Raw genomic sequence first — 120,558 nt, forward strand, 5'->3', positions numbered from 1 at the left:
TTGTGCATAAAGTGGCTAAGCCTTGTTTCAGTGTCGGAGGTATGGCCGCAAGTCTTCCATTAAGGCCACTTCCTACGAAACCTTTCCAGACAGTAGATGGGTATACAAGGGTCCTTTTGCGAAGGGAAGTGAGCATGATGTATGTTTTATCTGCTGCAGTAAGTTTCTTTGGCCAATCGCTGCGTCTATTTAATAATGCCCGTTTCTTTGTGCTTCTTCAAAAGAGCTTGGGCTGAACATTTGGAAACTCCTTGAAATGTCTGCCTAGAGACCTTGCTGATTCAGTGTAACTGTCTTGTTTCTATGGTATATGACTTTTGACAGCAAACTGTCTTCTGCAACCTCACCTTGTTTGCTGAGTTTGGCTGTTCCACACCCAGTTGTATTCCTCCTACACAACTGTTTCTGTTTCACTTAATCATTGTGTTATAACCTAAACGTAGAATTGGTGATGAACAGCACCTGTTTGGTATAATTGTTTAATCATACACCTGATGAAATGCCTCCCAAATACCTGACTTTGTGCAAGTGTAATTAGAAGAATTGATAAGGTGGTCACACCAAGTATTCACTCACTTTGCATTTTCTTAATTTAAATATAATCTATTAACATGTCTATTTTTAAAATCATTCTTTACAGCCTTTTTTTCACACCAGCCTAAAACACTTGTGTGAATTACAACTAACAGATATGCAATACAAATGCCAGAAAAGACTAGGAGAGAAGGTAACAATATACATAATTCAGGTAGTTTGGCTCATTAAATAAGCCTTGACGGCACTTATTTCAAAAACAAGATCTGATACAGAAAAGGCAAGAGTGTTCAATTCTTGGAAGATGCAAATGATTTTCACGTCTGGTGTTGTGTGTGGACTAGTGAATGTGTCTAGAAAAATGATCTAGACATGTCTGGTACCAGACAGATAAAAATATATCGTATAATATATATTTTATCAGCATAATTGTTGTTGCATCAATTCAGCAAATCAATCCGTGAATAAAAATAAGTGCCCTTTAAAACATGATTTAAAAGGATCAAATCTAGATTTTGTTTTCAAATGTTGCTTAATTTTTCCAGATAATTTTCTCTATATGCTGGATGGTTGGTGGCTCCCACAAATACAACAATGCACAAACCTCATTAAATTGTGCCCTCAAGTGTGGCCTACATGAGCTAATAAAATATCTGGGAAAAAAAGAAAAGAAATGGAGAGCTTGACGTTACAGCAGACACCACTGGAGGATCAAGATCTCAATTAACAAGTTTCTCCTCCCGGTAGGTTTCCTGCTGAACATTCATAGCTATGATTAAGAGGAACTCCACCCACACAGGCTTGTCTTTATGCACAGCTTGTTAAACCGCGGCTCGGAGGAACACACATGGAAATGACTGGACTTATTTCCCCGTTGGCCTTGTTTATTCTCTGCCCTCTCTTTCTCTTTATCTGTTCATCTCTATCCGTCCTCTCACTCCCCTGCTTCTTCTCTAATGACACAGATGTTGATATTTATCAACTGCGCTGTTGTGGTGAACATTGAGAACAGCAAATAAATTGGAATGATTTCTGCTGAGAGCAGCCAGTGTCACTAAATAGTAAAAATAAGATGGGATGCAGTATGCCAGAATGTTTTCCTTCAATTACAACTGTAGAAATTGTAATACAGTAATTAGGCTCAAATATGACATGATAATTATGTTTAGTAAGATCAGGTAGAGAGGTACTAAACATTTGCACAATCTAAATTTGTGTCAGAAAATAAAGTACGTGTATGTGCTATTCTCTGGTAACAGCACGAACAGGCCAGAGGGTGTCCCTGTCTCCCCAGTAATTTCACAGTGAAATCAAATAGCTTTAACTAGTATCAAGATGAGCTCCTTGAGTTTATTGGATATGGCTACACATGTAAATATTGGGGGAAATACGTCATGTTGTTGTTTTTGTCATGGCTCCTGAAGAAGAGTTATGAATGAAATGAAGAGGAAATAACTGAAATATGCAGAGGAATTAATTGGAGGATGCTTCATAAAGAAAGTTAAGTCATACTTAACTTAGAGCTCATGATTTAGACGTTAGGTTCAAAGTGTGAAATGCCTTGAGCAAATCAAATCCCCCTCTAATTTCTCAATAAAGCACAATCCTGTAGTCCGAGCAGATTATGCTGGTAGCCGGTGTCTTGCTCAAAGACTTTGTGCACACTTCATCATTTTCTGTGCTGGTGCTACAGTGAAAAATTGTGTTTGCTCACTGTCTCTGTATGTTAGCTTAAATGTCAGGAGAGTCAACCCAGACGGTTTGAAAAATCCATAGCAGCTATAGCCATTCTTCATCACTTACAGGGGTTTCGTCTCAGCCAGCTTTTATTCATTACACGTGAGCAATCTCACCACTCTTCAAAAGCACAATGCAACATGCCACCCATCAAACGCCATTCATATTGTGGCCACTAATATTTATATTTGCAAATAAGAATACCTTGCAGACAGCATGTTGTTCATTTGCTGTCACCACAGAGGTCTAGTTTTTTTTCCCACACTTTGGCCTTTTAGTGAATTACTTTTATTTTCTGTCTTCATTGAACAGCTCACAGGACAGGCTGACAGGTAAGATGAGGAAGGAGGGAAAGATCGCACGCAACAAACACTGTCTGGTCAGACTTCAACAATGAATTTTGTGCTATATCTTGGATAGAGCTGAACTTTATCAATTAACTGATTGACAAAAATGAATAAGCCAGTCCCAAATAAGTTTAGGACTGTTAGTCAGACAAGTCAAGACATCTGATGATGTTGCTGTGAAATTTGATGATTTTTCAGTTTTTTTCAGACATTTTAAAGACAAAGCTCTTAGACTACTGGGATGCCAGGATGCCCCTGTCAACTAGCCTTGAAAACCCAACTGAATTTCTGAATGATTGAACAGGATATGAGGGTCCTTACCCTTGACAGCGGTAGTGCAAGACATTATGAGACAATGTCAAGTAAGCTGTATCATGGGGTTAGGAAGAGAAGCCTAAAAAGCACAAAGCAAGATTGAGTGCAGTAAAGAGACCGGGGGCTGTGAGAGGCATCAAATATCGCCGACCATTTAGGAAGCAGCGAAAGGGCACGCAGGTCAAACTGCCTGGTAAGTTTTATTGTGAGATTTTCAATACTAAATTGTTGAGAATGAATTACCATTCCTTCACTTCCTGTGGACAGGGATTTATGTGTGGAGGCTGAGCTCTATGCTGGGATATCTTCTGTCATTCATTTCATTACTGTCTGTCAAGTTGATCAGCCTAGACAATAAAGGCACAATTCCACTGTGGCGGCATATGAATCATCTGAATGATGAAGACACGTCTTTGTGTGGACTGATCCCTCTGTGAGCATCTGTGTGTATATATGTGTGCGTGGCAATCAGGACTTAAAAGTGCTTTGAAAACAAATTGGTGTCCCAGAGCCAACATCCAGTGATTTATTTAAAGATGTGTTTATCTTTCATTTATGAATTGCTGAATTGGAAATTAAAACTTTCACTCATGTATCATCCTGTCTTTCCGTCTAGAATGCCTAAAATATGTGGGAGTCTTAGCTTGTAAGGTTCCATCAGATATCAAATTTAATCGGTGGCCCTTAATATGCAGAGAATATTACTTCAAAAATGCATTTCCATATCCACCATGGAACAATAGAGCAAATAACTTACCATATGAAAGACAGTAGAAAGCCTCCAAATATTTCAATGAATATCATTACCAAAGCCTGAATTTATGTTGGTTACATTGCAAAGACCTTGAAGAAACTGACACATCCAAGCTGTTGGGAGACGTTTGAATTGCTCTTAAGAAGTGATGGACAACTTAAATCTTACCATTAATGATTTTACATGATTCTATATATACATTACATTTAGAACTCTTTAGAGTTTATTTTAACAATATTTACCCATGCTAGTGGCAATTTTCAGATGGCAATGTGAGTCCACCACTTAGGTCCAGACTCAGACTGCAACTATTGAAACTATGAAATTTTACACAGACATGAATGTCTGTGTAAAATTTCATAATTTGACATGATATTTGGTACATTCACATCCTGCTCAGTATAAATGATTACTTTGGTAATGCCATGACTTTTTATCTAATGCCGTCATCTGGGAAACATCTTAATTTGTGCAATACCTGCCATACTTTATGTTTAGTGCTAATTAATAAATGTCAGAATGCTAAAATGCTAAACTAAGATGTGGGCAACAGCAAACATTATACCTGCTAAAACTCAGCATGCTGACGTTAGCATGTAGCTCAAACTATCTTTGTGGACAGCCTCGCAGACCTGATAGTAGACTCTCAGCCTTTGTTGCTAATAAGTTGGTAGAGTCATATTTAACTCCCCCAGTAAGGGAGTGTTATTTTTAAGCACATACCATGGGGCACAAGCCTTGGTGGTCCAGTCCCACTACATATGCTGAGCTGATGAAAACTGGGCAGCTTCAGAAGAACAATCCAAAATTGTGTGTATTGCACGTTACTCTAATAGCATTTACTTTCCCCAAGTAGAGATTTAAGCCAATGATCCTTCAGTCATATTACTGTTGCACCAACTCAGCTCTACTGTCGCCCAATTAGTTTGAATTTATGGTCCAACAACTGCAAATAACAGCACAAAAGATGGCTTCATATAGTTGTCCTTTAGGGTGACATTTTTCTGTGTTTTCTGTAATCGCACTAGTATTCATGTCCTCCCCCCTTCTTTGAAACATACACATAGCCTAATTAATGGACGAAGGGGGGAAACCAGGATGAATTATGACTTGTCTGTTTTTCATCCAATTAAATCTAACTGGTCGAGAGCAGTCCAAATTTAAGCAAAAAATAAATCAGCATCTGGATTTTGGCCAAGCAGTAAAAGGTTCATCAAATCATATCATTGAATTCATCTGTGTTCCCGAATTCCATTATAAATCCTCATTTATGTGTTTTGTAAATGCCATTATAAAACGTGACAGTGTTATGTCTGTGGGTGTTGTTCACCTTGATCTTGCTGCTGAATCTGTTCTATTAACACCCCAGTAGGTGTTGTGCTGTGTTTTCATTTCACTTTAGGTTTCAACACATCAGTCGGCACCAACTGGCAAATGTAACTTTGATGTGTGCCAGTGAGCAAATGTCATCCTGCCAATAAATTGTGTGTTGAATACTTTCAATTAGGCCACTTGACCAGCTCAGGGGAGAATACCATCATAAAGGAATGCAGAGGAATACATAATATAGCAGCAAAATTAAGTATAGCTTTATTGTAAGTGGTTTCATTGGATGGTGCTCAATGGCTGAAAACTAAAACACTTGTTTCATCTAACCACACACATGTCCTGCACTTGTGGCTGAAGAGGTTTCTGGGGATTGTGACATCTTGTACATTCAGCTTGTTTAACAAAGAAGAAGAACTTGTAATACTGACTGAACTCTTTACTCAAAAAAAGTGTGATTCAACAATTAATGGTGTGAGATAGTTGGGCATTGGCAATGAGATAACAATAGGAAATTGGATGTTAATAATATATGCGTGAAATCCTATCAAAGTAGCGGATCAACGGGGTTTCAAAGTTTTTCTCTGAAGAACAAGTATTTGTGACTAAATAAGCAAGAAAAAAACAGGGGCTTAAAGGGGCTGTATGTATTTTTTTTTAATGAAATGTATCGCCTTTTTATTGCCTATTTGTGAGCGGGTTGTAACCTTACATAAAAATTAACCATTCACCTGCTTTCTCGGTTGCTTGAAACAGCCAGTATGCTGCTTGCTATGTGAAGAAATCTGGTCAGAAGAAAACAGATTAAGGTTCATTCATTGTGGACATTTAAATTTGAAACACTTGTAAGAATAATGATGTCACCCTATCCAGTAAAATATTGTTGCATGCAATGTTTTTATATACTGAAGACTGGAACTCACTGTGTATCACTGTACTGTGTATCTCCTCGGCTGGAGATCTATTACAGGGTCATTTTTACAAATGACGAAATCCACCTGCTGCTGTAATTGTAAATGTGTAGACCTTAGCCACATCGTCTATATATTAAGAAACAATATCAGCCTGATATTATTAGGTATGCCAGGAAAACTGAACTACTTTTGAATAGCATGGACTTTCTAGGAAATACTTTTGACTGTGGAGATATAAAAATGAAAATGACCATGTCCATGCCACTATTGTGAACTATCTGGCAGGTGAAGCTATTTATAAATGTAAAAATAGTATGTAATATTAATCCTGGCTGGAATGAACAACATAAGAGACATTTATGCTGTGGGTTGAGGCTGGAAAGGTTAAGCAAAAGCTCTGTTGTGGGCTATAAAATGTGCAGGATTTAAATATGATCTCTATTTCATCGGATTTTCTTGCCAGAAAAGCATTGCAAAGTAAATCGTTTGGAAAGAGGTCATAATAATGAATAACAGTACTGATTGTGTTGATTTCACTGAGGACAGTATAGTGAGATTAATTCAGTATGTAAAGCTATAATTGTCGTGTAGCTTAAAGCTTTATATAGTTTTAAGGAATGTGGAAGTGATCACATCACATTAAACATCTAAAATATGCTTCTTTATTGACATGTTCACTGGTGTTACTGGCTTTCTAGTTCATGCTATCCCACCCGACTCTATACTTATACTCGATACTTGTCCAGGCTGTTAAATGCTTGTAAAAGTTGGGTTTTCTGTAGTCTCAAAATTAATCATTGCATATATGCCGATTTGTTTAAATGAAATATATTATATAAATGATCTGATTCTGATAGATGATGAAATATGCATTCCACGCTTGCCAATTCTTTTGATATCTCTGTCCCTCTGACCGCTCTTCTAGTGGAGTTTCAGAATTACTTAGAGAGTAGCCTAGCTGAGGGTGAGCGGGAAGGGAAATGCCGCTTACTATTTGTTGGGTTTGCTTTTGCTACTGCTAAACCCTTTAAACCCTGTGATGACTCTACAGCTCTGAAGATATTCCTGGTACTTTACAACACTCACACAATATTAACAGACTGATCTCATTTGAGGATATGGGTTAGAGCCTTTCCTGTCTACAGAGGCTCTACAAAAGGATATAAAATTACCTCCTGTGCCAGTGCCCGAGGAATGTGAGTAGACATATGAGTGGGGTAGTGGATCCATTTAGGCTAACAGGTTTCAGCTAGACTAATTAAATCAATATGATAATCTGACATTAAGTAATTTACCAGTACAGCTTTAGATGATTTAGGTTTTAATGCACGGCTCATCTTCTGTTTACTTTGGATTTAATTAATTGAAATGTTCCCCCCATGACCCTGTACACAGGATAAGCGATTGACGATGGATGGATGGATGGATCCTCATTTATCCTGTAAGTGTTAGATTTATCGTATACAATGTAACGGGGCATTATATTGCATCTCACATGTAACTGTGTTCTATTATATTATCTGTACACATGTGGTGATATAACATTTAAGCTGTACGTCATGTCACTTGATAAAAGCGTGGGATACACCTGTGTTTCCCCACTCTAAGCTCCTTCAGAAGCCTCCTCTGTCATTGCTCCTTATCTCCCCTGGGTGCATTTAAGGGACTGAAAGATCCTCCATGATGGTGGACGGGGAACAATTTCCAAGAGGAGACGGGATCATGAGTTTTAAAAAGCATTCTGGGAGATAGCCAAGTTAGCCATTTCTTCCTGTTTCTAATATTTATGCTATACCTGGCTCTTGCTTTATAGTTAAGTACAAATTTGAGAGTCGTATTGATGTTCTCATCTAATACTTAGCAATTAAGCGTATGTACCAAAATGTCAAATTATTCCTTCACTCATGTGGCCTAACATTTTAACGTCTGATTTGTTGTTTATATTGTGCTCACATGGTGGATGATAATAAATAAATGGGAGTAATTTATTGATGAAATTCAAGGGTAAAAAGTTTGTTTGAATTAATAAATTATTAACATTTGAGTTTACTTTTACATTACTGGGTCACTAGACACCATTGCTTGTAATCATATATTCAAGACACAGTTACAGTGAACACACACATCTCAGCTGTCCCTTGATGGAGTGTCTGTTGTAGTAGCTAAATCATTATTTTGAACATGTTAGAGAAATATATTAAAAGTCCCTGTCTGGGACACAAGAGAAGTTTGCACAAATCTGGTTTAGGCAAAATACAGCGATTGAAATATATACTCAAGTACTGTAATCAGGTGCAGTTCAAGGACCATGTACTCCATTTCATGCAACTTTATATGTCAACTCCATTTTTGGGTGGAACTATTATAATTGTTCTCCACATTTATCTGACAGCTATTTTGCCGATCAAGTTTTGGCATATAAAACGCACAATCTTTTTAAGAAATGTGTTCCCTTGTTGTAGATTAAACCAGCCAACAGTATATTAAGTATTTAAATGATCTCCTTCCTGACTAACTACGACATCAAAAAGCGGCTTACACATAAGGAAAAGAAATGCATTAATTATAAGCGTAAGTATTATAGTGTAGTATTATATATATGATACTCAGATAGAGTTCATTCTGTATAGAGAGTACCATCCATTTGACTTCTCATGGAGTAGTTCTTACATTATGATATTAAAGGATCTGAATCTTTTTCCCACCATTGGCTAAATGTAGCCAGTGGTTACTGCACACTAACAGCACTTCAGCAGTTGCCCTCATCTCCATTCTTCCACTACCCGAATATACTATTATGAAAGCTGAGATTGAAGCTTGAAGATGCTGTGCAAAATATTCTCTAAGTTGTGTAGTTTACTGTAAATCTGGGGACAAAAATGTGGGTATTTCAAGGTACAATTTTAATTTAATTGCTCAGTATGAAGGTAACTACGACCACATGACCCAATGATCCAAACCATCTGACAACATGATGCAGCAGATGCTGTTACATCTGTCTCACTAATCATAGTTCCACTCAGAGGTGGAGGTACGTTGTTGAAATTGGTTGGAGGCCACTTGGAGAATCTTTACTGTACAGACATGACAGGGTGATGATGTCTTATTTAGTTTTGTTTACTTTTTAAATAACTCCCTGTTACTGGAGCCTCACCCTAACAGACATGATTAACGATATTCTCAAAAATACAGCAAATTGATAGAGTAAATTGCTTTTTTATTCATCCTTTCAATCCTAGCATTTCATTTGCATTCTCAAATAGTGCTTTCACCTTGTCAAAAGACAAAAGAGTTGCACTTTTATGCATAGTGCATTATGGGATCTGCATTTGTAATATGTTCTATTAGAGAAAATTATTTGATGCATAGAAACATTTTTCACTTTAATCCTCTCTACATCTAATCCAATTTTGGGATACAGTTTGGCTGAGTCCATTAAAAAAATCCTCTCAGTCAAACAAGATGCTGTTTACTTTTAAATTAACTCTGAGCACTATCAGGTCATGCAAAAATAAATAACTGAAAGTGCCAATAAACAGACACTACTGCTCTGCCGGCATGGCTGGGTAAAATTAAGACCTACATTAAACAGAGCATCCCATCAGACTAGCGTGCATTAACATTAGAGATTGAGGAGAAATGAAAATGACAATATTTAACTTTATGGGTAGGAAGAACACATGAATAATAATGATGAATAAAAATGGGCAAATGGTCATAACTTTCACAAACTGAATTTCTGTGGAGAATCTCAGGATCAGGCAAGAGCTGGGAGTAGAACTAAAGTCAAAAAGGTTGACTGGTTGGCTGTAAATGGATGATGAAAAGGGCTAAGATGCATAAAGCAATACACAACAATAAAAATATGTTAAAAATTTCAAAATGTGTCTGGTTATCAAAGCTAAAGTCTTGTTTCCCCAATTACAATTCCTGTGAAAAACCTGCTTTAACTCATCTATATAAATGCACTGTTAATTCTTGCATGCAGATGCATATCTGTGTTGATTTCTCAGAAACTGTAACCAATAAAGAGAAAAAAGAAAGGATTAAATGTTAAAAAGACTTTTTGCTTTTATATTTGCCAGTTTTTCAATTAATTCCTGTATTTTAAAAAAATGTGTTAGCAAGTGCATCTAGTAATTGTCTATAATAGTGCCCATTTCTGTGTTCAATCAATCACACGTGACTGTGATTGAGTGAATAAAATGATGTGTTTCTCTATTTACCTTATTATTTACTATTAATTTTGTCTTTAGTACTGTATCCTTTATTGTATCATAGTTTCCTTTAGATGCTGCTCTTCAGAATGTGCCTTGTCTGAGGCAAATCACTTGTTTAATATTGCCCACAGCCATGCAGGGACTTATATTCTTGTCATGCCCCCAAGTCAGTAATTAACCTTAAACAACGCCACCTTCTCATAATGAAAAACAAGCCAATGGTTATTCACAGCTTTATCTTGCTGCAAAATCCCTCTATAATCCCCTAACATCTCCTGGCATATTGGTGGCTAGGTGGAGGTGGGCATCTTTTTAAGTGTGATAGATGGAGTTTAGTTTCAGGCTGCTGCAGCAGCTTCCTTCTCTGACCCAGCTGTCCCCAGAGAGCCTGAGATGAGCCTGAGACACAATATAGTTCTGCTGAAAAGCCTTTTGTTGTCGTTCAATCTGTATTCAGGAGAAGAGCAAACAGAGCACCTTTACTCTGTTTTTGTATTTTTTTATTTATTGACTTTGTGGACTTTATTTTGATTCAATTAATAACAAAGAAGCAGCAGAAATCCAAAATCAATGGTTTATCTCATGTAGATGCCTAAAATATATCTTTAATAATTGATCTTTTCTGTGTTGCTCTTGCACTGTAAAATTATACAAATATACTAAAGTAAAATAATCATAATCATAATAATAACCTAATTAATAATTAGGTTATTTTGCTTCTGGCTCCCAGTAACCACAATCAGATTAGACCAATAAACCTTCATAAGGCTTGTATTGTGAATCCCCTTTCAGACCAAGTGGAAAATAACATTTTATAAAAAAAATCTTTAAAAGAATTTATGATTTAAAAAAAGGAAATTAATAGTGGATCCAGACCAATAGCTGGAAACTTGAAAAGTATGTACTAGAAAATGTAATGTAATATGCAACACAAATCTGCGACATCACATAGCTTCATTTCAATTAGCGCACATCGGACTTGCCATGTAAAATAAATAGTCATGATGCAGTGGCCAGAATGTTTCGATGTGCTTTTCTGAGGATTGTGTGTCAAGAAGTGTGTGTGTTTCCACAGAAAACAATGGGTGCAGGTGTTTTTGTGGTGGGTCACACTACATGAATCTATATTGCCCTAAAGATGTAGAGAGTGTGTTCCCAAGACAAACAACAGCATCAATTGTTTCAACAAATCTCCCCAAACTACCAGTGTCTACGTGAAAGTAACAAAACCCTCTAGCGGCTGTAGGAATCATGACTGCCACAAAGTCCATAGAAGGAGGAGATCAGTGTAGATGGATGGGTCAACAAAACAGCAATATTGGTTTCTTATATGACTGTGGCTGTTATCTAGCCTCAACCAATTGGTTAATACTGTAACCATGAGAACGATTAAGTATTTTTGACACGACTATGATCCTTCCCTAAACCTAACCTAAGTTGCTTTTGCGCTGAAACCTAACCACAACTTAGCCATAGCATTTTCAGATCATAAAACATTGATTTGTAACAGTTTTGGAAGCATTATAAATAATACTATCCTGATCAGAAAACGCTTCTATGTATTGTTCTTGAGGTCATGGACAAACAATGTATTTTATTGTTTAATTTGGAAGACTTGTTGACTTTAGATCTACATTCAGTTTTGAACTTTATGTTTTTTAGGATTCTTTTGTTAGGTCTGGATCACTCTAGCATGGCTGCTGGGATGTTGGTCAGTCCAATTTGTTGGTCCACCAGTCCAACCTTGGTTCCCAGTTCAGTGTTAGCATTTTTATGCGGTCCTTTCCTAAAAGTCATAATCCCTCAAATTTATCTACACATTCCCACAATGGCGATATAGCTTCCATGCAAGCCACTGGCCAGCTTGTTGGGAGCAGTTTGGGTTCAATAACACATGTGGATAAAATCAACAGGTCTTCCAACCAAAACGAAGAAATGTTGGTACTTCTGTCACCCGACTTCCTCCTTTGCTACCTATGGCCACTAGAGGTCGCAGCCACAATAAAAGTAAATATGGGTCGAACAGGTGAGAACAGGCTGCAAAATACTGATGAATTGCTATGATATTTGGTAGAGACATTCCTGCTCCCCAGAGGATGAATCCTATTGTCTTAGTGATGCCTTAGTGCCACCAACAGTTCAGAATATTTTACTTTTCCAGCTTGTCTACCACAAAATATTTCTAATACTAATGATCCTATTCCCATGATTTGCTAAATACAGTCATACTCTCCAGAGGATGCATTATTTGAATTCTCCTCATGTACAGTCAACTTCAGGCCAAACTGTCAATATATATATAAAACATGATATTTTAGAAATAAAAGGCTGATTTTAATGGACAAACCATGTTCCCTGTAGGAACAGTAATATTGGTAGCCTTCTAAAACACATTGTGGCCAATTATCACTGATTGCTTTGCAATTGTGGAGATGATAACTGCCTCATATAATCACTTTTATTGTGATACTATGATCATTCTTGGCAACAAATCATGATACGTTACGTAACGTTACGTTACGTTACACCCACCCCTAAGATATACCAAAATATATTTTAAAAAACAAAAGTGATTTGCAAGAATAACTTTTCATTTAGAACCATCCTTGTGCCAAAAAATAAAAATAAAAAATAGAAAAAAGGATATACTGTCAGGGAAAATAATTCCTTCCCAAAGAATACGGAGTCAAATAGATGTGTTGAATCATTTCTTTATGTAACGTGGCCACGGAGAAAATGCACGGTTACTCTCCCGAAACTCAGCTTTTCCTCTCCTTAAGTACAGAACAAGTACAAAGCAAACAACAGCCAACAAATGGTAGATGAAGGAAAACAAATGGTAGAGTATTAGCATACACTCAAAAACTCTTCCTGAGCTAAGAAAGGAAGTGCAAATGTATGTGGCATCAGATGTTTCTCTGTCTCTTGATTGGTCTATGTTAAAACTCTCACCTAAAATTCAGCCCTGGCACTGTAGCCACACTAGCCCACGTTACCAGGCATCCCCACTCACAAACACACATTCACTACTTACATTTGTGTACAGATGGTGAAATAATATAAGCAATAGGCCTACAATACAAACAGATTTGTAACATTTAACGTATGTGACTTGCTTAATAGTTTTTAAAGAGCACATGTTTATAACATAGACAGTATATTACTGGACCTCCCCGCTGATTTGAATGGAGAACAGTGAAGCCAGTTTTGGACCAATGACTACTTCTTGTTGGCACCAGCGTGTACTGCGCATGATCGGGCAGCATTACCGTGGTTTAATGACGCAGAAACACGGCAGAAACACCATTTCTACCAATTCTGGTAGCTGCATAGCTACATGGATCCCTCCATGCAGGCTTAGGTTGGCTTCATTGTCCGATCTCTGGCTTACCCCCTTGGTTTATAAGAAAATTACACTGCTGTCGCGATTTCCACCCGCGATTCCGTTTCCGACACATGCGGAGGCTTGTTAATGAGGAAGCCTATCGAAACTGAAACCAAAACTGTATCGTTGACATCTGCATCGGTGTATTCACCGTTGCTTTACCTGGTCTGTGCTTGTAAAAGATCCACCGTGTCCGTGTCTGATAATGTAATAAATAGCATATTTTTCAGTGTTTCTCTGCAAAATACTTAAATGGGTCACAAAATATACTTGGGCGGCCATTAATGCATCCAAGTAAAGCCTATGTGTGGAAAAAAATGATATTATTATCAATCTGACCGGTCCAGCCCCTCTGGCATTTGCGAGAATTGCCAGATGGCCAATCCGCTCTTTTTCAGGTTTTATTCAATTCATTCCAATTCAATTTTATTTATATAGCGCCAAATCACAACAACAGTTACCTCACAGCGCTTTTCATAAAAGAGCAGGTGTAGACCATACTCTTTGATGTTATTTACAGAAGCCAAACAATCCCCACCAAGAGCAAGCACTAGGCGACAGAGGCAAGGAAAAACTTCCTTTTAAGAGGCAGAAACCTCGAGCAGAACCATGGCTCAGGGTGGGCGGCCATCTGCCTTGACCGGTTGGGGTGAAAAGAGAGAGAGAGAGAGAGAGAGAGAGGGGGAGAGAAAGAGAGAGAGGGATGGAAGGAGAGAGAGGGGAGGGAGGCAGCCTACACAATATACACACAGAGGTACAGACAGTAAAGGTGATGTTGCTGTGGACTAAATAAATAATGGTACAGATATTTAAAGTAGTGTTAATGATAATAATCGTTATGTTAATCATTATAATAACAATAATAACAATAGGACTAGTATCAATAATTGTAGCAGAGGGTGTCGAGCAGGAACACGGGGGCAGCAGGTGACCCGCAGCCACAGATCCAGACTCCACAGCTCCAGAGCCAGAAACACCTGCAGGAAGTGATAGGAGGAGACAGGAGAGAGACGAGAAAGCACAAGACTACGGGAAAGGGGAGAAGTTGAGTTAGTAACATGCATTAATGGGATGAGGTTACATAGAGAGGGAGAGAAAGTAGAGGAGAGAGGATCTCAGTGCGTCATGGGAAATCCCCTGGCAGTCTAGGCCTATAGCAGCATAACTAAGGGATGGTTCAGGACTCACCTGAGCCAGCCCTAACTATAAGCTTTATCAAAGAGGAAAGTCTTAAGCCTACTCTTAAATGTGGAGATGGTGTCTGCCTCCTCACCCAAACTGGAACCTGGTTCCACAGGAGAGGAGCTTGATAGCTGAACGCTCTGGCTCCCATTCTACTTTTGGAGACTCTAGGAACCACAAGTAACCCTGCATTCTGGGAGCGCAGTGCTCTGGTGGGATACTAAGGTACTATGAGCTCTTTAAGATAAGATGGTGCCTGACCGTTAAGAGCTTTGTAGGTAAGAAGAATGATTTTAAATTCTATTCTGGATTTTACTGGAAGCCAATGCAGAGAAGCTAAGACAGGACAAATGAGATCAGCTGAAGAGTCTTAATGGACTTTTTCGAGCAGCCTAATAATAAGGAATTGCAGAAATCCAGCCTAGAAGTAACAAATGCATGGACTAGTTTTTCTGCATAATTTTTAGACAGGACGTTCCTAATTTTCGCAATATTACATAGGTGAAAAAAGGCGGTCCTTGAAATTTGCTTAATGTGAGACTTAAACGACATGTCCTGATCAAAGATAACTCCAAGATTCCTCAGAGTGGTGCTGGAGGCCAGGGCGATGCCATCAAGGGAAACTATATCTTTAGATAATGCGTCACGGAGGTGCTAAGGTCCCAGAACAATAACTTGAGTTTAACATTAGAAAATTACAGGTCATCCAGGTTTTAACATCCTGAAGGCACATTTGAAGTTTAAACTGATTAGTTTCATCTGGCTTGATCGATAGATATAACTGAGTATCATCTGCATAACAATGAATGTTTATGGAATATTTCCTGATAATATTGCCTAAAGGAAGCATATATAAAGTGAAGAGGATTGGTCCGAGGACAGATCCTTGTGGAACTCCATGACTAACTTTGGCGTGCATGGAGGACTCATCGTTAACATGTACAAACTGAAATCGATCTGATAAATAGGACTTAAACCAGCTTAGAGCGGTTCCTTTAATGCCAATGAAATGATCCAGTCTCTGTAATAGGATCTGATGGTCAATGGTATCAAATGCAGCACTAAGATCTAATAACCAGTACAGAAACAAGTCCTTTGTCTGATGCAATTAGGAGGTCATTAGCAATTTTCACCAGCGCTGTCAGTTTGGCAACTGCTTTCTCCAGGATCTTAGAGAGAAATGGAAGGTTAGATATAGGTCTATAGTTGGCTAAAACATCTGGATCAAGTTTGGGCTTTTTCAGAAGAGGTTTAATTACAGCTACTTTAAAGTACTGTGGTACATAGCCTGTTGATAAAGATAGATTGATCATATCAAGTATAGAAGTGTTGACTAGGGCTAAAACTTCTTTAAGCAGCCTAGTCGGGGTGGTGTCTAAGAGGCAGGTTGATGGTTTAGATGAAGAAATTATTGAAGTTAGTTGGTAAAGGTTGAGGGAAGCAAAGCAGTCTAAACATTTATCTGGTTTTACAGCTGTTTCTAAGGTTCCTGAGTTTAGAGATAAGTTGGTGCCAGTTGAGGGCAGGTCTTGGTGAATTTTGTTTCTAATAGTTAGAATTTTGTCATTAAAGAAGCTCATGAAATCGTAACTACTGAGAGCTATGGGAATACTTGGCTCAATAGCTGTGACTCTCTGTCAGCCTGGCTACAGTGCTGAAAAGAAACCTGGGGTTGTTCCTATTTTCCTCTATTAATGACGAGTAGTACGCTGCCCAGGCATTACAGAGGGCCTTCCTATAAGTTTTAAGACTATCTTGCCAAATTAAACGCAAATTTTGGTGGAACGCCAATTCCTCTCAAGTTTCCGCGATATTTGCTTTAATTTGCGAGTTTCAGTATTATTCCATGGAGCTAACCGTCTTTGTTTTATTATTTTCTTTTTTAGAGGGGCTACAGAGTCGAGTGTCATTCGCAGCAAGCCTGCAGCACTATCAACAAGATGATCGATTTGGGAGGGACTGAAATTAGCATAGGAGTCCTCTGTTACTTTTTGATCTGATAATGAATTTAGATCTGATGGAATTTAATCCTTAAATTTAGCTACAGCACTATCAGACAGACATCTTGTATAAAAAATTTTGCCCAATGGCGTGTAGTTCAGCAATACAAACTCAAACGTTATCAAACAGTGGTCAGATAAAGAGGGATTCTGTGAGAACACTATTAAATGTTCAATTTCAATACCATATACCAGAACAAGGTCGAGGGTGTGGTTAAAACAGTGAGTCGGTTCATGAACACTCTGAGAGAAGCCAATGGAATCTAACAGAGAGATAAACGCAGTACTAAATCATTCTCAACGTCCACATGAATATTAAAATCCCCTACAATAATAACTTTGTCCGTTTTAAGGACTAAAGTTGACAAAAACTCTGCAAATTCAGATAAGAATTCTGAGTACGGACCAGGTGCTCGGTACACTATAACAAAAATAATTGGTTGCAGTGATTTCCAACTTGGGTGTGAAAAACTAAGAACAAGGCTTTCAAATGAGTTATAATTTAGTTTAGGTTTAGAGCTGATTAGTAGACTAGAGTCGAAGATAGCTGCAACTCCACCTCCTCGGCCTGTGCCTCGAGGAATGTGAGTATTAATATGACTGGGAGGGCTGAGGGATTCATTTAGGCTAACATTCTCCATCACCCAGCCAGGTTTCAGTAAGACAAAATAAATCAATATCATAATCTGATATTAGTTCATTTACTGGTACACCTTTAGAAGAGAGAGATCTGATGTTTAAGAGTCCACATTTAACTCTCCTATTTGTTTGCACTATTGCTCTTGTGGTTTTAATTTTTATGAGGTTTTTATGCACAGCTCCTCTTCTGTTTACCTTTGATTTAAATAACTTCAATGGTCGGGGGACAGACACCGTCACTATAGGATTTTCACTAACTCCTGAAATGGAGGAGCAGAGAAGTGTGTTAGACTGCGACTCTGCGTAGGGTTTTGGGTGGGTAACTGCTGAAATAGAAGGGCAGAGAAGTGTGTTAGACTGCGACTGCCTCCTCGTCTCAACTCTGGGTTGTCATGGATTTGGTCCACTAATAAACTTGGCCAGATTTCTAGAAATGAGAGCTGCTCCTTCCCAAGTGGGATGGATGCCGTCTCTCCGAATCAGACCAGGTCTTCCCCAGAAATTCTGCCAATGATCTACAAAGCCCACATCGTTTGCTGGACACCACCTCGACAACCAGCGGCGGAATGACAACATGCGTGTCATCACTGGTCAGATTTGGCAGGGGTCCAGAGAAGAAGAGACTATAACACAAATGTTTTGCTTCATGGATGGCTAAGAATAACAAAGATTTACTACTTGTTTATCTATCCAACTGTCTTGTATGTGTAGAGAAAGCCTCTAGGGCTGTTGTTATTACAGTTTGGTTCTAGTATAAAATCCTCAATGTGTCATTTGTATATAAAGCGTGAAACATCTGTATGCTTTAGAAGGAAGCCTGGTAATGTCCAGTACTGATCATCCTTCAGTTGTGCATTTACAACTGACCCCATCATCACTCTCCCATACAATATGTGTCTAAACAGCTTTGTTATTATTCAGCAGAATTTAAAATACTACAGGCTGCAGCATCTTAGGAGACTTTTGTGTCTGTTTTAATCCTGTTATTTTCAGTATGACAATTACCTGAGATTCTCACTTTGAGGTGAGAATCAAATTCGTCTGCTTTCAGTGGGTGAAGTGTCTTAGCAGTCACAAGGAAAGAGGCATGACTTTGGATTGTGATAAAGTGAGATTACCATAAAACAAGATTTGAAAGAAGACAGCCTTTCACTGCTCTTGGGTCTGTTTCAGACTTTCATTATGATTTCTAATCTGTCATAATCTGAAACAGTGTTACAAGATAACCTTAGCATTTTGTGCTCCCTGGATTCTCAGTACAATTACTTGCAATCTGTGATTAAAAAACAAAACACAAACTGTGAGAACTCACAAACATAAAACTTTTAAATTTCAATTCATCATCGCTGCCAGATAAAGCTGCCCTGTCTTGTAGAAATTACATTGATATACTACTAATTTGTATAGACAAATATGTTTTTTGTAAGAAAATGTGGTAGAGTTCTGCATTATGTTCCATTTGAGTGAGAAAAATACACCATTTATTTACAAAGATTTTTTAGGGAGGTGTTTGGGTGGATGGTGGGTGTACAAAGTCAAAGACTGGGGTCCGCATCCTGAGTCCTACATGTTAGTTTTAGGGAACAAAAGCACTTTGGATAAGGTTTGGGAAAGATTACTAACTAACCACTAACCTAACAAGTCCACAATCTTATGTGCTGGTCTGTGAATTTTGTTCCATTTTGCAGAGCCACACCAGCTGTAACTAGCTGCTGACTCACATAAGAATTGTTTCTGGTGCTGGTGGTGGTGGGTAGGGTTGACAGATGGTAAATTGGGCGCTTTTCACGCAGGAGACCAGCACTCGGTTCCCACGTGAAACACCACTGATTTGTTTTTTTAATAAAGTTACATAGTAGCATTAGCTTCATTAGCTCCATAGTGTTAGCGTTAGCTACGTTAGCTAGCTATCTAACTATAATAGTCTTAAAGGTGTTGACAGACCCCCGTAGCCCCTTACCCTAACCCTCACAGGGGTGTGTGCCTAAACCTGAGTCAGTGGCGACCACTGAACCCAACAGCTATGCAGATTATGGTTTAACTCCTTTCTGTTGCTGCTGTCTCCACGTATATATGTCATGTGATTTAGGTCACGTGATTTCCAATTTAGGGTTTGAAAATGCCATTTAGGGAGGCACGCCACCGGTAGGGGCACTATTGTATGATATGCTTATATGAGTCGTATTTGGAGGTTGTCGCTTAGGCTAGACGACTTGTTGAACTCTTGGTAAGAAAAATTCAAAATGTCAAACTTTTTATTTAACCAATAGCAAGTGTCTAAAAAAAGTCATAGTTTAGCAATAGCAAAGGTTTAACCATACTTTACTTGCAATGAATGGATACTTTAGAAAAAGAAAATACACTCAGTATCTACATTTTTAAAATTTTTTGTCAACATTTAGTAAGTGCTGATAGTCGAAAAGAATAGCTTTCCCTGTAGTTCAGATGGGAGATGTACCAGGGCAGCGACTTTGCTACGTTACGCAATCTCTCTTAACTTTTTTAGTCTTGTAAATAAACAAAATAAACTCACAAAATGTTAAAAACTGAAATATTCATACACATATTTTTCTTATACAACAGAAAAATACCCTTGTACACCTTATGAATTTGAGATACACTTCATTCAAACTTTACAGAAAGAAAATAAAACTCATCAAAACCATTGTAAATAGTCTGTCAACTGTTCCAACAATCACCAAGACTGGTTTTGTGGAAATAAACACTGAAATCGCTGTATTAGATGTGAAAATATTCTGGCTCTACACGTTGTGGCTGCCACTCTGATCCCTAACCTTGCTCCTCTCCTGTTTGATTCCTTTCCTGTCCCCGCCTGAACCTGCGGCATCTTGGTCCTCGGAGACAGAGTCCTGGTCGGAGCTGTAACTCACCTCGGGGCTGTATTCCCTATCGTCAAACTGGCCTCCATTAGTGATAACATTTTATTAAGGGATTATAATTAGTGATGCATTAATGTTGCATCTGGAGGGTGGGGCTATTTCTAATTACTTACTGCTGGGTAGCTGAACCTGTAATAATATATCATAATTTATTAGTTGATTTACATTCCCGACCTCCCTTTGGATCACAGAAGATATCATTCTTTTTGAAATTTGAGTAGAGACACATTCTTCTGGACAAAAGAATGGCTCTCATTTGATGGTTATATACAGTGGGAGTGGGACATAAATCGTATAAAAGTAAATGTAGTGTGTTGTCCTATTGACTCAAACAGAGATCCAAAGTGAGTCAACATCAAGATTCTTTATTGATGCAAATATTTACCTTATCAGAGTTGTGTTGCATAGTGTTTCTGTTGTGTTTCCCAAATATAAGTCCTGCGTGGAGAGACGGTGTCACTGGTGCATAAGATTGAATAAGCTTCCACTCTCATGTACTGCAAGTCCAAGTCAGTATCCATGTTTTATTTTGACAGAGGCAATTTCAGACATTACCACATCATAAATGCTGAAGCATTACCAAACATATATTCTACACAAAAGCTAATGCATTACTATAATAATGAAAGATGTCTGGAACTAAATGGAAATATCTGGGTAGTGTTTTAGCTCTGTATATGTGCATTTTTGAGGCATAGGAAAGTCACATTCAATTGAAAGTTTCTGAAGAGGCAGTGGGTTGGAAATAAAGTTGTCTGAGGTGTATTCAAATGATGGCTAGCCACTGGATATGCTGGGAAAAACTCAATAATGTAATGGTTTAATCCCTTAATGTCGGAGCTCTATGACAAGCGTACCGAACAGGCTCTTTGCCTCACAATCCTTGTGCAAGTACATGTCCATGAATAAAAATGCAATCCATTGGGCACTCATGTTCCCTTTTTGAAGTGGAGCATGTAGTTTGCCTACAGTGGTTAGTTTCCACGGCAACTTTAACCTTTATTTCTTTTTTGTTTGAAGACAATGTGCAATCAACTCTGAAGCACTTAGCTAATTTTATTAAGTGAAATTAGTTTTGCCTGTGCTAATGAAGTATTATGTACTAAAGCAATTCATACCATGACACATTCACGAGGTTCAAATATGACTTGATTAATGCACAGCTTGTGCTTTAATTTTATTTAATTAGTTTGTTTTTTAGAACTTTGTGGTAACAATTGTTCAAAGTGATCATGACGTGACAAAATGGCTTTGACATGACTGTATTACCTCAGAAGTAACTTCACTGGCTTCATCAAGTTACTTTACTGATATACCGTACATGGTTATATCTTATAGAAGCCCAGTGTTAATTGTAAATTATGTTTTGACTTGTCATTAGGCCCTGCAGTGCATATCAGGCTCTGCTATTATAACATTAAAACATGGGTGATTGCATCAATTCTAAACATTTTCAGTACTTTAGTGTAATGTTTGTGCCAATGAACAGCACTGACATATTTAGCTGGCCCATGTCACATGACTGGAAACCTATGTGACATGAGAACCAAGCGTGCAACCCTTTTTTAAATCTTTATTTCAAACTGTCAACATACATAGTATCAAAAGCAAACATCCTAATGGCATGCATTCGGATGAAGCAATGAGAAAACAAAAAAAAGCGTCAAACTGCTGTGTACAGTCGCAGAGAAAGGCAGAAAGTATGATGCATGGTGTCACTACTTTTCAAAAATACAGCAATATGCACCATTTCAAGTGTTGGGCAGTGACGCGTTACTGCATTTATGTCACTAATGAGTCCTCTGACAGGTGACCCAATTCTGTATTCAGTTACTAATCCAAGTAATGCTGCGTTACCAGAGCTCACCATCCTTGACGTCAATGCGTGACTGTGCAAAAAGCTTCCAACTTGAACAATTCTACATCTAATTTACTGAAGCATCTGCTAAAGCAGCACAGCAATTAATTAAAAAAAGTGAAGCTTATAGAAAGAAACTCCAAACTGCCAGTGATGCATGCACTCATCGAGAGAAAGTGGCAGTAAGCAACGTTTTATGTTTTGTAAAAACACTGAATGCCTACTGCTCTTATAAATATGCAGAAAAACAGTAGTTCAAAAGTCGGAACTTACTTACAATATTTTTTTATTTCAGCCAGTGACTTAACGTTATATGACATATGCTCCTTCTTCTGCTGTAATGAATATGCTATTAGTCAAACTTGCCAGGTTGTCCTTCAGTTTTTAGGATGGGGGGCGGAGGGGTTGTGAAAGTAATATAGTAACGAAACAAGAAATGTAACAAGGTACTTTTAATACGCACTAATTACTAAAGTAATATTATTACTTTTTAAAAGAGAAATTAGTAAAAAAGTAAGTTATTACAATTTCTGAGTAACTTTCCCAACACTGTTGTCACTATATATGTGACAAGAAAATGCCACATATAGGGTAAGTTGCTCTAAAACAATCATGCCACGTTTATTTATTCATATTTGTAATTTTTTTTTATTTAATTTAATCATAGTATTTCAGTGAATTACTTGACTGCTTGTATACTTATTAGCACAGACATTTTTATTTAATTGTACTCATATTTTCTTTTGTAATAAATGTGTGAAATATGTTTTGTAAAAATACCATTATTTTGAAAAATGTATTAAAATTTAAGAAATGATCAGTATTGGTATTGTTTTTTTAAATTAATCAAACAAAAAGTATGGTTATCATATTGAAACACAAAAGTTTGGTATCGCCCATCTCTACTAGTAAGTCCTTTTACAGGTGACCCAGGTTTACAGGTTTATGGTTTTGTTATCATACTGCCCACTCTATGTAGACAGAAGAAACAATATACCAAATGTGGGTCACTTGCAGGGTACAGAATTCAGAATTCACATGGTGGTTGTGAAATGGTTTGGGAAAGTTCCAGAGTTGCTTGACCTTCTAACACTCACAGATTCATGAGGCAGCGCTATTGATTTAAACAGGTGTAAAGGCCCTTTCCTGCCAAGGAAATTTAATCATGTCAGAGGGCCACTGGGTTATTGCACAAGACAGTGTCAGCAACGCCATAGGACACTTTTATGTCAGGGGGCTAGACAATATTAATTTTACTTTCACCTTATATTCTGGGGAAGAAGCGGTGTAGAGAGCAGATTCCTCAGAGAACACCACAGAAACTCAAGCACCCAAAAAGAGGTTAATATGAACATTTTATTCTTGGAAAATATCTATGAAGTGCTCGAACGGGCTCTGAATTCACATTCTGCTCAGTATTCTGACTTAATATATTCCGGATCTGTGTTCAAGCTCCTTGAGAATCCAATGATAGAGTTCTTTACTCTGTTGACTAAGCTAATTAAGTTTTTTTTTTTTAATATACTCTGCGTTTCCTAATCAAAGCATCACTGTGATTAATTTCAATTAAACTTAATGCTTGCTTCCTCAAATCACCGTCATTTTGATCTAACTGTAAAAAATTTTATATAATCAATACTTTATACAATCAGGAGCAGTTTTACTTCAAAGTCATTTAAGGTCTGCAAGTTTTTTCTGTGTGTGTGCGTGTGTGGTGTGTACTCATAGGTGAGCATGCCCAGACTAATTTCAATCCCTTTTGTGAATGGCTGATTATCACAATCTGTAGCTTAAGTTCAGGGGGAGCAGGAGTGTTAAGTCCTTCAGAGTGAGTGAAAGACGAGGGGAAAGAGTCGGCATGGCCCAGAAAAATAACTGTAAGTTGATGTTCTGATTATATTAATCTTTTATACCTTTTTCAAGTACTCGAGTTGATTACGAACAAGAGCACTAATAAGACAGCTAGGGTGTAAATGAATGGCACAACTAACATGCCTAGATGACACACAATACATTTCACCGAAGCTTAAGACCTTTTGTTTGTTGCCTCGGAAGTCTCACCTTGCTTTTATTTTCATCGTTGACTCTTTTGAGACCTAATTGTAATGGATCTCAGGATGACTATTGAAATCTTAAAGAGGAGCAATGCTAAAATCATTTTAATTGTAATTTTCACCCCAGGTTGTCATACACAAATGGCAGGTTTTACATTCATGTGAAAAAGAGTTAAATTAGAAATGAAAAGGGTGAGATTCCATAAGAGTTGTATTGATTCTTTTTTTTTTTTTGCAACATGATGTTACGTGAGCCTATTGATCCCATTGTGAAATCCAGCAGGAATTTCTTATTGCAACAACAGACAGATTAGTCTCACTGAGCTCTCATTCTCTCCCTTCCTCCCTCCCTCTTTCTTTCTCTCCCTCTTTAACATACAGTTGAGTTCTCCATCAGGGAATATAGACCCTCAGATCAACATATGGTCATGTCACTCTTTCGCGATGGGATACTTGAACATGTATACCCAGCTTTCTTTAAGGCCATGAGCCATCCAGACCATGTTGGCATTGCTCTGAGCATTTCCATGGCTGGTTATGTGCTGGGAGGCAGCTCCTACTTCCAAGCTTTACTCTTTGGGAGTGCATGGGCTGGCCTCATTTATTACTGCTGCCACGAGATCTATGAAGGCTACATGACGAGGCGTCTGAGCACAGACATGGCTGACATTCAATCCAACTACCTGGAAAACCCAGATAATGGTTTCTGGGTGGCAGAGGCAGACGTCAACAGCCAGTCCAAGGTTGTGGGGATGGTAGCAGTGACGGGGAAAAGGGGAGGGGAGGAAGGTGAGAGGTTTGATGACTGCAATGGAGGAGTGCTGGGAGAAGGCTCAGAGTTTGCCCAAGACGCTGTGGATGGGAGTTACGGCGAGATGTCCCTCATGGTTGTGGTGTTTCCATGGCGGCGCAAAAACCTGGGTTCACAGTTGACAAGGAAGGCCCTTGATTTCTGCAAACAGCAAGGCTACAGCCGCCTCGCTCTGGAAGTCAGCTCACCACAGACGGCAGCTATATCCCTGAGCCAAAAGTTTGGTTTTGTTCAAACTGCGTCCCATAGTAACACACACACTAATCGCTGGTTCTCCAAACTGGCCAGAATGAATGTGATGCGAATGGAGAAGTTAATTTAATGTAACCTGATACAACCTTAACTGTACAGCACATTAGGAATATATCATTTAATTTATGCTTCTTGTCTGATTCAATGCAAAAGTCTTTCTTGTTGATCTTTTCTTGTGTGATATTCGGTCATGGAAGAAAAATACAATAAATTTCATGTTTTTTCCACAAAGCAGCATTAATGATCTCAGTTTCCTTGTATTTCTTCTTACCTTGATGTATTATGTATACACCTGCACCCCTAACAGTCCATTGCCCATAACCAAGGAAAACAATGAGACAATTAGTCAACTGTGCTGGATAATCTAATTAATTTATACTTTGCATAAGGAATAACAAAAAATATCAGTGAGATATTTTATTCAATTAATTGTTGGACATTAAACAGAACAAACTATATTCACATTCAATTATCTATTGTTCTCCCGTCCACTAAGGAATATAAATAAATATGTGAGAAAGGAGAAATTTAGTCATTTGAAAGCAGGAGAACTTTCTTTTAAGCTTCTTTCCAGGGAGAAGTTGAATCCCTCTGCCTCAGAGGAATTAATGCTAGCTGACTTCTAAGACCTCACAACTCTTTGCTTAAAATACCAATGAAAAATGCAATAGTATCAGGACATTGGGAGGTTTAAAATTCTTTGGAGCTAAAAGAGCTCTGTGTGTGTGTGTGTGTGTGTGTGTGTGTGTGTGTGTGTGTGTGTGTGTGTGTGTGTGTGTGTGTGTGTGTGTGCGTGTGTGTGTGGCGTAAAAACAGGATAAAGAGTTCAGTATATTGCAATGCATTCAGGTCATTGTAAATACTGAGATTATGGACTCCAAACAATAGAGAAAAAGCTAAGTGTTAACATATTGGTGGTCTCATGATATGTGTGAGTAAGGACTGGACAAAGTGAAGGTGAGAGGGCCGTGGGAATATTACTCTTTTACCAACAACAACAAAAAACCTGATGGGTGGGCGCTATTTCTGAAACACTGTAAACAAGGAGCTTCCTGTCAACTAATGATGCCAACAGGATATTTTCCTAATAAACCTGTTGTCAGCCACAAGCATTGTGCAGCATCAGCTAAACAATGTAGATGTACACATTCCTTAACCTACATTACCCCAGAAATTCCCCAAAGGTGATTACAATTTCCAAAATATTATCAGCACCTCACAGTACCCGCTTATCTCAAAAGAGTGTGTGTCCACAGTAAGCCTATAAAGGAAAACGTCAAGCAATGACAGGTGTGGTCTAAATGAGTTTCAAGAGTGGAGTATTGTATGAATAAAGCATCTCAGTACTGCGACACACAAACACACACCATCGCAAGCCTTCGGGCATCAATCATTCCTGCTGAGGCTGTCAGAAAAGAATTAGGCTGGTGGCCAGCAGGCAGGTGCTGAACTAGCCGGAGGAAGATGAGCCTTAACGCTGGCCAACCTGTTGTCATCCTCTCACAATTACCGGTACAACTGGCCTCAAGGTAATGACAGCTTGATTGTAATTCCTCTCATACACATGCTCTACAGATCAGTCTGTTGCCATTTTGGGGGTATGTTAAATGAAAAAGCTTTACCCTCAAAAAAGTCAGAATTGCTGCAGTGCCTATAGCCTATACAGTGTCCCCCCCCCCCCCCCAGGTCTGATGTTTTACTGACTCACAACATTGAAAGTAGATTTAATGTGGCTTTTTTGATTCTGATCAACAGAATAAGTAAACAAGGGGATCTAAATTAATCACAAATTTAAAATACATATTTCACCTTCTCCAAGACAGTATTTAGTAGTTGCACCGTTGGTAGTAAATACAGCACATCTGGGCACTGCAATTTCCCCCCATTCTTCTCTATGAAACTGCTGCACAGGGATCATGAGTGAACACAACTCTCAATTGGATTGAGCTGTGTCTCACTCCCTCCAGAACGTAAACACATCTGTGCAGTTTTGGCTTTAAAAACTCAACTTTTCATAGACTGGTGTATTTACACTACAATTAAGTGAAACCACTCAACTACATGCAGGTGATCTCCATTTCACTAATTATGTGACTTCTAAAACCAAATGGCTTCATCGGGGATGATTCAGGTGTATTTTATATTTGCAGTGTATTTAGATCTTTTTTTCGCACACATTTAAGTCTTTTTCTGTTGATCAGTGTCAAAAAAGCCATTTTAAATCTACTTTGATTCAACGTTGTAAAACAATACAACATGAAAACCTTCAAGTGGGGTGAACTATAGTGTGAAATTTAATTTTTCATGGATGCATGCATGCTGCAGCTGAGAGATAATTGGATTTATTAGCATAATGACATACTTAATGAGTGTTAGCACTGACTTATATACTTTGTAGTCCAATTTATTTCTTTTCTTCTATTTTTTTGGGAAGGTATACCCAACAGAACTTGAAGAGACTTTTCCCTGTCTGTCATTATTGGACTAGAGGGCTTCCCAATTTGAGATAACATGAGATCGATGAAATAGGCAAGACTCTCATCAAAGGATGAGCTCAACAAATTGAATTGGAAAACATCTCTTTGTCCACTACTTTTAGGATGGGATAGTGTGTGAGGGCTTGTTTTCCTTTATTTGTGGGTCCAAAAACTGGAATTTCACTATGCTTTTGGGGACCAAAATGCCCGGCCCAACAACTTTAAAGGGCTGTTTGAGGGTCAAGACTTTAGGGTTCAAGTTTCAATTAGGTTAAGATTAGGGTAAGGGTTAAAGTTAGGCATGTAGTTGTGATCGTTTGGATAAGGGACTGGGGAATGCATTATGACAAGAACAGGTCCCCACAAAGATAGTAACACAAGGCTGTGATTGTGTTTGTATGTTAACACAAGCGTGTGGGCAGGGATTATCTTTAGCATTCCTGCGTGCATGCATTCTCACTATATGCTATTTTCTTGCGTCTCATTACTCTGACTCGGATCAAGAACTAGCTTATCATGGGAAAAGAGCTAATACATCTTGAGGCAAACTTTGATGACACCTTCAAAGTAATAACAAAGCAAGTAATCAACATTACAAACAGCACCTGTGTGTAAACAGGTCTTTCTCTTTTCTATATTAACACTCTTATTGAATTGGCCAAGATTATGGAGATTAATTGCATCAGGATACCAGTCGCCTATATGCTGTTGTCTTAGAGCCAGAGGTAGATTTGTTTGGATCATACATCATCATATGCTATTCACCACTGCCTTGCATAATCACTTTTCATCTTCTTTGTTGCACCATAGGAAATCACTTTTTGGCCGTGCCACTGAAGTTAACTGCAAAAGACAACACCTGGGCAATTATTTTAGATATTAAATCACAAGTAACGAAGGCATGTCACAACTTACACAAATAGATAGCTTATCCTGCTACATCAATTGACTGCATTTTAGAAACCTGACATTATGCAGAATCTGCACTTCCTTTTGCTGAATAATTGGTCAATTATTCGCTGCATGGTTCAAGAATGATAAATATGTTTTTCTATAAGAGCAGAGTATTAGACCACAGTGCACACACTCTGAGTCACTTACAGGTAGAGCATGAGAATCAGGAAGGGGAGATGTATTAACTGGATCCTTTAAATTATATCTTACACTGGAACATGCATGAAAGCACAATTTATTTGATTATCATTCAAGATCAAATTATCGGGGTAAATGTGAGATTAGATGTTGCTAATGAGTTGGTATTAAATATGTTTACACCACAGTGGGCCTGTACATCGTAGATAAATGTTCCAGACAATATTAGGCAGTGGCTCGTTTGCTGAGCATCAGCTCCAGTGCAAGAGGACTGTGGGGATTTGGTCAGGGAAGTAATTGGACACAACAACAACCGAAAAATTGATCACAGCTGTTGTAATTAGGAGAAATATTGGACAATCAATTTTTTTATGTTTCATGCGCGATGCTGAGTTATGGACAATAACCACATTCCAATATAAAAGATAGCAAAGTGTCATAATTATAATGCAATCTTCTTATGGTATACTCTGCTTAAAATGCATATATTTCAGGATGATGAAACAAAAGACTAAGATCTCAATCACAATAAGAGTTTTGCATATAATACAATAAGTGTTAATATTAATACACACGTTAATTATGGGCTGAGGACCAACAGCATATTGACACTTATCATACTGACATTCCAAACTGCCACTGTCAGCATGTTTAACCCATTAGTTGGCTTCACGCGATGCTGAACATGAAATATAATATGGGTTGACGTTATATGACACATTTTACACAACTGTAATTCTGGTACCTGTTATAATGCACAATAAAACAAAGATGGGGAGTGGCTAGAGTGATAAAATGAAGCAATCTGTTGTTCAACCATCAATAAAGGCCCACATTTATGACATGTTTGCTCTACTAGTTGATGATTTTGATGAGAAAATAAAGTGCAGATACAAAGACAGGATCATTTTTAAAATCTCACAGGGAAAGGCTGAAATAAAATATTAATCCCCGCCACCACCTCCACCCCTAATACCTTTCATACACTCCCTAACTAACAACATTTGACAAGCATAAGTCATGATCCAATATATTTTGGAAATCATTAATTTCTAATGATATACAGCATAATTTTATCACATCGCTGAGTTTCCAGAGCTATTGAAGGAAGTAAAAAAAAGTAATCCCCATCACAAATGGCCAGAAGAAACCATTACAATCCAGCTTTGATTGATCTCTATATTAACTAAAGACCTACTGAAGGTTTTTGATGAGGAAGTTGGAAGACAGTGCTTTATCGTGCACATTCAGTGAGTCATGGATTAAGTTGTGCTGCAACGAGGATATCTGGCACGTGTCACAGTATTGAAGTGAGGAAAGGATAATGTCTCAGTCAGGGGTGATGAGATTTGTGCTTCAAGCGAGAAAAATGGACCTGTTATGGACTTCGATTTTTCCTCGAGGACACGGCCATCTCCCAGTTATAGTAGTTGTTGCCATCTGTTATGTAACTCCATATATGCCAGCTGTCATATAAAGATAGATTATGTATTTGTTAGATTGCATTAGGCACTATAACACCAGACATCTCAGTATGACCATTCTGTGTCTTCAAGACTGCAACCAAACCTTTTGTTTTCATATTAAGGAATTTACATGTATGAACAATTCTTGCACCTGATGCATATTCCACCAAGACTATTAAAGTGTCAAATTAAAGCTATTATTGTCTGACATGTTGACATTTTGTAAAATGTGGGCTAGAAGAGGGCATGGTGGGATGTTTATAAATTTTAAAAGCTGTCTGTCGGAAAGCTTTATGTTTTCGTCAGCCGAGTGTCACTGTCTGCTCTGAGCAACAACCCAAAACACAGTGTGACTGAAGAATGTACAAGGTGAGATGTGATTGCTAAAAAGAATCAAACAGTTTAGACGTTGGGTATTGACTGCCTTTTGAAGCTTAATAGGAGATTTAATAGGCCCAGACAGAGAAACAGATTAAATCTTTCATGAGGCTATTTCTCAGAAGTATTAATGTCCGGACAAGCTGATCAACCTACATGATATTTCTAAACAATGTGTTGCGGTCACTACAATTCAAGTGTCTCTGAGGATCATTTTGGGCTGGATTCTTACTTCTGGAGCAGAGGGCTAAAATGGATTTCTCTCAAAATGAAACACAGACATACCTGCTTGGAGAAAATAGGCTCAACAGTGCATCTCTATGGATATATACCTCTTGAACAGTTTATCATAAAGAGTCCAAAAAGGCAGATTGCAGCGTCAGTATAATTCAGACAAGACACCATTAATGCACTATGCCAGAATCTATGGAGAATGGATGGTTATATACATAGTTTATTTCAGTTGCTATCCAAGCGGTCTCTCTGCATTCAGTGGATAGACTGTTCCAGGAGCTGGAGCTGTGGCAAACCTATTTACTTCTAATTTGCATCAGCAAATATGTTTTGAAAGAATAGTACTGTAGCCCTGATTAAGTTTTCTATTAGTATGACGAGTCTTTAAATATTTTCTAAGTTTCATAATGTTGATACTGAACATACCAGCAAAAATTTCACAGACAACATATTTAGTTGTTTTTTTTCCTATAGCCGCTCGGATCAACTAAAGCATGACCAAACCTTGTTATGGTTATGTATAGGCACCCATACGATTAATTATTAGAAAAGATGGAAGTGACTTGCAAGGCAAAAACACCAGAGAACCCACAGGACAAGACTGCTGTGTGCAGTCACTGGATAATGGGATAACGATAAGATAGCTGTTTATGGTCAGTTAATAACTCCTTAACTTCTTGTTACACCGTGTCTTGTTTTCTATTTATATCAATAGTGAATACAAAATATGTGACATGTGTGTGTTAGGGCTTACCCCAGATAGTTGAAGATTTGATGCTTCAATGGGCAGAGCCTGAATCGACTGTCAATCTCAAGTTTTGCAGCGAAACAACGATCACGCCATTTTGGATTATATGGGGGTGCTCAACATCTGATTTTACATAGAACTACCAGTTTTCACCCAATAAGTTAATATACAGCCTATTACAACGTTCTAACGTTTCATTCTGTAAATAAACATATAAAAAGAATCAATAAATGTTTTTAAATTGTGTGAATAAATCCAAAAGTCCAAGTCAATGGTGTAGCCTAGTGGCAGAAGAGGAACACTTGCTGAAGCGACCGAGCCCCAACTTCACTGGTGTTGTGCCGAGTTGTCCGCACCTCGCGGGAGTTTCGGATAATCTATCACCGTTGATGACCACAAAAAGAATATTTTATTGTTTTTAAATAGCCGGCTACTTTAAATAGACCCACAAGGAACCGCGACGTGCATGCAGGCGCTACCGTGTGTTGGCTGCACCTGAGATGGTTTAGGGTTGTTTGATGTGTGTGATTGATTTAGATCTGTTTTTTTTAACAATAAATTTTCTTTTTATTATGATTCAATTTTGTAAAACAACACAACATGAAAAAATAAACTAGATGGAAAGATTGCGAGAGAAAGAGCATGGTCCGAGATTTTCAAAATGATAGACAGAGATCAACCAGGCTTTTACAAGGTTGGCGTCGAGAAAATGAAATGCATCCAGCCTGCAGACATACATATCTCTGGCTGGGCTGGCAGCAGTCTCAGCCACCCGATGCACTCTCTCTGGTGGGAATGGATTTAGTTGGATTTTTAATTATCCGACTCTGATTTCTAAATTAGTTTTTTATGCCAAAACTAATAATAACAATAGACAGTGATGGATCTGGGGAGACGGGAATATGCTTATGAAGAGACAGATTGTTCTCTATCTAAACCGTCAGAGATTATCACCCCCACTTAGAGGGTTATAAGCAAATACAGTTGTAGGACAGTTAAATGACAAAGTCACACCAAGGTCTTAATCATTATTCTTGATCGCATCAGTTTAAGTGTCAAATTCATTCACATATAAATACCTTCTTTGCTCAATAGTTAAAATATTTCTGAATTTTGAAGTACTCAGCTTGATGCTTCCTGCTAAACTCTAATTTTTTAATGAAAATCAGAGAAAAACATTTTTGTAGTAACTAGGCTAGCTCTTACTTATAAGCTGACTTGATTTAACAAAATAAATATGATCATTTTTAGAAATGTAACACTGGAGTCTGCAAGTGAAGCAATCCTCGATGGTGGAGACAGTGTCTTCAAATCACAGCAATAAGTCTTCCTCTCCAACTGGGTGAAAGCCCACCCATCCGTCCACCCACACACAGCCACTACTGTCACACACACACACACACACACACACACAGACAAACCTTCATCCTTCATTTGCTGGCACCGTCTCTGTCTGTGTCCCAATGTACAGCTGAACCATCACACCAATATCGCTACATTTGACCGAGCTATACCTCAAGGCTGCCTCCACTGGTTCTTCGATGTGAAAACACATGATTATTACCCAAAGGCAACATACTGGATCACCAGCTACAGAGGAAGATAGACAGATGGATATTTACTAATTCTGTGTGCTGCACAGTGACTGAGCAGTCTGCATTGGCTCTCTTGGTGTCTACCATCTCCGGTTTTGGCAGCAGAGTCCTAGCAGAGACCCTCTGAATAAGCACATCCTCCTGCTCTCTTCTCAGGAGACTTAATTGTTGCTGGACATTGTTTGTGATTACTGCCAAGTTGCCAGAAAGTTTCCCTCTTGCAGCTTTTTATAACCCCCATACAGCAGTGTCCCTGTGCTGTTATTCTCATCCCATCATCAGATTCATAACTATGGAAAAAAGCTGATGAGACCGAAATAACCAAAATCTGAGGGGCATCATCAGTCACATTACCTCCTCAGGGTCAAACACACAATGTCCTGGCTGGGCTTACATCTTCAATTTGCTCTTATTTACTGCATTATGTTTAAAACTGTTCACACACTGGCAAAGCTTTGCTGAACTGTGTAATGAAATGTACAATATTTCATATCTTTCTGTTCTTTAGGATTTTATTGATTATTAGAAAATAATCAGTTTTTTTCTAAGATGAATAAAGTATAAAGTTTAGATCAAAATTCAAACCTATAATGATTTAGCAAGAACAACATAAAACAAATATATTTCAAGTATAGTCTCAAGAGAGAAAAGTTCAGTTGGTCACCAACGTCATTAGGATACATCGCCTGGGGACCATGAATATCTGTACAATATACAGATATTTCTCTGAATAAGTGATTTAACTTTGACCTGCTTGTAGCTCTACATGAGAAAAATTCATCATCATTATTCATCATCTGAGTATGGATATCTGTACCAAGTTTCATGGTAATCCATCTAATAGTTGAGATATTTCAGTTTGGACAAGAGCGGTGGCCCGGCTGATAGAGCCATGTTGCTAGCATGACTATTAAAATGATATCCTTTAATAGTTTGTAAACTGGCAAAACTTTGCTGGACTATGTTAGAAAATGTATTACATTTTACATGTTCCTGTTCTTCATGATTTTATTGAGGATAAGATATCATTCACAAAAATGTGGGGCAACATGAAAAGTCAGGGGATCACCAGAGTCAGTAGGGTTCATCCTCTGGGGACCATATACAACATTTCTTGGCAATCAATCTAATAATTCAGATATTTTAGTCCAGCAAGAGCGGTGGACCGACCAATAGACAGGCCAACAAAATGCAGTCATTTAATGGAGCCATGCTGCTAATGGCTTAATAGAAAAAAAACCTGTAATGATTTAGTAAGAGCAACATCATACACATATATCCAACGGTTTATCATTTCTGTGAAAAAGCCTCAAATATCCATGTTGGAGGAAGAAAAAATATAAGAGGCACACCATTACAAACTCATTCAGTGGGATAAAAGGACTGAGGCAAAGCTCCTGAATGCATTCCAGCTGTTTGAATTGATCTTGATCAGTGTTTCAGTTATGAAACGACAATGGAAATACATGAAGAATCATTGTTGCACAGAGTAAAACCGACACACACTTTTATCTAGCGTCATAAATATCTCTTTGCAGAGACACAGGGAAATGAACGTTCAACAGTACAGTAAATAACCATGTTCAATGTCATACTAGACCTGCATGCACAATGTTCTGCTCTCAACAGCAAGCCAGATCTTGAGGAGTTTCTACTGTCAGTTTCCAGCCTGTTTATATTGTTCTATTCACTATATTCTCTTACTGATATTGTTCTATTATTGTATAATATATCTCAGCAAGAACATGATTACTGAATATTAGCACTGAATATGCTGAATACAAAATAAGGTTATAGACCCACACAGGCCTAAAAGCTCATCTTGTTATCTATTCAGCACTCCTGTCATCATAGTCGTGTCGTTATAATGCAGCTCTGTCAGTGAACGCCAAGCCACTAGCCTTCACAATGAAGCAATTCAAATATTACTGACATTATGTTTTGTATTGCAGGAATCAAATCGCACTCGGATTGCCGATTATAATAATAATGATCTGACGATGTGTTATTGGTCCCAGTTGGGCGGTTCTTTTCCTGTTGGCCTACTGCATCCTACTTCCCAGTATGATGTTGCTGAAGGACACTTCAGCAGGGTGGATGATTGTTAACTATGGAACCCAGATCCTCAAGATGATGGTGCTCCCTACTAGCTAAGCTATGATGTGGTAAATAGATAGAGAATAGTGGATGCCATGTTTTGTTGCTGTTTCCCACACTGTGAGAAACAAGGTGCTGTGGCCCATTACAAATGATTTCTCGATTAAACACAGAATCTGTTTATCACACTTTACAGTTTTTCTCAGCCTAAGGAGTGTTTCACATGCTTACATTTCTAATTTTGTAATTTCTTCAGTTGTGCTCTGCAGTGCTGCAAAACAGTCCTTTCTTTTTCTTTTCTGCATCACAATGACATGGTCTGTCAACAAATTATAATACAAACAGTAAAAACATAACTGTGAATCCTGTTGCAATGTATAACTTTATACTGTTGAAATTGATATGACATATAGAAAAAGTGCAGCCATATGCATTTTCAATCATTGTCATCAAAACGTTAGCCATAGTTTAAATCAGAAAACACTTAACAGAGTACACTGTTATATTGATAACATGACTAAACATTGTGAATATCTTGTTCATAAACAATGACACAAGGACACTGACATGTTCAGTGACATAAAGATTTGCTTTCGAGACATTGACAAAGGATTTTGAGGAAGTTATGGGCTTTTGCAGGTAATCCACTGTGTTGTGCTGTTTGTTCGATATGTTTCAAGAAATGCACTTACTGTTTTGCAAATATTAGGGATGATTCGAGAAATGTACCAAATTACAAATGGATATTAGCCTCTTATAAAAGTCACTCATTCAGTGCCTTAGATGGCCATCCCAAGGGTGGTTTAGATTGAGATGCCGTCATGAATGGAGGGGTTATTCATGTGGGAAAGCCATTAGCGTGATGAATAAACCGTCCCAGTCAAGGCAATGCAAATTGTTGCGACATGCCCGCTGAACACCTCCATAAGGGTTTGCAGAAACAGCTAAGAAAAAAGCATGTTGGTCAAGATCTAAGATTTGCCCTTTTTAAAACAAGACTTTTTAAAAACGGAGTTAATTCAAACTGATGGCCACGACATAAACGTATCATTTTGTTAAATTATAGGAGACTTGTGTAAGCATTTAATCAGAATTCAAAGGTAAGCTTATTCCATGGTCACATCAGTCTTTTGGAGGTGATAATCCCACAACCCACAGAAGCTTGAGGCTTTGATGCTTTTTACACAAATACATATGTTCAAATATAGTGGGGGGAAATGCACAATATCTATTAAACGTGTATTTTAGTCTTTTCAATGTTTTTCATGCTTTTATCTTGTATTGTTTTTGTATTATTGTCTCTTGGGTATTATTGTCTTTACACTTGTTAAAGCACTTTGTAACTTGTTTTTGAAAAGTGCTCTACAAATAAACATTATTATTATTATTATTATATTATCTGCATTATCTTTATATTTCCTTACACAAAAAGAGAGAAGAATTACAATTTGAGTTCAACTTTGACATTTGTAACTAGGTAAAACTTAATGTAAAAAATGTCCAATGTGTCAGAGTTCTGAGGTCAGAAAATAGAGAGAAAATGTTGAGGCTGAAGCATCAACACAGGACTATTCAAATAAAGTATTGAGCAGAGCTGTTTTGATGGGACAGTGTCTTTCAGACTGAACATGATTCTTCTTAATGAGGCACTGCAATTGAGAGACTGACAAATAAGTAAAAATCAACATTAAAGCTGTTTACAAATACAATTCTACTCCATTCGAAGCAGATGTGAATGCACATGAAGAGTGAAATCAAAAGGTTTGACAGCAAAAGCACTGTTCTAGTGCTAAACTCAGATCAGATCAAACGACTTGAGCTCTAGAACTTCAGTTCTTTTCCGTGATTGAATTCTTCTTGAAGAAAAATGATTAATTGCTGGATTTGAGAAATGTTACAGCAGTCCACGTATGACTGCTTTTGAACTTTTTCCATTGATTTTCAGAGTGATTAAGAGGCACTTTGAGCTCTCAAACATAAGTGTGTGTAATTGCGAAGCACATGGTGATGGTTAATCTGTTATTCAGAACCAAAGAATACACTCCTTTATATTAGACCGTCTTTTGCACACTGAAGTGAAGGTTTAGTTGTACCATTTAAATATTCTAAAGGAAAATCATTAAAGATAACAAAACATGGTGTCCTTTTGACTCGCACATAAGTGCTGTGCTCTGTTTAACTCCACAAAAATAAGTCAAATACATTTTGCTGTAGTTACATGTAAATACAGCAAAGGTAGACCTGACTCCATTTTGAGTGATCCCTTTTCATTAGGGCAAAGATGTTTATTCAGCCTGTAAGGGAATCTGTGACTTTGATGTCTGTCAAGTTCCACTGCAACATCACCTAAATAAATGAGTCACAGCTAGAAGTCTAGGTGATATGCTTTTTGGCTATATTACACTGAAAACATGATTTCAGATGTTCTGGGGTGAGTTTTAAAAAGAAAGTGTAATTATCCCAAACAAGCAAAAATATCCTTACAGTTTCCAGCTGCTGCATTTCAGTATATCCAGCAAGGTGAGATTTTGCCGTTTCTTTACACTATAAAACTTTAGGGTTTATGGGAAAGGCTGTTTTCACTGTGAGAAACCCAAACTGCCACACACTAACCCGGTCTACCATTTTTGCAGGAAACGTGATTGCTACCTGGATAATATTCACAGGCAACATTTTTGCAAGTGAGGTGAGGTGAGCAGGGTGAATGCTGGTTGCACAAAGTGTGAGTGAAACAGAGTTTTTTTGTTTCTTGTTCCACTTGAGAGGATGATAACGAGTCATATTTAGTTTGCATGTGTACTGTGGATTCTTATTGTTTCGTGGGCCTCTTCTCGGCATGTAAATGTCAGCACTGTGTCAGATTGAGAGGATTGTGCCCACAGCAGGGTGTTCGGAGCACAGCATTATATTTATTCTGTCAACAATGTAATATAATGACACAGCTATATGTAGTGATCGCATATTGAAAATGAGTTTTAATGGTAACACAAGACTTATACATCAGAGACTGGGGTTCACATCCAAACACAGGACAAGTTAGGATTATGCAACAAAAGCACCTTTAGAGTTCAAGAAATATTGTGATTTCAGTTAAGCGTTATGAAAGTGAATCTGCCTCGTGTTCCAAGTCAGCGTCTCAAACCTTACCCAAGTGCTGTGAGTGCCTAAACATAACCATGAAAACATGAATCATGCTTTAGTTGCTACAAGTGGATAGTGTATTACAAGAGCTGATATTGTAGGAAAACACTGTCAGTGAACATTTTGCAAACATGTTCTGTGTGAATATTTTACAGCTTAAAATACATACAAACATTACATTCATTATAAATGTAATTACGTTCCAACCTAATGAGGAAACATTTCTCACCATACATGTGTATAGTTGCAAATTAGTATGATATAAATATATGTGGCATATTTAGTTTACATGTGATTGTGAAATGATTTGTTTGTGACAAAACAAGAAACAAAACATTCCTCACAATAAGAAAGACAGTATCACTTGTTTCAGAAAGTGGCCAAAATACAACATGTGTTTATAATAAAATAAAGCAATAAAGCTCCTTCTGATTCTGATTCTGATTCTGTTCAAGTGAAAAAGCCCTAGGTATTGTCACCGGAGCAAAGGAGGGAGTCAGGTGATGTTGTTATAGAGTGACAAAGTAGGAAGGTGGTTGGTGTGAATGTGTGGGTCATGTGTGCTATTTGTTTCCTGTTTCCATCTTGTTTTTTGTAAGCATGACCATGATCGTTCCCTAACCTTGACTGCCCACTAACTTTAACAACCTACTTATTTAACCCAAACTACATTATGGTTAAGATTAGGGAAAGATCATGGTTAGGGTTAGTAAAAGCACAAACTGTAATTTTGCACGTCTGTGTCAGAATGAGAATCACTTTTACGTGTACATATATGACATATTTGACTCTGGTCTTACATTGCTCTCAATGTACATAAACACAACAAACAGGATAACAAGCTAAACACACAAACTACAGTGTACAGTACATATATACACACAAACATTAACAAGAAACAACAACATTTGTAGACAGCAAGACAACAGTGTAGTGAAGAGAGATCCAGAGAAACTCTGGTTTGTTGCATGTACATGGACTACCCTGACCTCTACACCCTTACTTTCCACTTAAAACATAAAGCACACACTACTTTCTGAGTTGGCACTGAATGTTGGTTTTGGACATACATTGGGAGAAACATCCAATATGAACACAGGATCCTGGCCTCGATCGCAGGATGTAAAACCATGTACCATAACACCACAACACTAAAGTAAATAATGTACAACTCAGTGCTTAATTTGTTCCGGGCACCTCTAAAGTGCGCTCCATCGCTGCAGTGCCCTTCTACACAAATAATCTAATGGATTTCCTTATTTACTATTTTATTTGGTAGCTAAAAATGGTTTCTTTTTGCTCTTTAAAACAATGTGCAGGTACGCCATGCGTTTTAAATCGCCTAATTAATTATTTGATCATAAATTATTAATTAATTATTTTCAGCAGGCGGCACATTGCACGCGCTCCGGCACCTAATAATTTACAAATTAAGCACAGGTACAACTCTAATAAGATTTTTAAAATTTCTTTCTTTATAATTCACTCCATTGGAGTCGACCAACACATAATGACACTGAAAAGTACAAGTACAAGAATGAATCGTGTGATTTGTATGAAATTATGCAGTTACTTAAGATTTGATCACTGCAATCAGCTGAAGTTGAACAAGTGGTCTAAGTGTTAGTAAAAGTGCTGAATGTGTCAGTACACTCTCAGCTCATTATAGTCAAGGACCTCATGCAGACACAAGTCAACACGCTGCTATTAGGTTTGTGACACCAAGTTGAAACACACTTACAGGGCGTTTTTTTTTTCACATTTTAGCTCATTAAAGCTCTTTAAAACGCAGATTTCATTCAAGGGGAAATATGTCTCATTTGTGCAAATCAGCGCTGCTATTTATCAGTGACGTATAGCACTGTACATGGAGGAAGAAGAGCGGGAATCACTAGCTAAATCTCCACCTGGGTATATGGGTTTAGATGGTTATTATCAGCTTTTAAAGAAAACACATCAAACTCTTCTCAGCTGCACCCTTTTCTTCAGCACTGGGGAAGTCTTAAAGGTCATTGGTTGATGCTACTGCTATTTGCTCATATATCCATCATCGAGACTGTCTGTATTTTGGTCTGTCTTTTCATGATGGGAGATGTTTTATATATTCAACTGCTTCACAACTCACATGCTTATTGTCCATCAAAGCCACTAATGCACTTTTGATATGAGTCATTCTTGAGCTGCCATGCCAGTAAGTAGTCATACCCCCCTTCCTTGCTTCTGGGATGGATGACAAGACAATGGCAATTCATCTTCATCACGCCGTCTGCATTACCATTAACGAGCAGCTCTTTTCCTTACATAATGCAGCTCATCTCACTCAGAAATGCATTCAAAGAAAAAGCACAATATCCTGAGAGCTGGGCACGTCATTTGTGGTTAATATCATCAAGACATCAAGGAAGACTCGAGTGGAAGATGGCTGGATGGTTTTTACAGAAATCCTCCACATACCTGTTTATTTATGAAATTTTCTGCTAAATCGTGTTATTAAAAAAAGATTTCAAAATAAAATTTCAAAATAACCTATATGCAGTGAAGTCTATACAATGAGCTCATTTCTCATGTGTAAAATGTAATAATACAACATAGAATATTGATTTATTCTATGGGGAAAGCCTTCTGTGGCTGCTTCACTCCCACTCTATTTCAGATGCCTTACAGTGTGCCAGCACAATAAGTACACAACCTGGAATTTAAAAGATTTTTTCTATTTGTTATGGTTTTTCTTTGCATTTTAATGGGCATTTTTAATATGGGATCTAACTGAGACGAATGCAGCATCTGTCATGTGTCAGGAATGTATTTGTACACTTTTGTGAAAAAGCTGAATTATAAACAAATCACTGGAAGATAATATATTGCTTCAGTGTTCTGTATATGCTGTTCTCACTGACCAGGTCAATTTCTCTATTATCATACAAACTCTCCTTCTGCAGACATAAATATCTGCCGTTTTAGAAACTCCACCTGGAATTGATAGATACAGTGTGATTTAGTCCTTCCCTTCCTGCCTTTCTCTTTCTGAAAAAGGCTTTGCTAGAAATATCTAGTTTCCTCTCCCCAGCACTCACTCCCTCTGGATACTGACAGCTGCCTGAATTACAAAGGTAACAATGTGAGTAATGAACCAACTGAAATCTCATCATATAGAGCGACTTTGAGTTACCGTGAGCAGCCCCTCTGACCCTAACCCCAGCTTCTGAGCCTCGCCAAATGAGCTTTTCATTTACTATTCAGAAATCAGAATGAGGCATGTTGCAGGCACAGAGGTGCTCTGAAGAACTGCACTGCATGCAAACGTGGTTTTGCAATCCGTAAGCCCAACAAATCAGCAATTCTGTTCCAAGCTTATTTGCATACAGTACTCGCGTATTCTGCATATGTGCGTGGCGTGAAAGTACAAATTTCACAGCATCCCTGTCTGCTGCTCATGACATTGTTTGGAACTCAATTTAAACTTAAACTGGCTATTTGTGTTGATGCATATTTTTTCTGGATTTCTGTGAAGTAAACATGTTATTATTTAATGGCCAATACTTTGATACTAGGTAATGTATAATGCACCGGCATTAAAGATCAAGTTGATTAGAGTTGTCTGGAAGATAAAAACACCATTAAAATTTGACTTTGATTTGAAATACCACAATTTAAGGTAGCAGGTGCCCTGAAAAATACCAAAGAGAATAGATATCAACATGAAATATAATATTATTTGTAGTTGTAGTCCAAGTGGAAATCATTTAATTGACAATCCTATGATGAGAAGACTAAAATTTAAACCTACTCAAAACTAGTGGAAATGCAAGTGAAATGTGCTTGAAACTTGATCAAATATTAAATGGAATATCCTGATACACAGAATTTACAAAGCTCTGCTTGGAACAGCCACTGAAGCTTCAAAACATTTCCAGTAATGTATAGTACAGCCCACACAGGAGGGAGCACGATAAAGATGGTATATGAAGTTGTACTTGATATCATGGATCTGAAATCCGACAACTGGTCTCCAAAATATTCTGACTCTAGTCTAGTCTAATCTTAACTCTCAAGGAGATAAATATTTAAAACATTCAAACCTGCAATAAATAATGTTTTGGCCACTTGGGGCAGCAAAACAATCTGCAAGCACGACAAGAAACTTGTATGTAACATATTAGGTGCGTTTGACTTCATGTGGCGCTGCGCAGCACTGACTTTAACATGATGCATGCTGGACTTAAAATAAGGCATGCTGATTGGAAATTGTGTCAAATATTCGCCGGCACTGCAAAACGTCACCAAGTCACATGACATTAAAACCTCGCAGGAGCAAGGTGGCTGCTGGCGCCAAGTTCGGCGGCCGCAGTTGCTTCTCTCCGGCTGCACCAAGTTGGAACCACACTATTGCCTTGTCTCCTGGCATTTTTCAGATCAGTCATTGATCTCAGCTCACAGTAAGTTGATGCAGGTAGAATGTGTCCGACTTGACGGCACCGTTTTTATACCCCGCCCCTGCATTCACCTGCAGCTCATGTTAGACTATCAAGTCAGCGAAAGTTAGCCGCAGTCATCTCGAACGCACCTAGCATCACCTTTTAAGATGGTGAATTTGTTAGCAAACAGTTGCTTATTTACACATCCAACAGAACAACATTATTATTAATTTGGAGTTATGTTTCTGGCCACTTGATGAATTGGGTCGACTGTGGCTCTGTGTCCTCGGGCAAGACACTGGCCCCCCAATTGCTCCCAGTGGTTGGCCAGCACTCTGCGTGGTAGCTTGCTGCAATCGGTGTGTGCATGACTGGGTGAACGAGCAGTAAAAGTGCTACATAAATGTAGCCATTTACCAATTTACCAGTTATGATCAATACTCCACCTTTCAACTTTGGTTTTGGTCTCCACTCTGGGGGGAAATATCTGCTCATTATCTTACGTTCACTAGCTAGTTGCTATGGTTGTATATCTGCCGTTGGGCAAAGTACAATTGTATACAATACAATTTACAGCAGGGGTTTTCAAAGTGTGAGGCGGGTCTGCCTAGGAGGGCTCCAAACAGGTTTAGGGGAGGCTCAGTGAATGGAAGTGAAACAATATTACATTATTATTATTAGTTATCAAAAGGAGATCACATAGAATTGCCTATATGTGTGAGAGTTCAGAGATATAGTAGTTTTGGGGATAATTAATAATAATAAATTAAATGCCTTAGGACAGACCTTTTTTAAAACTATTTGGTGTAGTCAGAAGTTACAGTATGTCAAACAGCAATATTAGGCTATTTTGGCTAAAATGTTGAGTGTCTATGGGATCAAGTAAACTAAAGATGTGGTGGGGGGGTGCCATTTCCCAAGCTTTGTCTGAGGGGAGGCCACAGTCTCAGACTTTGAAAACCTCTGCAGCCTGTTGCACCAGCGATACGTAAGTTCTACCTTAAGTTAGGGTGCAAAATCCACACTAAACAATACGTTGAAACTAGTTAGTTTGAGACTTAAGCTGTGTTGATGTTTGGTTGCACCACCGAGACGTAAGGTCCAAACCTTCTAGGCTAGGCGAGAAGGTTTACTATGAGTGGCTAGTCAATCAATCACTCCACATCAGACATAATTAAACGGTTGAAACGCAGACAAAAATCGTGTAAGTTAGGCCTATAGAAACATCCGACACAACGCAAAGGAGATGCTGAAAAGTTACGGGATTAAAAATACGAGTTTGCTGGCTAAGTGCCTCAATATTACAGACTTTTCTTCTGTGCTGCTGTTATTTACAACCTACCTGAAGACAGCAGTGAGGGTGCCTGCAGCAGGGTGGGTAGTAACTTGTTACAAGTAACACAAATTTGTAAAATAAATAAATAAAAATAAGTCATTGCCTTTTCACGTTCCTTTATTATTTATATTTTTCTCTTTAATCCAATATTTTCTTTGGGCTAGTAATCTACTCTTAATTTTGCTACATTTTCAATTCATAACTTAACCAGTCTGTGATCTGTATTTTGCTTCATTAACCTGAAATGAGCTGTCATCCAGGCTGTGTGTGCTTGGTTACGCAGAAGAGCCCGGTATAATTTGCTCCTCCTGATCCCAGTCACCCCCCCCTTTCAAAACGATGCGACATGACAACCACTTGACTATTTTATGGAGGACTTTACACCTATTAAGGACTAGGTGTAAGATTTAAGTTGTAACTTATGTCTACGTTGGACGTATTTCAGCTGGTGCAACCCTTAAAACGTTAGAAACTTACAAATAGTTGGTGCAACCCAATGCTGGTGTACAGCATTAAAGGTCAGGAGGTAATGATGGTTAAAACCATGAACTATTGTCCTCTATTGACCCATCTTCCCGTGTTTTGTTTGTCTCTTGTTTAATGAAGCAACTTTACTCCAGTCAGGTATCCTACAGGTTGATAACATAACAGCAGCTGCGTGGCAGCCCGTCTTTACTCAACTAAGGAGGAAATCTAAGGCTTCAAATCTCACAAATGGCCTGGCACCCTCTCTTACAATGAATGCTGGAAGGCTGGCTAACACCTGCTGAATGTTTATCACAGAGAAAAAAACCCTGCACTTATTTATTTCAAAACCCCTGCACTTATTTATTTCAAAACATACAATTCTTAAAATGTTTTTCTTTACAACAGGTGGTGAAATACATAGATAGGTGAGTGAATTCTGACTGCAAGGCTGCATAGTGGGAAAACACAATAACTGGAATACCTCCAAAATATAATGCAATCCATCACAATGATGCCTCCAGTCACACAAAGAAGAAGATTATTAGGAATAAACAGTTTTTGTTGTTTTTTAAAACCCTGTCTGCATTGTTGGAGTCAGTCATGCTTGAAGATGTGACCTATAGAGAAAACAACTACCACTATGTCAACATAAGAACAATAAACACATATCATGACTGAGGTCACCCACGATACTGCAATGTTCTTTGTCTTATCAAACAATAGGAGGGATGAAGGACATTAAGTGTAACTTTTAGTAAAGGACAAAAATATTTTAATTGACTAAACCATGTCCCCCTTAGTTCTTGTTGTGACACATGTCAAGCTTTCTATTGTAGACATGGCGTGGGAAGCATGTTTAACAGAATAGATGGAATTTTCTGTATTTTGGTGCTTTTTAACAGGTGGGGTGATACTTTTATCTTGTCAGACTAGAATGAAAAATATTAGGGAATGAATGTTTCAACAAGTTACTTATTTTATGCAATAAACACTTGTGCAAAAGTTCACTATCTTCACATTTATAAACCCAATGCCTCAGCTGAAAAACTAAATAAAAAAACAACATTTTTATCACAACTGTCCATGTTCATTTAACTATCTTGACACATTTACTCTCTGAAGGTCGGTTCTACGTTGCAGCAGCTCAATACACTCAAGATAACTACTATTGTGACACATTTATTCTCTGAAGGTCACTTCTGTGATGCAGTAGATTTCTAAATACACAGCATAGATCACATTTGTAAATCGACGAAACGCCGCTTTGTCACCGTCACTGGAGGAGAGTCAGTATGGCTGCCAGAAATTTCATTCTCTAAAACAGTAGCCTAAAGAGTTGTTTATATAGTCAGCATTACATAAATAAGCACATAAAACACTGAATTATTGCATTAATTATTTTCAGAAAATGTCCCAAAAAAACCCACACTGTTTGTTTGAGGGATTACCAAGCCCCTGGATGGGATTATTAGAACAAGTGTCGGCTGGACAGTGCTCTACAGGACAGTCGCTACCTAGATCTGTTGCAAAGATATTAAAAGTATGAAGTGAGTGCATTTGCAATTGTAGATGAACGAAAATACCCCAGAGGGTTTGTTAGATAGCGATAGCACATCTCAACCGTTAACCGGACAGTAATGCTGCTGTCAGTCAGTATAGAGACACTGTAACAAAATAAAGAAGGCTACAAGTAACAGGCTAACACAATAGGAACATTTAGTTAAATGCCATTTACTATCTATAGTTAGCTAATGATATGCTGTTTGCAAACACTATCAACTTATGTTAGATAAGATAAACACGTTGTTTAGTATATTCCTTACATAGAGCCCTATGCACACCGTTTCAGTCAACATGTGCTTGTTTGTAAGTCAGGACATAGGTCATTTGACTTTAACTTGTAGTTTGATTAGGTTTAGGCAATAAAACACCTCCTTATGTGGATTTTCTTGCTCATTATACTATCTCACCTGACTTCCTCCTTTGCTACTGTCATACAACACTGGAGGTCACGGCCCAAGATTTTCTTGCAGCTTACATCAAAGTTTTAGATATATATTGTAAAGCTAAGAGAGCAGCAGCGAGTTGCACAGTACTAATGCAGTTTTCAACTTCACAAGCTCTGCAAAACCACTGTGTAATACAACACATGCTCATGTATTTGTTCTGTTTTTTAAATAGGGTATTGTGGACATCTTTTAAAACACCTGGGATGTTTTTTTTCTTTTTGGAGAAGCCTCATGTTTTGTTTTACTTGGGGTAATGCTGAGCTATAATTCAGTTCAGGGGTTATGTGTCCCACCGGATGCAATCAAAGTGAAGGGTGCTCTGCATATCTCAATCGAAGTGCTGGAAACAATCTGCGCAAAGTGCTACACTGTTTAGGGACAATATATTCAATCACACCTCGATATTCTCCTCTGAAATGCCAGAAGAAAGGTCAGAATTAAGTTTGAAATACAACAAAGCACACCTGCCATAATATAGCTTTTAGGACAGTAGGAATTTGTGTCACTAAAAAGCTCTTTTCTGCAGCAGAGTTTGTTCCCACAGCAATACAACCATAAAACCACAGAGTGTAAAGTTCTCTGGATGACCTTCTGTTTATAAAGACGAGAGATATGCTTAAAGTGATCTTTTTTATCTTGTAAACAGTCAATCTGACAGCCTGAACACACAGGAACAAATCAAGCTGCAGTGACAGATAATCTCCCAGCAAATGATTTTAGGATCAGATTCATTAACAGAGGGTATTATTTCTTTTTCAAGATATAACACAGACATCACAGGACAGGATTCAACACATGTACCGCCACTTTAATTCCAAAGAAATACAACATGTTAGATAAAAGGCCATTAGAAACCTCTGTTCATCCATTAATGGTACAATTGTACAATTACTAATGACATGGATTGCATGTCTTTTTTAATTCAAAATGTTTGACACGTTTGTTATTCATGGAAGTGTAGCACCACAGCATACCCTGCACTAACCCACATGACTGGTTAGCTTATTGAGTTGGGACCATGAAATGACATACTTTTATATAGATTTGTGTATGTAGTAATTATATCTGAACAATTAATAATTAATTAATAAAGATCACAGGCATAGAATTAACAGTGGTGATACAATTTCATGGATAACCAGCAGTGTTATACACCGTCAGTTCATCCTGCTTGCTCTGAACTTGCCATCTGACTGTGAACGGGTTTGGAGTTTTTTAGTATTTACCAATGCCCAAAATATGCTTCTGATGATTTCCATTGAACATGATCATTCAATATGTCAGTGTCCACATAATTTGGGAATCACAACATAAACTGTAAACATTTCATGTTCACTTCATATTTACACCATTCTATTCATTTGAAATACTGCTTGATCTTTCTGCCCCAAGTCAATTAGGGAAAGGAAAGCTGCACAAAGGAAAAATCAACTCATAAACAACTTTACTCATATTTAAGGCTTTTTGTACTATGATGAAATCAGATATCTCTGGTGTGGACATAATTGCACTGTTTCACTTTCTACAAAGGCTAAGCTTGAGTACTCACACAGTAAAGTCTGAAATGATTTAGGAAATTTCACAGAGCCCCACCTGGCTGATTTTCGAAGGAGCCAAAAAATAACAACGTATGAAAGCACAAAAGCTGAAAAGTAGGACTTTTAAAAAATGCTATGGTGTTAAAATGTCTGAAAAAGTGCATGCAAATGCAAACCAACTTCTTTCAAGACCTTGCTTCAGCATCACCTTCTTTCAACACAGTGATATTTCCTTAATAATCATTTCACAAATGAAACTGTACCAGGAAGATGATTTATTAAAATGTAGATTCAGCTGCACCCAGTGAATCCTCAGCTATCCTAAACTGATTTTACAGTTTCTCATTTGCCTTTTACAACATCCCAAATTCAAAATATATTTAGAATACATGAAATGATATATTAAGTTTTTGTCGTGATTTGATTTTTTCCCCACAAAAATTTTAAAAAATTAACATTAAATGTTTGTTACAGTGTCGGTGATTGTTTCTGTATCACCAAATGGCATGTACTTCCTATGGCGATGTTTTTCTCCTGAAAGTGGAGGAAAGGAAAGATACTGTACTCTATGTGGAAAATTGCAATGTATAATACATAATAAGTTAAAAAAAAAACATGGCAAAGCATGTGAAATTAACTTGGTCAAACAGTAAAGTTATGCACAGATGTAGCAGCATTTAAAAAAGAAGGAGAAACTATAATACAATATATATATATACAACTACAGGAGACCAACACAAACCAAACATAAGACAAAGACGAAGAAACACAAACTGCCATCATTGCAGCAAAAATGGAGACTGACAATACTGGATCCATTTCAACTCTTTGCAGCTGAAAATTATGAGTTCTACAATAACAGATATTTATTCCTATCAAGCCCCTCTCTGTTGTGGACTAAATAAATTATACATACAACATACTGTAGATCACTGAAAATGAGGACATAAGATGCAACTCATCCAGGATAAGAGTCTACATGTGCAACACAAAAATTCTAACTTTTTGCAACCTCAGTGTTTGTGTATAAGTATCATGTTTATATATCACATACTGGCAGCTATGGAGGCTGAAGTGTACTTTATTGCTCATTAATTTATACGTTTAAATAGCAATTTATTAAAACAATTTTAAATGATCATTAATGACATTGGTAGTCAATGAATAATTAACACATTAATTCATCAGAAAATGTTAAATGGTAGTAGTTTTATTTACTAATGTGTATTAGTTTTGTCTCATTAAATTAAAGAAATTAAGCAGATTTTTATATGATGACTGGCCAATGAAAACCACCAAAAGCTGATTTTTCTTTTTAGAAAAATCACTTTCTAGACACATTTTTTAAAAATATAATCATGATTTTGTGAAGTGTCTTTGAGTATCATGAAAAATGCTCTAAATAAAATGTATTATTATCATTAATAGCCAGAATTTTGTTAATACATTAATTAATTGGAAGATTTAATGGATGAAACTAACCCATAGGTTTATATTAGCATCATTTAAATACATAATTAAGTAAAAATATGATTACCTACAAAAACTTTAATCATTTCAGCGGCACAGTCCAGCTTCCATAGTCATTTTGAGTCAAACAATGGAAGCATCCACAAATGTAAGGTAATGTAGACCCGAAAAATATAGATTGTTTCAGGTTAGCAAAATAAATACACAGTGTCATAAAAAATAGCACAGTGATTCAATAAAAAATGTTTTTGTACTCTAACCTTAAACAGAGCTCTCTCAGTGAATATGTTTACTATATCAGTGAGAAAATCTTCAGCCCTGGTTCCTTGAGCAACGGTGGGCATGAAGTGTTGCAACTGTAGCTGTAAACCTTCAGTAGGTTTTTTGAGCTGCATGCTGTTTTCATTCTTAACTTTGCCTCTTTATTCACACCAGAAAGCTAAAAAATCACTTCCATCAAACTAGTGATGCCAAGGGCAACTTATCAATCACTGACAAAAATATGTCAGCAAAGAACAGGTAGCAACAGAAATTTGATCGGTGAGAGTGAACGCTCGAAACACTTTGAAGAGGTTCAACCTGATGAGTGTGCAGATTATTATTTCAGGGTGAAATAATGATTTAAATAAGCTCTCCAGAAAAGCCTCAGCAAGCTATTAGGTTGATTTTAACAATGCAGCAGCACAGTGCACCAGCAGCACACACTGCAGTAAGGCAGACTGTAATTCTGCTGCAGACAGGAAGAGGAGAGCCATCAACTGCAAGCGCACATTGAGCTCAAGAGCAACAATTAAGGAGTTTATTAATTCATCAGTTATCCCAGGCTGCCCAGTAGAAGCTATTTATGCTCACCAACTGTGACAGGAATCTGTCTATTATCAGCATGTTAACCAATTATGGTTCTCAGATGCCCATTAAACTTTATTAAGGCCCATAAACCACAAGTTGGCTTGTGCAAAGTCTATTATAAATACACAGGTAGAAATTACATTTATATGCTACTAATTTTCAACAGCAAATACATTTTGGGAGAAACGTAATGCCTGCTATTTTATTTTTTAATTTAACATAATGAGAAAATGTTTTTAATTAACATGTCGGAAAAGGCACAAAATGTTCAATGGCAATGTATTTTATTTATTTCCCTACAATATCCGCTTGTACTGTAGCAATTAAAGCATTATTAACACGTTTTATGGTAATGATTAGGTACTCGCAACACTTAAGGTCAGGGGAAAATCATGTAAATCATCATCATCAAAACCATAGTATTTCCCTGACCTTAAACCTGCAAAAACAGATTTTTTTGGCCACTTGGGAGCAGCTGAAACAAGCTGTAAGAACTGGCATATTATCACCTTTTAAGTTGATTTGGCTTACTGTGTTGCTCATTTACCAGCAAATACAAAGCAACATTAGCACTGAGTTGTGTTTGTGTCCAACTGATGAATGAAACTCCAATATTTAGTTTTCTGTTAAGTCTCCTTTTAGATCTGTTTTGGCCTCCACTACTAACTACTCCACTAGGGGAGAGCCGGGACGATTGAAACGTGTGACGAATGAAGCACAGCGATTTTCTCGGAGCCCAGACAAGTCTGATATGCCAAACTATCTCAGCACATACAGTCCACAGTACTTAACAGAACCGGGAAAAATCAGGTGGATACGTCACACTTTCATGGAGTTATACAAAAGAAGCTGTTTTCAATCACGGAAAGTAAATTCACTCAAGCGATAATTTTTTTGAATGATGAGTTGTGTTTATGTATACCATGTGCTATGGTCATGATCATATGAAAGATTAGTTAGTACTTTAACACATCCTGAAGTTTTAAATGTCAAAGTTTTACAGTTTAGAAGCTAGTGAAGTTTAAACGTCAAGAGTCACGCAGCCATTCTACCTTATTTAGATACAGCGGGAGGGGGAGCAGAGTCCACTAGGCTGCAGGCTGGACCACCAGGATGCTCACAGTCAAATAACAGGGTCTTCACAGCAGACCAGGAAAACAGGCAGCCAATATCTAATCCAAATGTGCATTAGCTATTAGATTTTCTAGTTAGCTAGCTAAGTTATATTTATACTATTTTTTTATTAAGAAAAAGAACATTATGAGTTTGCAATTACGTATTAAGAAGGGCAGTGTCAAGCTTTCTAAATAAAAACAAGAATAACATCCATCCATCCATCCATCCATCGTCAACCGCTTATCCTGCGTACATGGTCGCGGGGAAGAATAACATAAACTCTTTAAATGGATATCGTTGTGTTTCTTCCGTTCCACCCCTGTGTTTAGTCCGTCCCGCAAAGTAGGGACGAATGAAACGATGCGCACCTTTCCTTCAAAGTGAAATTATACTGAAGTCGTTCCACATTTTAACAAGATAACACCTGGTATTGATACGAAACACATGTGAGTTGTTGACAACAACAAATGATTTCTGTCTGTAATGTTATATTTTAAAATGACGTATATCTGAAAAGTGTTTCATTCGTCCCGGCTCTCCCCTACTAACTGTTCGACTGTGTTCACCAACTAGTCACTAACACTCTCTTTCTGCCCTTGGGTGGCTTGGAAGGTAGCGTTCAGCGAGTTTATCTAAGCCTTTTTGCTGAAAAGAGCTGCCTGTTGTAGCTGAAAACAGCGCTAATGAGAGCGGTGAGAGTGAACCAAAACCCAAAAGTTCACAGAAGCAATGAACTGAAAGAACCAAACACTGTATAGATCTGAAGGAAACTGTGTTGGGTGATAATTCTCCATGGGTTCATCACTACAAGCAACACTTTTCACATACAAGTAGTCATGTGATCAATTGTTAATATAAAATTATTGATTACGGCTGTTTTAACCAAAGAGGTTTTCTGTTGCCTAAACTTAACCATACACAGGACTAATGCTAATGTCAGTCTCTAGGGTCACAGTCCAGTACGAAAAGTGTTTGAAAATAACACTGCCACTAATCTAGGCAAGCTTTACGTTTCCCTCAAAATGTATTTGGCAAAACAAATTGGTGGTATTTGAAAGGAATTTCTAGGGGACAGGGTTGAGAGGTAAGGTAAATTGACCACTATAATTCATCAAAAGTAAAATATCAGTATCAGCAATGAGCCTAAGTGGTCAAAACTATGATAAAATCTGACCTCTGATTATGGAGGGACACAATGAGCCACTGGAGACCCATCCCTTATGAGCAAGACCTTTAGACTGAAAGAGAAGACTACAAGTATTAGTCATTTGTGAATGTTTTGCATCTCTTTGTGGTCAGGTTTTGTGTTTCTTTGTAGTTATTTGATGTCTCTGGTGGTCATTTGTGTCTCAATAGTCTTTTATTGACTTTGTGGTCATTTGCCATCTCTTTGTGGTAATTCTGTGTGTCTCTGTGGTCATTTTGTGTCTCTTTGTAGTCATTTTGACCAACATGTCAGGGGGCCCCTGGATCCCCTTTTTTTAATAATCAAATTCAAATAAATTTGGTCCATCAAGCAATTTCCACAAACATTTTTTGGTAATCAGTGACCTGCATCACTATTATCCCTCTCATTTGACCAGCTCTTTGATTGGAACAATTAGCTCCATAGAAGACATCCCCCAATCCATAGCGATGTGAATACTTGGGTGATGACAAATCACACAAGTAACACAAGCATATAGAGTTTCCAAAAGGCAGATGTACTTGAATGCAACAATTGCCATGAAAAAAAATCAGTATGCTAAATATATTCCGACTAGTCAAAGTTTGAAAAGTACTTTTGGGATGTTTTAGCGTTCCTCTCTGAGGCTGCTTGAGTGAAAGGAACATACAGTAGCGATAGGGAACATTTCAAGTCTCTTTCATCTGGACAGGAACTCAGCACTTCCAGAGAATGTGAACGATTTCCAAAGCCTTATTTCCTCTCTCTGTTTTGATCCATTTCCATCTATCATCTTTCAACCGTTTGGCAGGATCCAACAGACACAGCAGCAATGTTTTGATTATACAGTGACAACACATTATGAAGAAGTCAGTGAGCTTACAATCTTCTTTTCGTTTTTTTCGGAGGTTTTTTTTTACAGAGGGAACACAAGAAAGCCAGAAAATGTTGAGTATTGCCATCCACCAACTAGATTTCCCTTCTCCAGCTTTAGGTAGACCTTGTCCTCTTTTTCTAGATAGAGCAGAACTCCATTGGTGGCTGCCTCACGAGTTACATCTTTGTCACCCGCAAAGGCAGAGATGACTGGTTTTCCATTCAACATCAAGTTCACCTGGACAACAGAAATAACAATTAGAAACACTAAGGGAATAGAATTTTTTAAGTTTTGGCACACTTTACATCAGGTAAAAAAGGAAGGTGTTTCAGGTTCAGTCTACTTCTTACAATGAAGCATTTATTCTCATTCATGTTTTATGCAAACAGAGGGAAAGTGGTCAAGAAAATCCAACAGCCATTTTTTCATCAATAACTTTACACCTTTATATCAAGGGACTGTACATAAATTATTTCTCTTCTTTTTACTGAACGGAGTGAAGTCTGACATCGTTGGAAGATCAGGGGAAGCTATTTGAATTGTTTCTCGACCCAGATTTATGTTATATTACTATAATAATAATAATAATAATAATAATAATAATAATATACTTTATTTATATAGCACTTTCAAAACAATGATGCAACAATATGCTTTTACAAACTTTAAAGGCGGAGCTTATTTAGTGAGCCAAACTACTTTTTGTAGGACTATGTTGAGATCATCTTTTACCTTTACCTTTGTATCTTTACTCCTTTATTGCATCATGTGTTTTTGTGTGTGTCTTGTTATTTGTGCAAATAAAGTCATTTCAAACAAAATTAAATCAGTTCATATTAAAATTAAATAAAATTCGCCAAATAGAAGCAGTGAATGAAACAGAAAAAGATACCCAAATTACAGTAAAAGAAGTTATAATAAGCCTTTATGCTTTGTCATTTAGTTATTAATTATAGTTGTATCAATATCTTTATATTACTTTCAGATATTGGGGGGAGTTCTGCATTTTTTTTTCTAAGCGGATGGTCCAAAATATTAATAATGCTGTGGAGGGTTCCATCCATCCATCCATCCATCCATCCATCGTCAACCGCTTATCCTGCATACAGGTTCGCGGGGTGGCTGGAGCCAATCCCAGCTGACATTGGGCGAAAGGCGGGGTACACCCTGGACAGGGCACTGGAGGGTTGTTCTTATGTAAGCATAAAGTTCAGCCCCCCTCCCCACACCAATAATTTTCACACAGTCCCTAAATAAGACAATTTGTCCCAATCCAATACTAAAACTGCTTTACAACTGAATCAATAGCACAACTCAGAGAAGGAAACAAAAGTGATACCTGTATGGTTTGGCTCTGGTACACTTTAATGACATGGAAGTTAAAACTGTAGATTCCTTTTCTTGGGGACAAAAATACTGATTCAAATGTGAAGTAGTTTCCTATGTTCACAAGAACCTATGAGAGATGAAGAAAAAAGACACATTGTGACAAAGGTGTTTACATAGCCAGCACTTCAACAAAGGCTTTGATTTCAATGGGGTTTAGGATTAAATATGTACAGGACTCACTGTTGCAGCTACCAGTCTCGCCCCTGCTCAGACCCAAACTGAGTGCGACACACTTCAACAAATAATAATTCAACCTTTCTTCTCAATGGACCTAAACCCAGCATTTCACTTTCCAACTCCACAAGAAATCAAAATGTTGCTTGATGACAATTTAATCTCATTAGTAGCTTTTAGACAAACAGACAAAAAGACAGACAAATTCCACTTAGGGGCAAAGACAGAATATTTCTTCCTCACTTTATGTGCCTGAAAAGAATCAGAAGCCTTCTTCATATTACTTCTTTAAGTGACACATGCAGAATAACCTAATACATATCAGAGTGTTTGGGTGAGTGAATAAATATTTTTTTCTTATCTTAACTTGTTAAAAATTACCCTGAATATCACCTAATGCTGTCTCAGGAGTGTCACTAAAAGGTTTTAAGTGCCCTACAGTCATATTAAACATATGGTATATACATTAATACAGAAAATGACCTTCTTTGGATCATGGTAGATGGAGGCAGCAGAAGCTCCTCTCAGTACCTGCAGAGTCTTGACAGACACTTGAATCCCACCTGTTAGAGACACTACTGCAGGCTCAGCCAGGACCTTTGACAAATGTTGCTTTCATAGCAACAGCATGCACGTGATCCACACCAATCAGATCACTTGCGGCGTGTTATGACGGCAAAATATCACGTTATGTAATTGGAATGAGAGGCCAGAGGATCCTGTTGGAGTGGTATTGTTGCAAAAACCTTACACTGCCCACCGCTGTATGACTAATCAAATTTTTGTTATTTGTGCTTGCTTGATTTGTTTGGGTGTACTACGAAGGTTAGAGTGTGCGCGCGTGTACAAGCCCGAGCGTGCGCGTGTAGCTTGAGGCAAACTGACGAATGCTTGTGCAGGCTCTGCAGGATGCCCGCTCGCAAACATAATCCAGCACTTTCAAACCTGCCTGCGTGTGATATGTGCACTTGTACAGAATCCACTTGCCAACTGCAACTAGCCTCCAACTAAACTCCGGGGTGCAGCTACACTTAACTGTAATGACACTTCTATGTTTTGCATGACAAGTCAAAACTAAGCCAAAGGAGGATGGTTTATCACAAAAACAAATGACTAAAACTGACTAGAAAAGACCAAGTGTCAGATTTTGGCTTGAGAAGATGTGTGAAGAAAGTGCCATTAAAAGCGTATTTAACCACTTTTTGACATTATTATTACAAAAATCGTCTTAACCTGGTCGAAGTAGATAATTCTCGTTTTGTTGCTCATCTCCGACGGCTCATGGTTGTTGCTCCGGACTGCAGAGAAAGCCACCTTGGAGTTTGCGGCGCGCACTGAGATGCCGAGAGGAGAGGACGAAGCCTTCCAGTCCGTGGTCGGGTTAGAGTCGCAGACCACGAGGCATTTTCCCTCCAGGACGATAGGTTCCGTGTCATTCTGAGCTCTCGCCACCTCAGCGATCACAGTCCAGCTGAGCATCAGTAAGAGGGAGTTCACCATGGCTCTCTCTCTCTATGACAGCTGTGGCAGCGCCGATTGGAAAAGAGAGACCGTCTCCTGCACCACACAAGTTTCCGAGTCCCTCCGCTGGTCTCCCCCGCCGCAGACGCGTCTGACGCTGAGAAATTCTCTTATTGGATCCAGATATGTGCAATATCCAAGTGAGACATCAAGAAAAAAAAGAATCCGTATTAAGTCTAAACCTTCTTTTGCAAACACAGAAATCACCGACTGTTGTCTATGCGTCTCATTTTCAGACTTTATTTAAAGCAGGTGGATGAGACAAAAGTAGACAGTGTTGAGTGTTTTAGAGAAGACTGTTCCGATCTGAGAGGCGAATCGGTGGATAAATCGTCCATAGCCCTCACCCCCACTTCCGAATAACGCGTCTGGCAACAGCTGTTCCCCGCAGTGATGTGCTGCGTGTGTGCGCGCCCAGCCATCCACTTTACGCACGCACATGTGGTAGAAGTTATGATTAACTGCCCCTGCGTAATTTGCTAAAAGCTTATATTTCAATAATTCTCTATATTCTCTCTAATTCCAAGTAGCTTCTAACTTAAATAGACTGTAGCCTACATTCATTAATTGGCTGTGTGTGTTAATGATACTGAAAAGACACACTGAATATACAATTCTAACTCCTTTTCTGGGATCTAACACATCCATAAAATAATTATCTCCAAACAAATTTCTGATGATTTTCCCCCCAGTTTTCAAAGAGTGTATAGAACTGAAAATCCCTTAGAGCAAGAGTTTCACTTTTTCTAGAACTGCCAGAACTCCCTGTCCTCTGGCTGTATAGGTTTCACTGAAATGCAGTGACTCATCATAATCTCATTGCACAGGTGGGCTAAAATCTTCCAGGTTTGACTTCCACAGAAGTCAGTGATGGGACCTTTAGTCTTCATATGGTTGTCTTGGTAACAGCATCCCCGAATTCAGTGCTGTCTTCCAACTGCAGCAAAAGTTCAGCGGTAGCTACAGCTTGTCTCACTGTAACCTGGGTGGCAAAAACTTTTCCACCTAGTTAAAAAGACCTTCACTTTCAATTTCATTAATCTCACCTATAATTTCCCCTGGTGATCTGGAAAGCAATAAAAATCTAATATGTCAGTGTTTCACTCTAACATTACAGGTAATGGGATCTTGGATTTGATGCATTTATCACTCAGCATCAACCATTGTAAGATAAATGTGTCTGTCACCTTATGCAACATTAAATCAACAAGTCACCTAAAGTGTCCTGTGAGAATATTGACAAGAGATTAGAGATGTGAGCACATCACCTCTGTCCTTGTGTCAGTACAGGCTCCCCATAAAACAGCAGATCAATTTTAACAACCTTCCTCTGACTTACAAAGTGCTACATGATCTGGCACCCTCAGCTTTTAGCCCACTGCAGCTTTTAAAAAATCTACTAGATAGATAGATAGATAGATAGATAGATAGATAGATAGATAGATAGATAGATAGATAGATAGATAGATAGATAGATAGATAGATAGAATAAAGTGTGCTTTCTGCTATTAAACTAAAATAAGCCTGAATCCTGAAAAGCACATTTGTTGTTGGGGAATCATTTGCTTTCTCATTAAATCCATGCTTAGAAATGCAGCCTTTTGATCTTTGTGGCTGAACAACAACAGATCATTCGGTTTCACTGTTGAAAGTGATAAAATGGTAGGATTCTAAACAGTAAACAACCAAAGTGGATCTGAACCCTGACACAAATCAGCCCGTGCCAATACACAGTGTGCTGAAAATTGTTTCACATATTAACGTTTAAAAACAGGAACATGTTGAGAGGATGCAGTCAAGTATACAGCTTGTCATCAACAGATTTCAGGTGGTCAGTAAAAGCAGTGCCATTTTTATATATTTGGAGTTGCTGCCAACATAATGGAAAATATCACAGCAGATTAAAATTTGCACAGTTCAACATTATTTTAAAAATACAAAAGAAGGTTGTCACACAATCTGTCTGTTGTATATATAATATATCCATTAATAATCTAATTACTAATCTAATATTTGTTGTTTGGATTTGAGGCTTTTAGATCCCTTGAAAGCAACAGCACAAACCCGACTTTGTCAGACACTGTGTTGTTTGGCATCAGTCTATCTGTAAATGAAAGACAATCTGAGGATATCACAACTCCAACCTGAATAGCTGCCATTTTGTGAGATTTGTGTCATCACCTGGCTCTGACAAATGGTTTAGTGCCTAATGTTGTGCATGTCAATATGTTTCCATGGCAATAGACTTTTCAGAGCTGAGAGGCGATGGCTTGATATGTGCCAAGAAAGACTTCCTTGGATTTTACACAAAAAAACAATGTTTTCTAACTTTTATTTGAACAGGACTGCCTTTTCATTTTTCACCATTGGAAATACACTTTTCTCAATACTGGGAAAATACTTTTTCAAATGTCTTCACTCAGGGGGCGTCCATAACGTTTTATAATTGCATGGTTTCTCTTCCAGGCACAGGGTGGTTTACAGCCCATCCCAGGATGGTGTCAAATTTCCTTCTACCTTACTCTCCATTCCTCAACCCCATAGAGGATTTGTTATTTTCCTCATTTGGGTGAAAAATGTAAGACCACCAGCCACATGATCAGATGTCTCTCTTGGACACAATAATGTCTGGACATGCAGAAGATTTCCTGGGATGGATCAGACATGCAAAAAGATAATTTCCCAGGTGTAAGAAAGGACATTGTGGCCAAGTGCAGAGGACAGGCCTGCCTGTGTTGACTAGCACTGGTATTTTTATCTGTAGGCCCAGCTGTCCTATACAAGTAAATATGTTTTTGCATTGCATTACTGGAGTTTTGTTTCATGTTGTGCACTTGGAATTACTCTGTGTAAAAAAATCTGAATCAGAATCAGAATACTTTATTGATCCCCGAGGGGAAATTCTTTGGATGACGAACGAGGGAGCAACTGTAAGAGGTTGCATTCCCGTTGGCGCATGCGCACTACACATGGCAAAACAACGCAAAACAATAAAGACCAGTGAAGAATATTGCATAATGTTTTATTAATCTCTGTGACATATACTGTAAGGTAGCAAAATCCATGCAATAAAGAAGTGACATCATTGTTACAATGGAATCATAGTAATGACAAATGTATAGATAAATAAAAGTGACTTTGAAGACAATAGTGATATTGGAACGGTACCTGTTGTCTTTTCTTTGGACATTGAATATTGAGTGACAAAGTGTTGCTGTTCAGTTCTGGTAAAAGAGTTGATTGATTGATCTATTAACATCCACCAAAGTTAGAAGCTACAATGAATACTGCATACATACAAGCAATAACAACAACAAAGAAAACCTAAAAGCAGCAGGGACGTAACATACCAAAGACATGCACAACACATCATGTTTCTGATCAGTGCAATAAAGGGAGCAAAAATGCCATAAACCAAGCTGGAAAACTGCATCCTGTCTGCTTGCCATTACACATTAGTAACAGCACACTGATCATCTTGAATTTGTTGCTTCAGAGCTCCACGACAACCTACTAGAGTGCTTTAAAGGTAGACTTGAGTTCAAGAGGGTAGTTTAGATTCAAACAAAATGGCAGCTGCAAATGCAGTTATTCAAATCCTGCAAAGCCATCTTGCCCTTGAGGACAGTCCAGATGTCCGCTGGTTTATATGCTGAGATCAAATAAAATACATTTATGCACTATAAATATTATACAAAATGTCCGCATTCAACAATAAAGCAAGATATATTCAGCAATGTGCACATGCAAAAGAAGGGGAAAGGGTCTGAAGGGAGCCACTTTAAAGGGGCATTATGGAGTTTTCAGCGGCCACTAGCGGGTTCTAAGATTGCTACCAGGCGTGTGCACGTACGCGTGCTCACTTGAACTAATGAGCGAAACACAACCACTTTCATACAGAAATCCCACAGTAAACACAGAAACACCAGCATGCAGGCTGTCGCTTTTCTCCAGACATGTTCAGGCTCTGTTACTTCAATGTTCCCGGCAGAGTGACAGCGGCTTTAGACAGGCAGGGAGAACAGACAGAGCTGGAAACTCAGGTAACCTCCCACTGCAACGTTACAGTAATATTTTATCAGCTGCAGGTTGAACTAATCCTTGCTCATTACATGATAACGTTACATTTACTGCATTTAGCCGACTGCTAGCTCGCTGCTTTCAGTAAGTTTCTTTAACATCTGTGTATCTTTCACCGGGAGCTTAGCAATGTCAGTACAGCTAAATCTTTCTTATATTCTTAAACCTGCCACGTTTGCTTGGCACAAAAACACAAAACCTGTTTGACAATAAAGCTGATTCTGATGAAAAACAATAACTACACTATACTCTATATTATTATATCTACTATGTTTGATGTCAAACAGGAAACATATGATACCACCAGTGCTACTGAGCTTATTGGCAGTGCAATCCACAGTAGACACTGATGAACTTAGTTCTGAATAAAAAGATTGATAAAGTGATTATGACCAAAGCTTGAATCTTTATTAACAGCCAGACAAGAGATTAAGAGACTAAAACTACTGTATACACTGGAGGAGTAGAAACTGGAGAGCCTGGTGTGGTAGTAAGCACGATGGTACTGCTCTCCACTTCAGTAGGCACAGGTAGACCTATGAGGGAGATTAACACGGAAAATAAGTAAGTAAGTTGACATGTTCATACACTGGGTGTTCCTAGAGGTGAATAACTGTTACGTTATTGTTGATGTAGCCTAAACTTACCAGCACTGTCAGCTTCTTGGATGAAACCAATGATGGAGGTAGAGGTGGAGGCTGATGGACCTGCAATGAAATAAAAAAAAATTAAAAATTGACTGAACTGAAATGGCTGACTTGTGTTATTAGATGTGGAGGATCTTACAATTCAAAACAATCTGCCAGAGTTTGATGCTGTCTCCTTTTAAAAAGTGACTTTAGATAAGATGTCTTTTCAACACTGGCAGCTTTGGAGGAGGCTCCATGATGTCAATGTTCTCAACAATCATATATTATAGATAACATGAAAGACATTGAAATGCCATGCGCAGGATGAAAGGGTTGTTGCTCTGTGTCATCATCATTCATCATGTCCATACAGAGTGACGTGATCCCTTAATAACACAACTACACAAGTTCAGAATAATATAATATGAGGCTTCAATGGTCTAGTCTGAGTTCGAAAATCATCTGTTTTGTCCAAAAATTTTTTAGTACTAAATCAGTTCTGTTTCACATTCTGGTGGTCGCATGTAGGCTTGCTGTTGGGACAAAACTCAATATAAGAATCCAATATAAAAATCCAAGATCACTAACATATTGATTTTTGAATAGTTGGCTGGGAATGTTTTAGAGGTTAACAAGATACAAGACATAAAATCTTAAAATACTGAACCTTAATAAATTAGACTCACCACATAGTATAGATAGTACAGAGTTCTGTGCCTATTGTCATAAATCAACATAGTCATCATGGTCAAGACAGAGCACCAGAAAAGTTTATTTGGTGATAATCCTTATTTCTCACCAATATTTTAGCAGTATTATGTACAGCAACAGTTGTGAGCTGTTTTTTCAAAATGCATTCCTACTTGGGCATCTAGTGGGTCACCTCTCTGTGATCTCTTTACGAATATATTTGCAGCTTGTCAGATTGAACATATGGACAGCAGGGGATGGTGGAAATACATGAACTTATGAACCTATGCCTTATCTACCTTATCTATACCATACACCAGCAATTAAGGTGTGCAAAATTAAAAAAAGTGGTAAAAAAATGGTATAAATAGATGGGAATTGATTGGTACAGCAGCCGAATGATTTCATAATTTATTATCCCTTCTTCACTATTTGGAGTAAGCGATTCTAATCCAATACAAGTCTTTTTGTCAAATTCAGTGAATATCTCCTCACTGTCCGCCAGCTGTACTTTCTGTGTGCGCACTGAAAAAAAGTCAGCCCATGCCCTGTAAATAGGCAACAAACAAAGTGGCCCACACTGCCACTCCACACTATTCCAGCCATTACAGCCATGATTTGTGTGTCAGGTATTGTTAATTGACTTGCTGATATAATTCAGCTTACTTTCTAGTTCACCAAGACATGCTGTTGTTGTGATGTTAGCTGTAGCTAATGTTAGTTACATTACTTGCTGTGTCGTTGTTCGCGCTATGGTGTGGGATTTCTCCAGAATCAATTCACTTTTAAATACTGTAGTAATTTATGTTACGATTGTGCTTGGTGCTGCATATAATTGAACCCTCTGAAGTATTTGTTTTCATACATTTAATTATCCATACAATGACAAAGTAAAGGTTATTTAAAAATACATATATTAGTATGCACTATCTGCATATTTGTAAATTGAACAATGTAGATTCATATTTCATATTTAGTGTACAGACACAACAATGGTATTGATCTTTTTGATCAGCTGACAAGAAAGCCAATAAGCTTATTTCCCAGAATGAATAACTATTCTATCAAGTCAAATCCAAAATCCAAGTCCAATTACTAAAAAGTGGTACAGCTACTTTTAAAATATCTGAATACTTCTTCCACCATTGTACAAATCTGTCATGATGTGTCTTATATGGCAAACGTTCTCCAGTTCTATAGTATCTGTGCAGTACAGAATTTACCAAGTTAGAAGCCCATGATTATAGATGTTATAATCTCTCATTCACTTTTTCACTGGGATGATTCCTAAATTGTTTTGGGGGAATTTAAATGGTTGCTCATTTTTGCTGGAGATGCAGTGAAAAAAACTTATGGTAGCAGCAGCATAGACCTCCAAGGTCAAGCTACTCAAGGTCAAGACTTTTTATCTTATTCGCTGTAACTTATTTTGATTGAACAATTATGTTAGGGTGTAAATGCTGTGCAAAATCTCTCCTTTTAGGTAATATCACAACAGTCTTTGTCTTTCAGTCTGTGTCTTTGGTATGAAAAATGTACTGGAAAAATCAACTGGCAGTTATAAAAATTCCTTGGATACGACCTTGTTTTCCTTAGTGGTAGTGACGGCTGTGCTCCTTGGGGTCCTTGTGCTGAGAGCTACTTCACCATTGAAAACACATAGTAGTATTTCAAGCACTGATGTGTCACAGTGTCAAGCTGTGTGAAGTTCAGTAATTTAATGATTAGAAAACCGGTTAAAGCTAAAATCCTTGCATGGGTTGCTGTGCGTGAACAGCAATCTACCTACCTAAAAAAATACTAAAACTGCTTATCAGATAGCAAACAAATAACATGAATATTTTACCTGCTCCCTCCAGTAATGATTTCCTTTTAAACAAATGCAGTGTTGGGGACTCGGATCGTTTGATCATCTGAAAGGGACAAATAAAAAGAAAAGAAAAAAATTCAGACCCATCACTGGGTCTTAATAAAAAGAACAAGTCACTCAGGAATTTAATTAGTGGTCAAAAGGAAGGTATGTACTCTGCATATAACACGCTAATCATGTCAGACATCCCTGTCGCACATAATGAGCTGCTTTGGTAATCAAAAAGGCACAGTCTCATTTTAAAAAAGTCATTCTATATATTTTTACACTAATTAAACATAAATCCAAAGTAGTGTATGTGGCACTTTTCAAAGCAGTAAAGTAGGCAATAAGCCAGAAGCAATCAGAGATACGTGCTGTCAATCACTGGCAGAGGCAGCTGCTATCCTTCACAGTGAACATTTTGTCTGAGGAGAGATTTTGAATCAAGAATTTTAGTATATTTGTCTTGATTTCTTGGCCTCTTGGGGACTGCTCAACAAGTTGTAAACACAACAATGACATATATTATCACCATTTAAAGTGCATGTGGGGAACATGATAGCAAACAGTTGCTTATTTAAATAACCAGCAGACACACAGCGACATTAGTATTCATTTGGAGTCGGGTTTCTTAGCAATCTGATGAATGTAAGTCCAATATTCATTTAGCTCTATCTAGTTGCCACTATAACTCCTGAGAAAAATATCTGACTTTTTAGTTGCTAAATGCTCCACATTACAATAGACATTGGACCCATTGTTAAAATTTTCATTAGAGCAGCTTTAAAGTAATAGGCAGGTGCATTGGAGCTGTTGAGATGTGTGTACTTTTAGTCAAATGTGAATTTGTTTTATTCCCTCAGCTGCCAATTAAGCAGGTAGTACACTCAGAACAAACTTGCCCAAAATAGAAATGCATGCAGTCCGACATACAAATTTGCATACAGTATGTGCCTGGGCCTTCTTTTAAAATTGATTTATACAATGTTGCTCGCCAATGACAAAAATTAAAGAGGTAAACTCTCCAACAATAGGCTGTTTTTACTGAAAACATTTTTACATGTCACAGTTGGAAAAGCACAGCTGTAAATAATAAAATTAATGGCATATTCAGAGTCCAGGATCCTGCTTTTGTTCATGCTGGCTCAATGTCACTGTCATGGCCTATAGGGACACATGAATACAACAGAGCTGTTGTTAGTGTTAGTAGTAACACCTGTTTTTTCTACTATGACATGTCAAAATGTCTGCAGTGGAAAAGGCCTATGGCTGCTGTGAAATACATATATCATCAGCTAATTGTAAATGTGGAATGAAAAAAGAAAAAGAAAAATGCATGTGATATCACTGATGATTATGTATGTCCACTATATGAAACCAGAAGGCATTTTGGAGAAGTTGGCATGCAAATATAGCATGAAGATATAAACAAGTGAGCTTTCCCACACAGAAATCACCAATAGGTGTGGTATTTCAGACCAGCTGTATAAGGAATTCCACCAGATACTACTAATATAAAGCTTGTTTTTCTGCTGCAAACATTGCTTAATTTTGTTCTCATTGTAGGAATTATAATAATGAAGCAGGTTCCCATTCCCAACTGTTGAGCTGGCTAATGAACATTCTCCACTGAAGCAATTAAATGATAAGTGCCTTGCTCAAAGACTAGGAATTCACACGACTGATGTTGTAAATACACCTTAATTCTCAGACCAAGAGCTACAGAGTTGAGGAAAGACATGTCAGTATATAATGTGTTAGAAAAGTTCACACAAAATAGAATGAAAATATCCTGACATTCAGACAAATTTGTAAATTGGGAGAAAGTAAAATGAAATGTCTTAGCAGCATACAACAGAGCCTAAACAAACTGAGGTCTGACCCTCACAATGACAAAGTATTTTAAAATTGAAGCATAGCAGTACAGATTGTGTTGTTTAATAAGGAGGCAAAAAATGCATAACTCTTATATTTATCAGTGTCTCTTTAAAAGTAAAACCAATTCCAAAGTAAGACAGAAAATGTACACCTGTATATTTTGAAGTGACTTTTAGAGCTTGAAGTTCGGTCACTTATATCTTTTTAATTTCAAAAACAGTACAAAGGCAAAAAAAAGCCTTAATGATCCATCCAGCTACAATTTTGACAGACTGAAAATGTAAAAAAATAACAATAAGATAAAGGAATGTTTTTTGCATGTTTCCTGATAATGAATCACCACTTTATGTAGATGCAAAGTTTTAATTAATTTCTCCTTTTGCAAGAAAATGCTTTTCCTGCTCAGTGTCTGGTTCATTATACCACCATGGTTCACAGTTACAACTACAAACTGTTTTTTTGCTGTCACCTGATTAAATGTCAGACACACAAAATCTGTACAACACATAAATTAGTTCTAGCCAGTGCTAAGAATACCTTCCTGCCTTCTGAAAGGGAATTTTGTGTTTCTCATCACGTCATTGCACAGTGCAGATGTGGTCCTTAATCAGAGGCGCCCTTGGAGCTCCTCCTGGAGCATTGGGAAAGGCCCCTGACCACAACATGGTTGCATGTTCAAAATCATCAGACATCCAACACCAGCCTCAGCTGGCCTCTGAAGTGTTGTCTATTCTGTTCATCTGCCAGCACAAAGCTGTGGGTATTAGCAGCACACTTCAGCATCCCAGAGTTTATTCAAACCAAGGGGTTTCAGATCCTTCATTACCAATTTTCTGATTCTAGTCACGAAAACAAATGTCAGTAAACATGAAGTCAACCCAAATCAAACCAACCTCTTACATGAAATAATGCAACATAGATCATGCCATCCTGTCATCCAGCATTAGCATCACTATACACTTCATACTGTATATCTATACAATGAAAACATTAATGAAGAAAGAAAATTATAAAATAAACACAGGAAAAAAAATACAAACATTTTGTTCTATCTTTAATTATCATATACTGCATTGAAAGTTACATCCTGTATTTTTGGTATCTTAATCTTTATCAGATGTTTGTTTAATAGGCATCACTGCAGTCTCCTCAAAAAGTATAACTCATATCATTTCAGCATAGGCCCTCTTGAAGTCGTGGACAAACTGACAGATCACCCCAAAGAGCTCCTGAGAGTCTTGATCCGCCGGTTCTCCAAATTTAACCTTGACAAGAGAAGAACAGGATTAGTTGCTTGGAAATAAAAACTTTAGTCTGACAGTAATTACGCTTTCTGAGACCTTTGAGCTTGTAAAAAGTATTTTAAAATTAACAACTGCATTCACTTTCATTAATGACCTGGTGCCTGGGTCATGCAAATTCTTCTTAACAATGGTCTGTTGATATAATTACCTCATATCCTGCCTTAGCATGCAATCGGTTCCTTGAGTGCACTTATACAATGAGGTAGACATGCACTGTTGAATTGATACTTACACCTAGGTGAATAAGGGTCACTGGCAAAAAAATATTACTAATTCACTAATTCAAACTTTGTCAGAAAGGGTCAAAGTATACTAATTGGCTCATTGCATGCTGTGGACTGTGCAGGTTAAAGTAATGGCTCAAGCTATGCTGCTGTCACTGTCTCCTCATTTTCTTCACTCATTATCATGTTTAACAGATTTAAAAATGCAATTAGGTGCTAGATTTCCTTTGCCTTCTAACATAGCAAGATTCATTACAGTGTTTAAAGGAACCGTTCGACATTTTGGGATATATGCCTTTCTTGCTGAGCGTTACATGAGAAGACCACTCTCACATCTGTACGGCAAATATGTAGCTGGCGCCTGAAGCTGGTTTGCTTGGCCAGGAGCAGATGCGTGGCAACCAGCAGAAAATGTCCAGCACATGACCCCCAATAAAATGGTGAATTGTTGTCTTTACACTTGTACAGATTAAAGAATATGTTGGCAACCTCGGCTGGGTAGCCTCGCAATGCCTCCAAGCCGACCGGAAGTACCCCGCGCTTGGAGGTAACATTTACTAGCGGCCAAAACGGCAGCTGTAACAAAGTGAATCAATATATTTGACTGTCGCAACCCGAGTGAAATGACTCCTTTCACTATCAGAATGTGATCCATTCGGTCGGTAACATTTGAAAAGGCTACACCAGCCGCACGTTTACAATTTTACCCCCATTTACATTAGCAGAGCGCTAAACCGGAAGTTAGCCTGCTCAGCCGGCAAAAGTCAACACAGTGGACGCTGTAGCGCCATTTGGGGGTGTAATTGCAGAATGACGGACACACCTACGTACAAGTATAAATGCATGGCTACGTGCGTAGCCTACGGCGTTGGTACGCACATAGACCCTACGCAGGAATATAAATGGGCCTTTAGGGTGCTGGTAGACAGATTTTGTTACCTTTGGACAAAACCAGTCTTTATGCTAAGCGAAGCTAGCCGGCTGATGGCTGTAGTTTCATATTTATCATACATCTGTGACAGTAGTATAAATCTTCCATTGTAACTCTCAGCAAGAATGCGCAATTCCCAAAATGTCAAATTATTGCCTTATGATTAAATATTCATGGCTTGGTTTAGACAGATTAAGGTTTAGAAAATAATTTAATTGGTCAAAGGCAAGTGTTAAGGTGCCTAATCAAAGCCACATATCTCTGCATGGACACATTTAAACTCAGATTAATAGAAAGAGAGCCTGGAAAATCACTTATTTAACATCACCCAATTTGCCACAGTTAGCCACAGTTATTCAGGCTTTCTGAGAAGCAGGAGAAACAGGGCACAGAAACTGAATGCATGAACCATATTCTTCGGAAATTCATGCCTTTCGAGCGTCGATGAAAGCTAGCATAGACAATTGCTTTCTGTTCGATAAGAAAAATAGGTGTAAGAATATTTTGTCTGTAGACATTTTGTAAGGTTATTTTGTTTATTTATTGGGGCAAAAAAGCTAAGAAAGCTTGTGAACTCGCTGCTTGTGCACACCTCCTAGCTGAAACTACGAAGGGAGACCTATATATATATATACACTGGACTATAGTCTCTCAAGGTGCAAGTGGTATTACAACATAGGACAGGCTGGGGCTAGCTCGTTAGCATGCTAACTTCAGCTGATGTCTCTGCAACACATGACATACATGTCTTCCACATAATATCAGAACTGTTCCTTCTTCACATTGTGTTGATAATATTAGTAAATGTTTTAAATATTTAAAACACACATTCTGGCCATATCTTACACATTTTACCTTTAAGGTGGGATTAATCCACCCAGTTGTTCCTGCTTTGATTTCTTAGGAGCTTTTTCAAACAGCAAATCCTTTTCCACCAACTGTCTAAATTTATGACCATTTTCTATAAAAGTTGGCATATGCAACAAAGAATCACTTTATTAAAAGATGGACATATGGAACAATTACTTACTTACATTTACCTTAATTTCCTCCTTAAAAAGGCATATGCAATTAGTATCCTACAATATACAAAAAAGTCACTTTAATTTATCACTAGGAGTGTATATAGTGATTCATTAATAATAATTAATCACTGAACCAGTCTATAAATAATTACACTGGCACGGTATTGTCAGTGAAAAGTCCCATAGCACTTCCAAAAGCTCATAATGTAATTGCTGATAGTGAGTATGTTTGTATAAGCGACTTCTGACATTTCTGAAAGGTTTACACAGGTGTAAGATGCCTGTGCTCAAAAAGTCCCTGATAGCGAGAGGGAGCTGATTATTAACACCTGCTCTCTCTATAATATATTACACTCTGGCATCAGATGTGCAAAAGCAAATTAGTCTATTTGCATATGTTTCCCCAATATTTTGCACAATCTGCCAGAAATTTCCATTATTACATATCAATTGAGGCAAAATATTTTTTTTATTTTACTCAGTTTAAATTACATATTCCTCTGCATAGCCTCTTAGCTGATCTTTTCTGTGCTGGCTTTAGCAGAAAAAAGGAAGTGTCTATTCTATGAATCAATGTGTTTCCACTTTAACGAGTGAAGATAAGAAGGATAATGAGACTGACTGCTGGTTGCATGTTACCATTCCGTGGTGGTAAATGCTAAGCTACAAAATTAAAAACAAAATTCGGGGCTTCTTCATCTCCACACTGGCCTCAGAATTTCATAACTAGTGAATTGAATGCACCAATGTCAATAGCATATGGTGTTATTTTTTAATTATAATGACATTACTACTGAATAAAACAGGGATTTATTCATCTTATATTTGTCTAAATCTGTAAAGTTATAACTGTTGTCATTTATTCATAAAGGCATAACTGACAAACACACATTATGTGTGCACGTTAAGAAACACTTAAAAGTATCCTGCTAATAAATGCTAAATAGAGAGGGTTAAAATAAAAGTTTTACCAAAGAAAATGTGAAAAATATCCACTGATAACTTTATAGATACAATAAAGTTACAAGACCGGATGCTGAAATGTTCATTACACCCAAAAGAAGCAACTTGTATCATCTTTAAAATGCAGGTTTGAGCTGCTTGCTTGAAGAAGCAAGATTAAAAGCACCTTATCTGCAGTCACTGAGGTGGAATTGATTTTAATTTGTCATGTCTTACTCACACGGTGTCTTAAAGATATGTATTATATGAAGAGAAACTGGTAATGTGACATAGCTGTCAGCTTTTTGTGTTGATGCTATGACAAGACATGCAACATGTCAGATTGTTTGGAAAATATTTCAAATTATGATTAATTAGATATTATAGCAAAGCACGTGACAAAAATGTCTCCTTCTACTTTTTAAAATCATGCCTCCAGAATAACAATTACTAAAAAATACCTCTCTAAAATCAACCCTCCAAAAATTTCATGAGCTTCTTCTATGTTTAATAAATTTGCATGTTGGTTATTCAAGGGCATCATTATGAATTCTCCTCCCCCATGACAAGATGTGACTAAATATGACGCCTTTTCCCCAACCTGATGCTCCCTTGCACAACACCACGGCACAGTCAGTCTCAATCATTTTCTCCAACTCCCCTGAAGGGGTTTATTGAATATGCAGGAGGTTTCACACACACAGTATTAGAACAAGGTCCCCATGCAGTGAAATCAGGGAAGAAGGGGAGGGGCGCAGGTGGGGCTAGGGACTAAGGATTGTGTCCATCTTCAAATGCCACTGGACTAAAATTGGAAGAGTGAGCCTTGGTGGCACTGAAGAAGACACAGAATGGACTGATAGGGATGCTACAATTAAAAAAGTGCATTTTAAATTTAATTATAATTATTGGAGGTAAGAAAAAACATCTGAAATATACATCTAATATGTCAAGATTCCACTGGTTCAACTTTGATTTAAACATGCAGGAATGATAACTGATGAGTGAAAACAACTCCTGTCCCAAATAAGGAATAACACAGACATTTTAAAGATCTTGTAAGGATGTTTCACAGGACTATTTCTTATATCTTAGCTTAACAAGTGCTTGGAAACAGTTAGACTGTCTGCACTTCCAAAGCTCATTAATTAACATATTACATCTTGTTTGTTTAATATATACAATATTAAAGTGTAAAAAGTACAAGTTATGGATTTATGGCTATTATGTGCCAAACTCTATCTTTGTTGGGGGAATTATTTTCCTGGGGAGACCCAGGCTAGCTGTTTCCCCATGTTTCCAGTCTATATGCTAAGCTATAATGGCTGTAGCTTCATATTCTTCTCTGCAAGAAAACCAATTTAATAAAGACTTATTACTATAACCTTGTGAAAGCATAGACACCACATGTAAAATCCATTATGTTACCCCTTGTTGATTTCTCTTATTAAATCTACACACAGTCACAAAGGAAGAGATGTAGATAAACAGAGTTAGAGAAGGATGCTGAATGTTTGAGACAATGTTGGTTGTGAAAATCCCCCCACCCTTTGCTTACTCATGTGTCAGGTTTGGAAAAAGATTGTGGTGCACAGGAATCTAATTGTGGGCCCAATATAACACAATTCCTTACCAGGCCTAAAGCTCACAGCTCATGCTATAATATCTCAGTGCTCAAACACAGCAGGAAGGTTAAGTAGACTCTCTATGATGATGGATTGTCCATAAAGATATGTGAAAGATGAGAAAATGGGCACTACTTTTGTACTGATTGTTTTTGGTGTGCACTCTAAATAAAAAAGACATAGCACCTGTTAAGATGTCAAAAGTAGGCTTGAGCTCTATAAACCTAATCTAGCCAGGTTAGTGAGCAAAGAAAATGTCCTCCTATATAGACAATGTGATAAAAGAATGCACATGGACTAGTACCCCCACTAAATCTGATGATCTGTGTGACAGAGGAATTTTCTTCATGAGAGATCTGATGTTGAGACAAATGCTTAAAGGCAAGTACAGTTCTCAGAGTAACAAATTAAAGAACATCATCATTTTTGGTCTCAGAGAGTCCTGTCAACATCAAGAGAGACAATAAATATTGCAAGCGTGAAGGAATGCTTTTTAACGTGAATAATATGATTAAAATAAGAGATCACTAAATTAACAAAAAAAGAGATTACAGTATGAACAACTTTTCCAAAAAAGCCTATCAAACAACTTTGTATGTGTCCTCGTGGGCTAATGCATTGCTATGTTTTTTTAATCAGATACCCAACAGGGGTGCTATTACAGCTTCTCATTTTTTTTAATATTTTTTACACCATTCATTGATGTGACATAACACATTAAGGGTCAGGATAAACTTGTCTTTCTCACCTTCTGGCTACATGAGACAGCGGCAATTGTTCACTAATCCGGAACAAATTATCCAAAGGAGTAAGTTAGCATTTTTCAAAGCTGCAAATCAGCAGTGCTTGCTGTTAAACGATGTGGAGGCTACGGCTATACACTGTATAACACATGGATTATATTCTAAAGGGCACCTAGTGAAAAAGAAGTAACCTTGGGGACTTCTTTCTCTGAAGTATATGTACTCTCCCAGTTTAGGGTGGAGAGATAAGATGACAAATAATTGAAGAGGGCCATCTAGAGCCTACTGGGACAGAGGACAATCCATCTCCAAGGCTGTACAAAAGAGATATTGAAATAATAACTCATGGATTACCAGTACGACAGAGTAAAGTTTCTTCATCTCCTCACATTCCTTCGTCAGTTCAGAGAGATCCGTTTTGTATTTCTCAATTACCATCTGTGGTTAGGAGAAAAGCACAGGGAACTCACTCAGTTTGATCATTCATTTAGTTATATATAAATATGTATTGGTAAGAAAATATATCTTAAAATACAAGGGATCTTCTGCAATGTATTTGTAACCTGGCACTCTAGCACACTGCATAGAAAGTAATGTTTGGTCAGAAAAATAGAAAACTAAAGATCTGTTGTCTGGAAATGTATTTAAATGGTGGCCAAGTAATAAATTAGGACCGCCTGCGATCAAAACCATTATGATTTGATTTGCATGATTTGTATGTGTGAGCTGCTTCTTCGTGATTTGTGAATCACAATCTGAGGGCGATATGCTTATTTGCTTTCCTGCCAAGTGAAAGTGAAAAGGTCGATCATACTCTCATGTCTTTACGTTAAAAATTAATCTAGACCCAGGAGTCAATTAGCTTAGCTTAGCATAAAGACTGGAAGCAGGGGGAAACATCTAACCTGGCTCCTCATAAAACTACTAATTTGTCGTTTTTACATTCTATGTGTGTATAGTTTTAATGTACGAGATACAATGTGATATATATGTGAGTTTTAAAGGTTCTGTTGGCTTGCTGTTTCCTACTGTGCCCAGTCTTTATGCTAAACTAAGCCTTTTGACTCCTTGCTCCAGCCACATAGCATACAGAAATAAGTGGTGTCGATCTTCTCATCTAACTAGGTAGAAATGTGAATAAGACTTTTCCCAAAAAGTTACATGGTGGTCACTATATTATGCTCATTTTCAGGTTTATAATTTTATTTAGGGGTTGCTCAATGTGTTTCTCAGTGTTTTTGAGGGCATGCCTGACTAGCCACTAAACAAGCATTAAGATGCGTGTTACATAGTGAGTTAAAGGCTGGACTACAATCTAGCTTTTTTCAGGCAGTTCAGGAGCAGTGTTTTCTGTGGGAGATGGTAACTCCCTTTGGGGTGGACTTTGGTTTTTGATTACTAGTGGAACTGTGGAGCAGTGTTTTGATGAGTGATACAGATTTTCACGGGAATAATACAAATACATAGTGGGATGTAGATGGCAACTAATGAATAGAGTAGTTTCAGGGGAAAAAATACTCTGTATGCCTCTGCCTCAGAGACTAACCAAGTGTACACAAAAACAGTTGTATGACTTCCTTCAAATTCATGCAATTCCATCAATCACAGTTGCATTGGGAAACAGGCAAACTGTTGGTTGTGTTAATAACAGGAGGAAGTGTCTCTGAATTTTTTAAATATTGAAAAAAAGCTGTTCTATTTTGGATGTACTTTATAGACAACCCTAACTTCAGCTCCTCCACATTTCTTTCTGTCCAGTCACCAAAGGGACAGACTTCAGTATGGTTAAAAATAACAGCTATATTAATATTATTGCAAAAATGTGGATGCTGCTTGTATCTGTACAGGGCACATTATCTGTGTATATCCAAATAATATATTGGTATTTGTTTACATCCCTCGTGGCTGTAATGCTCCATAAAAGGCAGAAATGTACCAATTAAAGAAGAGAAAAACCACTAGCTGGTAGAAACAAAGCAGATAGTAAAGAGTTCATTAATGTGAGAAACCATGAATTTAGCGTATTTGTACCTTTAAATGAATGTGTCAATACATAATAAACACAAGATTTACTACTTCACCTTCAGGTCTCTGGAGAAGTTTAGGTTATGAACTCCAGCATTTCTCTTCTTGAAAGTCTTTCTATACTGAATGACTTTCTGCAGTTCATTCTTCAGGACTGAAGCAACACACACACACACACACACACACACACACACACCTTGGTTATCATCTATCATATTTGACCACTGAAGCAAACAGCTGCTTTAAATCAGATGCTGTCTCCTGTGTGGTCCCGTGAAGTGCTGTATTTGTGCTTGTGGCAACTGTTTGAAAGTCATCATATACGTAACATATTGGATTGAGCCCATATATTCCCTAGACAATGAGATGATTGTGTTTCAATGATGTATACTGAAACTACAATTGCAGGAAGATCTAGTAAATGTTACTATCACACTTCCTCATAAGTAACTTACGTTGGCACAAAAAAGGAGGGTCAGTTTTACAGTGATCTCAGCAAATTTGAGAACAACAGTCTTTGGGCACAGTAGTAAAATGCGATCTACTCACCATCTACTTCTGCAGTCAGGCCTTTGATGGAAGCTATCCAAAAGAGAGAGAGAGAAAAAAAACAGTGACACACACAGAAAATACACGTTTCACTCAACAGACCACAACTGAAAAGAACCACACAGTTTTTTTTTCAGCTTTGATCAAATCTTGATTAGCAAATACCTCCCGGGACAGTTTCAAATTCTGCCAACTCCTGGGTAAAAGTGGCGAAGCACGGTTCATGCAACATGATCTGCTCCACAAGGGCATGGAGCAAGGTGAACTTCCTGTCTCTCCCACGGAGCTGGGAGAGCTGCAGATGGAGAAAACACAGAATGAATAAAGGCCATGGCCTGTAATAACCTGTAGTCCCCTGCCACACAGCACAAGGTCTTACAACATAAAGAAATCAAGACAGATGTGTACTATGATATCTACACCTGTATGTGTTATTGCAATAATGCATGAAAAGAATAGGATGGAAATGCATGGATTCAGTTGACACTTACACAGAGATTTCTTTCTATGCCACACATCCATTGATTTGTGTGTTCATATCGTCCACAAAAGTTTACCTAAGTGAAATAACTTTCCTAATACTTTGCTGTGAGAGATAATCATTTTTGTGAATTCTGTGTATGTGTAGTCGTTTTGTAATCTATTTTTTTCTATTATGACCCAGTATAACATATTAACATAAACTAGTATGGAATGTTGTAATATAGTATTACATAATATATAGTATAGTACAGCCAAATAATAGAATAGCAAACATAATAGAATAGTCTAATAAATACTACATTAGTATAATATATAACAGAATATATAAATCAGTCCAAAAGAGAGACAATGGAGAGGGAGAGTAGTGTTTAATAGTTAGTAGTAGTAGTAATAGTAGTAGTAGTAGTAGCAGCCGCAGTAACTGTATGGTTCCATATATTTGCATAACATTTGAGTTATGACTCTAAAATCCAAGCCATGCTACACATGGTGTCATATTACTGACATGCAAGAGGGGCCTTTCTAATTGTGTGATATACATTCATAGTCAATTCTATATTTCTAGGTTATGTTGTTTGCCAATTTAAGGCACAGGCCAGCTTCTAAGATTTATGTATACAAGACATGAACCAAGTATTGATGCTCACCAGTAAAAAAAAAAAAAAAGATCTGATCTAACCTCAATACATTTTTCTTGGAAGCAGTCGGCCATTAATTTGATGAGTCTGTCTCAAGCAGCAACAGTTTACTATTTTCAATTAGACCTGGAAACACCTCTAAGGGAACACGAGGCCTCGGCTTCATTAAATGGAGCAGAGGACATTTTACTTCTGTGCCAGGAGCATTGCCCCTTAAACCTCGCCAGTAGAGAGACTTGCACACAAAACAGTGGTTCAAACTAAATTCAGAGGAAGACAACACGTAAAACTATACATCCAACAACTATTGGGCCGTAACAGGAATGGTTCAACATTTTGGAAATACTTTTATTAACTTTCTTGCCAGGACTTATATGAGAGGATAGAGACCACTCTTATACATGTCTGGTAAATATGAAGCTATAGCCAGCATATGGTTAGCTTAGCTTAGCACAAAGACTTGAAACAAGGAGAAACTGCTAGCCTGTCTCTGTCCACAGGTAACAAAATCCACTTGCTTTGTGTTGTTCGTTTACTCCATGCAAGCCGAGGTGTGAAAATGACACGTAGAGCCGCGATTTCCTGTCGGGAATTTATTCTGGCTATCGTTGTACTTTACTGTGACCAAGTTAGCATAGCATAGCCCTGATCGATCCAAACTCCATTCAGAAAACAAACATTTTAGAAGTTGTTGTCCTGCTGTCTTGCTGACAGACCTGACAAAGCATGAATTCATTTGTTATTATATGTTATTCAAATCATATTGTAGTTATTTCGGCATCAGTTTGATACGTTTATTGCTATTTAATCACAGCAAAATGTTTACTTAACACTCAAAACAGAGACCTTTTGCTATGTTTTTACCACTTGTCCGGACTAAAACGGCAAAAACAAAGACCTAAAACGCTGAAGTTTGAAAACACCGCCGACCCTGTTTTTTGTTTTAAAACTCCGGGTAGCGTTTTAGTGGGAACGGGCAAAAACGGAGGACTTTAGAAATGATTACGCAGACGCTCACGTTTGGTTCTCTGACTGGGTCTTATTAATCACGCAAAACAGAAACACAATGCTACTGAGTTTTTGATTTGGTTTTTTCATTAAAATATTTTGTACCGGGCAAATAACACTACAGCCTACACCTCTACACTTTGCAATGACTCCCAGTCTGTTTTCGAGTTCCAGCTTATTGGTCCATGACAAAAAAATATCTGGTGCAGTTCTTCATCTGTAGTACTTTATTCTTTCACCAAATCTTCTGTAACTATGGAAGAGAGAGACCATCTGCTTCATGTTTACACCAGTGTACGTGAACAGCCACTAGATGTGCGTTTTCAGTCATTTTAATGTAGACGGAGATCAACTCTGATACGCAGCTAAAAGGTGATCGTATTTGTTTTAAAAATCCATTGTTACCACAGGCCCCATCCACACCATTCTTTGTCACTAGGTGCCTTTTAGGGAAGTCACTGCTTATAGCCAAAAAATAGTTTTTCCACTTTTTTAAACATTGGTGATTGGTGAGCTTCAGAAATGCTGACATTGATTTTGTTACCTTTGGACAGAGCCTCGCTAGTGGCTTCCCAGTGTTTCCAGACTTTATGCTAAGCTAAGCTAACCATCTCCTGGCTCCAGCTTCATTATTACAGATATACGAGTATAACTGTTCTCACCTACTTCTCTGCAAGAAAGAAGCATATTTCCCAAAAGGTCAAACTATTCCTTTAAATAAAGCAGAAATGGGCTTAGAAATTTGGCTGGCTGCAGTTAATGATGGGAGAGAGAGATTCCGCCACTAGTGGCCACAGTCCTTCTGACAGATGTCAGAGACCTGAGTGAGCCTGGGCGAACAGAAAGGACAAGAGAGACAGTTGAAAGAAGATGTAGGGAAGCCTTGTTGTGTATATCAATGAGTAGTCTTATTAGCCTGGTGCTGCAACTCAATCAAAGGTCAGGCAACAGTGGTGGAGTCGTACTTTAGTTAAGGAGGAGAGGCGGAATCCCTTGGCCTTTTCGTTTTTGGTGTTCTCGTTGAGGTAATTGCCAATGGCGAGGAGGTACTCCAGCACGGAAACAAATGACCTGCAGTTGTTCAGCTGCATGCACATTCTGATCTTCTGGTTAATCAGCTGGAAGACAAACACAGGGGCACAGAGCAAAGTAATTTTGTTCTGTAATCCAACCACATACAGGCTCTTGCATTCATGTCCACACACAACAACCGTGAAATTTAAGTGGAATAAGGCTGAAGCTTGTTTTGGGGCTCTCTGTGCTGACAAAGTGTAGACAAAAATATCTCAAGGCTTTAGTATTTTGCATTATAAAGATAAACAGCCATCTCACAACACCTCATTTGACCTCATAAAATTGATAATCAGGGCCTTGTTGTTTGGCAAGATTATTATTTGGTATGCAATTGTGTCAAGTACAAGTATCCCTCTGGAATATCACACAATTTCCCTGTTTAACCAGTTCTGAGCAGATCCTGTTGAATATGGATAGAATCATACTGAAAACTGAAAAGAAATGAAAGTGGAATTTAGGTTTTGCCAATGGAGTGTTGGAATAAAAAGGAGTTGATCCTATGGGAATCATAGTCCTTGACAAAGAGTTAGCTTTTCCAAATAAGGTCCATGCCAGCTAGCAGCAACACTCTCACCATATGCTCCTGTTTTAAGAATAACTTCCCAAAACCTACCAGTGGGACAGTCACAGTTACCCAGAAGAGAAAGCAGATATGCAGCTACAATACATCTACTGGCTTTGCACAAGGCCATCTGTGCCATCATGGCAAAAACTAATGTAGTTTGTATAAAACATAATTGAAACACTTCAACATGTGGCGTCATGTAACCTGCTTTTTTTGGTATTGAAGTTACTATATCATAAACAAGTCAAAAGTAAATCGTAAACATGTTATCCTCCTGTATGCTCCTTGTTACATTATAGACATTGAAACATACTTTTTCAATGTTCTAATGCGATGTTCCTGTGTTAATTGTTATGTTATCTCTGAGTATATGGTAAATATACTATGTCAAAAAAAGTGTGTTTTTATATAAAATCACTGTCTTTTCTCTTCCATCAAAATGTTAAAAATCTTTTAGATGCCTTATCCATAACTCTAAGACATTCAATCAAATGTATTTTGTGGTAACTAGCTAACCCCTCCCAAATAAACTGGAGTTAGCTTGTGGATCATAAGCATGCATGGTCTTAGCTAGCAGAGCAAAATCATTTGAGGATGTGTGTGTTTGAAATTTCTATTGGCAGATGCTCTGTTTACATTTCCAAAAGAGCATGGTTCTGCTCCAATTTATTAATTTCTCCCTGGTCTTCCACCTCCTGATATAACAACATAAATGAGACAGGTGTGGGTGGAGGGACTTTCTCATGCATAGCTCTGGAGAGGAGTCTAGGATAGTTTCCATGGAAAATCTCTGGGAATCTCAGGGAAGCGGCTGTGAGCTACTCTTTATCATACGTGCATTTGCCAAACTAAACAGTCTTCAATCTTGAAGTCCTTTCTCTTGTAAAATCAAAAAATACTGTTTGAAAAAACTTCTGTAATATAGGAGTTTTTCCTTGACATTGTTGCCAAGTGCTTGCTCGTGGTGGGAATTGTTGGGCTCTGTAAGTAATATTTTAAGAGTATGGCTTAGACCTGCTCTAGATGAAAAGTGCAGTTAGATAACTTGTGTTGTGAACTGGCAGTATATAAATAAAATGGAAAAGTATTGAATTTTAATAAATCATAAATCTCACCTTTGTGCAGCTTGTCCAAGTAAGTTTTCTAGTGTCCTGTCTTTTTCACCTTATTCTGGTGAGCCAAACCATAATGGGCTCATTACTTCCCACTGAGGCTGGAGGGCAGAAAACATTTGACAGTTGATGGAAACAACCAGACCCCTCTCAAAACAGTTGTAGTGACTATTTTTTCACCCCAAACTTATGCTTTCCGGCAGTTCTCTTCAATTTGACAAAACAATAGATTCAAAAATGAAGACTAACTGGTTGGTTTGGCAAATGCATGTCTGGTTAACTTCCCCAAAGCCGCTGCCCTAAACTTTTCTATGTATAAAAAGGTCACAAACAGGGCTAGATCTACAGCCCAGCATCTCGCTACAGCTTCATATCTCTCTGTATTCCCATCCACACCCACTTTTGAGCTAACTAATCAAATCTGTAGGATTTGATTTAAACCCCTTTCGTGACTATACCGTTTCAGTTGGAAAAATGTTACATTACAGAAACTAAAGATGCTCCAACATCTGTTTCATCATGACTTTAATTGGAAAAAGCACATGCGAAAAATGAACTGCTGAAAGAGCTACATTTGGTTTTACCATTCAGTACATCACAGGTTTAGGGGTTGCTTCCCTGGCCAGAGCTCTCCCTGTCTCCTGCATCACTGGCTTTGTTTCTGTGTGTTTGCCTCTCTTATTTATATTTGGAAATGGTTTCACACAGAGCACAGCAAACAGTTTAAAGAAGGAGCCAGGTCCACAATGCAGAGTAAAACCTGTCATTGTCACTGGCAGTGAAACCTTGCGCCAACATTGCACATTGTAGGTGAGAAACATCTCCCAGGTGGTGACTTTGACGTTGGTGATTTTCTTTCCTCAAGCCTCGTCTGTCAGGTGGCGGGTAAATCCTCCTTAATGTTCTGGCTTTAAGAAGACTGTTGTGTCAGAGAATTGAAGGATTTGGATTATTCTGCAACAGAGTGGACCCTAACTTCTTCACGTTTGAACATATGCTATTGTGAGACAGTGACACACTATGATGTGGACTGTAGATTAGAAAGCGGCATACCTCTTGTCACAGAGTACCTACAAGCAAATACCAAAGTTTAATCGAAAAATTACCTTTTTTTAATAAATCTAAGCTGCAACGCAGTAGAAAGAGAAACAATATCAGAAAGAAAAGCCAAGAGCAAATTGAAACTTAATGAAATTGCTAATCTTTCTTGTCGTGTCGTGCAGCACACGATATGTTTGTCTCCGTGTTTTAGACAAAGAAAAATTGCTGTTATAGTCAATGGATTATAGTGCCATCATTCTTATCCATTGTTTCTCTTCATTCTCAGACAGTCAGCAGGCAAGAGATTAGAACTGAAGCACTGATGCTGAAAGAAACAGAAGCTTGATAGAATCACATAAAAAACTGAAAAACGACCGAAGAGCTGGGAGGTATTCTTGTCTTGACAGCAACATCTTCACACCCTGCAGGCCCCAATGCCAACAAACAACAATCATCTATAAGAGTAATGATTATTCTGACTAATGATGAACCCAAAATGTCAAGATGCTCGCACTGTACAAGCCTTAAACATTTGGCCATATATGTATGGGTTAAGAAAATGCTAAAATATTCTAAAAAAATAACATGTATTTTAACCGCAACTTAGAGAATTTTTTTAACTTTGTTTTACTTGTATTCATTTAAGAGCGCTTGTCTTTGCAGAAATTCCAGAAGTTTGTTGAATTAAGTAAAATTCATGAATTTTCCCCCTTCTCTCCCCAGTGAAACCTCCAAAGTGGATATTTATTGGGTTTCTGATAAAGATAAAAAATTTGTATGTTTTACATCACCTAAAGAAAAATGGAACTTGATTTGATTAAGGTCCATCTTTTCTTCTCTGACAAATGAAGAGAGGTGTCTTAAAGTGCCTCTCATGCCTTTCTGTTTTCAAGACTCTTAACAATCCAGCAAATAGAATAGAAACTACTTCACCCACCACTTCAAGCATAAAGCTCAAACTGGAGGGAAAAGGGCTTTCATGTATTAATGTCAGTTTGTCACCAGATGGTCTTTTCATTTATGTCTAAAGCCACGATGTAATTTGCATTTGCATTACGGAATAAATTTGCATGTTCGTGTTTCGGCGCGTGGTGTAGAGGCGGTGGTTTTATCCTTGTTTAGTTTGTAGTAATTGGACAGACTTTGAAATGTCTGATTCGACCTTTGATTTGACTCTGTAGGTACTCGAGTAAACTCACAGGCTGCAGGTCATTCATGCTGATCGGGAGCTCTCTCAGAGTCAGCAGCAGGTCGAGTTGTGTGCTCAGGCAAGGGATGTTGCACATCTGTAGCAGGGAAAAAATGTGAGTGTAATAAGCTCTGTGTATACAGAAGAGAAAGCAATTATATTACATCGTCACACAACCTGATTATTCAGAATTATCTAAAAAGCAGTGCTGCAGGGAGGTGCTGCAATGAGATACCGTCGTTGGATGGCTAGATCTTGTTCTTACAGACTCAAGTTATGTGGCGAGATTACCTCAGGCAAAAGATTGCTGCAGGCCTGTCGACAGGCTGATTTAATAGAGAAACTGAAGGCTTGACACCTTAAAGCGATTGGCTGAGCTGCCTAGTCGACCTTTGAGTCAGTGCTAACCTCTAATAAATCACTCTACGTTGTCAGACCGTCTCGCTCATGCTCAGGTACCATCTCCCAAAAGTCAAAGGCCACCTTATGTGATAGATGGTTAAGGAAAGATATTAGGATTAGTGTTTGAAATTAAGACCATGTAATAATTTGGCTATTTCTAACATAAATGTCCCAGAATGCACCATCCTCCACACTCCTGAGCATGGTGCTCCTCGTCTTGTCACATTTTCTGACACATTTTGCATTTCTAATGCGAGGTTAGCAGATCACACTGATTCCATGCCAAGGTGATACTGTTATAATTTAACTCCTCCTGGGCTAAAATTGTGTTCACACATTAGTATTTTGCTGATTTTTTCTCAGATCCATATTCAGAAACTCTCACTTTAAGCATGACAGGCATGATTTAGGACCATAAACTGACCTTGTATACAATGTAGTGCAACAGAATGCACAACATGCAGGAAAGCATGATTAGGATTTGTTTTATCTTAAGGAAAAGGTCAATGCTTCAACACTGTACTGTATTGACAGTTTTCTTTAAAGCTAGGGTAGGCAATTTATTTCAGAAGCATTTTTGTGATATTTGTAGAAATTCTCTTTACATCCTAGCAGCAATCAATAAATCTAATGCTGTCATGCTTTCCTCTATTCTTTGTGTTGAGGTTTTGTTGTTGCATATGTGATTATTCTTTGTGTTTACTATTAACCACGTGACTATGGTGTCCCTGTTTCCATTCTGATGCCACAACTCAGATAATTCTGTTATCTGTGGCTGTCGCAGTACTGTAATATCTACGGTTGACCTCCCTGTCTACATACCCACTTGCCTACCTGTGTGCACTCACATTATATGTTTTGGGGGAGTGGCTTTGGAGGGATTTTTTTGGTTGGATACTTTCAAAATATAGCTGTCTCTTGCTAGTTTTTCCAATATTACCTACCTACCTATCTGTTGTCAGATTATACTCCACAGACATCCTGAGAGGAAAGTTATTAATCATGGGGGTCATTTACACAGGGGACGCTGGGGACATGTCCCCACCACATTTTGAAAATGGCTGATTTTAGTCACTTTTTGAATGCATTTGTTAAAAATGTCCTGAAAAATAGCTTGCACCAAGAAATGTTAACTTACAAATAAAAATGCTTTGAGAAAAGGTTGATTTGCACAATTAAAAAACATTCAATATCATATAAAAACAGACATTTCCACCGTAAATTGGAGCAGAATATGTCTCCAGAATGCAGGAAATTACGAGTTCAATGCTCTAAATCTTCTGGGGGAGGACCCGCAGACCCCACGCACATATATTTCCACATCAAATATTTCATCTAAATAGTGCTAAAAATATCCATCTTGTTCTCGTGCATCGTCACGTCTCATGACACAAATGTATCAACACTCCCCTAATCTGAGCCCTTATGTCCCTACCACTTTTCAACACAAAGTTACACCCTTGATCAGAGACCATTTTCAACTGGCTTAAAGCTACTGTAACAATTGAACATACAATGCGTCTCTCTCTCCGCTGCTCTTATCACTCCGCTAAGCCCCTCCCACCAAACCTACTGGTTGCCCTGTGAAGCACAGCTTGAGGCAAGAGCCTTTCTAGGAACCTGGTCCCTTTCAGTGCAAGTTGTCTTCTCAAAGACGCCCCTCTGATGCTTTGCGGCCTAGGGCAGAACGCTCAGGGCTGCTGAGGCAGCTGTGTCACCGTCTAACAGCAGGACGTCCTCATGCTTCTTTGCCACTCGTCGATACAAGCACCAGGGCATCATACTTAATGAGCCTGAAGTTTCATGTGGACGTGTTTACACTTGTGTTTTGTGCTATACACTGTTGTTGTCTCAAATGTCATTAGGATAAGTAGGAGGAGCAAGATGAACCAGAAGTTGTTTTCTTTTTTTTTTTCTTTATTTTACAGATTATTGGTCTCATGTACTAGTGTCCGGATATAGTGACAGTTTTAGCAAATATGACAAAAAGTTTTAACAGAATTCACTACTGCAGCTTTAAGGAAAACAAGACTTTAGAGTCTAGAGTTCGGAGAACAGCCTTGCTTTGCACAGCAATGCTCTGCGTTAAACGCTAATTGCAGCATGCTTACGTATGTTACATATGCTCATGTATGTAACATGTAGGTATTTACTGTATTAATTCATTAATTTAAGGAGATACATATGAATTCTACCGTATAAACATAAGCTGCTTTTATGCCAGGCCTTTTGCATGGGCTAACACTTCACTGGTCCACTTTGCATGTCAAATGCAAACAAGTCATGGAATCATCTCTGATCTGATGGAGAGTTTCTCCCCTGAAATGCGCTATTTTATTAAATAAATTCATTTTTTCCCTGTTGACTGTATGACCAATAATAGAACGACATTTCCATTACATGGCTTTTGTTTACACTTCCTGAACCATTTCTCCCACTGGTTAGATTCAGAAACCGGACTTTTAGGTGTGAACCGATCCTGAGTTGGACCTGAATATGTGTACCATCACATTTCATGGCAATCCGTGCAGTAGTTGTCAAAACATTTCACTAAAAAGTAAAAATGTAAAGTCAGCATGATTCATCATCTGGGGACCATTAATGTCTGTAGAATATTTCAGTCTGGACCAACAGTCAGACCAACCATCACACTTGTATTGCCATCCCTATGGCCACACCACTACTGCAAAACACTAGCAGAGACCACACACGTTGGTAATATGAGGGAATAGATTGAGCAGTACAGAATGCAGCTGAAGTTGACTATCCTGTGTCACGTGGAAGACATTTAACTCCAAGTAGTAATGATGCTAAAAAATATCTAACTGTGATAATTCATAAAGAATGTGTCAGCCCTGTCACTTTCTTTAATAATTTAATAGGGTTTTAGGGGGAGAATGTGTGAAATTACTGAAAATTGCAGAACATTAGTTTTTTTTTTTTTTAAACCTGCAAAAGAGTGAGCAATCACCTCCAATCTTTCTATTAAGTGCAATATTTGAATACCTGCTTTAGTTGACAGCAATAAAGAGGGGTGGTTATGTTCTCTATTAAGTAGCATTCAGGCTGACTGCAGTCTATCACAGAAGGCATGTGCCTTCAGAAGTACATGAGGTTTCCAATGGCGACGCCACCCTCTCTCTTACATATAATAACACATAATATCCCTTGTGTCTGGTGTCAAATATTCCTGAAAGACACCGTGGGCTGATACAGTTCATCTGTTACCCTTCCCTTCCAAGCCTTTAGCCAGCTGCACACAGGTCAGATGACAGCCAGGCTGGAAGGTGATAACCAGATGAATGCTAAGAGCTTGTCATGACATTCACTATGTGACAGGTGAATGAAAACTCAACAAGCCATTCTAAATAAAGCGCTATATGAGCAGGAGCTGCATTTGATTCTGATAGGGTCACAATTCAAATCAAGTCTAAATTTTTAATTCTAGTTAATATAATCCAGGTCGCCGTTGCAAATGAGAATCTGTTCTCAATCTGCCTACCTGGTTAAATAAAGGTTAAATAAAAAATAAAATAATAAATATTGGGAACAAAAAATGTACCTCCATCATGTACTGGTCCACAACATGCAGTTCTGTCACAGGTCCCTTGTGGGATTTGTACATTTCCACATCATCCATGGTGGGGACGTACCTTCAACAGAAACACAAACATAACATCACTGAACTAGTTTTTAAAAATAGTTAAAGGACCTGAAAATGTATTCTCAATTACCTTCTAACTATGAGTCATGGGATCCTACATGAAAACACTATTTTCTGCCAAAGTTAGAACAGTTTTTGCTATTTCACATGAGAGAGTCCTGTACTTCATTTCTATGTACTTCTCACTGGTTTGAAGTGGGCCAGGCCCAGTTGCATAAAGATGGAATAAGCAACATTTGAATCAGAATCTAATGGCCAAAACACCCACACAGTTTTTGACTGTTAAATTTGTAATGGTCCCTACAGACATTTTTTAGACTCTGAAGCTGCTTATTTAGTCATCAATATTTAATGTTAAATGAGTTTTCAGGTGCTTTAATTGTCTTGCTCCTTTCATTTTATCTGAATTTGTGGCAAAAACTACAAGCAGGTACACAAGATCTGTCAATAGATGATTAAATTAAGCCATTGGAGAAAAAACAGAAAGATATGATATATTTTCATCCTTCCACCAGTGTCTATCTAGTGTGTTTGAAGTCTTCATACCATGTCATATTTAATGTTAGTTACCTGCTATATTTTTTACAACCTTTAAAAATGCAATAACTGATCACTGAGCCACTTGGGGTAGCGGAGACAAGCTGTAACTGCAATACTGAAATATTACCATCTTATAGCAAGTAGTTGGTAGCAAATAGTTGCTTATTTACACATCCAGCAGTTACAGAGCAACATTAGCATTCATTTGGAGTCATGTTTGTGTCCACCTGATGATTGAAAGTCCAATATTCACTCTTTTTTTGGTCACTACCAACTCCTGAGGGAAATATGTCATTCTTCAGCTGTTAAATGCTCCACTATGTTCACCAGCTAGTTGCTAATTGTGTCTGCCATTTGGTGCTCAGCAGATAGTGTACAGTGAGTTTATCAGAGCTTTTCGCTTAAAGCTGCTGCCTGCTTGCAGCTGAAAACGACACTGATGAGAGTGATGACAGTGAGTTTATAGAGCTGAAGGGAAATTCATCACTAAACAAGACACCTTTTACATTACACGCATTCATCATTTGATCCATCATTCTATAAAATATTGATTGATAGCTGTTTTAAGAGCGTATCAGAATGAAAACAGGGACACCACAGTCACGTGGTTAAGAGGAAACACAAAGAATAATCAAACATGCAACAACAACAAAAAACTCAACACAAAGAATAGAGGAAAGCTTGACGACAATCACAGAAGGAGAACATTTCCTTCCAGAGGTTATGTCTATAGGAGCCATAGTGAATATTTTATTTTTTAGGGAAAGAGTGCATGTTGGAAATATACAGCATCCCCAAACAGTCTACTATGGAGTTATGGATTAGATTTCTGGTGCTCAAATGCATTCAATAGGCTGTACATTTTTAGAATTTCTAGTGTTTCTGATGTATAGGTACCTTCTTGGCTTTTATTTGAGAAACTGTGATATACTAGAATTATGATGGTTACAACCAGTGTACGAAATGCAAGCATCACATGTTTAGGGGGTCTCAAAAATTGACCTAATTTTGTATTTATCTATATCATAAAGTTTATTTATTTGCATGTTATGTTATGCTGGCATGAACAATGGCATTGCTGGTTACAGTCGTGCAAGATATAAACATTGGCTAATTAATACATTTAAACTATGCGGTTCTGTTCCTCGTCTCGTTTAAAAAGGCCACCTCGTTTCCAATCCAATAAAAATAAATGAGTCCATATGAAAAATATCAGTTCTTATTTATCTAACAGAAAAAAGCTAGCAACAAAAAAACACACATACCTATCTATTCGACCTACAGATTCATTTTAAAAAAGGATGTCTTTTTCTAAGACACATACTTTTTCATGTTGACCTTTGCCTCTTTCTGTCATCACATTGATTTCTAGTGGCCTGGAGAAAGGCAAGTGATTAAAAGCCAAGTAGTGCTGATGGTCCTCGTCAGATTCTGTAAAGCAGCGATACGCTGATGGGAACAGCCATTTACTGTCTTGCTCTGAATTTGAACCTCGCTCATCTTAAATTGTTCTTTCTCTTTCTGTCTTTTCCATGCGTTCTGACCTCAAACCAAAGGCATTCACTTTTTCATGAGCGAGCCTGTGTGGCACTGGAGAAGCACCAGCCATTAATATTGCAGCACCTGTTGGGAGTGGCTCTTTCAAGATTGTATTCCTCAGGTCTACGCCACGGTGCATTAAAATATATATTATGTTTTCATAAATAAACACAAGTACATTAGATTACTTTCGCCTTCCGAGAGGTCATCATCCAAAGCCACTGAGTAAACTGCAGGTAAGACTCAGGAAGCATTTTACCCGCTTTCAGTCTTATATTCCTGAGGGCATGTCAATAGTTTCCATCTCCACAAATAACCCAAGATAAAACTTTTATTAGTAAGCTGCTTTGGTAAAAGGTTCTGGCATCTGCTTTTTAGTATTAGAACACTGTGACGGACTGCTGTGCAAACCTGTGTGTCTTCCTCACATGAACAGGCAGTGGTTTCCCCTGTTCCTCATTGTCCTGACTCTACCATGCTTTCACATCCCTTGTTGATGCTAAGCTGCTAGTATCCAAAGGTTTTGTCTCTGCCAATGAAAACACGCATCAACCACCCATGGACACTCATGCACAAAAAGTCATTCACCTCTCAGCTTCAGTTGTGATACTATAAGGAATGAATACAAATCATCTTTTTTGGCACAAAGTCATACCTCCTCAGAGAGGTGATGTGCTCATCAGACAGGCCTCCATCTTCCTCATTAATGATGAACAGTTTGTCCTTCAGCTCTCCCGGTTGCACTGGAAAACTTTTTAGGAAAATACCTAGAAGAACAATAGATTAGAAAAAGTCAACACACTCAATAGTACATGAAAGCTTTCCTTTTGACAGATAGTCTTCTTATCCTGCGATGAAATAACTCAAAAAGCATTCTGAAAACAAAGGGTTCTTTGCTTAATTACTTTCTCCCAAATGCCTAAGGGAAATGCACAAATTTGCATTCTATCAAGCCAAACCTGATCTGATTTTTTTTTTGTTTTGCAGAAAATGACTGGCATAATTCAGGAGCTGTGAGATGCATTCATTAGGAGTCTGCATCAGGAATTTTTTGACATACATGTAAAATACATTGTGTATTTTACAAAATACAGTTGAGATGCTTTAGCCAATCAGGCTTTGATTTGGAAGTGTCACATCCAACTTTCTTTCATTAAGTTGTGAGGTTGTCAACTAACTTGTGGTCAAAGCTTTTCCTGAAGTGGAGCTTTGTATTTATGCACTGCCAGTTATGGCAGCAAACTTTTCTTTCCCCTTAATTTCAAAGAATACTTCGTTATTTTGCGACATAAGCTGTCTTGTTGAGAATTAGATAAGAAGATTGATACCTCTGCCCATTTAATATTAAGTTAGAGCAAGTAGCCAATTATGTTAGCATTAAAACAACTAGCCTGGCTCTATCTGAAGGTAATAAATCCATCTATTGGCACCTCCAATAGTGTTTATGTATAAATCTTTAACAGACACCAGTCACAAAGTGCTTCACAGTCAAAGAAATAATATCAAATAGAATCAAATAAATAAAAATACTAGAGGAACAAACATTAGACATAATTTTAAACATTAAATACCACATGCTACCGAAATGCCTGTCTGAAAAGATGTGTTTTAGCTTCTTTTTAAAAGAGTCCACAGAGTCTAAAGACCTCAGGCTTGTTGGGAGAGTATTCCAAATCTTGGTTCACCCAGGGTAGATGACCTAAGAGCTCGGCTCATGGTGTGGGGATGCAGAAGGTCCGTGATATACTGTGGAGCCTGGCCATGCTGTGCTCTATAAGTGAGGACCAACATTTTAAAAATGCAAATACAATTAACAGGGAGCCAATGCATAGGAATGTGTTTGGAGTGTTTTGGACAGATTGTATTATTAAGGCCAGTAAAAAGAGAATCACAGAAGTCCAAACATGGTGAAATAAAAGTATTGTACTGGGATCTTCATATAATTTCTTAACACAACAGATCTAAGTTTTGCTATGTTCCTTAGGTGAAAGAAACAAGATCGAGTCTGCCTTCTAATGTGAGAATCGAAACTCATGGATTGGTCAAAAAACACACCAAGATTGGGCAGATTAGGCCAGGAAGGTGAGGATAAGGCACCAAGGTTCTGCCTGATTACAAAGTGAAGGCTCTCAGTAGCAATAATCAAGCCTTTACTTTAATTTGCTTTTAACTATAGAAAATAACTGCATTTAAAAAATTCTTCAGTACAGACAGATTATGAGGGTCTTTAGGGTTAAATGAAAAATACAACTGGATGTCATCAGCGTACAAATGAGAGGAGATGTTGCTAAAACTACTGATAATCTGTCCTAGTGGCAGCATGTATATGGAGAATAAATGGGTCCCAGGACTGATCGTAGATTGGATAGAGGCTGACATAACTTCATCTACAGAGACTGATATCTGTGAGATAGGAGGAGAATCACTCCAGTGCAGTCCCAGAAATGCCCACCAGGTGCTTTAAGATAAGATAAAATAGACTTTATTGATCACACACTGGCATGTGGATTAAAATACGGTGGTCAGCAGTATCAAATGCGGTACTAATGTAAACTAAAACCAAAACTGAACCAGCTCCAGCACTTGCAGCCATTACAATATCATTTGAGACCTTGAGGAGAGCCATTTCAGTGGAGTACAGTTTACGGGAGTTAGATTGAAATTTATCAAACAACAGGGGGAAACCCCCTTAACAATTGGGAGGTTGGTAGGATATCTAGAGGGCTGGAGGACAAAAGGAGTTCAAGACGGATGTATTTGATGAACCACTAGTGAGTGGACTGGACGATGGTTAGATGTTTGCCCTGACATTTTCAACCTTTATAAAATAATTAAGAAAGTTATTGCCATCACTATTTGAGAAGATTTGTAAGTTAGGAGTGCTGGGAGAAACAATATAGTTTACAGTGTTAAAAAAGGCTTTAGGGTTTCACTTGCTGGAAGATATTAGATTTTGAAAAACAAGAAGATCTCTCAGCCTTCACCATGTCGTTAATGGTACCCATAAGTTCTCTGAGATGCAGTCTATGTACTTCGAGCATCGTGGCTTTCCACAAGTGTTTTCTGTCTTTCAACATTTACAGCTAAAACTCCAGATGGTTTGTTTTGTGTTGAGATTTATTTAAGAGGAGCTACTTTATCCAGCACGAGATGCAATGATTGTCAAGAGACTGGACTAAAGTGTTGACGTGTTCTTTAAAAATCCATCCTTTAAAACAATATTCCTGTCAGACACCATAGAGAAATTGACGGCTGTAGACTTGTTTATGAAACAGGTGCGTCTCATACAGCAATGAGACTGAGATTCCAATGTAAAGCCACTGTCAAATAAAATATATTTGTGGTCACTGACACATAAATCCTTGGAGCCTACAAATCCATTATCAGTACCATGTGTAAACACCAGGTCGAGAGTGTGCATATTATTGTGTGTCCATATTCTGCTGCCAAGTTTCAGTCAAGAAAATAAACTTCATTCTTTCTCTACAAAAGTCACTCAAGGTAAAAGACTTGTTTCCAATAAACCATTGATCAGGGTCATCTTCACTGCTGAAGGTGGAACAGCCGAAGAACAAGCAGAGGCGTGAGGTAGTTGACGGAGGTTCCCAGTGCACACACCACCCTGTCTGTAATAATGGTCTGCATGGGGAAAGTGACTGGCAAGTGGCAAGGACAGACGCAGCCAATGGAGGGAGCTAGCATGGGGGGACAGTAGTCTGAGGTGACACTACAAGCAGAGAGGGAGGTTCTGTGGTGGGAGTATGTAATGTCAGTCAAGGGGCAAGGACTGTAATGTGTGCTGCAAAATTGGCCGCTAGCATTTTACTAACCAGCCTGGACTCCATCTGCATCCAAAGCAGATAAGCATATTTCCCAAGTTGTCAAACTATACTTCTTTAACTGTCCATAAAGGTTGACTTGATATGAGTCAAATTGTTCTACTGGATCAAAAACATCAAACTGATTGAAAATCTACTCATAACAAAGTGAATAAAATAATCATGTTAAATGAGAAGCATTTTGGAGGTACAAAGCTGTAATCAACACGTCTCTAAATCCTTGACATTAAAGACCTGAGACAGTAATTCCCTCACCAGGACCAACAGAGGCTTTCGTGTCACATTTTTCAAATGAGGAATCACGACATAAAACATTCAAATAATGTCGAGCGCTACCAGTGTCCTCAAGAGTGAGGGTTAGGCCTCTGGTCTAAAAAAAACACACACACACAAGTGCAAATCAAGCCCTTTGTTGATTGGCACTCAGACAAACTGGGCATTGCCCTGGCAAATTAGAGTATGGAGATGGAGAGTGTATCCCACTGGGTGCGGGAACCCACAGGTGTAATTTTAATTAGGAGTGCAACATTTCCAGTCATTAAATAGGCAGCATGTACCAGGGCTCTCAAGGTAAATAACCATATTAGTTGGACTCATTCGAAGCAGAAATGTGCTATGATTACAAAAAAATGCAATGGATCTCACCCAGTAGTGGAAAGATTTTACCTAAGTACTGTACTTAAGTACACTTTTGAGGTATTTGTCCTTACTTGTGCATATATTTACATTTTATTCTGCTTTATACTTCTTCTCCACAACAGTTACTATTACTGATAACTATATTTACTAGTTAATTTACAGATTAAGATATTAAAACTATGAGCTTGTAAAAAATACTTAATTGGCTTCTTTTTTTGGCCTGTGACCCCTTACAAAATATGTTTCTAATTTGAGGTCCCTTGACACATTTCATGTGTCTATGAATTGTTATCAGTTCCACCAAAGAGACATTTCCCATCTAAACTTCTCAAATTGCTTTTAAATAACAGTACATAGCATGGTTAACACCTTGAGATTAGCCAGACCAAAATACGAATACAAATTTGAGCAGCAGAACAGATTTAACCGACTGCTAGGTTGGGAACAACCGGACTACACAATTAGCTGGATTTTAGCCAGTTAAAAGAAAGCAGGATGATATTTTTCAATTTTCAGTGATTTACGGATTTTCCTGATGGACAGATAGCTACAAGGAACCGCTGACTGCTGCTGGAGGACATCAGAGGGAAAACCAGAAAATATTTTCTGTATCAAATAGGGTCCAGTTTCACCAAAATTAGTGAATGAAGTTGTTGCATTATCATTTTTTCCATATCTAATGCAGATGTTCATGCAAAAATGACACAAAGAAGATCACCTTCCACTCCTGAGATCACGTGATTTCAGCACAGGGGCCTTTTGCAGAGGTCCACAATTATGTCTGTGACGACTGTGTACAGTCCATGTTTTTTTACTGTAATACAACTGGTAACATTTTATTTTGGCCTTGCTACCAAGCTATATCTTGCTGTTGGCTTATTATTATGAAGACATAACAATTACTCAGGAATACTGATAACTTTAACTTTCTCTACATAATTACTACCAGGAAACTGAATCAGTTCGTTGTGGGCTTACATGTAACCTAGGTGTATAAGCGGTACGAAAAGAAAGTTTACACGAAAAACTTTTTTAATTAAAAAATTAATAAATTATATATAATAAATAAAATATTGCGTCTTTCTGCTTCCGAAACTAGCTAGCCAGATCAAGATCTTTACCAGGAGGCGGTGGAAACGCTACCCCTTTTGTCCACAGAGTCAACACAAAATGAAAGTTCCTTAAGTGAAATTTTCAATTTAGGACTTAATACTTAATTGAGTATTTTCCTGTCGCAGTAGTGCTACTTTTACTTATGTAATGGATCTGAATTTTTCCACTATCACTGCTAAAATAAAACCTTCTATATTGTTGTTAATGGGAATAAATTAGGAGAGACAGCATGACACAGAATTTCCCTTGTATATCAAATGTCAACATTTTCTAAAGCTTGCAGCAGAAAGATGCATAGCCTCGGGTTGACTGCTGGCTGTCATCACTCATCTCCTGCTCCTCACACAGCCAAAGTTTCCAGGTCAGGCAGGAGCATAAACTCTGAATGTTGGGGTATTCTGTATCAAAACAGGAAATTGCTGTCGTTGTCGCTCATATCCCCTATCCATATTTCATGAACATGTGAACTCTAATTATGTTCCCAGTCCGCACACTCACACTGATTCCATTTAGCAGCCCACCTCCACCACATCTGAATCGCTTCACAGTGTCTGTGCCTCTTGGAGGAGCTCCGAGAGGGAGCTTCTGAAATGTTCTCCCCTGGCTTGGGTCTTGAAATATACAAACCACGTACACTCAGTTAATCAAAAGTGAAAAGCCATTAGATGAGATACAGAATATGTTCCACTTCACAATAGCTCTGAAGAGTACATGGTGGCATTGCAGGGTTGGTGACACACTGCCCCCTGCAGACTCATAGAAAAACATCCATATTTCTGCTTTACAGCAGCTGTGGCATTGTTATAGTTCAACTATTGTTTTAAAAGAGCAAAGTGGCAGCATTTATACACCCTCCCTAAAATAGCTCTCAGGTCAGCTTTCTTTTAATTGGATAATTAACGTCTAATTTATGAAAATTAAAGAGCCTGACATTAACCCTGCTTCTCCAGAGATGCTGTTTACACTTTCTATGTGGTGCTTCCCTCTGGTGGTTATGGAAAGAGTGAGCATATTTCACACCACAACTTCTAATTTACTGAAGGAATAAACTTTTTATTTTACTCTGGAAGAATGCTTTTCATTACAACATGGAAATTATACCTATTATTTTTGCTGGGAATAATCTAATCACCGTCATAAAATGCTAAAAACTATCTGCAGACACTACGTATTAGCAACTTCCCCTTAACACCCAACACAAGAACCACATTAATCGTTGAGCTACTCACTGAAGTTGTGTGCAATCTTCTGGTTGAGCATAATATGCTGAGTAGTACTCGGGTCAGCCACACAAAACGTTCCCAGCTCTTTAACAGCAAATTGGTCATATAAGCGTGATGTGTCAATTTCAATCCTCCGGGTGCTTTCTTGCATCCAAAATGATTTTGCAATCTGCCAAGAAACAAATTAATTCAGTGCTGAGACAATTCTATTTGAAGAGGAAATCAATATTAACAAAAGAGCAATAGACGCAATAACTCGCAGACAAAACAAAGAATAATTCACAACAATGAAGCAATTTGAGGAAGCTTGGTCTGGGCTGTTTTCTGATGAATGAACTGACAAATGATATTTTGGAGTAACTCCCACATTAAACAAACTTCAAGGACCACCTTTTTTCACCTACCTAATATTGCAAAACTCAGGCACATCCTGTCTCAAAATGATGCACACAAACTAGTCAATGCATCTGTTACATCTAGACTGGATTACCGCAATTCCTTAATATCAGGTTGCCTAAACAAGTCCCTTAAGACTCTCCAGTTGATTCAGAATGCTGCAGCACGTGTTCTGACAGGAACCAGGAAAAGAGATCATATTTCTCCTGTTTTAGCTTCTCTGCATTGGCTCCCTGTAAAATCCAGAATAGAATTTAAAAATCCTTCTGCTCACCTACAAAGCTCTTAATGGTCAGGCACCATCTTATCTTAAAGAGCTTACAGCACTTTATTATGCTACTTGAACACTGCACAGAGTCATGCAGGGTTACTTGTGGTCCCTAGAGTCTCCAAAAGTAGAATGGGAGCCAGAGCCTTCAGCTATCAAGCTCCTCTCCTGTGGAATTAGGTCCCAGTTTGGGTTCAGGAGGCAGACACCATCTCCACATTTAAGAGTAGGCTTAAGACTTTTCTCTTTGATAAAGCTTAAAGTTAGGGCTGACTCAGCTGAGTCCTGAACCATCCCTTAGTTATGCTGCCATAGGCCTAGACTGCCGGAGGACTTCCCATGATGCATTGAGCTATTCTCTCCTCCTCTCCCTCTTCATCTGTGTGCATCCTCATCCCATTAATGCATGTAACTAACTCTCCCGTAGTTTTGTGCTTTCTCGTCCCTCTCCTTTCTCCTTCGTTCGACACCCGTTGCACATTTATTATGATTTGTCTGATTATTATTATCATTAATATTACTATCATTACTAGAACTATTGTTTATTTGTCTGTACCACTACGACTTTTACTGTTTTACTGCTGTGTGGATACTGTGTTGGCTGGGATGGCCGTCTACCCTGAGCCACAGTCCTGTTCTAGGTTTCTACCTGCTAAAAGGGAGTTTTTCCTTGCCTGTGTCACCAAGTGCATGCTCATGGCGGGAACTGTTGGGTCTCTGTTAATAATATAACAAATAGTGTTGTATAGACCTGCTTGCAATGAGATACCTTTTGCTATTAATATAAATGAAATTGAATTTAATTGAATTGTCAGTATTACCTTTTCTGAGCCAACTAGATCCCAGTGGAAAGCTTTGGTGCGCGGTTTTTTGGAATTCATATTCAATTTGAAGGGCATCGGTGGGGGGGCAGGGATGCTCGGTGGTGAAGGCACTTTCACAACTGACAAGGCTGATTCATCTGTAGGAGGCTCTGGCACTGTGAGGGCAGTATGGGAGGGGTTTGGTTGAGGGGAGGTGGTTAAAGACAAGGCAACAGTGGGAGAGGTTGGTGATGAGACGGGAGGCAAAATATCTGGCCCGGTAACTTGAACAGCAGTCTTCTTAGTGCTGCGAGGTTTAGGAACAGGTTTTGTATAATCAGCTGAAGGATAACTTTGACTGGGGTCACCAGCTGATAAATTATCTCCACCTCTGGAAGAGGGAACTGCATTTTTATAATCAGCTGGAGGATAATGATGATGAGTCATATTTCCACCACCAATTTCACCACTTGATTCTGTGTCTCTGTCCTCTGCATTTTCTATGCTGATATTTTGTAGACCTTTTGTTTGCACAAACATGTTTTCAGCCATGGACTTCCTCTTCCAGTCTGAACACAGTTTGTGAATGGCCTTGACCCAGGCATCTCGCTCCCTCTGGACTTCCCCAGGGGCGGATGTTTGATCTGACACAGGCACCCGGAACCTGCAATATATCAAAAAACTTAACATAACTTCCATCATTAGCTAAGATAAGTCTAGTAATTAACAGTCTAGGCTTGTATCTATGACATTATCACTCAAACAAGGCTGCATCATAACTGCTATAATAAAAATAAATGCATTGCAAAGACTACTGACTGTAATTAAACACTTTTACAAGGTTGTAAAATGTGAAAAATGTGATAGACCAAATTTAATTGTTGTGATTATTTCCACATTTTAATAATCTTCACTCACTGGTGCTCATTTTTGTGGGTGATCAGAGTGAAAGTGTCGGAGCCGTGAGATTTTTGTACACTGGTGTCACCGTCTGATAGGTGAATAACAAGGGACACGGGCAAAGAGGATGTCACCTCACTGTCAATGGGGCCTTGTTGCTTAATGGGGAACAGATTTAGCTGGCCTACGTGGAGCTGGACCTCGTATCTGGAAAGAAAATGGGGAAATGTAATGTGTAATAGAAGCCACAACAACAGGAATTATATGCTGAGTATATATAGAGTCAAATACTGTTTTTGCAGTTAGTATACTCAAAGTCCATGTATTTTACAGCCCACCAGTACTGGATTTCTGAGGCTGACACTGATATCAATATTTTTGATAGAAAATCTAATAACTGGTAGAATAACAATGTACGGGCGACACTGTTTCTAAATTAGCACAAACCTATTTGTACATTTTTGGAATGAAAATTCAACTTAATTATCATCATAATTGCAGCTGCAATAAACTAATGTTAGCAGATAAGTCTTGCTCTACTTCTACAAACAGGATGCAATGCAACAAGAGCAGCAATGGACATCAATCAAACTGTGACTTTCTTATGCAACTGTAACAAAGAAGGAAAAAAATTGAAATCAAAGTCCTGATTTATAAAACCATTTATATGGTGAATTAATAAAATATTTATTTGTAATTGAGAATGGGAGTTTGAACATGTAGCCACAAATAATTTATCATTAGAATTTATTTATCATAACTATGCTACTCATTTGTTTTTCAATAGCGGCTTTACAGTAATAAGGACACATGCATACTTCACCCATCTGAATGATGCCAGGCCACCACGGTGCAGCAACAAGACACCTTTGCGAAGGCTCTGTGATGCTTGAGGCAGTTGACCTGTTTCTGCATTTCCCTCTTCAGGATCACTGTATATGTTCCCATAAATGATCTGATTTACAAGTTGAATTATCTGCTCGAAAAAGAGAGAATCATCAGCATGAAAAGCGTCTCTATGAAAGCATCAATAACATCTGGGCACATTGAATACAAGAATTACATCTTTCTCTTTTCAGTACATATTATTTTCACATAAATGAAAGGCCCAACAGAATTGTACAAATAGTATAAAAATAAGTAAAGTTGTTTTTTCGTGTACTTGTTTATTTTAATATTTTTAATGTACCCATGCTACATATACATTCACCTTGTTTTTGTCTTCCAGTGAAGTGGCCTCCAATTCATAAACATGATGTCCTGAAAAGGAAATGGAGAACCTGGAACCCACTCCATCATCACAACTCTTGACACTGGAAAAGGCAAGTTGTCGCTTGATGATGCCTTTTTCTATGCTGCACAGTTTTTTGGTCTTGAAATCAATCTGGGTGATCACAATGAGAGGGTTAAAATAAAAACAGTCTACTGTATAACACAGTGAAAATGACCATATTTCATTTTCTGATACAGTTTTTTTGCCTTGCTAGCAGGCTGGTCTAGGATGAAACATCCCAAATCTTCTGGATGGATTTCCATGAAATTTTTACCCAGAGGATTAATGTATCATATATCATGTACAAATTTTGTGTATTTATCATATTCTTTGGTTTCTGACAAAATACCTGCAAAACTAATGAAATTCCATCAATCAGCCTCAGATGTACGTGTGTTTAGTTGTAATTAGTAAATGTTAGAATGCTAATATTTGCTAAACTAACATGGAGAACATCGTAAACAATACAATGCACAGCTGTGCCTAAGTACAGAATCTGCTCACATGGCTGTTGGCTCTTGGTCTTGTTTTTTTTTAACTTACCTGAAGAACCCGCTTCTGCCACCTGTAATGGCTGTGCTTGCGAACACTGAAGTTGAACTGAGAGGGCTGCTGTTCCTGCAACAACAGACAAACAAACTCTCAGACATCAACACCTAATGAGAAAATCTTTTGTCCTTTGACTGTTTCCTGCAAAGGGGTAGAACAATGTAATCACATTCTTTCAAGAAAATACTTCGACTCAAATTGGCAATAGACAGATTTCTTTTAAAACTTATCCAGCAGGTTGAGCAGCTTACTGCAGAGCAATGCGTGTGACAAGTCTGTAAGGTCATTCGCAAAGCAAAATATGCTAATTATATCTTTAAACTGATTATATATCAAAGTAGCAGAGAGTTGGACAATAATCACGTTTATATATTGTGTCTGGCCAGATTAGCATTAAGACTAGAAGTGTGGCTAGCCCCCCTCTCAAAGTTAAAACAAATGCCTAAGTTACATAGCCTGTTATCATGGCGGATGAACAATGTCTTAAGTAATTTTGCGTGTTATCAAAACAATTTTTTCAGTGAGAATTTTGGGATTACAGTAAAATATTGAGGAAGCTTGGTTTAAAATGCAGGTACCTTTTCTTCCACACTCTTCTGTTTGAGCAGCTGCTTCCTGTCCATCCTGGCCTGGTTCAGAGCATCCTCAATGGACAACTCTCCACTCTTCACCTTGTTCATGATGCTTAGCTGCATCTCATTGCTCAACTGAAAGCACAGCAACACAGCAAAAAAAACCCCAAAAACAATAAATTGTATTAACATGTGGGAATCCATGTGAACCAAGCACGCTGTCCGGGAACAGGTTTGGCTCATAAATCACAAAATCTGCACAGTATAGTGACAAAACCCTTTAAAGTATCCTTGCATTTGGTAAACTAACAAATAACTTACTACTTTATGTTCTTCCATTTAGCTGTCATGCAGTATTTTGCTTTAGCAATACTTAGCTGTACAAATATTGTATGTAAAGGTGTTCTTTCAGAGATGAATGATGGTTGATAAGATAAAATTAGTCTCGGTTCGCTGGAAAAGAGGAACCGCTGTGTTGCAAAGTACAATCAGCCTCTGCATCTGTCATGCTATTACAGGAACCGAATGTCTTCCTTAAATCAGTCAGAATCACGTTGTCACATTTCTAGTAAATAAACCTTCCTTTGTGGGAAACTACTAACAGTAGAGAAGTCAGGTTGAATTGAGGAACTAGACAATGCTTGAGAGACTCTGAAAAAACTGAACCAAAACTTTGCCTCCTCTTGCTGCGCAGGCCTCACGTCAATGAAAGCGAGAGGGTTGTTTTCTCTGGAGGCAAGTACAGTAAGCTGTTGTAATTTAGTAAATCTGACATCTGACTGCAGAAGCATTGATTTTACACTTTCATAGACATGGTAAATTAGAACTTGACACTTGCTGTTAAAAGAATGTACTGCTTGATGCTTGCTTTCTCGTCTAAGTACATAAATTAAAATCTTACCTGTGGCAAGTCTTCAGTGGGTGTATCCATTCTGGATAGATTGTCTTTCTTCTTTGATCTTAAACTTGGCATCATAACTTGTTAGATTTTACACACAAATCCATGCAAGTGCTCAGTTGAAACTGGTCCTCTTTTATAGCAAAGTCATGAAAAAATGTTGTTGTTTTTTTGCCATGCAAGACCTAAGCAGATATCTGCTACTCTGACTCGGGAGAGAAAATTGCTGTGTGAAAATGTGTCTACCACCGCCCTCTTTCAGCTCAGGTTACGCTTCTTTCAGGTAAGGCTGGCAGTGGCTGTTCAGTCACACCCATAGGCTGTCTCTGCATTTCCTGTCAGTTTACATGTCTCCCATTGGAGGGCATGTTTCGTATCTGCTGTTTTGTCCAGGAGAGAGCGCTAAGAAACTGTGGCTCTTTCCCCAAATCCATAACAATACAGCATAAATCAGCTGTATCAAACATGAAAAATATGACATAATTTTACTTTAGAGGTTTTGAACAAAATCCAGGTAAAGTCACCTGCAAACGTAAAAAGCAAGGAATTTAAATTTTTCATCATATTGCTATAAAAGGCTTTCCCTTGATAGAGATAGATTTGATTAAAATCACAATTCTGCCCTACAGAGGCAGAGAGCAGTTTTCAAGCTACCCGGCAAACTGCATGACAGATCCAGAGGTTAAAATGCCTTAACCTAAATCCAATTTACACGAAGAAATGTTTCAAGAAATCTACAAACAAAATGTGTTCTTTCAGCTTTCTTGTCCTTTTTAAGTAAATTTATAAACTTTATTTTGATCATTTACAGTCCATATGTGTCTGTTTTTCTAGGTCTGTCTGTCTACTATTAAAGTTTAAATTATTTGAAGTAAACATTTTACAGAGCATGGGAGTTGTCACTGCTCTCTTTTAATAATTTCATTTCATACTTTTAATATTTTTGCTTTCAGTTAATGTTCTTAATCTTTTATGGAATTCTTTTGTATGTTTCAATTTATATCACAATTGAATGTTGTCTTTGACACATTTTTAGGTATGTTGTATGTTTTTGTGTGAGTATATTAGTATACATGGATAAAATTGATATATTTTATCCATTTCATGTGCTCTTTGGCTATTGAGACGCTCATGTTATGGGGTGGATTTATACTTATAAGTTTTACAATAACCACTACAATGACAAAAATTACAAATCAGATAAAGAAAATACAGAGCACTCAAAAACTCAAAGGATCACCTCAGCAGAAAGAGCAAATTTGTAGATAATTAAAACCTTTATGTCTAATGATATATGATGTATTTGATTTTTGTCTTTGTACAGGTGAGGGGACTTAACCTGTATACTATTTTCCTGAACTTGTACCCTTGTTCAGTATGTAGCAGAATTATGTGACGAGTAACATATACTAGGCTGTAAATATTCTATATGCTACTATCAGTGTTGGGGTATAACTAGTTACATGTAATATAGTTATGTAATTTAATTACAAAATAATTGTAACTGTAAATTGTTACAGTTACTGGGAAAAATGTGTAATTAAATTACAGTTACTTAAATTATATTTTCTGTAAAGAGTTAGGCTATATATCGAATAATAATCATTTTGCATGTTTTTCTTGTGCACAATGTCTTCCTTTGCCATTTCCAGCCACAGTTGTGTACAGTTTGATGCTATTCTTATGCTATTGATTGGTTGTCATTTTTTAATTTGCTGTGCCACCAACCAGTCTGCCAGTTAAATTGCCTCTCAAGCTGTCTTTTGAAAATGGTAACAGTTGAAAACATTCATTAGGCATTTAGAAATTAAAGTAAGTAAGTAATTAAATGTAATAAGTTACATTACCTTGATAAAGTAATTGAAATAGTTACACTACTATTACATTTTAAATAGGGGAACTTTTAGTCGGTAACTTATAACATTTCCAAAGTATCCTTTCCAAAACTGGCTACTATACTGTATCAGTATTTATAAGTGGGTGCACTTTGCTATTTTGTGCATATTTAATTAGATATGCTGTGTTGATCTACATGTTAGGGTGCCTTTTTTTCTTCCTGTTGATCAATGTTGTCAAATAAACTAACAATATAAACTTAAAACTAGCAAGAAGAACCAAGAAATGAGGATTTTCTAGTAACCTAAGACACTGAAAATAAGACAAACAAGAAGAAGAGGAGAGTAAACTAAGATAACTAAATTGACAGTTTTCCCATTTGTTCTAGTGTCCAGTTTGTGTTAAATTACTTGTCTACAAACTACATGACAGTTGAAATAGAGCTGCTAGTTACCAGTGACAGCAGACGGCTGTGGTTTGGTGTGCACCACAGTTATTTCAGTGCATATTTTTAGGTAAGTGAAAGTATCATCACAATCATGTTTAAGACAGACATGCTGAGGGACTTCACCCATAAAAGGTGGATTATCACCTTTTATTAATGAAGAGTAATGCAACAGTAAAACTGTTCAGAACATTTTATGAGATGTTAATGACTGAAATTGGATTTGGACCTAAGATCTGATAGTCAAATGATGTGAAACAAGTTAATATTTTATGCAGGAACAGAGAAGCACATTCCCCACATGCACATTAGTGGGAATACATTATACTTTATAGTTTCTGTTCAAGGCAAATTGAAAATTGAAAATGAGTAGTTAAAAAGTGGTAATGTCCTCCTCAACACTGATCAACAATGCACAGTGTTAAGAGTATTTCAGGAATACCAGACAATCTGGGCAGGGCTCACACTCAAATGTCAGTACAGAAGAAGAAGAAAAGAAAACCTATTTTTTTTTTTTTTTTCAAGTTTCAGGAATGACAAATCACATAACCAGGAATAACAAGATGAAGTCAGAGATTTCCACAGAAGCACAGTTGGGTATAATATTGTACCATTAGGTATACTCGTACAGTAATAAAATTATATTTTTTATGGCTTTAGAAATTAGTATGAGTAAATAGGGATTTTGTTTAATCTATTAAGGACAAATAGTTCTAATATGAGGAAAAGGCACACAATTCAGATGTGTCATTGTGTTAATTTTCAACTGAAAATGTAATCTAAAATGGCATAATTTTGAAGCAGGCAAATGAGAGTACACTTTTCTTAGGAATCAACTGGAATTTCCAGCAACGAAACGGTTATGAGAAACTTTAAGGCTCGCTGCCGTAATTGCGTGAATACACGCGCAAAACAAATTAATTCACTCGCTCACTCACACTCGGTCGCGTTTTAGATTTGTTAATTGGTCAGTACACATGCGCAGTGAAGTCTTTACCATCAGTGACACCCAGATCGTGAGGGGAACCCCTCCTCATGAAAACTTCTTGGGGAATCCCTTAATTTGGTGGGGATTCCTGCTCTACCATAGAATAGGTATGGTCGAAAAACAATGAAAACAATGAAACTGTTTGTGTTCAAAAAAATTCCCAAGCGCGATACAGTTTGTACAGTTTGTGTAGGTTATGTACATGTTGGCTATTGACTTTTGCATTCCCTGTGAATAAAACATGAAATCCACATGTTTAATTCAATGTTGAAGTTAAATTGCTGTGATAGTACCCTAATAGATCCTAATTCTTAGGATCCTTTTAAAATGCAGCGTGGTTATCACTGTACATAACGCAAAACTGCTCTTTTTTTATGTACTTTATTTGTTTTTCTCCATTTTGTAGGACTTTGTAGGACTCCGCAACATTTTAGAGGAAATATTGTGCATTTTACTGCATTACCGTTTTTTGCAGCTACAGCGACTGGTTTCTTTTTTCACACAAAATATGCAGTGACTGAAATACAGTGCTGTGCAATACATTAAACTATCACCAAATAATGTAGGCTATATAATTAGCTCCACATCAACCAACTGCAACACTAGCTGCTTACACGTTAATGTATCAGTTGTAATCCTATAATATACATAGAATAACACTGACAGGGGCCATTCCTCTACTATTACGTTTGTACTTTGCTGATAATTGCTTCTTATAGGCTATGCGTTTTATATACAGGACTTTTAATTTAAATGGAGTATTTGTACGTATTTTTACTTCTTCTACCACTGAATGACTATTTAGTTAACTTCATTTCACATCTGTCCACTAAAATTAAATATTATTCCAGTCTAAATGCGGCTGGGGTATTGATAAACGTGAACAATAATATTAGCCTACTTCTGGACATTTAGAGACCAAACTGAATACAAGGCTCAGATACCGGATTTACAGGAAATGGTCAAGAAAAAAAATCACACGGGAAATACCCTTCATGCTGCAGCTCCTCCCTTTTTGAAACGTTAGTAGTTAACACGCACAGACCAGAGCAGTGACAACAAGCTGTGCAGCGGAGAGAGATCTGACATGCTGACAACACAATCAACTAAGATGTATCTACTGCTGATGGTGATGTGGGGTTTTATGGTGAGTAAGCTGGTTGATGTATTTCGTTGTTAAAATTATACATTTCGACTAAGGATAACTAAAAGTGTCTCAGGTTAGATCGCTGCAATGCCACTTTTCTTATGGTTGTGTTAATGTAAGCTATGTAGGCTATGTTTTAGTTTTATTCCATCCATCTTTTACCCAGAAGTCTACTTTAATCAGATATTCTGGTCGAATGTGTGCATATTATTGCAAGGTTACACCCTGTGACGGCAGTAAAAACTTACTTTCACTTTCGTTTTCCTCGCAAATGGCTTTGTCTGAATCCTGATACGCAAAATAATGATAGTAATTACAAAAATGTAAAACAAAGAAAGAAATGCACCTGGCTGTTATTGAGTTTCAGAGTTACCAGCTTGTTGGATGTTTGGGACTTTCCAGCACAGCCTCTTTCTTGTGTGAGGAAGTGAACCAAACAGTCGTGACAAACCCCACCATATTTAGAGAGGTTACAACTACCTCTTATTTATGTCTCACTCTTGTTGTTTTTCAGGCAATGACAGCTGCTCAGTCCCGTTGTGACCCACAAACTCAATATGAGCAGGGTAACCAGTGCTGCAAAATGTGTGGTCCAGGTATGTACACACATTTCCTCTGCAGACTATGTTGCATAATTAAAAATGTTCTATGAACATGTTATTTCACCCCTGGGACATTGGATTGTAGTGACACAGACACTCACAGGGGCTATTCTTTCTTGAGGGGCTGTGGCCCATTCACTGACATAAAAAGATGGAGGATATGGGTGCCTAAAGACAAAATTTTAACAATTGGGAGCCACTTAGATAGATAATAATGTATTGAGTTCCTCCAACAGCTGTGTAAGTTAAGTAAATATTTAATGTATAGCCTACTGAAAGCAAAGATTGCAAAAGGCAGCACATTTCAAGATACTCTTTCTGAAACAGAATCAATACTGATACTAAAACCTTTTCCTTTGCTTTCAGTTAGCTTCCCCCATTTCCTTCAGGATTCTCACTTTTCCAAGAAAATAAATCCTAAACATTCTCCAGCTTCTCAGATGAGAGAATTGGCTCCTTTTCACTGTTTTAGATCATTGTGAACTAAATATCTTTGGTTTTTGACTTTTGGTGGAAAGGAATCTTGGACCCAGTGGAAGTTCTGCAAGTTCTTGTTTCTACATTAAGACTTTTGTATAGATTAAACAAATCAGATGTAACATGTTAATTAATCATCTTTAGAGGTGCTGGTGGACAGGTTTTGTCACCGTTGGGCAGAGATGGGCCAACAGTTTCCCCAATTCTGGTCTGTATGCTAAGCTAACTGTTTCCCTGCTGTAGCCATTTGGTGATTTGTTCATTTTTAACAGGGATGTCCCAGTGGGAGCACAACTATGGTCACTTTTATCATGAAGGTGACACTACTCTATAGAGTATAAAGGCTTCAATATACGTATTATAGAGGTGGTTTAGAGAATATATCGATCCAAACAAACTGAGAGAAAAAGGTACAATTTCAGCACCATAGCGCCTTTCTAGTCTTCTAACCATTTTTACACTACATCACATTCATACACTGATGGCAGAGGATAAGGTGTCTGCTCATCAGAACAGAATTAACAGCCACTTGGGGTTCAGTATTTTGCCCAAGGAAACTTAGACACAGACTGGGGATCGAACCACCAACCTTCTGATAAATGGACAACTGCTCTACCCCCTGAGTCACAGTCCCCTCTAACCTGGCAGACTAGATAACATAGTCAACTAAAAAGCCCGTCTGCCCCTGGACTCTTTCTGCTACTAGGGAATGGAGAAGGGGGGTTCATTTTGCTAAGAAATGAGATGCCATCCATCCCCCCTCAAATAACCTCCTGCCTGTAGTTGTGTTTAACAGAAAAACTTAAGAGTGGTATCAATCATTTCATCTAACTCTCTAAGTATTTAATGGCAAACAATTGCTTTAAGGCACATGTCACCAATAAAACATAGACTTGAGACAAATAATATAATACTGCACAGTACTGCATTTTTTACTATAAAGCAATGCTATGTTTTTCAGGCACCAGTATGATGAGTCTCGGCACTTGTCAGGAACCTCAATGCAAAGAATGTGGGCTGAATGAATATCAGGAAACTTATACAAATAAACCAAAATGTGAACGTCAGCCATACTGTGACCCAAGTAAGACAAATTAATTAAGTAAGTATTTTGGTAGACTTTTGATGTAGCACAACGTTCAACTTGTGTCCATTTTTCCTTCAGATAAAAACTTTCAGGAGAACGTCAAAGAGAGCAAAGTCAAAAAAAGCCTCTGCATATGTCAAGTGGGATTTCACTGCTCCAGTGAGGCATGTATAACCTGTGTGCCTCATACAACCTGCAAACCAGGATATGAGGCTCAGTCCAAAGGTACGACATATTTTTGATGCAGTAAAATCTTTTTTTTATTACACTGAATGTAAAGAATGATCAGCTTTGTTATCATAATGTGCTGAATTATTTTCTCACTTGGCTTTCAGGCAATCATACGCATGATACAGTGTGTGGGAAATGCCCTAAAGGCACATTTTCCAATGAGAGCTCATGGTACGGGTTCTGTAAGAAATGGACAGAGTAAGTATAGGAACTCCAAGACATTAAGACATAAACTGAGATAGCAGCACTCCAAAAACACGACAATCTTCTCAGCTAGAAAATGCAAGAAAATGCGTTTCCCAAAATATTGAAAAATTCCTGTGAGTAGGGTGTCAAACTTTTTTTAGGTTGTATGCCTATATTTGAACTTCTATTTGAAGTCACTAAAGGTGCCAGCATGCTTGAAAAAGACTAGTTCATATGACAGGTCATCTAACCACATCTGAAGGCAGAAGTGTTGACAAAGTGGGGCAAAAAGCTGGCCATCATCGTCATATGGGGATAAAGGCACACATGTTTGGACAATCTTATCTTGAAATCATTCATATTATAACACTTGATTGTTGTACACACTAAAAGTAGTAAGAAGTAGCTGTGTTGAAAATGAAAAAAATGGAGTTTGAAAGAGACGTTCAAATCCTACACGTACACATGGCCAATCACTGCGTGAATTAGCCGTACTTGTCGGATTGTTAAAGAAATTGTTGGATGCAATGCCCCAAATTCCAACATTGAAAGGGTGTAGTGAGAGGGTGACGGACGCTATTTGATGATCCAGCAAGCACTTGGGTTGAAGCACACTGACACCTTAAACATACCTGTATTGCATCGGAGTGAGCACATTTACATTGAAGAGTGACATGTCAACTGTGGCACTCTCCATCACCATTATCGAAACATCAAATGAGGAAATATCTTTTGGAAGAATGTTGTTTGATTCCTCCTGTAGAGTTTTAAATACTTGTATAATCTATATCAGGGACCACTGAAGCTGTTCTGGAGGCTTGAAGTGGCCCAGAATATTACTACCTTATGTTGGTTTTCCTTTATTTTGTTGCTAATGTGTACAAACCAAAATGATGTCTTAAAGTCTCAATTAACATTAACATTAGCAAAGTGCTGCCTTTTTTGGGACATAATCACCTGAATCTGAATCTTTTGATCACATTGAGACATTAAGAACACTGTGAAATTCTTTTCAGATGTCAGAATGGATACCATATTCAACAAAACGGAACAGACATATCCGACAACATCTGTGGTAAGTTCAGTGTAGGCAGATGATGTTTCTCACTTTGCAGCTGTTAGTGGTGTCTCACTCAAAACGAAACTCTTGAGGAATGAGAAGGTATATCTCATAAATCTATGTTAGTCTGTGGTTTGGACTGTGGGATTAACAGCTTTCACCTACACACTGTTTACACTACATTTGTGTGTAGACTTCACTGTTTTAATAGCTAAATTATTGATTTTTTAGAAATATGTATGACTTCCTCTTTTTTCACACCTTACTTGTGCTTCCTTTGCTAAAATGCAAATGTGTGATAGATATGAAATTAACTTTTTTTCAGTTATATGCAGTAAAACCCATTTCCTGTCTTGGAGGACATTTATTGAGAGTTCTGTATTTATTTAACCATATTCTACCCAAATTATCTAATTATTCCGTTTTATAGGAGATGATAAATTGTAAGTGAGTGACATTACTGAAAGGATCAATATGTAGTTAATGTTTGTTGGGTTTTTTTCTTGCAGAGGAAACCAAACGGGGACATGTAGTTGTGATCTGTGTTGTGGTTTTTATGATTGTGGCTATGGTAGTAGCTGCATTCATGTGTTTAAAATGGAGAGGTATGTTGTGCTCTAAATGCTGTCTCTTATACCATTTTTAATTAGTTAAAGTTTCAGTAATCCACTTCACTCATCTTTTCTTCCTTTTGTGTTAGGTACACGTGACGCTAAAGGAAAGGTAAAGGTAAATGTAATTGGGATTTCTGTATTGCTTTTTTTGACTGCTACATTTGTTTCTCTTACAGAATATGTACTTAAGTACCACTAAATGCATAAATGCACTTAATGTTCACATTCTCTCAAAAAGACAATTCCCTGCGAATGATTATGTTGGAAATCAACTTGCAATTGATTAATACCAGTAATTGACAGGATAATGAGTTCCTAAAACAATGTTACTTTCCAACATGTTTTTAATTTCCCACTCCAGTGTCTTTTTGATATGCACATTTTAAGGAATAGCTTGGCATTAATAGGAAATAGGCTTGTTCGCCTTCTTGCTGAGAATTACATGAGATGATTGATACATTTTTATATCTGCACGCTAAATAGGAAGCTTCAGCCAGTAGCTACAGATTATCTTATCTTAGCATAAAGAATGGAAACAGGGAAACAGCTGGCCTGGCTCTGTCCAAAAGTAACAAAATCCATCTACCAGCACATCTAAAGCCCACTAATTAACACGTTATGTAATTTATTCAATCTGTACAAAAACAGAAGTGTAAAAACAATAAATTGTGTTTGGTTTACCTTACAACAGAGTCAGGGTAGCTTCTTCCAGTCTTTATGCTAAGCTACACTACCTGTATTTTTCTAGTTTGTATTGTACATTGTACATCAATTTTCAAGGCTTTATTTACTTCCATTTCTGCAGAACAACCAAGTTTAGGTCAGCTAAACTGAGAAATAATGCAAATTTCAGAGATAAACAATATTTAGGGATCAAGTGATGAAGTTATTCTGCAGCAGCGGAAGTAATCGAAGCCTTGAAAGTCGATGCAAAAACAAATTTCTATAGTTGGCCCAATTTATAAACACCTTGGAACAGCCTGTGTTAATACACCCTCAGAAGCTTTATTTGTACAGTATTATATATAATATTAATGAAGGAAGCATCAGTTTTGGTGACGTAAACCTTTTTTTTTACTTTGGTTGCTTAATTTTGTACCATTTAAGGTTTTTCACTGGACTTGAACTTCTTACATTTTAATACAAACTACGAAAATAGAGGCGTGCTAACACTTTTATCCAGTAGTGTAAATTAACTGCCTGCTGGCACTAGCTTCATATTTAGCGTACGGGTATGAGAGTGGTATGGAAATTCTTATTTGACAAGAAAGTGAATATTTCCCAACATGTCAAACTATTATGTTAAATAACATTAAATTTAATCTATAGGATATACTATTAAATATATGAATACTCCAGCACAGATCTGTGTTTACCTTAAAAAAGAAACCGTGTTTTGTGGAAGTTTCCCAAGTGGAGTGATCTGATTAATACAGTGCATGTAAACATACTGTGAGAAACTAAAGCTGTTGCTTTAAAATCATAAAAATGTGAACAAAAAATGTAATATTGTATATTTCTACATTTTAACACTCTTTAACTCTTCCAGATCTGTGTTGAATCATGCCTGGCAGAAAAAAAGGAGCCACTGAGAGAATGTACTAATGTGCTAATAACGACCCCAACTGATCAGACTGATGAAGAGTCCACCTTACCGGAGGTGCAGACCTCACAAGAAGAGGGTTTTGGTAGGACACCGGAAGAAAACGAGGACGAACTAAGCCAGGAGATGTCAACAGATGTAGTTTTTACTGAAAACGGAAACTTTGTGACACAAGAGAATGGGAAAACAGAAATCCTCTCCCGTCAGGAGTCGCAAACGCAGACATTTACAGACTAAAAACGGCTGTCGCTGAGGTATCCATTATTGCTAGTGTGAAATTATGAATGTTAAGTATTGTTGCCCCATGTTTCACTTGTATATAATTCACCACCTAACGATGTATATAGTTTCCTTAAGTGTTAATACATTTCCGTTGTGTGCTGAAGTGAATGTAATGTGTAATTAGAAGATAGTGGTTTATATGACTTACCTGCATTAGTTGTACAGTTGGTAGCATTATTAAAGTTGTGGGCTAATTTGTTGCTGTGTGTTTATATTGTATTTTGATGATTTTATTGAAATTCTTTAACAAACAATTATGTACATATTTGCATGAGTTACAATTGTGTGTTATGGTGATAACTGTGCATGCAAGCATGTCATTTTTTACTTGCAATAAAATGTAAACCACTTGAATGTGAGTCTTTATTTTTCCTGCTGTTGGTCACTGTGTGTCTGCAGGGGTTTTCAGCCCCCCTCCCACCCGACTCTTCCCATGATGCTTTGGGGAATTTAAACAGGAAGTAGCCTATAATATTGCCAGGGATTCAGTGAGTTATGAAGTTACATTTAACCTGTATTTGTTTCCATTTTGGCAAATTGGTAGCATTAAAACTATGCCGATTGAGCTACTAGCAGTTCATGTTTGCATTGCACTCATTAAGGTACAGACAACTATTACTGGATTGCTTTGATATTGAAGAAAACTTAAAAACGTGAAGATTCTCAGGCAAGTTCTGGAGTTACAAGGAGCGTCGATTATTTCTACGAGGATTTAGGGGCGTTTATTCGCCATGCATCTCAGATAAAGACATTCTCGGGAAGATGTAAGTCAGAGAATCTAAAAATATGTGCGCCATGTCTGAGTGTTTTAATTTGAAGAAGGTTTAATTCTGAGAAGGAGTCTGATATTTTGACGGAAAGTGTCGGCGCTGGGGCTTTAAAGTACCTACCTTAATTGCCTGTGTTTAATAACCGGGCCAAACTACAATGACTAACTTAGCGTTGTTTTTTGAACAGTTAATGCACCTGTCGCTTTCACCGCTGTTTGAAACCCCCTGCTCTAATGGAATAAGTCGTGCTGAACTAGTTACTCTTGAGTTCCTTAAAGGGGCGCTAGAGGTTCACTGTTGAAATTTCAGCTCATCGAACTGTGTCTCAATGGTGCCCACTGCTGGATGTTCTTTTTAAGGCTGAAACTGCGTTTTATCAGTAGTTCAAAACATTTTGAAGTTACGTGACATTCTATTGTATTCATCTATTTTCTGTGAGATACTGGGCTTAGATAAAGGCTAATCTGCCCTCTGTGTGTTCCTGTTTGTAGGGATTTGCGTGGATAGGTGAGGCCAGAAGACAACTGGAGCTTTCTTATCTCCGGATTTACGAAGGTACATCCCTTTGAATTTATGCTTCATGGAAACCTGGAGGATTAATTGAAGAATTCTTAAGCCAACCCCCCCGAAACATTACTAACACCTTCTCCTGTGGGTCTGTTGCTGCTGCTGTCTAACCTGAAGGGAATTTCATACTGCACCTAATGGTGAATTTTTTTTTTGCTGAAATCTGAGGTCTAAAATGTGTTCGGCAGTTTAATGACAGGGATTACCCAGCAAGAAGCTGACCAAAAACCTGTTTGAGAAGACTTAATAGACTTGGGTTTGATATGCAAATTAAGGCCTAACTTAATAGAAGTACGACTTCTCATTTCACAACTGTAGGTAGGCTAATAAAGAAAATGTTACCTACTGTGCAATGCCCTTATTAATACACTATTTAACATTAGGTTACTTTGGTAAACAGGAAACACATTTGCACTTGGCTTAATTTACTTTATTATTCTGCCTAAATGTGAATTATTTTAAGTCAAATACAACCAGTAAAACACGTCAGAGTTTCGCTGGAAGCTGAACTTTATTTAAGCAAAAATATTTCTTCATGATTAGACAAAGGAAACACATAATTTACAGGTTGGTGTTGGAAAAAATACATCTACATTTATTTACAATAGCTAACATTTTTGTCTTTGGTCTCACAACACATTTTCATATCACTGCAAACTTCAGGATACAATCCCTGAGGTTTGAAAGTTTAAAGTGCAAAAGATGCGGAAAAAGTTTATAACTATTGTGTCTAAAACCCGCTTAGACAATTTCATGGGTAGTGTAACGTGACGGAACAAACAGTGCGTTTCTTGTAGCCCATTCATCCCACAGTTTTCCGGCCGGGTGGTAAATATTGTCCAGAGGTTTCTTCACAGTGTCTGAGGTGGCGGTCTCCGCTAAAGACCAGATTTTGGGTTTCTGACTGGCAGTGTTTTCTTTACTTTCCAAAGCTGAGGGCGTGTGACCAGAGTTACTCTTTTCAACTTTCTTGACAAGTGCAAGGTCTCCATCTTCGTGCTCGCTGCTTGGCTGCTGCGGGATCTCCAAACGCGCGTCGACGGGTGCTGAGCTGTCCAACGCGCCCTCGATCTGCTCGTCTGTGTCTGCGCGGTCAGTTTGGGACTCTTGCTCGTCTCGCTCATCCAAATTACATTTTTGCAGAGAGGTGTCGTCATCGTCGCTCTCTCCCTCATGATCCTCATCCTCCTCATCTGATTTCCCCTTAGACGCCCAGCTGACCCTGTTCTCCTTCTTCAGGCGTCGCCTTGCGTTAGCGAACCAGGTGGACACCTGCGTGAGGCTCATTTTAGTGATGATGGCGAGCATGATTTTCTCGCCCTTGGTCGGGTAAGGGTTCTTCAGGTGCTCGTTCAGCCAGGCCTTCAGCGCCCCGGTGCTCTCCCGAGTGGCCACCTTGGCGACTCTGCTTGGATCCTCGGCTACTCCGGGACGGTACGGCGGGTAGAAAGCTCCCCCGCGAGCTAGGAGCGCGTGATGGTAGGGAGAAGCGGCCTTCAAGTCGAAACCGTTGTTCTGGAAAAAACAAGGAAGGATCGTAAGAATGAGCAATTAAGCACGGAGTTGGCGACCCTCGACCCGGAGTGCACAATTGAATGAGTGATGCATTTATAGACAGCAATGCAAGAAGGAGAAATCCTCCTGAGCATATTTTTACGTGTTCAGAAAGTTTTGTTAGACTTTGTAGGCTCACATAACTTATACAACTTAGTGTGTGAGAACAAAATCTGTAAGATGATGAAGCTTTTTATGAAAATGAATTAGGCCTATTGTTCAGCTAGCCTACTCCAGGTCAGATTTTAAACACATTCTTAAAAGTAGGCTGTAATGATTACCCATGTTGCATTTGAGCTTGTCATGTAGCTACTAATGACTGAAATACTTTTTTACCAACTCACCATGTGTGTATGTGCCTGTGGTGTGGATATGGGATAAAGTTGTATCCTTGTAGTCCTGAGTATGTTATGGGAACCCCAGCTGCCATTGCTGCCAGATGCTGCTGTTGCACACCCGGTGGGCATCCCAGCACCGGAATCTGATATCCAGTCGGCATGCTGATGTTCCTCTCCAAGAAGAAGTTACCAAATCCAGTTTGCGATGCGGGCATCTTTCCTGCGTCCCAGCTATTCGAGTTTGAGTTGCGATCCAACCTCCTGAGTCTATTTATATACACCCAACTGCCAGCGTGTGTCTGTGGGGGGAGGGTGGGGAGGTCCCTCTGGTATTGACTGACAGCTACGTTCAAAAGACCTACAGCTTTCACTGGCAATAAATCCCATCAAAGAAGCCCTCCGCTGTTCCTTTTAGCGTTTTTCGCGGAGAGGCTAAATACGTGCTATTTAATGCAACACCGTGATTTCGGGAGAGAACCGAAGTTTCAATTCAAATGCAACCATCTTTTTTTTTGAGAGGTGAATAAAGAACCGTAGAATTAAGCCTCACCTCCACGTAGCAACCAAACCTCTCACATTTTTATCATATAAATCGTCTTCAGGTTTTGTGTCATTGTTCTAATTTTGATTAACAGCACAAAATGTAATTTTTTTTTTTACATTTCACAGAGTTAATTTTTTTTAAACATTTCATGGCGATATGTTTTCCTTTTACATGTCGTTTTCGTTATGCTTTTAATTAACATCTTGTTTAGTTTTCACGACAAGGAAGCTCACACCAGTTTGATGTCATTTTAACACTTCTCATGTCTAGCACTAATCGGCGGAAAGCTTAAAAATGACCTGAATTCAGTTCCTGCCAGTCTCTACTGTCTCTTCTGACACTTCATCACCTACAGATCTGTTGTTTTCTGAATTGAATTAACCGTCGCAATAGTGTGAAATTGAGCTAATAAACAAACGGAATATGTTTTACGCACGCGTAAAAGTGTCCTCAAAAGATTCGTTCCATTCTCCAAAATAAACTCCTTGCAGTTATTTCATGAAATAATTGAGAAAATGAATGGAGCACATAACAGTTGTCATTCAGCCTCAGAGCCATACATTTTTTATTTGTAAATTTCTCGACTGAACCAAAACAAACTGCGCTTTTACATGTCGGATGGCATTGTTTTGGGTGAAGCGCAATGTTTCAATGTCCCTAATTAAACGAGGCTAAGTGAAACAGGTGTTGACTAATGTATATGATAATTGTGAGATAACAGATGCTAATGTGTGTGTGTGGAGGGGGTTGTTGGAGATAAGAGGTGAAGATTACACTTCTTATTCCTCTGTCCCTCCTCATGCCTTCAAAAGAGCCACAGTAAAACTCCGCGTTTAAGTTCAAAGGAGCAGCACACCTTGCTTATCTTGCATCATTTTCATTATTATATTAACGTATTAGTCGTGTGGTGCTGGAGGTAACAATAGTGCGTGTAATAGTAAGTGTTCAAGAACTGTCCACAGAACATGCAGGGAAGATACCTGAAGACACTTAATAGGATAATCCATTTACAAAATTCTCATCCATACTTATTTCAGTTTAGATTATTTTTCCTACTTTGTTTGCAATTTATTCAATACCCAAAAGATACAGGAGACTCCACATGGTGAGTTTTAGTTTACTTTAAATGCTGTGAGCTATAACCCTCCATACTCTCCATGATAACTGTTTGTATTTACCCTATAACTTCACTCACTCAGCTTCAGTACCTTTTATTTGTTTTCTTAATTTGCATTTGATAAAACTAATTTAGAGTGTGAAGCTGATACAGTGGATTGAGACATGTTTTAACTTAAGTCATGTTTAGCTGTGTCCTGATTTTAAAGACATTTAAATACTCAAACTCAAAAATGAACTCAAAAGTCATTTTCTAATACTTAAGCCCCACATTGATATTATATTTTATTCACAAATCAAAGCATGTGTGCATAAATCTGACTTTGTCAGCAACCTTGTGTTTTATAGTTAACAGCTGAGAAGTAAGTGAGAAATCAAATGCATAGGAAAAAGCTAAATGTAATGTATTGATTCAGCAAATTTATGAGCTAAGAATTCTCATTATGGCTGTCAGTTTATTAGGTACAAGTAGCTAAAACTACGCAGGTTAACACAACAGTCCTGCAGTAAATCTATGCAGTAAAATTTTTATGATGTTGAAACTGTTTTAAAAAGAGTAGAGCAGATTCAACTGTTCATTTTGGGGGTTGTTGTTTGTGGTGCTGTTAAACTGTATTGTGTTATATTGTATGAAGTACAAAGGCACAAGCTGCGCTAATGTACTTTCTTGCATCTATAAGCTGTAGACATACAGAAAAAAGATAGCAAGCTAGATCTGAGCTAGAATAGTTTAGACCTTGTTTACAGAAAAGAGGGCTGCGCAGATTACAACAATTGTTTTAATGAAACACTTTAATTTTACTGGAATGTAATTAAGTACCGCACTTAAATCCAATTTTAAATTACTTTTTTCATTTTCTGTTACTTTATGCTTTTACTACTTTATTTCACTGCCAGTTTGACATATAAGAAATGATCATTGCAGCAATATAAGATTTTAAAAAAACATCAGTATTCAAAGTAGTTAAAATAACCTATTACTACATTTTGCATTTATGCATTACTGATGACAATCCAATAATCAAATGCATAACAACAGTGTCAGAAGTCATTCTGCTGCATAATGAGTACTTTTGATTTTTATTCTTTTATTACATTTTGCTGCTGATACTTAAGTACTTTTACTTAGGTAGGTTTTGATCACAGGACTTTTACTTGTAATTAAGTATTTTTACCATGTGGTAGTGAGACTTCTACTTAACTAAATGATCTGAATACTTCTTCAATTACTAGTGAGCAGTATTTTTCCCTCTCACTCACAGATTTCTGTTCTTTCCTGTAACAAAACCACTTCAGCCTCTCAACTGATTGCACTGAAACTGAGTTGAGGTTAACAGGCACAAGAACACAACATGTGATAGGTTAATTGATCTCCTTGAGGTGTTTTGGATCACCGTGAATGGGAGCAAAATGTGTCTGCTACATGAATCTAATGTAATTACTATTGGTGTGAATACTGATGTGTATTTTAAATGCAGTGTCAGAAAACTTTTGAAGTGCTGCTGGCTAGAGCTGTAACGATTAGCCCTAGTCAATTAAATTAAATTAAATTAAATTATTAGTTGATCAACAGAAAAGTAACTATTTTGAATTGAATCATTGTTTCACTAATTTTTCAAGCAATAATAGTGAAAACATCTTTACACATTATCAGTTTGCAGCTAGATATATGTTATGATACGTTGGGGGTTTTGCACCTTTGGTTAGACAAAACAAGTCTTTTGAAGATGTCATTTGGGGCGCTGCAAGAAATAGTTTTTGGTTAATCAAGCAGATTAATTGATAATGAAAATAATCATAAAATTAGTTGCAGCCCTGACCTGACTGTTCTGTTTCTCCACTTTAGCCCCCCTGGTATTGCATTAAGAGATGTGTTTCTGATATTACGTCATAATTGAATGTAAACTATATAATCATGGGCCCAAATGTGAAGAGAGATACTGGGACAGGCCAAAGATAAAATGTGGCAAAAGTTGGAGGGAAAGGAGGAATTTGGGCGGGTTCCACAGAACCTAAAGCAAATTTGAACAAGAGTAACAATGAGCTGACCAGAGTGCAAAGAGTAGGAGGCTTATGGCATCAGTAGTCTACATCTCACAACACAAACAGCTCAGGGCAGCGGCCTTTGTCCATCTTGTAGAGCTTTTTTTCATTTCCTTCTTTTGGCAGCCCCGTCACAATGCAGGTGTTCGTCTTGCTCTGACAGGTTGAGTTTGTGCTGTTTACCATTAGGATGTCAGTCGTTTACAGGAGAGAAAAGTGACCAAATGGGAGACGATTGTCCTCAGTACCCAAAGAGATACAGTGCAAGATAGCAAAGAGGATGAAATGATCTTTATCTCTGATAACACCTGAGTCATTCCCCTGTATTGAAACTGTGCTTTCTATAGGTAATTCATGTTTATCTACAAATCCTCTGCATATTCTCATTTTAAATCACTACACAAACAGTTAAGTTAAATAAGACCCTGGTTTTGGGGATAAATCCAGGCAGTGCAACGGGCTAATGAGCAAGTCAGGACAAAAGGTTTAGGTGTGACCTCTGTTACAGGCAATCCCCTACCTGCGAGATGACAAAGGGACTAAACATGTAATTAGAATAGCTCATAGATAGGTGTGAACAGGACAACAAAAGCCTGAAGAGAATCCACAGTCTTCAACACCTATTGCTTGTTAGTTTATTTTTACTGTGCCAGATACTGAAAGGGGAGAAAGTTGACATAGTCACAGGAACTGAGCCAGAGGAGGGAAAGAGTGTTAAGAGTATTTATTTTAAGTACATTAAGTGAAAATCTGGAAGGTGCATTGACATTAAAATAGCTAAATGAAAAGATGGCAATTGTAAATTTAAAAGGTGTTTTCACATTTTTTTGACAAAACAGCCAACAAAACATTTAAGATGAAGAATTTACATAGTGAAAAAGTCAATTGCCAACAATGGTCTCCAGCCAGAACTCCAATTTTCCTCCCTAATGAGATTTCCCTGGGGCACCAACACAAATGGAGAGATGTAAGCAAAGTGTGAATGTTATCAAGCTCTCCCACCTCTTTACTATCTGACCCCCTCCTTTCCAGATCCCCTTCCACTCTTTGTCCTTTGTCATTACTCTTATCAGGATCACTCTATCATTCTTTCAAAATAGTAGTGGCGCTGAATACGCTTGCAAATGTAAGTATGTCTTTGTTTAGGGCCGGGCAGTTGCCTGCCTCCCAGCTCCCTCCTGGGTACAGCCTGATTGACGGCCCTCCGCTGGGTGAGTGACAGGCGGCGTTGGTTGGGCTGTGATGGCTGGTGTGACAGCTGGTGCTGCTGTTGGTGTCTCCCTGTGTTGGACCCTGGTGGGTGGGTGCTGGGCCCCCAGCATCCCTGAGCTAGAGCCCTGGCCCATTTTGCTGGAGCCCGGTCAGGGCAGCTCCCCAAGCGTGCTCGTTGTTGCAGATCAGCTTGTTAGCTCGCTGCACCCTGTTGCTACACCTCATCTGCTCAAGTGTCCCTTCACATATATAGTATATAGAGCATAAAACAGTAGGGATGCCATTTTCCTACCCAGGGCATAGTCAAATGGGTTTATAGTGGTAAGGAAACAAATGTAATGAAGGATCCTTACGTGTATCTTCCTAATGAAATTACATTTTTAAGATTGTTATCTTGTTTTCCCCTGTACACGCTGTGTAGATATTAATAAAGGCAGGGATGCCATTTTTTTTTTAATACAATTCACTTCTTTACCAATATCACTTTACTTCAAGTTGCCCAATTTGGCATGTATGAGCAGCATACAAACAATTAATAACACACTATATTTTAGTTGTATGCAGCCATAAGGACAGGTAAACAAATAATGTATCCTATGAAGACATGTCATAGAATGCTTAATAGGGGGACTTGAAGTAAAGTGTTGCCGTTTTAGCCTATATACATTGTTATTACGCTGCACACCGTTTCTCCACCTCAGTTTCTAGTTTCCCTGCACATATGTAGCATAAAAAGGCAGAGATGCCATTTGTACCTGGCCAGGGTATTGCCATATGGGTTATTTCTATCTATTATAGTTATATATCCAGTAAAAACACTTTAAGAGAAGTGTTAACTCAGTTTTACA

The 120,558-nt window shown here is 38.0% G+C and overlaps 5 protein-coding genes across 6 annotated transcripts; 2 read left to right on the plus strand and 3 right to left on the minus strand.

Moving 5' to 3' along the window:
* The first annotated feature begins 23,969 nt into the window (after positions 1-23,969).
* On the plus strand, positions 23,970-25,319 carry LOC119905082 (N-acetyltransferase family 8 member 3). Its single transcript, XM_038721799.1, has 2 exons — positions 23,970-23,988; positions 24,547-25,319. Exons 1-2 carry the CDS (start codon positions 23,970-23,972, stop codon positions 25,296-25,298), a joined length of 771 nt encoding a protein of 256 aa, XP_038577727.1. The 3' UTR covers positions 25,299-25,319.
* Positions 25,320-53,339: 28,020 nt separating this feature from the next.
* Positions 53,340-57,101, minus strand: cbln4 (cerebellin 4 precursor). Its single transcript, XM_038721895.1, has 3 exons — positions 56,496-57,101; positions 55,039-55,155; positions 53,340-53,936 (listed from the first exon to the last, which is right to left on the minus strand). Exons 1-3 carry the CDS (start codon positions 56,760-56,762, stop codon positions 53,739-53,741), a joined length of 582 nt encoding a protein of 193 aa, XP_038577823.1. The 5' UTR covers positions 56,763-57,101; the 3' UTR covers positions 53,340-53,738.
* Positions 57,102-66,687: 9,586 nt separating this feature from the next.
* Positions 66,688-101,294, minus strand: LOC119905134 (formin-like protein 13). The gene is made up of 17 exons (XM_038721877.1): positions 101,012-101,294; positions 100,117-100,245; positions 99,533-99,607; positions 98,927-99,100; positions 98,535-98,692; positions 97,735-97,923; positions 96,835-97,480; positions 95,356-95,518; positions 89,191-89,302; positions 86,355-86,445; positions 82,401-82,487; positions 78,375-78,527; positions 75,446-75,575; positions 75,281-75,313; positions 74,788-74,885; positions 73,061-73,144; positions 66,688-67,177 (listed from the first exon to the last, which is right to left on the minus strand). The coding sequence occupies exons 1-17, from the start codon at positions 101,084-101,086 to the stop codon at positions 67,076-67,078; spliced, it is 2,499 nt and encodes an 832-aa protein (XP_038577805.1). The 5' UTR covers positions 101,087-101,294; the 3' UTR covers positions 66,688-67,075.
* Positions 101,295-105,274: 3,980 nt separating this feature from the next.
* Positions 105,275-111,920, plus strand: cd40 (CD40 molecule, TNF receptor superfamily member 5). Of its 2 annotated transcripts, none has more exons than XM_038721889.1 (9): positions 105,275-105,424; positions 105,939-106,020; positions 107,465-107,587; positions 107,669-107,815; positions 107,926-108,019; positions 109,024-109,082; positions 109,577-109,672; positions 109,768-109,796; positions 111,231-111,920. In XM_038721889.1, the coding sequence occupies exons 1-9, from the start codon at positions 105,365-105,367 to the stop codon at positions 111,519-111,521; spliced, it is 981 nt and encodes a 326-aa protein (XP_038577817.1). In that variant the 5' UTR covers positions 105,275-105,364; the 3' UTR covers positions 111,522-111,920. The 2 variants fall into 2 exon arrangements, with proteins under 2 accessions (XP_038577817.1, XP_038577818.1); XM_038721890.1 differs by having other exon boundaries at positions 109,768-109,790.
* Positions 111,921-113,395: 1,475 nt separating this feature from the next.
* irx7 (iroquois homeobox 7) lies at positions 113,396-115,115 on the minus strand. The gene is made up of 2 exons (XM_038721891.1): positions 114,802-115,115; positions 113,396-114,418 (listed from the first exon to the last, which is right to left on the minus strand). The coding sequence occupies exons 1-2, from the start codon at positions 114,922-114,924 to the stop codon at positions 113,645-113,647; spliced, it is 897 nt and encodes a 298-aa protein (XP_038577819.1). The 5' UTR covers positions 114,925-115,115; the 3' UTR covers positions 113,396-113,644.
* Positions 115,116-120,558: the final 5,443 nt, after the last annotated feature.

Source organism: Micropterus salmoides, unplaced genomic scaffold, assembly GCF_014851395.1.
Source record: "Micropterus salmoides isolate LMB-PRFRI ecotype aquatic unplaced genomic scaffold, ASM1485139v1 Ms_hic_scaffold_16, whole genome shotgun sequence".
Lineage (NCBI taxonomy): Eukaryota > Metazoa > Chordata > Actinopteri > Centrarchiformes > Centrarchidae > Micropterus > Micropterus salmoides.

What these genes read in the sequence shown, in the direction of transcription:
- cbln4 (XM_038721895.1), bottom strand. Translation starts at nt 56,762, where the DNA reads ATGGTGAACTCCCTCTTACTGATGCTCAGCTGGACTGTGATCGCTGAG. An exon ending in GAATTATCTACTTCGACCAG is followed by an intron (nt 55,156 to 56,495) that starts GTTAAGACGATT and finishes CATCTCTCATAG; the next exon opens with GTTCTTGTGAACATAGGAAA. An exon ending in ACCAGAGCCAAACCATACAG is followed by an intron (nt 53,937 to 55,038) that starts GTATCACTTTTG and finishes TCTGTTGTCCAG; the next exon opens with GTGAACTTGATGTTGAATGG.
- LOC119905134 (XM_038721877.1), bottom strand. Translation starts at nt 101,086, where the DNA reads ATGATGCCAAGTTTAAGATCAAAGAAGAAAGACAATCTATCCAGAATG. An exon ending in TGGACCAGTACATGATGGAG is followed by an intron (nt 82,488 to 86,354) that starts GTACATTTTTTG and finishes TCCCTGCTACAG; the next exon opens with ATGTGCAACATCCCTTGCCT. An exon ending in AACTTTACTCTGTCGTACTG is followed by an intron (nt 67,178 to 73,060) that starts GTAATCCATGAG and finishes TCTCTTGTCAAG; the next exon opens with GTTAAATTTGGAGAACCGGC.
- cd40 (XM_038721889.1), top strand. Translation starts at nt 105,365, where the DNA reads ATGCTGACAACACAATCAACTAAGATGTATCTACTGCTGATGGTGATG. An exon ending in TGGTGATGTGGGGTTTTATG is followed by an intron (nt 105,425 to 105,938) that starts GTGAGTAAGCTG and finishes GTTGTTTTTCAG; the next exon opens with GCAATGACAGCTGCTCAGTC. An exon ending in TCAGCCATACTGTGACCCAA is followed by an intron (nt 107,588 to 107,668) that starts GTAAGACAAATT and finishes TTTTTCCTTCAG; the next exon opens with ATAAAAACTTTCAGGAGAAC.
- irx7 (XM_038721891.1), bottom strand. Translation starts at nt 114,924, where the DNA reads ATGCCCACCGGGTGTGCAACAGCAGCATCTGGCAGCAATGGCAGCTGG. An exon ending in CACAGGCACATACACACATG is followed by an intron (nt 114,419 to 114,801) that starts GTGAGTTGGTAA and finishes TGTTTTTTCCAG; the next exon opens with AACAACGGTTTCGACTTGAA.